Here is a 129,524-nt window from a genome sequence, read left to right on the forward strand (position 1 = left end):
TGGCTAAATTAAACCCACGAAGGGGTGTAATGGGCAGTGGTGGGGGGGGGGGGGTGAGGGGATCTGGCAACGCCTTTCCCAACCAGATATCGTGTCAGTTTTTATATTTTCATTATGTACACCCATAGTACTTTCATTGGACCAAGTTTGGTGCATGGGCTGCGTGGGGTAAATTACACCCGCCAGGGGGGGCCCAGGGGGGGACGGTCTGGCAACCCCTTTCCCGACCAGATATTTTGTCAGTTTTTATATTTTTATTATGTACACCCCTAGGCCATTCTTTTAGACCAGGTTTGGTCCATGGGCTCCATGGGGTAAATTACACCCGCCGGGGGCCATTTTGGGGGGGTCCCTGGGGAACGACCCCGCCCTCAGGTATCAGGCTGACGCCCAGTTTTGTAATGAGGGGGGTGGCCCCAGTAACTTTGAGGGGTCAAACCTTTTGGGCTTGATGGGGTAAATTGACCAGCAGCCAGCTCCTGGTCTATCTAGCAAGAGGCAAAACACTCTGTCCCTCGGATAGGACATAAAATGGAGGTCCCGTGTATGAGAGAGTCACAGCTCATGCACGTAAAAGATCCCGCTTCATTCATTCATCGAAAAGAGCAGGGTGTCTAACCCGGTGAAGTGGTCCCACCCCACATCCAACTGGACCCCATGGAAGACCAGCTTAGTGTAGCTGAATATGGGCTATCCAGCCATCCTCACAGATGGAGAATGTGAACAACAACAATATACTCGCGGGTAATGGCCGCATGTCTAGCAAATGTTGTCACAGCCCATTGCGTTTCCTCACAAGCCGAGACGAAAACATTTCCAGTGTCAGGACCATCGCCTGATTTGCCTTACATTATAATAATGTTTGAATACTGTTTTTATACAGCAACATGTCATTTTCTATACCGTTTTGAATATTTTCACTCCTGACTGAAAGCAGATCTCTTGCGTGGAATATATCATGGTTCATATGGATATGGAATAACGATTCGATATGATTATCTCGATCGAATGACGTGCTTCCTCACAACCTTCAGTTGACAATTAATATCTTCTTTTTGTTGTCACTGGACGCTTCAAACTTAATTAAATGCAGCACAGAAACATTATGACCGTCTAAAGGTTGGTGTCATATATACTTATTTCTGTAGTCCTGATACTTTGTGTTTGATTGTTTTGAGAGACAATCACCACGAAAAGCGTCCAAGATCCAAATGTTGGGGTTTTTATTTTGTTTTGTTTTACCTCAGGACCACGTATGCAGGTAGAGCCCGCAAACAATCAAATATCAGCCAAAAAGGTTCTTGTCGTAGTTGTTAGAGAAAGCCAGACAGCCAGTCAAAAGGCAGCTCCAGTAAATCCTCCAGTAAATCAGATGAATATAAACACCAATTATGGTAATGCCCGACATGGAGATTCCACTGCAGAAATAGTGATTACTTGGGTTTACATTATCATAATGTATAAAGAAGTGATGGTTGGGACTAAACCAACATGGCTTGCTTCCAACAGAGCGGTAAGACGTCTCACCTTCATGCTTGCTTCGAAGCAGCCGAGGAATTACGCTTGTAAAATCAGCTTACCTCTGTCAAATCGCTGGAACTGGCTTTGATTAGCGCCGTTTAGAGTTGGTGGGTGAGGGGAACCTGCCTATGTATTGTATATGAAATGATCACGGTGAATATGAACACCATTTTTAGATTGTACCCATCATCAACAAAAGAGTATCTCCTGTTCTACGAGGGCGGTTTCGATTCGGTCTGGTAATAAAGAGAGTCAAACAGCCCAGCACTATAAAAACAATCTTTAGGTAATGCTTCCTAAACCTAGTCATACACTGGCAGAGTCAACTATAGTTATGTATTCAGAAAAACTCCACAGAGCCTCATGTAAAGTATACGAGCAAATAATTCACAGCATACATGGTTATGGGAACATGCCGAGCTCCTGCATCAGACAAAAAAAAGTGTGCAAACAAGTCATGAAATCAGTCGAGTGTGTTGAATTTCTCAGGTCGTCTCGCTGAATGTGCAGCAAATTGGTTCACACAATTCAAATCTAGTATGGCATTCTTTATTTCAAAAGGAACAAAATGTCCGTGATGTGTGTTTCGACCTTGAATGTATTCGTTTTAAAAATGACTTGTATGCAGAGCAAACAAATCAGTTATTCCAAGGAGGTACTAGGCCTAGTACCTCCTTGGTTATTCTACGACAGGCAGGGAGGCGTCACCTTGTATAATTGAGTGAGAGCAAGGAGGTCAGAGTAATGATTAGTGCAATTTAACGACAAAAGAAAACTTTGAAAGATACTGAAACACACCAGCCAAATAAAGATTTGTTATTTCTCATGTGGTGAAGCGTTGGGTCTGAGTACTACAGTGGGATGTCTCATTATATATTACGGTGTTATTATGATTCATATTGTCTTGCTGGTTTACATAACACACCCCACCCCAAAGGCGTCATGAGCAGTGTTTGGGTAGGTGTGTGTGTGTGTGTGTGTGTGTGTGTGTGTGTGTGTGTGTGTGTGTGGGTGTTGGTAGGCCTTATGTCACGTATGTGCTTGCTTGGGTGTGTGTGTTGTAAAAAAGTTGTATCGTAAATGTTCAAAATGTGATTCAGCAGCACAAGTGTTAGTGTTATATTATGAAGCAGATATTGTCTTGATTAGTTTGAATAGGTTGATCAAGATAGCTTTTGCTGAGATTTATGCAGTCTTATATCACTTTTGAACATGATTGGATTTGCAACAACAAAAAGACCAAAACAAAACAAATAATTTTGTTGTATGGTATTTCTTTAAAGAATGTGATTCAGCAGCACAAGTGAGAAGAATAGCTGCTTATTCTTGTTCAAATTAGTTCCATTGTGAAAAAGGCCTGATGTTCAACGAAATTCACTAAGAATATCTTTAAAAAGTATGTGTGTGTGTGTGGTAAAAGTGACTCTTAAAGAGGAATATAAGTTAGTCTGACTAAAAAAGAGAAAAATCTTACGGGTTCAACGGTAAAAATATGACTGAAATAGGAAGAAAAATAAGGAAGTTATGACATTTTGAAGTTCTGCTAATTTCTGCAAAACAGTTCTTGTACAGTGGATGTGAATATGCAAATGATTGAGCTAACCATGTCATACCCTCACAATTTCCATTGGTCGTGTACAAGAAAATGACGAAAATTCAATATTTCTGTCATTGAAGTCTGAAACATGATGTTATTCCCGGCTAAATAACTTCATAATAGTGATCAGTTAGATACACGAGGATTTGAGCCTCGGGCATAATTGCGTTTGGATGAAAAACTGGAAATTTCAAAATTTTATGTACAAACTATATAGTAAGTTGTGATGGAATGACATGCTTACTTTGCCATTTGCATATTCATATAAACTGTTCAAGAACTGTTCCCCCCCCCCAAAAAAAAAAAAAAAAATAGCGAAACTTCAAAATGTTATAACTTCCTCATTTTTCATCCGATTTCGATCAAAATTATACCATTGAACCCGTAATATTTTACAGTCTCTTATCAGACTAACTTATATTTGGACTGGATTTCCCCTTAAATGGAATTCGTGGAATTTCATTTAGTGTATTCTTTTCATCGTTAGGTTTTGAAGAAATTCCAATAAGTGTACTCAATTGAAGAAAAAAACAGGTCAATTAACTGATGATTAGAACAATCATCTCTTCCTGTTTTCCCCTCGTAAACAGTTGAAATCAAATTAAATTCGTTTACAGTTTCAATCAAACTAGCTAACAGTTTTCATTGTAGACAGTTTTTCTTGCCGCAAAAAAGGGACAAAACTTGAACATGTTCAAAATTTCTTTAAGACAAATATGTGGAATATATGGAAAACGATATGGAAAACTGTTTGCGATAATGAAAACTGTCTGTTAGTTTTCTTGCAACTGTTAACGAACTTGATTGCAACTTTTTACGAACCCTGGACGAAATCTAGAATCGCTACGTTCGCAAACATTCGTCGCTTAGTGAGAGATGTGTCTCTTCACATTCCTCTTGATAATTCAACAGATTAATCAGATATATTATACATAATACACAGATCTGAAAAAATGTTGTCTTATATAGACTATTATTTGCAATCACTGCCACAATACCATAGCAACGGAATGCAAGATTAACTAGTTTTGAATAAATCAAATGTCAGTTTTAATTAGTTTCCATAGATCGATAGAGATCTATGTATTTTCAAAAGACCATCATTCTTGTAATCTGTGTCGATCATGATGAGTATATGAAAGATCATCAGTTTACACCAAATCCTGCAAAATAATCAAACCACATTATATTGCTCAAGGGATAGACACACAAACACACAAACACGTACACACACAGACACACACAGACACACACGCACACACACACACACACACACACACACACACACACACCAGAATACAAAAACACGCCATGGACATATCTACAAATAATATTACTTAATAAAAAAAAGGTAAAAAAGGTAATATTACTTAATATTTAAAAAGGTAAAAAAAAAAAGGTTTTCGGCCCCTTGATCCTCTTCTTCGGACATGTTATTGAGGTTCTCTTTTCTCTTCCTATAGAGATGAGCTCATCGATTTGGAATGGCGTGTGTATGTACAAGGTCCATGATACAATCCAATCTACTTGGGACAGATCTATATCTTATTTGCTTCAAACACCTTCCGCTCGTTGCATAACAGACCCTCAAGCACGGTCAAGACAGTAGGTGATGTTTGCTGATCATATACGTGATTGACCGGCAGACATGGATGGGACTGGTGTCGCGATCCCTATCGCGAGCATATTTCAGATAACTTCCTATGAGACGGAACGTTGACCATCCCCACCTCCCCCGTTTCGGAGCAAGGTTATCTATCCAATTTCTATGGAATTCAATTTCTGACTTCCGTTTGAACCTTGTCAGAAGACATTATTTATTGCCTTAGTTTTTGATAACTTCAAACTGGTATTACAGAAATCTTTGATAAGCCATTACCACATCTCATCTGAGGCTCTTTATTGTTGATACCAGTTATAATACTTTCCCCTGAGAAGATCGTGTACTACTTGTTTCTGTCTTGTAGACTTCTATAATGTCTTGTATTTCCTTTGCTTTTTCCTTCTTCTCCCCTCCACCCCCTCCTTTTTACTTCTACTTGTTTTCTTCTTTCTTTTTTTTTGAATGTGGAACATTTTTGTTCTCGTTTTTTTTCTTGGCTTTTCTTTCTTTTTACAAGCAGCAAGGGTTACTTTCTTTTGTAAGTTGGTGGGATTTTTTTTCCTCAGGGGACTGCAATGATTATCTGCTAAGCTTTCGGGCAGTTCCTTTCATTTCCAGCAACCTACACATTGTTTGATGCAACCATCAATAATTCAATGTGACTTAGTTTGAATCTTGCTTCTTTATCACATAATGACTTTCTAATACAGATGCGATATTCATAAAGACTTTGTATTCAGGTAATCGTGTTGTGTTAATGATTGTGTACAAATTTCTTTTGGAAATGAAAAAAATGAGTGAATCAATAAATGAATGTGTGTGCAGTTCTCCTTGGTTGAAGAAAGGGGATTATACGTGTACTTTTTTGCCTTTTCCTCTCCCACGCAATCATTCAGTTTTCAATCGTCAAAGAAGTGGAAGGGATTCATTCACTTCATCGAGGCCATAATTCCATTCAAAATCGACGAGGTGACGATTTCCGTCAAGAAAACAAGAAAGAAATCTAGATACCTGAGAAGTCGGAAACTATATTCCTGGCAGGTGAATTCCGAACAGGTCAAATCTAAGAATAATTTCTTCCGGCAAATTTGCTGATGTGTAAGCACGGTACAGCGTTAGAAAAACATCATTATTTTGTTGACGAGGTGTTTTTGATTGAACAAAATTTGTTCTGTATAAACGTTTGCGTGACAAATAACAGGCATTGCACGGCTTTGTCGCGTTTTCACTTTAAAAATGTGATGTGGGCGATTATGCATAAAAGACTCTTGCATCGCAGCTAGCAATACTCCAAAAGAAAAAAAATCTAAATTTTATTTCAAGGTATTATTCATTCGTTTCGATGAAGTGATAAGTGTTAATAAGTTGTGCTTTGAGCTGTTTTCTCCTTGTGTCTTTCCTCTGATGTTGTCATTTATGTTTGTCGCTATGTTTGTTTGTTTGTTTGTTTGCTTGTTTGATTTAGTGACGTTTTGAGATACTAAGGCTCTCTCTCTCTCATGAGTAGCCACTGTTGAGATATCCCCAAACCTCCATACAAGCTGTCTCCTCCCATTAGTGAACGTAAAAGCGCTTAAATAGAGGAATTACCAAGAGGTGAATAGAAGAACCGAAAGGGAAAAGTATCATATACACACACTAATATTTATACATCGTTTAACAGGAGTTTAAGGCATAAGCTATAACATGGAGTGGCTGTAACAAAAGCAAGTAAATAAATGAAAAGATAAAATGAAACCCATGGATTTCTCAAAGTGGTCTCCTCTTCAAATTCTGTGTATGAAGGAAAACGAGTGGAAATTTATGCGCAGGTCAATGAGGGACATTATTTCATATAGAGTACAGAAGAATATATTGCCCCCCCCCCAAACAGAAGCTAAAAGCTAATTAGACACCAGTCAATGATATAAGTCAAATCTATGGATGAAACTGTAGAAAATGAAGGAATGCCTGCTACCTCATCCTATATATACTTAATTATTACATCACTATATCATATAACTGTAGGGGGACATATGTTTGTATGTCACAATAAATGTTGCTCTTTATCACCGTCTCAACAATAGAATTTCACTTTTATCATGCTTATATTCGACTAGGGATAATTAATAGGAATAAACAAACTTAACATGATGCTTTCATATTCAGAGCAACCATTAATTTTTGTCTCGATCCCATTTTTTTTTTACTCCTGCTTTTGACTCCTGCTGAAAATATACTTGTTTGCTGCCATTAACGCATTCTTCCGATTCCTCGATTCCTCATGTCCGTATTCTGAAAAAACTTAATTTGAAGGAATTTATACCAATGCCTATCCTCCCACGACACTGAGAGATGAATATTCTTAAGCTGTTTGAGATGAACTCAACAACAGTACAACGGACCGCCACTTTGACAGCAGTTCTTATATCGTTATATTGTGTGTGCTTTAAAACGCTCAATGATTTTTGTTGTGTATAATTATATCAGATTAAGAAATACTGCAGATGCTCAGGAACTAGGCACTTTCAAAAAGTGATGTCATCAATTTCTCTTCGAAGCTGTATAGAACTCCCGCTTTGTTGTTGTTGATGTTGTTGTTGTTTTGCTCGTGAAATGTATTCAGATATTAGCCTGCACAAGAGATTAACAATTTCTTAGGGTCTTCAATCTTTTATATAGTGGAAATCAAAAGTCTTACATTTCTTACCAAGTAGTTTCCTTCCTTTAAACCGAGAGGGGGATAGCAGACATACCAGTACAGGTAGCACATAATGCTATTGTGGCTAGACTAGCCCTTTCATGGAACATAATTCCCGCGGCGCCTCTCTGCACACGATTTCTTTGCCATGCGCGCTATATCTGCCCTAGGTGATCGGTCTATTCACGATACCAAACTGCATTTCTAAACTCTGCTGGAACGCCGGGCTGGAACTAAGATAGGTTCAAAGGAAATGCTATTGTCGGTACGAACGAAAAATAATGGAATGCGAAGTGGCGAGATGATGTATTGACGATTGGTGTGCAGAACCCAAGTTAATGGATTCTAGCATTCTTTGGGATTAAACGACTACAATTGTATTCTCTGGTCTTCCTTTGGTATGGTGGTTCCACGCACAGCCATTTCGCCGGCAATTAACTCGTGTCTGTACCTCTGGTCTCGAGGCCTAAAAACTGCAATGAAATTTCAAAATAGCAGTCGATGGGGAATAAGGGATTGCCATGGATATACTAGTACCACACGAAAATCAAGATTTCACACTAGCTTGTAATTATGTGTAGTTCCCGATTAAAGGTTATAGGCCTAAATTACACTTTTGTGCAAATTTTTGCCGAATCTTGCAACACTCTAAAAATGAAATTTTAAATCAGCGTTTTAAATGTTGTCACTTCTCCAACTTTTGCTAAATGTTGAATTTAACACTCAAAATGTTAAATTTGACGTCGAAAATGCTGAACCACCATTTCAGAAATGGTTAATCTAACATATTGAGGTTTAACAAATTTTCTAATTTAACAATTACAAAATATGTTGGAGGAATGACAACATTTAAATGTAGTTTTACCATTCAATTTTTTAATAGGGTGAAAATAATACACGAAATTTTGGCCAAAATGTTATGTTCCATTGAAAGCGTGCGAATTTTTCTTATTCTCAGACTTACCCATCACAGTCACTATAAGCCAACGAATTAATCGCGAGTGTATTCTGCTCCATGAGTTAAAGAACATAAAAACATGAAAACGTTCTTATGTTCTTGGTAACATGATCATGAAAACACGGTGGCCTGAAATCAAGGTCCTGATATAGTTACCAAAGCTTTTCATTTCTGTTAACATTCCTATTTCTATTTCACACACAAAAGAAGAAGAGGAAGACAATGATGTATTACATAATCACATCACTGCTATCTGGCAAACTTTAAAAAAAGTAAATATTAGTTAAAAAGATGCTACTAATAACATAATGACGATATATTGTAAATTAACATTCGAAAATGGGAAACAAAGCTTTTACAATACTTCATATAGAACTAGTTTTTTGTTAGTTAATACTGGATGTAGAACAATATGCTCAAATACGTATAGGTCCTACTTTATGGAATGATTAAAGAGGCATTATGAAATGGAAAGAAATATAAGTGTCGTAGAGCTGAGAGATATGGAGTTTTAAAGGTATGACGTTTAATCTTGATGTAACCCATAGTGAAAGTAGTTAAAACAGTAAAAAGTAAAAGTTTTTAGAGTACTTGAGCCCCGAAACTATATTTTCTTCCACAAAGCATGGTATATAATAAAAACGGGAAATCAGTTATTTATCATAAGTATAAGCAGTGGTTTGTTGCCCCCGCTGTCAGGGATGGATTTGTAGTGACGATGAGCAGAGTGTACTTAAGGTTTGTAAGATAGGATTGGTGGAAAGGGAGGAGTGGCATGAGGAAGATTTGGAGGGGGGGGGGGGGGACTTGTATCCATTCTATAACATGCCCTGAAGAGGAGCGAGATAGGGCATACTATTATGTCAGTCGGGGTCATTACACAAACAATCCTCCCCCGTTTTCTATTGAGGAAAGGCAGAGGAGCTCTTTAATCATTTTGACCTTATTATAGGAATCTTTGATTTAAGTTTCGCTAAAGACCCTGCTCCTTACTTCAGTTCTCTTTGTCTGTCACCATAATTTGACTTGAAGGAAACATGCGGTTTATCGTCGCTATAGACGTTCATGCCCACTTCTCCATTCAAATGTGCGTTTTCAACCGCTCAGATCTACCATCGACCAGCGAAAGACTCGAATGTTTCATTTGTCCGGTGATGCGAGATCATACATGTAATAAGGTATTCCCGCTGCTTCAACGTTTAAGCCGTCTTTGGCGTAATGCCATAATAACACCCGCCCCCTTCAACGCTATATTATATGGGACATTTTTTTTTTCGTACATGCTGGCTAAGAATAAATCGGCCTTAAGACGGCATAGCAACCGCGACATTGATGTGCGAGATCATGCACAAAGAATTAACAGGGTTACCAGTTAGCAGCTCATTAGATGAGCCACAGACACCAAGCTGTGAAGCACCATAGTCTCAAGGTCCAGTGTTATTGCTCCCGGGGCCCTACAAGCTCAGTTGATAATAGATGCATGTGTATATCAGAACAACAGCAGCAACAACAGCAATCAAAAGAAAACAATGCAAAACGACAACAACAACAAAAAATTGTACAAGGTTTCTCAAAATCGAAAAGGAAAACAATTATTTGGTTTTTATGATCTGTAAATTTAAACGCTAAATGAAGAAATCTTGTCTTGAAGTTATAGTGTTTGAGAGTACTATACTGTCGAATAAATTATTAATGACATTAATTGAAATAACAACGACAGTACAACAAAATCACACACAAATGAATTCTAATAAAAAGGACCAACATAAGAAAGACATTGGAATCTAATCTGAGGGAGCACATGATCCAGACTCAGTGATTAAAAAAAAAAAGATGGGAAGAAAGAACTAATAAAAAAAAATGCTGACTGAAAAAGCAAACTGCATTAAAGGGTGTGTACAGTTCTACACGAGCTCCCTCGTGGAGACTTGGTACATAATTATATCTAATAATCTTGTTTATATTTTTCTAAGATCTATAATGTCTATTTCATGTTAAGTGCTGTCTGGGGCAAATTACTTGCATAGGGCCCCATTTTTTCTCTCTCTTCTTTCTTTCTTTCTATAAAACAACAACAACAACAACAGTTCTGATTGAGTTGAGGATTTAGCTTTTAACGTTTTGCAAGATATGCAGAAACCACTCTATGAGATGTCAAAGAGCATGCAATTCTAAGGGGTATCAAAAGTTTATTTGATGAAAATCGGTTTTGAAATGGCTGAGATATCCCAAAACAAGGTGATACAAAGAGATCATAATAAAATGCGTGGCCTGTCGCCTTTTATCATTATCACTTTTTTTTTGGATATCTCAACCATTTTGAAAACCAATTTTCATCAAATAAACGTTGAATCCTTCTTAAAATTACATGCTCTTTCATATTTCATTAGAGGTTTCTCATTCAAGTTCAAGTTCAAGTTAAAGTTCGAATTTATTCGTTTTTCCACAATAAAATCATACAGACATAAATCTCACTTTCTTGAGTGACAGATACAATGTATGTAAATTCGTACAAAGAAACCAACAATAATGAGAAAAACTAATAGTATCAATACATTGCAATTGTTGCAGAAGTAACGAAAATGAAAGAATTGTCAATATGCACTGTGTGAAAAAACGGAGGGACCCACTAAAAAGACAATGCTTGTAGAGTGTGGGCCCCTCTTGTATTAAAAACTCGATGCAAAATTTGACTAAATATAGCAACAAAGCAGCACGAAAAGTTTGGCATAAAAAGTTTAGCAGCCCACTAAGAGACAGACGGACAAACAGTTACACACAAAACAATAACAAACGAAATAATGAGCATGAGACAAGACTGGGACAGCAACAAGACTACTTATAGGGAAGAAAACTGACTCGACGACACGACAGGAAACAAGACTACAGCGCGACGAAGAGGTAACAAAATAGACAGGAGTAAGCAACAGAGACAACGATCATCGGAGGTTAGAGGAAGAAAGAGAAGAAGAAGAAGAGAAGAATATACAACTAACCCTTCAACTGCGAGGTATAAGTTAAAGAAGATCTTATCATAATCAAAGCTAAGGCAAAGGTAACAATAATGAAAAAAACGGCAATAAAGATTTTGCGGACGGGAAACAAAATAAGCCTATGAACTAATCTGATTCAGGGGGTCGTCATTATAGGATTGCAAAAGAAAAAACTTCAATCTCCTTTTAAAGGAGTATATAGAGGGAGCAGATTTTATATCGTGGTTCAGGGAATTCCAATAATTAGGTCCAGTGTAAATAAGTGTATTCTTTGCTAAAATCGTTCGAAGAAGTGGTAAATGAAACTCGTTAGAGCGTCGGGTGGGGTAATTATGGAATGATTGATTTTTTTGGAACATAGAACCAAAGATAGGTGGCAGTAAACTGTTATCATACATATACATAAATTGACCTAAGTTGTATAAAAATAATTCGTTAATTTTTAGTAGCTTATTACAGTTAAACAATACATTTGTATGTGAACGAGTGGGAGAATTGGAAATGATACGGAGGGCTTTCTTTTGCAATAATAACACTCTATTCAGCAGCGTCTGATGTGTATTGCCCCAAGCTTAAATTCCATAATGAAGGTAAGGGAGTATCAAAGAGGAGTATAACACAAGTAATGTCTTTTCAGGAATATAAAATTTTAGTCTGTTCATAACACCTATATTTCGAGAGATGATTTTGCAAATATGATCAATATGTATTTTCCAAGAAAGTTTATTATCTACAAAAATACCAAGAAATTTGAAATATGACACACTTTCTAAATTACAATCATCCAGAACTATTTCTGAATTCAAAGAATCAACAGTATTGCTGAAAAGCATATATTTTGTTTTTTGAACATTCAATGACAACTTGTTAGCTCTGACCCAGTTGGTCACTTTTTTCAATTCTGTATTAGCTTGTTGAACAAGAACATCGATATCGTTATGGGCAAGAAAAACACTGGTGTCATCAGCATAGTGTATAAAGGAAAGTACCTCTGAAACAGAGGAAAAATCATTGATATATATTATGAATAGCAGCGGCCCTAAAAGACTTCCCTGTGGAACACCACACTTTACATCTCTTATAACTGAATTATTATCTTTAATTGAAACAAACTGTTTTCTGTCAGCTAAATAAGTCTTGAACCACTCCAAGGCCTTCCCACGTATTCCGTAGTGCGATAACTTGTGGAGTAAAATGTTGTGATTAATTGTATCGAAGGCCTTGGAGAAGTCCAAGAATATACTAATTAAATGGGAATGATTGTCAGTTGCATTAACGACTTTATCAATAAAATGAAGAACTGCATGGATGGTACTATGTTTTTCTCGGAAACCAAACTGGGAATTTGTGAATATTTTGTGCACATTTAAAAATTTGATAATTCTGGTGTATATTATTTTTTCTAAAACTTTCGATAATGAAGATAATAAAGAGATTGGACGATAATTACTGACATCCAGATTATTACCTTTTTTAAATATTGGAATTACTTTAGCCAATTTCAGTTTATCAGGAAACATACCATTAGAAATTGACAGATTAAAAATGTGAGCCAAGGGATCTGCGACTGATGATATAACACCCTTAAGGATACAATTATCTATATCATCATAACCGGAGCTACGTTTGTTTTTTAAAGAGGATACAATATCGATAATCTCATATCTGTTTGTTGGAGTTAAAAAAATAGAGTTGGGGTTACACTGGCCTAAGAATTCAGTAAAATTCTGTTCTGTAGCCGGAATACCATGAGCAAGCGTTTCACCTATTTTTGAAAAATAAGAATTAAAAACATTTGCAATATCAACAGGGTCATCAATTATTTCATCATCCCACTTTATTTCATCTATTTCTGCGTTTTTGTTCGGAATATTCATTGCCTGCTTTAAAACTTTCCAAGTATTTTTAATATCAAACTTAAATTTCAACAACTGCTGAGAATAATACCTTTTCTTTTCCAAACGTAAAATCCTAGTTAATGTGTTTTTATATAATGTATATTTGTTCTTTGATCGTTCAGTTTTTTCCATTTTATATTTATAATACAATCTATTTTTTCTATTAATTGAACGAAGAATTGATTTTGAAATCCACGGTAACCTAGGCGTCTTTTTATAATCCTTTTTACTTTTTTGCTTTGGAATAATATCATCCAAAAGAGAATTAAATATTTCCATAAAATTATCAAAAGACATTATCTCACTTAGGAATGTTCAAAACATGAATCCCCACCTCAACCAGTGCTGTACAGTCCATTTAAACTTGAAGAAAATGAAATGTTGAAAAGTTGAGCAAAGAAAATGGGATTCCATTGGGATTCGAACCCGAAACCTCGGGATTGCTAGTGCTCTACCGACTGAGCTATAAAGCTTTAGTCCAGTGTTCTTCCCAGAAATCCAGATCTTTACGGGGGTTTCGAGGCTGCTTGTCATATGTGCGTATGTGTATGTATGTGTGTGTGTGTGGGGGGGGGGGGTCAAGGAACAATAGCTCTCTCCCTTCCTCCCTCCCCACCCCCACCCCCGCGCGAAAAATCTATAAAGGATGGAACCCTCGGATAGTCATGGGTATTGTTATTTCTTTTTCCGACGTTCCCTCGATTTTCCCCCGATTTTTCATACACAAACAAGTGGGAGGGGGGATGCATTCCCCTTCCCCAACCCACAACCTATTCCGCCGACCCTGGGTCAAAGCTCTCCCACCTCGTGGTTGCATCTCCTCATCACACTTTCACCAAGAGTCCAGTCTGGCAGTCGAACGGAGCCTCGTCGCCACTGACGGACAGTAAGCAGCGCCACCAGGTTTAGGCTGTCTCCCAGAACGGACTGTCGTGCGATGTACACAGGACGAACGCCTTTCAGCATACCGTGACAGCGATTTAGTGCATTTCCTACATCTTGTAACATGGGTTGGAATTTGTGCTTTTACTACAAGAAATAGTCGACCTATCACCAGTCCGGAGTGAACGATCAATACGCAAGCGTGGTGCATTATGGTGTGCGTTGAAAGCGAAAGATGAACGATTTTGTTACTGATAACATGTATGCTAGCATGACCCTCATTTGGTCTCAAGGGAGAAAATTCTATTGATTTTCTTTGTCATCTTCAAAGAAGAATGACATCATATTCATGAGCGGAGGTGGCAAAGAAACATAGACACCATGCACCCTGGCGGATTAATGAGGCAAAGTAATCGTGAAAAAGATCTTAAATGCATGCACAGCGATACCGCGAACACATTGATTATTAGAATAAACACGATTTTACCATAATTGTACACGTTAAGATCCATCAGAATGAATACTACATCACAATGATTCTGGATTTAAGATGATTCTTGGTGCAATATGATGCTCATGATAAGGAAAAGGGAAAAGGAAACAAACACAAGTAAGGGGGAAAGGGCTCCACCCTTAACTTCTTTCTTTTATTCGCTAATCTGTAATCTTTAATCTTTAATTCTAAAATATTGGCGGCCGAAAAAAAAGGAGAAGAAACATAAGATCCCTTTCCGTCTCGTTATTTTGTGTACCAGCCTATATCACAACTACCTTGTATAATCATAATCTTAATCTGTTTTCTTTTTTCATTCATTATTTGATTTTGAATCTCGATAACTAATATATAGGCCTATAAGTGCCGACCTATAAACTTCATCATTATTAGTATGTCTTGTTACCACTTCAATTTCATAATAATGCATCGATCAAAAATGTATATTGATTTGATGAAGATGATGATTCGTCAAACAAGTATTAGAGAGAATGGGATTATAAATACTATGAAGATATGTAAACTTTATGTTATAAGCAAATAATTTAAACATACCAAATTCCTCTATGTACATGCTTTTAAAAAAAAAAAAACTTGTATAGCTTGGTGGATTACGCCACAGGTAATGCACGTGCCAAATTTCATGGGGGGGGGGGGGGGGTTGAATCAACCCCTCCCCGGCCACAGAACACCCAAAAAAGCCCGGCCTGGTTAGGGTTAAAGTTCCTCGTATATTTCATGGCGTAGAGCTATACATTCCTGACTGAACAGTTGAACTTAAACGAATTAATCTCTTAAATAGCTGACATTTTGTCGAATTTAAAGGCGAAAAACTGATTATCATTGAATTTGTGGTTTTGTTCATTGGAATTACAGTTGCCCGATCGGGTCACAAGAGGGTAACCTTTTTGTAAGTCTGGTGACCCAATGTCCATTTTTAGTGGCCCAGGCCACCGGGCAAGCGCTATTGTCGAGCCGTGAAATTGTGGTATGGTCCAAATCTCACAAAATGTGAGCAAGTCCACATTTCTCTTCAACAATGCCTCATAATATACGAATTATTCTAGCGAAGATGTCAAATACCATTCATAGTGACTCATTCGAAATTTCGTTTCTTTTTCTAATTATTCTTTTTTTGATAGTTTTACTCATACCAATCTCACAAACACAGACGCCGTACATCTGTTGCTCCCTTTTTGTTCAACGCACAACTCTTCAACACCTCTGTAGAGTGCGCGTGTGCGTTGGAAGGCGGAACCCCCACATGTTTGCTTTCGCATTCTGCAGGGCTCATCCAAGCCTGTCGTGCATTGTCCTGAAGAAGTGCGCCCCGGGGTCCTAAGATCGAGTCAGCGACATATAAATTTCCCTGTATGTCATGGCCTCGAGTGGTGTCCTGTACTGTGGAGATGCACCCCCCCCCCCCCGTTTTTATTTTTTTATGGTGGGAGGCTTGAATTGGCTACGCATAGTTAAAAATTGGTCAAAGAGGCGCCCCGCTCCGTAGTTGTCGGATCTGTGTAAATATTGCGTCCAGTGCGTGCCCTCAGTGTGTATAGAGTGTATCAATCTACGCTCCTTCTGGATTTCAATTCATGGAAGAAGACGGGTGGTGCCAGCCGGACCCACTCGCGGGGCCCTAACTCTACCCGGTGTGCCCGCAGCAACAGAGGTGAGATTCTACGCACCAATATCTTATACATCTTTGGCCGCATCGCCATCATCTGACTCTCTGAATCCTACTTCCTTTAGTGATTTTAGAAGCTTGGGGACCAACAATTGTTTTTCTTTTCTAGTTCTTTTCGTATATTCGTATCAATCTCTGTTGAAACTTTAGAAGTGTGCATTTTTTTTCAAAGGCGCTTTGATGAATTGTTTTCATGATATCAATCTTGAGTTCATTGCATTGTGATGGTGAAAATGTGTGGTATCTGTATTTTGCTAAGTCTCAGTATGGATACTACCGTAGCTCCATGGTCTCTTCTGGCATTGCATAACACAGTTGGCATATTTCGTGTAACTATTCAAAACAATCACTTTATATAGGCCTATATACATGGCGACGTAGTACCATGTTTAGTTCTCATTTTGGTCTGTTTACTGAATTGATGGCGTCCACTTTACACCGTTGCGATGGATTGAGTGCGACTGTCGAGGATAAACATTTTTCTATCCCATGGTAGTGTGGTGCCATTTCTTCATCTTCCTCTTTTTTTTTGGGGGGGGGGGGGGCGTGAGAATGTCTTTCAGAAATCAATGCATCACTCAGTACCGAGAGTATATACCATACAAAACGTTCAGAGTTGGACACAATTGTCGCCATTATGCCATGGTTAATTTATAAGAGGAAAGGTATAGGGACAATGTATCGTTCTCTTTTTTTGTTCAGTCTTTATGTTGGATATTCTATCGTGCACTTTGCTTGCTCAAAGAGTGTGTCTTAGGTGGTAAGGGAAATTATAACTCTGCTTGTTAAAGAAATATATATTGGTGCGTAGTTTTAACATCATTATTCCTCTCACTGTTCCTTCTTTTCGGAATATATATATATATATATATATATATATATATATATATATATATATATATATCCCTTTTTTACTGGTTGCCACGATTACTAATCGTCATTCTTACATGAGTAAGTTTCGATGTTTAGAATTGTGATATTGATTGGGACTTCTACACGACTGTGCATGAGGTGCATGTGTCACGTCAACTCGAAAAAAAAAAAAACCTGTCCTAATTTGATTTTTTTTTTTTGCAATTGCACTGTTCTCTTTAATACCCGCCTTAAGTATGGGGGTTGTACGAGTTTGAAGGACGCAGATTGTTATCCATTCTTGAATATGCGTTGTCGAAAGTATAGTAAGAATACATGGTTGGCTTCATAGTTTCGCAACGGCAACTCCAAATGCCATCAAATAGATTTGACAAATGTATGGTGTTTACTCTACCTAGGCCTAGGGGGAAAGCAATACAAGGAGTTGTAAAGATCACGAAATATACACAGAGTACCCATAGACACCTCGTGCAGCTATCTTTTATAGTATTCATATCTTATTTATATGTAGGAAACTTACTCGACGTTTGCCATACGGGTTTGTTGTTGTTGGGTTTTTTTTTTCATTCATCTTCGAAAGATGTGAACGGGGTACAAGTTGTATTACGGTAATGATTGTGGGAAGATGGGGAAAATCGAACGAAATGAAGTTAGTATATGTATAGCCCGCAGAAGAGTCGTGTATGTATGTTTTGTAATACAAGGCTATAATACAACAGCAAACTTGGAATGCTTGTTGACCTGGAACCATAATCTGAAAGAAGAAAGCTGGTATGGGTAGGAATCTACAATAAGATTGTCTGCTCCATAGGCAGGTGAAGACCTGCAGAGCGTGCGGCCTCGAACGAGCAAAACGATTTCGTTATTTCCTTAATCATCATGTTGTTTTATCATGTAGTTTTCTATAAATTGAAAACGTTGCATTTATTATCATAGGTATTTGAGATCTATAGAAGATGATCATGAACATCAGAAAAACTTTAGAGAATCCATGCTCTCATTTTAAGCGAAATCATGGAATGAGTAGGCAATCTTTAAAGTCAAATGGACGGCAGTTACAAAAACTACCACCCAGGGCTACCATGCACCAAAGCGGTCTTGGTTTTTATACTTCGTGAGCATTGACGTCCCGACTTATTTGTTACCAAATATGATACTAAGAAAAGATCCAGCATTTCAATCCCAGTTCAATACAACCATGGAAAAAATATTTTTGACTCGTTATTGTCATGACATATTTTTCGGTGGATTATCCTGCCAGATATGGAGCACGTAGCGTTCTATTTCGTGCCTTTTATTCAGTTACCAGCCATTCAGTTTTTTTGACAGATCGAAAAATACCACGGTGTTGATGAAAGAAATAATCAAAAAGAAGCGAGGACAAAATGATGGGCTGTCTAACAATATAGACCACTGTTTGTATAGTGTCCAATATTCGGAGAAAAAAAACCACTTGTCACACACTGCATAACAGAGTGCACAAATATCTGTAGTGTTTGGGAATTCGCATGGAATCCAACGTTTCAATCAGTTTTGAGTTTGAGAATGTTTTCGCTTAGGAAGAAGACAGCAAATGATAGCGTACAATCTCACCGCCTTCCACAGGGGTCGGGGATCCCGTATAATTAGCGGTGCATACGTCAGGTTCATTTATCTCGTTTAATTACGGTGTCACTGAACCACGGTAGAGTATCCAAATGTAAATAAGAAACGTGATTAATGAGGCACTGAGTACACTAAGAGATTTTATAAAAACGCCTCAAACAAGGAAACAAGATCTGTCGAGTAGCCTTACGATTTATTTTCGTTCGTTGAACCATCCGACTTCCGCCTTATCTCCGCTATCACAGATCACCCTTTGTAACAGTTTACAAACACCGACTTTGCTGATCTACACCTTCTACTCATCATGACTAATATACACTGAGCAATACGAAAATACTAAGTATTTACCAAGCATATACAAACTATGTTATGAAATGTATATTATATGTATATATATGATTATATATTACATCATATTATACTATAATTATGTTATATCATGATACAAAGGCGTGACACATATAATGACAAGTGATGTCGCCGAATGCCAGATGTGCATAGAAGCTTTCTGCATTAATTGTGTTCCTCAGCTTTATTGTGTATTATACACCAAATGCCATATGTATGGAATGATAAAGATATAACCTTAAATGGAGGTGCATTCATGGGGATAGAAATACTGAGCACAATATGAAATAATAGACTATGGGTTAAGGCAGAATGAACATATTGGATCGTACGTGATTTCAAAATAACATATTTGAACACATATTTAAACATCCAATCCTCCTACATCTATAATTATATTTTGAGGATTTTTTTGCTTTTTTTTTTTTAAAGAGAAACCAAAACCGAAAGAGCAATGTGGATTGAGTGAAAGCAGCAACACTAGTAGAGCACATCAGTGAAAGTTTGAGGAAAATCTGACAATCGATGCAAAGGTTATTAATTTTTACAGTTTTTGTCTTACGTAAGTATGACTGGATAAGGAGACTTCTAGAATTTATGACGTCATGTGTGGACAACAATGTAAAGAAAACATAAAGAGAATTCCACACAAAAAAAAAAATCATTTCACACGGAAATTACACATTCCATCAAGGGTAGTAATTATTCCCCCTGCTTTCTGAAAGCGGTTAGTGAAGGTGAATTTTCGTTATATTTCCCTTATATTGTTGTCCACACAATGATGTCATAAACTTTAATAGTCTCCTTATCCGATGGTTCCAACACCAAAACTTTTAAAATTCATAACTTTTGCATCGATTATCCGATTTTCCTCAAACCTTCACTGATGTGCTCTGCTGATGTTGCTGCTTTCACTCAATTCACATTTCTCTTGGGTTCTTGTTTCTCTTAAAGAGTACACCCCATGAGAAGATGCACCTGACGAGCTTCTTTAGGTGCTGCTCAATAGCAATCTTTTCACAACTCACCAATAATGTATACCGTCCATGATTACGTATATAGTAAAGAACGGGAGGAGAGCTAAGTGCTAAAAGTAGAACAGTCGAGAACATAATAAATATCGATTGATAGTTCACATACTAGTGAGTGTATGCAGGGCCAACTGAAATAAAAAGAAACACAAAACACAAACAACAAACCAAAAAACAAAACCGTCACCGATGTGCCTTCGGTACCTTTCATCGAGTACGCACTTTAGCAATTCCCCAGACACTCTTACACCATTCTTTAATCAATTTCCATTCACTCACTGTATATAGGGATCTCTGAACAGAATGTTTCAGTCAAAACTCGACGTATCGGTGGATCACAATAAGATTTACACGTGAAAATAAACAAAAGACTTTACGAAGGTGAAAAGAAAAGAAAAGAAAAGAAAAAGGTAACAAAAAGGAAGAAGATGAAAAAAAGACGGGATAAAGAGCCCGAAGGAGGTACGGTGACTTTTAGAGCAATGTTTTGTGAAATCAAGGTATTGTTTCACCTGTAACCTTAGAACTTAAGATTATAGGAACCTACACACGGCTACATAGGTAAGACACTTACCTTTTATTCTCATTAAGCTCACATTGAATCATAAAGAAGTACGACAGGAAAGAGTTATTGAAATCAAACCATAATTTGTCTTTCAGAATTATTGAACTCTGTCTTTTCCATTAAATTCGTTGAATGACCGGGGCCACACCACGAGACCGACACCCACGAGTAATACGGCCCACGAGTTCGACATTGAATAAAGGTTCATGAGTCACACAGCCCACGAGTCATACAGCCCATGAATTCGACACTAGGCAAAAACGGCCCTATGAGCCGTGGTCCGCTTTTAGTTAGGGTAGAACCCGTGCAGCCGTGGGCCTTAATTGTTCGCCTAATGTCGGTCTCATCACTACATCTATAACTCGTGGGGTGTCTCTAACCAGGGAGGTGTCACCTCCCTGCTCTAACTCGTGGGGTGTATGATTCATGGGTGTCGAACTCGTGACGTGCACCCGAATGATTTTCGTGTTTGTTTGTTTGTTTGTTTTTTTGTGAGCCGAACTTAAAGTCGGTAGAAAAGTGGTGAAAAATATACATAAAAAGATACTGCACAAACACGCATGTGCACAAAACAAACCCTTACACAAACATATCTGATTATGTAAGACAGGGTGATTGGATAGTTTGGTGATTTGATAGTACAGACGAACCTGTCTATAATGGCCAACCGAAGGCGACGAAAAGAGTGGCAGTTATAGACAGGTGACCGCTATAGACGGGTTCCACAACATGTCGTGTGTATCATACACACTATGTACAAGTATGATTGTTGCAGGAATCTATATGTTACATGTGAATTAAATATGCACGTGTTTCATGCATTCAACAATGACATTATCGATCGGTCTATTGCCCACTAGCTTGCATATACACAGCAAACACACTTTTATCACGATTGCATTACAATGACTGAAAGGCGGGTGTGGCGATCATTGAACTGTTGGCCATGCATATCCAGTACGGCTGCAAATCAGAAAAAGAAGCTGAAGTATCTACATGGTTGCGGCATCGTATATGGGTCTGTATAGCCCCGTATAAGACTTTTGAATATACTGTGGGTTACATTACTTAGTATATGCACTGGATTTTCGGGGGAGGGGGATTTTACAGTGGCCTTATACGGGAGGAGGCTGCTATAAACAGGTGGTCGCTACGTCAGGTTTGGCTGTACACGATATGTGCAATTACATCAGCCTAGAGACGATGACTTATATTTTGTTATCGAGAACAAGTGATCGAGAAAAAGTTAGTATTAAAAGCGTGAATAACACTAATCAATCCAGTGCTTATTAACGTCGATGTAGGGTAATTTGTCAATCGGTTGCAATGAAAACATCTCGAATTTTATGAATTTTAAGTTAGTAGGCATTGCTATGTTCATTACCAAGTAAACTAGATACCATTTATGATTATCGACAAGGACACTGAAAAAAAAAACTTCCCTGGCACACTGTGTATACTGTATATAATATGAGATGAGGTATAGGCAGAAATGAATGCACATGTCGGCGTGCTTTTTCTCCTCTGCGATACTGTGTTTACAGACGTCCCCCAGGGCAACACAACACTCAGTTTTGTCGCAGTGATCGACATTTCTATCGAATCGCAAACTTCTTTCATTAGACTCGTGGGTCAATCTAGGCATCCTCTTTAAGGAGATTTATGAGAGCTATAGTATTTATTTTGATAATTTCAACGACGCTGGGATCTATACCTCTTTCCCCGATGTTCATTTTTTCAATGCATGGCCCTTGGCGATACCTCGCTTTTAAGCTAACGTGTCCCTTTTTCTTTCCCAGTCTTCTTGCTGAACCATGCACTGGTTTCCTCGTCTCCTCTCTCCCTCTCTCCCTCTCTCTCCCTCCTCTCTATCTCTTACCATTTCTTGGCCTGTCTGTCCATCAATCTTCTCAAGGTATGGAGTCATACATTCAGGCTAGTGAGTGGGTGTAGAATCAATATACGATTGCAGTGGGCATGCCAGAGATTTTTCTCCTCTTTTTTTTTTGTGTGTGTGCGTGTGTGTGCGTGTGTCAAAGTTTGATGTACATCAACGAAAAAAATGGAGGATATCAAAAAAGGAGAAAAATGAGGAGGAAAAAATGAACATCACAATAGCATACCTGTTCCTTTGAGCTCATGTCTGAAGGGCAGTTAATTGACCGCAGGGAATAACCTACAAAAATAGGTGCCTATACACAGCTTTTGAACAGTCTTTTTGTCAATTCAAGCAATGAGAGAAATTTGTAATGCTGATCGCATAGATTATCTCGAATAATATCGCGTTGTCGTGGCATTGTACGCCGATGACCATAGACAAGACCCCCAAAGAAAGCCGTCGGCGCGAGATGAAAATAATAATAAGTTTTTTTTAAAAGCACACATTTTCTCAACTATACACAATACCCTTCGTATCTCCCAGGCAGATAGTATAGTGACATCAACAAAAACCAGATCGAATCACCATCACCAAACTTATGACAACGTGCCTAACTGTAGAGACTACAGCTCACAAACACCATGCGAGCTTGCCGTCTCATTTACACCCAGACAAAAATTCCAGTAAAAGAATCTTGAGGTACCGTTCATTGAAGAAGACCTCCGGATGATTTTGAGACTTTTGCATAAAACAAAAACAGAAACGAAAACTAAGAATCGGTTATACTGGGTACAGAGTTTCAGAATTTGTAGTGATTGGGATGAGGAATAAGAGTACTACTAGCCTCTTCCAACAAGAACGAATTGGTATTGTCTCAAATCGTGACTAGTGCCGGGAACTCTTGTATTGACCCGGGAAAGAGTCCCAACTTTTTGCCATCGCAAGTCACTTAAATCTAACCAAGGATTAATTTTTAAAGCATTCCACCATCACAGTCAAATCCTAGCCTTTCCCGTTACGCATTTGAAAACCAATGGAGAAATACGAAACTCTCATCAAACTCTGTCAAGTTTGTGATTTCAACGTGTCCCCAACTGATTTCAGCATCTTCGTTCGTTCTTGCCTCAGTGTTGGAGCATTCCGCCATTAACTGTCATGTAAAGATATTACAATCGTCCAAACTAACTCATCGGATGGTTATAAGTGAAAGAAAGATTTCGGGTCATGAACGCCTTGTTGGGACCGACAATGGTCATCAGCTCGCACAGATATTTAATCCTCCCACAACTTAAACAGGCAGATGAAAGCAATCTTTCATAAAAATTGTTCGAGGTCTAACTTCACTTTTCTCACGTTTAGTGAAAGGGTTATTTTTATCGTTTTGTTTACTGCTGTGGAACTGATTTAGCAAACTCATCTAATCTATTCTCTCTCTCTTTCTCTCTCTCTCTCTCTCTGTTTTATTTTAGATGAAGCCGTGTTGTTAGCAATAGTTCATGTCCGCACCTTATTTAGCGTGAAGTATTCCAGAGAAAAGCAAAATGTGTTCTGAGTGTATCTTGTCGTGGATCGAAACGTAAATCTATTTCGGTACAGTGAGGTGGCGATACCTGACATTTACATACCATGCAACCTACACAGCAAGGGTGGGAGGGGGACAGGTCGGAGTAGCAGGGGTAAAAATGCGTGCCCTTTTTCTAAGTTAGAAGTACCTTTTTTGGTTTGTGCCCGTAGTGAGCAAATTAGCGCTTCAATTTATCTCTTAGGGTTCCCAACTCCCGAAAATAACGCTATACGCCCGCAAATATAAAGTCAAGTGTTTTTTTTTTTCGCTCCACATTTTATCAGTACGTTGACAATAGAAAATGACTTCTCTCTCTTTCAATCGATAAAAATCGTAATTTTCGCATTGTTTGATTAATCACATTTCGTTTTCAAGCGCTCTGCAATACATCTATATAACCAAAATAAAAAGTAAGATTTTTAGGTGAAACATGACTGCCCCACTGCCCTTCCCCCCTCCTCATACAACTTAGTCGAAGAGCACATAATGGACAATAAAGGCGTTCTGGGGCCTTTGTGTAAAAGCGGCGATTCGTGTAAAATTTTTGATAGAGCTCACTCACTACGTTCGTATAGCATTGATAGACCAGTGTACTAGTATGTTATCCTACATTATTCTGTGAACGTTCAAACACACACGCAGAGGAAGTGTGTTCAAATGATATGCATACATCATGTTACAGTACGTTGTATCATTCACTTAAACCTGCGTGTAATAGGTGACGTCTGTGACTGAGCTGTAGGAGCGACACCTTTCATAAATTATGACGTCAACGTCCCAATCCCCGTCCAAGTGTCTGTAGCTCCTGGACCTAGTTATACATTAGAACTAAATCGAGCCAAACATTATTAGTAGTAAGATTTTTATGCAAATATGTAAGATATGATAGTCTCTACAACTCTTAGTAGGTTCCTCAGACTGCTGATAGGGCTTTCACGATGTGGGAAATAGTACATCTGCAGTGATATATGAAAAGGAGTCAATTTATTTTCCATTCGAGCTATACTGCTCAAGTGCAGCGTGATTGTATATCAGCCTCTCGCATTATGTACAACTGGTGTCTTTACATGATCTTGTTTACAAAATGTTCTCTCTCTCTCTCTCTCTCTCTCTCTCTCTCTTCAGTTTTGCTTAATCCACCTTTATTTTGATGAACGTGATTTCCACAGCTTGAGCATCGAATTGCCAGGGAACTAGAAGTATTTAAAATGCAGAATTTATCGGCTGAAGTTTTATTATTATCATTATTATTTTTTATTATTATTATTATTATTATTATTATTATTATTATTATTATTATTATTATTATTATCATTATTATTATTATTATTATTATTATTATTATTACTATTATCATTATTATTATTATATTATTATTATTATTATTATTATTATTATTATTATCATTATTATTATTATTATTATTGTTGTTGTTGTTGTTGCTGTTGTTGTTGCTGTCGTTGTTAAAGCACCGCTTGTCTCTTCAGCGTGGGTGCACTAAAATGCATTCGCATTATGCCTGACCCCGATTTTCTTCAGACTACTTTGTTGCTAGACGCAAGAGGTGTGTCCCAACCAGGGCCAACATAATAGTCACACGTATTATGGAGCACTTTTAACAAGCATTCCAACTATAGAAACAGCATAACCGATGTGTTGGCTCAGTGAGTAGAGCAGCTGCCCTCACAATCGGGAGGTCGTGGGTTCAAACCCCGGCCGCGTCATACCAAAAGACGTTAAAGGGATTGTGTAGTTTTGGTTGAGGCCTATTTCAGGTTTCCAACATTTTTTGATGAGATAATGAGAAACCTCTTATGAAACATGAAAGACCATGTAATTCTATGAGGAATTCAACATTTATTTGATGAAAATTGGTTTTGAAATAGCTGAGATATCCAAAAAAGAGCGATTCTAATAAGTGTGGGACCCACACTTTATTACGATATCTTTGTTTTACTTTGTTTTTTGATGTTGCAGTCATTCCAAGCCCGATTTTCATCAAATAAACTTTGAATTCCTCTTACAATGGAATGCTCTGTACTATATCGTAAGTGTTTTTTTGGTATCTCGCAAAAAAGTTTAAAGCCCAATTCTCATTTCAACCAATACTGTACCCTCCCTTTCAAAGATGAGAGTTGCTGCTACCTTGTTTGCCGTTCAACAGTTGAAAAGGTTAGAGCAACGTCGATCTGGCGCTGCTCAGTGGCTGCCGGGCCCACGATCAATTGGGCAAAATGAATTTCCGTTCTTGGACAATAAAATTTGGAGTTTATATCCAAAAAAACAATTAATAAAAAGAATCAGATATATTGAGATGGGTTCCTCACAATGTGTTTCTCTCTCCGCGTTTGACAAAGATGGGCATGCACGCAACCATCTCAGGGCGTTTAGGCAAGGTAAAGTTGCATGGGAACCTATCGCAACGCTGTGACAATGACAATCACGTGGTCCTCTGGATGAACAGTGCTAAACGCTGAAAATGCTGCTGTGGTTTCTCTTGCAATCAATGATGATAATACAAGCATTCCCACTGTTGTTGTTGTTGTTGTTGTTGTTGTTGTTGTTGTTGTTGTTGTTGTAACAAGACATTACGGATGGTTTGAATGCTCATGTGCCTTGAACAACAAAGATGACACATCACGTAGACTTTAAAAATTACCAAAACCTAGCGCGTGGATGCCATTGCTGATGAACTGCAGCAGACGGCAAAACATAATTAAAATAGAATAAAAAGAGAGATTAAAAATATATAAACCGCTAGGTAAAGATTCTTGTATTATATATAGATCTAGTCTATGAAAAGATAAAAAGAAAAACGTTAATGATAAAGGTTTAGGCAGTATGACAATGAGCGCAATACTGAGATGTTTTTTTTTTTTAAATGATTCGCAGAGAAAAACATACAACTGTATAATATGTGTATATATAGCCTATATACATAGCAACATGTTTTCAGGCAACCCTAGCATGATGCTATTTATAGGTTGTCTAATAACATCCTCCTTGTCGTTTTACCTCTACTATATAAATATCCTATAAACACGTTCTACCCAAATTATACTTTCGTCAAGTTTAGTCAAGACCACATTTCTCCATTTGCTCGACCCATTTCTTGTGGCACTGACTTATTTGCCCTTCAGCGTTCACGATCTCATCAAGATGAACTGATTGATATAAGATGGTAATGTACTAGTATATATATATATATATATATATATATATATATATATATATATATACTCAAGTGAAAACTTCTCTTTCTTTTACATCGCTCACACGCACTTTCAGATCTTTAAAGTCATGTTCGTGCTGATTTGTTCGTGTTTTATTCCAGGCCATACACAAAAGCTGTCCTTTGAACCACTGATCCGAACAGCGAGCTTTTGAGCAAATTATCTATTTGTGTTGGCGATGTCCTGAAAAACCCGTAATTATGGCTGCAAGAAGATGATAAATAGTCATCAAGAGGTTATTACGATTTGCGTCAGTCATTTTACCAATACTTATATTTTCCTTGCATTATCACTCACGCAATACTGTAATTATAATGTCGGTAAAAATAAACAACATCTCGAAAGACGGAAAAGTAGAGATTTTTGTCTTCTCTGCTTAAGGGACATGCTCAACTCTACCTAGGTTTGCCAATTCGGTCGGGCAGTATTGAAGGACGGAAATAAAAATAGACTCGGCTTTTCCAGCGTATCAGGATTGGAATTATGTCGCTTCCATCAGTAGAACAAAACATCTGGCGATTGGGTTCAATTCCATGACAGGAATCAAGTGGTGCGTGTAAACATCTCCAAGGCCGTGATAGTGTCTGACATGCGTATATGGATAATTTTTCAGGTTTCGTCACTTTTCGACACTTTCAGTCGTTCGCATTCCAAAAAGACCGTTGAGACAACATCGCAAGAGGTCAGTGGTTAACATGTTTTTGTAAAGTATAATGACAGCAATAGATGTTTCTCACTCCGCGTCTTTCCATTTTAAGTGCGCCTGTGATTGCATACCGTCTCAAAGTGACGAAATGATTGGATCTGATTTGGGTTATTTTTTTTCGTACTATAGTTTGCCAAAGTATGACAAAAGAAAACGTATACCAGCATGTCCTATTAGTGCCCTGAAAAATTACTCGCATAAGGTTCATTTGTAACATTATCCTCATTCACATGTAAGTATTAACATTATGAAGGGCAAGAAACAAATCATAAAGAAACAAAAAAGAATACTATATTTTTCAAATCGTTTTTTCCAAAATCTTTGTGTAATTTCTTTCATATGATTCTACAAATCAATCATAAAGCCAATTACAAGTGCATTTCTAAAATATAAATTCATAGTACAAATACAAATACAAATACAAATAGTAGTAAGAAATAAAAATGAAAACAAATATGTGAAATATACGTCACATGAGACATAGAAAAACAAGAAAAAATAAATACTAGATCTATATCCTCCCACAATCCTAAATAAGTAAACAAACCTACAAACACTTACCTATATACACCAGAAGACACACTTCTCTAACACTCCTCAGTCTCACCTAGATAGGGATAATCATACACAACATAATTTCATCCCCACACGTATACCTACATCCTGACCTACTCCCTTGCCCATACCTATAGATATTATCTTTTTTCCTTGATATTTATTGATTTCATTCCAATCATTCATGAATTAACCCATTCTGGATGTAACATGAAAAAAAAAGGCATGCTCAAACACAAAAGCACACACACACACACGCGCACGCACACACACACGCACGCACACACACACACACACACACACACACACACACTCACACACACACGACTCCCCCCAAAAAGAAATGGATAAAAAAGAAGGGGTCTTAGAGTCCAGTGTTGTTCAGGTAACAGACAAGGAAACATAATATTCAACCCATTCCTTCTGTGGCTCGGTTGCCAAGCCGTAGTGCCGTCATCACGCTATATTGAATATCTCCGGTGTGGCGCTTGGCCACGTACTACCACGTAGAGTTCAAATAACTAGAATCAAGGTACAGAAGTTGTCAGACGTCACAATATCTCTTCGTTTGACATCGCTTCCAGAGAGCGCACAGCCATGCATTATATTATAAATCTTCAGTGTGTTTCCGGGCCACTTCATCTAATTTCACGCTGTCTGTTTGAAATAAGCCGTGCGATGAATCTTAGACCAAACAAACAAAGAGAAGGCAATGGCCTGCAAATGAATTACAAGTAGAAAATCTGATTTTTACGACATCAAAATTAGCTGCATATCATCCCGTCTATATATATCTACAAAATTGATATTGAACCTTGCCACCCCCTCCACCCCCCAAAAAAAAAACACCCACACACACACACACACACACACACACACACACACACATAAAAGAAAAAAAACAACAACAACAACAGGAACAGCTAAACTTGCGACTGGTTTACAAATAGATGTGCAACACAAGGCAATACAGACTTCGGTGACAGATGCTATTTTCAACAGCCACAAAGATTGTTCAACATGGCAACTATAAGTCCATGTAACAAGATGCCTTTAAAGTATCGAACACTGTATGCACTGGGAAGAGTTGATTTGAGTAGCATATCATTACAACATGTATGTCCTCAAGAAAAACAGAATATATATATTCAAAACCGTGACATTATGTAACGGAAGACATACACTCATGTATAAGTTTTTAGATGAAGTTTGATGTCATGGAAAACCTTGAAGGCACACTACTCTGCAGCCCTTAGAAATATATACGTCCCGACATGATTCACCAATATTTTCATGTCTATCATGGGTTACAATATTCAAGATTCTCTTCCCTCGATTTCCTAATGGATACTTTTCGGTATGATGCCATTTCATATGCTTTCAGTTTGGGTGAGTGTCGAAAGACGTTTGATTTGTTATGGGTTCCAAGATTACATTGTGGCGTTATATAGCCACGAGTCCGTATACTGGGTTACAATCGGCCATTCTCTTGCAGGCAACTCCCTCCCTTATGAATAGCAATACTGCTTTGACACATTACGCACACAAGTTATGAGCCCCGCCCCCACCTCCTCTTCTATCGCTTTCTAAAGTTTCCACAAAATTGTCATCAGCAATTCAAGTTAAACCCAGGCATGTCCATCATCATTCTTCTTTTCATTTTGTGTCTTATGGGGTTGCATCTCTCTGGTGAGCATGGAACATCTGTCCTGCTGTCTCGGATGGAGTAGAATTCATTATTTCGCATCCTGAGAAAAAAAAAATCAAGAAAACGAGTGTCATTGTTTCCCGTTCTCTTTGCTTCTCGTGATAAAGTAACCAGGAATGTTTTGATGTAACAATCTGATAAGGTTGTTTGATGAAATGGTCCATAGAATTTCACTTTCAGAAGCAGATGTCCTTACATTTTGCTCCGTAATTAAGTTAAACAGTGACAAACGCAAAATTTCGCGATATGTCGCACTTTTCCTGTCATTTAACCTGTGCTACCAGCTGAGTGAGCTCTCCGCATCTCTTCTGTATCCGTCGAGAACTGGGAAACGTCAAGAAGCCCTTAACAGTATACTTAAAGAATTAGTGCTCAGCTGGTGGGTTTTTACACACGCTCGTGTTTGTTCTCTGCAAACGGTAACCATTGTCAAGACCTGTTCCTGTTTGTCCTGAACGACCTCTAAAGATTTAAGGGAGGGATGATGAGGTTGGTGTCCAAAGAACAACGCAATGACAACTCACGAAACACTTATGTGTTTCTGAAGAATGGACTGATACAAGCTATGATGACTTTCAATGAATCCCCGTCCCAACATCAGTACATATACGTCAACTTTGAAAGAAGCTTTTTAACTACATGCGTGTAACAAGAGTGGGAGTGGAAAATAAAAGAACTCTTACAGGATAATTTTATGGTCCCGATTTGTACAACCTCATCTATCCCCAAATGTTACACTGCACCTTTAAGGAGGTATCTTGGAAAAGGACACCCTTAAGAAAGGTGTTCGTAACAGAGGAGGCTGTTGGACGAGCGGCCTTAATGCGGAGCTACTATATTTGATAACAAGGGAAGGGCTCCTGGAGTAAGCCTCTGGCCCTTTCTCTGAAAGTTATGATGCGTCCAAAGGGAGAATGCTCCACCATGATACTATTAGCTTTGAGTAGCTCCTCTCGCAGCCGGAGCAGTTCGGGGGGGGGGGGGGGTGCTGTTGAATAAGGCTTTCCAGTTGCGGAAGGAGAGGCAGGCCAAGCCTATGGGTGCCTTTCTCGAGAAAGTTGATATTGGAATTTGTATCATGATATGATGATTTATATAATTTATTTTCATATTGACTTTTTCATGTGGCTGCTGCAGGAGAGCAACGACAGGACCTATGGCTTTAAGATTCCTCTGAAGGAATATCTCTATAGGCAATCGGTATGAACAGCAGCAGCCAGGGGGCTCGATTTGCTGACCTCGGGTCGACCATCAGTTGTCTTATCCAATGAACCACTTCAGCTCAGTTCAGAAATTTATAAACAAGACTGAAATGTTATTTTGATTTACAGAGCCTTCAGAGACAAGCCCTTTCAATCTTGCCACGATATTGTTGTTTCGTGACGAAATAGTATAAAAGACTATTTTCACGCAAAATTTCCATTCGCCGCAACTCTGATTCATAACATTGTCCAAAAGCATACCAAAGTGTTAGTTTTAAACACTACGCTTTCCAACCTGTTATCTTCTGTACTGTACCATAATTTAATATCATCCAATATTTCAACCTTTTATCTATATATAAGTGATACACCTGCAAGAGGTAAAACGTCTTATCAATACAACCCTCCCTTCCACCTTGTCATATACATTGAAAATAATGTAATACAGAGAGTAACACTTTTAAGCACGTTTCATTTTGATACTGTTGCCTGACGTTGATGCACAGGCAAGTGACTATAGCTGATATTGAGATATTCCATACTTTGATGATTCTTCTTCAGATGAGACAGACAAACACACAAACACATGCACGTACACACGGAAGAAATATCAATGTACTGGGAGGAAGTGAAATCAACAAATATGAAAGTTACGAAAAATATATGAAAAGAGTAACATAATTATGCTATCCACAAACACCGTCTGTTTATCGTTTTTTAGGAAGGCGGGACGGCGTTTTCCAGATCAGTTATCAAACCGTATCCGGACCACAATCGTAAGCATATTGTTAAGGTTCTGTTGTCATGGGGCAGAAACATCGATTTGCAGATGGGACTTAAAGAATTAAAACATTAAGGGGATATAATGATATCGCAAATACCACTGAACTTCCGGGAAAGTTGTTCTTAGTTGATAGTGCGTGTAATTACCGACATTCGGAATGTCTTTTCTTTCATCATATTAGTACAGTTGTAGCATGGAAACATGGAAGTCATACTCAGTCATAGGAGAAGGTACATTCCAATGTCATTTTGTTAATCATATCAGTATTTAGAAAGTGATTGGAGATGATGTCATGGACAGAATTTTCGTTTGGAAGTGTTTATTTTTTGTGGGCGTATCAGAATAATCTGAAGGAAAAAATAGTATAAAAACATTACAAAACATATGGCACATATTTAGATATCCATTTAACCACATTGGGGGTAACAAGTATGTATCAACACAAGACAACAATGCATTTTGCCTCGGTACCCAAAGGCAGACCGAAGCCTATGGGTTACCTTCATGGCAATTCATTAATGTTTCTATCATGAATAACATTACCGGAGACGAGGTAAATATATATGTATGTATGTATACATATATATATGTATATATATATATATATATATATATATATATATATATATATATATATATATATATATACATATTTGTATATATATATATATACATATATATATATATATATACATATATATATATATATATATACATATATATATATATATATATATATATATATATATATCCAGTTTATGTGATTAACGGACAAAGAAATTCACACGCAAATCGTCAAAATGTTTATACGAAATGCCATATGATCAAAGAGCTGCAATGAAGTTTTCCTGCGGGTGTAAAAATTACCTCCGCCTTGGTGTAGAGGCATTGGGGTTTGCCAGCAAATTGACTGCACGACAATTTTGCCACAATAAGTAAGATGTTTTGACATCTTTCAAATTTTTCTGTGAACAAATGTGCTGGCGAGCGTTAAATCCCTACAGGCATCACAATGCACTTAATGTGTTTATGCATTCGTGTGAGTTTTAATTCAACTGAGTGTGGCCAATCGTCTCGGTGAGGATGAATTAGTGCATCAACCTCTATTCGCTGCCGCGGGGGGGGGGGGGGGACGTCGGAAACACGTCGATGGTGCTTCACAGGGGTTAAAACCCCATCGTGCCGCGGTCTCAGCTCACGTGCATCTTTAAAAAAAATGGCCTTTATGAAATACAACCTTTGGCTCAAAATAGCGTATTTTGCCAGAAAACACGAATTCTGAACAGAAAATATACACGGGTTTGGCTGTCGTGAATGATGTGAAGTAAACAACTTACAGATGTCAAGCAGTAATCATAATAGGACGTGACCATCAGTGGGTACATCCTTACCCTCCGGGCCGAGTATCCCTTGGAATCTGTATAGTTTGATTTCTGGCTTCAGACGGGTGCGTTTGAGAGGCACTGATTTAACGATGCTGACTGACCCTTTGCTGAATCCCGAAATAAATCATAAAGGATAGGAATACCGGGTTAAAGATTCCCCAGATTATTATATAGGAGACACTGCCTCACGCGCGGACCGAAGAACTGGTGGTACAGATCGGTGTGCCAAGGGTTCATGATACAGATCGCGATGCAATGTCATTGAAAACGTCTTGGCATCGAGGATCAGGTTTGATGATGAAAGTGAGAATGATGGTAGTTTTTTTTTTAATGCAGCATTTTTCCATCAACTCGAAGTTATCAAATCAATCAGGCTGTGAATGTAACAGTATAAGGCAAATGCATGTTTAATCGAAACCATGTTAATGTTCTGCTGCTCTTGGGCAGAATAGAGCAAGGATGATTTAACAGGAAAAAAAGAGTTGTGTCTCTCAATGATAAAAATTCCACGGCAATGCTCGAACCCTGGGACTTCTTGTGGAAACAGAAGTGTGCAATATCCGCTAGACCGCATCACCTCCACCTCAGCTCGCAATGAGCAGCAATTCGCATCATCCCAAATTCTCGTCCAACCAAGGAGCTTCTTGAAGCTCCTTGCCCTCCTTTGCGATTCATATAGACCGGCCTTGTGATTGGCGAGCACTCGAATTACGTAATATGCCTATCTGCAGGCCAATTAATACAACTAGTGTTCTTCGGCGATTGAAGGATTTGATAACTATTCTCTGAGAATGTTTTATATAATGCTCCATCATTACCACATCATCACATTGCAACATTGTTTAGGGAAACTGCAACAGAGGGAAAATCAATTCTTGGTTTCTCCTTCATATAAAAGCCCCTCGAATTTGTACGCTATCCTCTCTCTCTCTCTCTCTCTCTCTCTCTCTCTCTCTCTCTTTAGCCACACTGTTTCTTTGTCTTCTTTATCCTTTTAATTCAAAACTCTTAAGGTTCATAATATTCGTACCAATTAAACTGCTGTATCCATGTATAAACTTGTGTGTGATTTACTCCCTTATTTAAGACGTTTTGATTACTAATGAACACATTTATCCATACTCATACTTGTTCTCTGGATTTTCATCTAAGTCATCCAAGGCTCTTAGATATCTTGGAATCCCCTCCCCGAACATGCAAAATCTCGTGCCTCTTCATTGTTATTCAATCGAATCCTCGGGAAACACATTCTGTTGCAGTATGATTTGATTGACTGATTTCATTATGACTAATACTGGTCATACAAACGTTGTATAAGCTATATCTTGTCTATATTCAATGATTGATAATATACTAATTAAGATTGTACTGTGTATGCAATTTCACTACGTACAAATTCTGCTCGTACCTGACTACGCTTTACAACCTCATGGCGTATCTCTTTTTACACAGCCCGTCAACTTATATCACATAAAACGTGCCTTTTCTTCTAGAAATACACTGATATCCATATTATTCCACAATGCAATCAAAAGTCAAGTTGATTTATGCCTAGTTCATTTTGAGTAAATTATTGGTTGTCGTGTACATATTCTATTACGTTTGTCTGTGCCTGCTGTTCATTAATCTTATGACAATGTTTTGTTGTCACATAATAATCAAGCGTAACGTGCAGAAAGTGCAGAAATTAAGTCCTTCCAGGAAGCAAATACAAAGTTAATTTGCATTCTGGCGTCATTAATTTGCACATGACTGGTAAACCATGTCATTGGATGCTAAACTCCCTAAAGCTAATTCTAATCTGACGAAGTGAAAAGTAAGGTTTCTTAACCAACCCTTGTTTCACTCATCGTCTCCTCGCAAGCTGTACGAATTAGCACAAAATAAGAGTTGTACACAACGTAACGAGGGCAAATCAAAATAAAGCACACTAGCACGCCGACTCTACCAGACAAGACATCTTGTGTGCCTCTCTGTCTTAGCAGCACGTCAAACTAAGCAGATAAAGACATACGTTTTGTTGCTCAAGGAGTATTCCGATTTAGAAGATTGACAACTGCGAGGTTTGAGCTCTCTTCCGTGGCCATCGCAAAGGCTTCCTGTCCAAAACACTCAAAGCGAGCGTGATGGGGGACATTTACGGCGGAACGCTCACCTGGCTAGCCGGGTGTGGTTTCCTATGTTTGCAGCCAACTGTGTACTCAACTTTAATTGATTTTGAGCGCTTTGTTTGCCACAGCCATCACATCATCATTAAGGTGAAAATGTTCGACGCCCTATATAGTTTTTGTGTCATCAGTGTTTTTGTGAACAGGCCACTTGGAATAATGGAAATTATAAATTGTATCTTGCTTTACTTCTCAATAATTTTGTTTTTCATATTTTAGGTCGAAATGATAATCATGAAATGCCAATGATATTCCATGTTAGTAAATATCTAAAAAAGAAAGAAAGAAAAACAAAGGAAGGGAGTTCTCTCACGCAAACTGACTAAATATGAGCCATTCGGTGTACAAGCTAAAAGGACCTCGCAGGCGACGCCAAGGGTACGGTATTCCTTTTCTCATATCCACGTGATTTCCAATTGTCTTGCCATCTCTGCTACACTGTCCGGCGTCTGTTGGAGTGCGGATGGGGCTCAGCCGGTTGACTTTCCATCGAATTGTGGGAGACAAATGCACGGGCCATGAGGAATATGAGATTCTTCTTGACTTCTTGAAACTAAGAGATCGGAGAATCGGAGAAGTATAAAAATGAATAATTAGGAGGAGGCGTAAAATTAGAAGTACATTAAAGAGAAACATAGAAGAAGAGATAAACCAGCTGAACTAACACATGCGCGGACTGCAAAATGAGAATTGTGATCAACTTTCTTTAAAGGACAAGTTTACCTTCATATACATGTGATTTGAAAGAATGTAGCAAATATTGATAGGACACATCCGTGAAAGCTTGAGAAAAACTGAGTCTTTGCATCTACCGGTGACTGCGCAGAAACTTAAGAAATTGACAACTTTTTGGACGGATTATCCGATTTTCCTTAAACTTTCACTGATGTGTTCTACTAGTATTCCTGCAATCATTAGAAATCCACATGTATATAAAGGTGTACTTGTCCTTTCAAGCAATTCGTTCAAATTTGTTATCAATCCACGCATTTGTTACAAGAGGTAATGATTACATATGAAAAAGAAAAATACTTTCTTGATCCGACTAAGCAAAACAATACACCACTATAAGGTAATAATTCTAAAGTGAAAATTGACACTAATTCAGCCAACGTAATTCTGTTTGGGGTTTTGTTTTGTTTTGCGATTGTAACACCGCTTGGGTTATAAGCGTAAGTAGCTATGGTGCTAGAATGTTGCATTAAAACAATGCCATGATTTTCTTTTTCACGGGACCCTTAAAATGTGATTGTGAAAATGTCCTCGAGACTTCCACACGCCTACACACACATCACACACGAAACGTGCAAATTTCCATAAATATCATCGCATTGAAGGGGAAAAAGTATCATTTCCTGTCCATCCGAGAACATGTCTATACGAATCACAAACATCAATACCACTCGTTTAGTCGGAATTAGCCGTGGAAACGTCGGTACGTCTTTCTGCCACCTCGGGTATAATGTTAACTCTCTCGTAAAATCGTATTCTGTGGCATGCTTTTTTTAAACTCATACTGTACTGACATGCCTGAACAATGCAGTATTCTGGCTATTCTTCAAAGGAGAACTTTTTTTTCTTCCTTTTTTTTTTACCCCAATAACCAATCAGCCTTTTTTTTTTTTACTTGTTTACTCTTTTCAATCTACTTCTGCCTGTTGATTATTTTGTCACGATGATTACAGTTCCATCTTGAAATGATGGATAAATCTCAAAAGGGTTCTCACTGCATTATTGATCGATTCTCCCTGATTTTTCCCCCTCTTACGTCACATGCAGTGCCATACCAGCGAGTGAGGCGTCTTCAGCACACACGTGCCGGCGCGAGGAAGTCACGTGCCAGCTGTGTTAGCGTGTCACTTTCTCCCGGCGAGCCGAATTCGCTTTCAACGTAAAGAACAGTCTGTGTGTGTCTGTGTGCGTACGCAACATCCTGAGCGATGGGATGTTGCGAATGCAAACCGCGGGGATCGCATCACCCCAGTGTGAACAAGTCCCCCTCTTCAGAGGCCCCATTTCCTCCAGCGAACCTGGAGCTCCGAGAAGCTCGAGAGGAGAGCGACGGGCAGAAGGCGCCAAGCCGGGCAGAAGACTCGAAGTCACCCGCCAACCGTTCGGAGAGTGGAGTTGGATTGCTCAATGGACACCTCTCATTAGCGACCATTGGAATACAGACGGACGACTGGTTGTCACAAAGCACGGAAGCTAATGGAGTCTCAGCGGTAAGCCTCTTCTTACGACTTTTTTTAAAATGTAGTGTATAACATAGTCTCCGATAGTGGAGGAAAAAAAGATGAGCATGTTAACGTTGGTAGTGGTTCTAATGATGTTCATATTGACTACAACAGTGATAACTGTGACCATGACAGTGATTTTAGCAATATTATTTTGTGGTAACGATTAATGTTACAGATCACAAGGAAGTGTAATGTTCATTAAGGCCGATGATGATATTAAAAGAATTATATTGATGTTAACCAATAATTAGTTATGACAAGGATAATTATATTCTTTTTTCATGAAAGAGCTCATGCATCCAATTCGAATTGATACAGAATGTGCTATAGTTAAAAGCAGGCGACGAAGTATTGCAGTAATACTGAAATTATCATTTCGACAACAAGCAGCACGACAAACGGCTGAAGATGATTCCATCTGATGGCGTGTATATCAATGAATAGCGAGTAAAACGTAAGCAAATCGTTTGTGCATTCTGTTATTGATAAGATATCACTGGTAGAAACTGACTCTTCTCCAAACGGGCTTAGCGAAGTGAAAGAAATGCACTTTATTCACAATATTTACCCAAAAAAAAGACATTGTTGCATCAGGTATGGCTGCTGATGTTTCGCTGCTTTGTCTCCAGGTGATGAAAACCAGATTCTTAATGTTCAATAACTCGAATTCTACACCTGCCAAAAATATCAAAATATCCATAACCTGATAGGTAAATCGATTCTGATACATCTTCAAACTATCAATCCTTGTGTTTGATAAAATATTTTGACCGTCCCCTAGTCGTGCTAGTTACTCTTTTGTGGAGCCAATTTCAAAATCCTTCCTTTCAATAAAACATTATATTGTAGGCCTACACGTATTTAATGTCAATATCATCGGGGCTCCTCCAACCCCTGTATAGACCAGATATTCTTTTTCAATAGTGCAAATTAATTCAAATTAATCGATTCAAATGATGTAGCTCAGTCGGGCCTTAATTCCCGATTCACACCTTCCCCGATCAAGCGGGTGCGTGCTTGCAGTCGACTATAGATGTGAGACTTGCTGGTTGTTTTGTTTTTACTGATTTTCTGTATCAAAACAGAAAATCCCTGTAGTCAGTTCAGGAAGGAACGCTGATGTACATCAAGACGTAAAATGATAGTTTACAATATTACGTGGATCTTACATTTTGAAAGAAAGGATGACATGTTTTGTTTTTGATTGTCATTAGACAGATGACAGTTTCCGATCACAGGAACGTTAAAATCTAAAATTTAACGTAAAATGTTTGAATTCATTTTTCCCTCTCTACTCGAAAGATTGAGCATTTTCACTGCTTCCTCCAATCCTTTCAGATTCCATTATTATGATACTATGACTAAATTTGCATCCAGTTATATATAGGCGAAGAATACATGGTAAAAAACGACAATATATCTTTGGAATGGTTCAAAACTCTTTTTTTCTTTGTTCGTTTTGTAATGTGCATGTAGAAGCCTTAATACATCTCTTGAGTTAGTGCCAAATATGTTGATGTATTATGGACTGAAGAAAGAGAACGGATCAATACTTATGCGGGTTTAGAAATTACATTTACAACGGAAAATAGATTGTACGGTTTTATTGGTATCAGCAATTCGGTATCGAATTGTATTACTATGCTTGTAAGAAAGAAGATTTATGACTGTAAACTAAGAAGAATAATACCTCGTTTTTATTTATGGAAAGATATAGCATTAGGGAATATCATAACAACGAAAATTTTATTGCAAGACGTAATCATAAGATGCAAGTGTTTCAAACGCTATTCGCGTTTATTTCCATCTTTGCACAGAGATAATGAAAAAGGGAAAATGAATTGTTACGAAATTTTCTTCAAAGACACGGCTTTAGCGCTGACCTATATTCATTTTCGACTATTATAGACTTTTCTTTGCTGCTGGCGTAATAACAAAATATGGCTTGAAGGGACAATGGTTGTTCCTGAGTTTAATTAATTTGCGGATGTGGCGAGGCCAGAATTTCTTTCCTGACTTTAGCGTCACCTGGTTATCTGTCTCCTTACACGAATCTCTTCTTGCTCCCAGTGATTGAGTCCAATTAGGCTTCTCAGCTCTCTATTGTAATCATACTGCTGTATTTTTGTACCACAAACGCAGTGCTTGGCTTTCGCCACGTAGAAAACGACAGAAATCCGCAAACAAAGGAACAAACAAACAAACAGTGCAGAAGACCAGAAATGTTATACGTTTTACTGCATGCGCTTGGAAATGTAGGATGTAGCAGCCAGAGTCTAAGGATACAACGTACCACGCACGACATTAATGTGGCAAAGATGAATGCAAATTTGGTTGCAATAAATCATGGTCGTATCAGTTCTGGGGCGACAATCTCAAAATGTTGTAGATATGACTTGAATTCTATACCTCCCATGGTCTAAAGAAAAATTGGATTCGAGCGACACCGATTTGCGCTTCGAAATGAGACCCAAATTTCCTATCCATTATAGATAATCATCTACGATTTTTTTTTCCTGAAGCAATATTTTCCACTGATAAATATATCGATTTAACTATCTGTCTATCTATACCTATATCTATCCAAATACAGGGCATATATATATATATATATATATATATATATATGTCGAGAGAGAGAGAGAGAGACACACACAGACAGACAGAAAGACAGACAGATAGATTATATTGGTGAGCGAAAAAGATTGCTTGAGACAAAAAAAAAAATTGTGGATAGATAGATAGATGATAGAAAGATAGATATAGATAGATGGATAGATATATTCATACCTGAGCTCAATTGAGTTGACCTTCCCTTTCTGCATTCTGCACTTTCCCTGTATAGTGGTTCACACTGATCTTTATTCCTCACACCTCACATTGACTTTTCCATTTCTTCACGCTTTGGCCCGTCATCTTCTTTTTTTTTTCCAGATTTACCATGAATTTCACACACTTCTGAACTTCTCGAATTTCCATCTTTCAGCTCATCATTCTCCCTTTTTTCATTCTTTTCTAGGAAAATTACTTTCCAATTTTCGATGGTTTCTGTCGCTATACCGTTTCTCGTCTCGATTTGCAGTTTTTCCTCCAAGTGCACTTTATACCATTAGCCTCTCTTATTTTTTTTTCCTCCCAGTCATGTCGATTGTCGAGATAGGCGAGGCTCTAGCCGCCCTTTGTCACGTACGCTCAGGTAAAAAAAAAGAAAGAAAGGAGAAAATTGCACGAGATAGTGGCGAACGCTATGAACCCATATTGAATTTATTTGTCACTCTTAAGTTGAGTAAAGACAGGAAGTATAGAAAGGGATGGGGAGAAGAAAGAAATAACGAAAGAAATTCAGCGCACGTTACGTTGGATTTTTTTTGATAGCGTCTTTGACTACATAACTGGCACGAACTAGACGTACCACTAGTACAAGGCACCAACGTCAAATCGGCTGATGCATTTTTTTTCTAATATCGTACAAGGACGATTCTTTCAACGTGGATGCACATGTTCATGTATAATATTATGTGTATGAGTGTATGTGTGTGAATGTGCGTGTGTGTATTCAAAAAGGAACGAATAGCATAAACTGCCTTTGTAATTGCTTTGATACACCATAGTGTATGTGACTCTCATGGGTGAGAGTTGCGAGTGTGTACGCTAAGACTGGCCGTTAATAAGAAGGTTATTCCTTAAAAGGTGGCTAAGAATCTAGAAAACCCTGTACAGAGAGTAAACGTCAGTATCACTTTATAGGAGGAACTGAGCTGTTCCAGATTTAATGCAATGTTATGTCAACAATGCCAAAAAAAGAAAAAAGAAAGAAACTAACTGAAAGATGTGTGTGGCGCCGTCGTGTTTATCAAACGGTGGGTCTTAATAGCATGCCTTTTAACGAAGACGACACAGTATGCGTCGTATAATTTCCGCTTCGATTATTTTCCTAGCATGTTTTCCACCAATCCGATATTCCGACACGTATCGAAGGCCATTCCATTGACCTAATACTATTAGCGGCATATCTGCCACTGGAGGCATATCAATATTACTAGGGCAGTCCTGTTTATGAACAAAAGAAAGAAAAATGTAAAAGAGATCCAGCACAATACATGAAGGTGTCAGGTGGTAGATTTTGCATACTTTTGTTGAATGGACAGTTCTCTTTCGACTCTTAAGCATGCTATAATCCATTTAAAGGAATCCTCTTTACGAGAATAAAGGGACTTCTTCATGCCAGATTCATTGGATTCGCGCTCGGATTATACAAATGATGTCACTCACGCTTGGTGTTATCAATTTCGTTGTCTGCGGGATTATTAGGTGATACGCTATCAGCGTATCACCTATTGTGATTGTCAAAATCTCTCTTTATTTTTTTTTATTCTTCTTTCTTTCTGGACAATTTTGTGTCGTCAATATCTCAAGAATGACATAACGAAATAACATGACATTTTCAGTCAACATGTCTCATGACAAAATCTAGCCACAATAAGGTTTTCATGACAGTAACATATCTATGACGTCATCTAGGCGCCATTTTGTGATTTTCGGACCTTGTCACATGATCGATCATAACTTCATAACTAGATGTCATTTCTGTATCATTTTCGGTGGACATGAAGTTCAGGTCACGCTCTATCTTACTTTTTAACGCTAGTTACACAGGTCATCATTACGCGCGCGTAAGCGCGCGTCAAAATTTTAAAAGGCTCAAAACGACTTCCCAATGGGAAATCTCGAAGTTTCAGACAATTTTAAGCGTTTCAAACATTTTCTCGCGTGCGCGTCCGTCCGCGCAATTCCGCGCGCAGAGCCCGTAAGCAACATGAAAATGCAATTTTTTTGACTGATTTGGATTCCTGATACTTTGAGTAACAATATCCATTGATTTCCGATCGATTTCGACCTATAACAAAGGAATGCACTGGCGTCAAAGTTGAAATTCCACGTGCGCGTCTTTCTGCAAATATAGTGAAAAAACATGTCTTTGTTTATTTCGCCATGGCTCTTTAAATCGTCCGTTGACCCTATATTTCTATTGCATATTACAAAAGTATATGAATTGTAAATAACATTCCTGGTATCAATATTGCCAGGAAAACGCGATGACGTCATCATATCGTCATTTTAGATGAAAAAAGTGGAATTGATTTTTTTGAGGTACTGTTTCTGACATTCATTTGCTCGTATCTCTGTTGTTTAAGCTCAATATTATCCCAAATTCAGATATGTTGCAGTTTGAACATTTGCCTTTCAAGTCCATGTGATGGTTTTGAAATATGATGACGTCATCACACTAGAAATTGTGATTAAAGGTAAAGACTCAAAATCAGACAAGTTTACGTGTTATGTCTATGGGAGGTGATTTTTTTTTTTAAACCATGCATTGACTTGACAACGTTTAAGCACCTTTACCTCATCTGATTTTGCTCCATTTCCTCTGAAACATAAATATGTTGTAGTTTAGACAATAAGCTTTAGTAATCATGCATTTTATGTTTTCAAATCTCCTCATCAGGTTGACAATTTTGCAATTTAAAACTGAAAATGAGAATGCAATCTGTACGGAACGATTCCCAATTTTTCTTTGCAACTGTATATTGATCGAATCCACGCTGCCACTTGTGAGAAATTGAATAGCGCCATCACAAGTCGACACTGTCACAATAGTATTTACATTTAAGTTTTGCACTCGATCTTCAGGACAGCAATGTGGCATAATCTGTTAGCGCGCTGGTTCTTCATAACGCCATACCGGAAGGCGAGAGGTTCGACCCCCGCAGGACTTTTATCCGTTCTTTCTTCTTTTTTTTTCTCTCTTTTTTTTTCGGCAGTTCAGCTTTACTCCGATGTCATTTATCGTATTATTTTATCAAGTGTACGTAACCCGTGAACACGGCTGCTCTATTTCCCTTGCTTTGTATTGGAGTTTGGAGATTGGGTTTGCTTCAATAATTTTGTCACACTTAATGTTGTAAATTTCCCCTTGTTACAGTGTCCCGCTTGCCACGATTCGTTTTCTCTTTCCTTTTCTCTTCATTTGTTCTTGTTATACTGTAGCAGGATATTTAGGAACGTGTTCGTTTACATAACTAACATGAATGGGAACTGAATTAATTAACTCTAGTCCAGGTGCATGGCGTCTCGCTTATCTCTTTGGAATTCCAGGTTATTGTTTGACCAAATAACGGAGTTAAAGACAGGCAGGGAAGGAAGTGACTTGATATTGCTTCATAATGAGGAATTTCGGGCAACACCTTTCCAAGTGTAGTGATTATGACGGGGTTCTCTGTCGTTTATTTTCGTCATGGCTGTTTCACTAGTTAGCCATAGGTGATATTATGTTGCTGGCATCTGGGAGAATAGAACAGATCAGTACCAAACTGGAATAGCCCTATAAGCAATGTGGTAAGCGTTCAATTTTTTGCATCATCTTTCTTCTTTAAAGTCAATCACTACTGATCGAAATACGCAATATAATATGACACGTTCCACTGGTAGTTTAGGCAAAGGGAGTTAATGCATGATGCAATGATAAATGTGCTACCATTGATTTTAGAGACGTCATTGTGGTGTGGTACTGGTGATGGTAAGGGAACCATAGATTGCTTTTAAAGTAATGAGACAATCATTGGACCTTTGCATCAAGACCGTATTCCCATCTAGAATATAATGCATGTTCGTGCGGCGTTTTTTTTTTAATCCTGACGTGGACATTTTTTTTTCTTGTTTTTAATTTAAGAATGTTATATCTAAATTTGTTTCTTTCCCCTAACATTTGTTTTTTGTTGAATATAGAGTTAGACGTTCCGTGATCGAGTAGAAGAGCAGCGATTTAGTTACAGTTTCAATGCATCTTGTTTACCATCTTCTCTGACATTAAATTGATGGTTTTTATATTTGACATTGTCTGTCTATTTGCCAGTTTATGCTCATAAACCACTGCTATAACAACTAATACATTTGCTTCACCTGTCACACGCAATGACATGGATTGCAGTTGTGCATGCAGTTTTCCTTTTGCCACCTCTCGTTTTTCTCTCCCCTTTTCCCTCACTTTGGTTTTGTTATACTGCAGATGGGAATGATTACAATAGCATAACCCAACTTAAAGTAGGAATGAGAACTGAATAAATTAACTCTGGGCCAGGTGTATATAGCGTCTCGCTCATCTCTTTGAAATTTCAGGTTGCCATTGTTCGACCAACGGAGTTGAAGACAGGCTTTATGTTGCTATAGAGGTATCTCGCGCCACATGAATGGAATGCATACGCTGTTTAGTATTAGTAATACACTTTTTCATGCCCATCCCTGCCAATAAAAGTGTGTTTGACGGGGTTCTGTGTCATTCTGCCTACGAGAAAGCAAAGTTTTATTTTCGCCATGGCTGTTTCTCTATGCGTAGCCGTGGGTGATGGGTGTTGTTGGCATCTGGGCAGTAAAGAACCGAGTATCATGCTATAATACCCCCCCCCCCCGTTAGGTTCTAAGCGTTCAATACGGTGATATATCTTTCTTCTTTATTATATCGATCACTGCTGATGGAATTACAGAATTATGTTATGACACGTTTCACTCAAAGCTTAAAAAACAAAGTTTATGCACGATACAAGTAATGGTGCATGAGTCCTATAGGCCATTGATTTTAGATGAGAAATTATGATATGCCTAAAGTAGTGGTGTCATTGATTAGGAATTAATGACACGATTAAGCACTCCTTCCACTTCTAACTGTCCCCTTTGAATGTGTGTCGATCACGTGAGATCGTCATAAATTATCATTCACGTATAAGCTTACGTTCAAAGTGTACTCTTAGTTGGAGGAGACCTATAGTTACATGGTTAAAGGTGATGTTTTGCCCTTTTCTCTTTAATTGAGGTATCACTTTCGTCCAGGATAAATCACATTCTCATGTAAACAGACTCACTTGCTCTATATCCCCTGTTTTGTATCGGAGGCTTCATTGGTTTTACTGCTGGTAAATCTCACAGGCTTGTATATAGTTGTAAGAGCTCTCTGAACTGATCATTGTGATAGCAAGATTAGAGGGAGTCATATTGGTTATGTAAATAATGGTCAAAGGTCATGTTTTAAAAGGCCACTGTTAAAGCCAGGATGGTTATAAACACTTAATTGTCATGTTTTATTTGTACGTGCCGAGGATCACTTGGACCCCGTTTACAGTGCGAGGCTCGGCCGCGTTCGGTGTAAACGCGCAAAAGGCCAAATGCGGGGCCAAAATTGGCCTCGCATTAGGCCACGCTCTGGAGGTGGTCTCGGCCGCGGCCGAGCCGCGGTCGCGCCCGGCCTTTTTCTCAGTGTAAGCGCAAACTGGGCTAAATGCGCGGCCAATTTTAGTCTGGCTTCCAAACCCTCGCCTGTACTATTTCGCTATTCAGGATATTAACTACTTCAACGTCGAAAACTAGTATAGTTTAAGGTGGTTTTGTCCTGCAAAGGATTTTCTCCTTCGACAAAGGCCTTTGCCCGAACGGCGACTTCGTCGCCACGGAATTCAGTTGGCAAAGGATCTGAAAACCAGACAATACCAAATTGCGTTTGTTTAAAAGGGTAGAGCGCCACTACGACAAAATATTGAAAGGTTCGAATCAAAAGCGCGGCCGAGCCCGGCAGTGTAAACGGACTAAATTGCGGGGCTCGGCCTCGCAATTGAGGTTGTCCTTGATTGCAGCTCGGCCGCGGCTCGGCCCAGCCCCGCACCGTAAACGGGGTCTAAGTTTATGCACTGTAAGTACTCAAAAAGTCCGTAAATCGACTTAGTCGCACACGCACAGAATTTCCACTTAGTTTGTGTGACAGAAAAACAAATGTGATCTGAATAATGTAGGCCCAAAAAAGTTCAACTAAGTATCTCATTAGAACTTCAAGGTTCTGTATTACATTCTTTTCTTTGTCGATCACGGATGACCGACATCTGATGACCCCAAGCGTATCACCTAACTCGTCTTCAGTGTGACGAGTTTCATATCTCGTTTACATTTGTGTTTTCCTTTGTTTTTGGTTTGTTTTGTTTTTTTGGTTTATGTATAAGGCATTGCTCTAGTGCTCTAGAGTTGCGTTTCAATTCTGTCGACAATAAAATTCCTAATACTTTCAAGAAGGGTGTAGGTATCGTTTGGGGAGATTGTACTGTACTGCTTTGAACTTGGAATGACAGAATCCGCATTAGGTGCGAATCTATTTCCTTTTGGTACCGAGGAATATATAAATCAGACCTATGAATCCAAGCGTAAGATATGCTTGAAAGCAATAATAGAAATGAAAGTGATGTTGGAGAAATACTACTTTGCAGGGACTGAAGTTGCATTTTGTAACTGTTATGCCCTTGAATTGCAATTTAATATTTGCCATATTGATTCCACCGATTTATGGTCGTTAACCCTTTACTAGAGGAAACCGGATGAACCATTCCTTAAGTCAGCAAGAAATTACACAAATCACAGGAGCGATGATGAACGTGAGTTCTGCTTGCCTTCCTCCTCGTGTCACGTGTTTACGAGGTATATGTTTTGACGTCGACTTGGGTAATCATACAATCAAAAGAACCTATTGAAACGACTAGGCAACAGAAGTATCCAGGGTTGGCTAACCTGGCACAAGTCAGACAGTTATGATTATCATTACAGTGTTGTTATTATCATTGTTATTATTATTTTCATTATCATTATTATTGTTGTCATTTTTATCACTATTATGATGATATAGTTATCATTTGTAAGGAACACAGGGACAGATCATTGCACTTTCAGATGAGATGCGGTGACGGCGACACCCACCGCCTCTGAATGCTTCCGAATGATTCTGGGCTGAAACGTTAGATGAACCATTTAGTCAGCATAGACATTGCATTATGGCTCTCACTCTCTCAACATCCTAAGAAGAAGAAGAAACGCACACCAACAAAACGATCTACTGCTCTCTAAATCTGTGGGTGGAGCCTGATGATATAATAACTCGGGCAAATATCTCTCATAGTATGTTTATGCAACGAACCAGGAAGGAATTGTGAGAGTGCTATAGGTTCAGTCACACATAGAGCGATTCAAATCAGTTGGCTGGAGGCAGTTTGGGCAAAAAAAAAGTGTATTTCTCACACGTTTTAACACTCTCACACCTGATTTGACAGAAGGCCAATGTCACGGGGCTAAATAGCAAAAGTTCGCCGACGCCATATGGCATATTCCTCAAACAATGCAGAATGATATCTACCACTGTCATTCTTTCGATATCATGAGTGTGTGTGTGTGTGTGTGTGTGTGTGTGCGTGCGTGTGTATGTGCGTGTGTGTATGTGTGAGGGATGGAGAGCGCACGTGCAGAAAAAAAATATTGATTTTCCATTGTGGTATATATCAATAACCATGCACAAAACATTGCATTCCGCAAGTAGTTTGGTTTATTGAAGCAGCGAAACATTATTGTTGCATTAACAGGTGATTGCTTTCAAGTTCTTTTTAGAATTACTTTCACAACACAGTTTGCAATTTCTGCCATTATATTATTATAAAAGGCGTTTTGACTATCTTGAAATCCGTTGTTTTATGTGGTTGTTATCTAAAGAGATACCGCAGACTTTTTATTCGGACAAACTCTTGTGTATTTCTCAGGAGCCTAGTTCCTATTTGATATCATCTTCCCTTGCTGTAGATGAAAACATGGCACATGCGGTTCTAGGGCAGTAACCCCATGGACAATTACCCCAGACCCTTCCCCTGACCCTAACCCTAAACCTAATCCCGAACTTAATCCTAACCATAACCCAAACTATTACCCTAAACCTAACCCTAAATCTAACCCTAATTTCTACTCTAACATTATCACTAACCAGCATTCAGCCGGGGGTAATTGTCCTAGGGGGATAATTGCCCTGATACGGGAACATGCAATTATATTGATCAATTTCAAATCAACCGAATAACAGCTAATAAGATGGTGAATATTGTCACAGGACGTTTCTGGTAACAAGAATATATAAATGTCTTTTCCTGATATTCAATTTGGTAATAAAGTAGTAGCCGCCGCCGGTGCCGTGTAGTCTTGTTTCACCTGGGCCCCGTTGCAAGAAAGTTGCAATCAATTGCAAATAATTGCTAATTTTGAAACAACCATTCTGATTGGCTCAGGGTCTGCCCTATTAAGAAGACATGCATGCAACAATGATTTTGATTGGCCAGTGACAATCAGTTGCAAATTGCGTTTAAACGCAAAGTTTCTAGCAACGGGGCCCAGAATAACGTACAGTAGTATGGGAGTGAAAACCACAGGGGGTGAGACGGACCAACACCTAAAGAGCAAATAGCACGACTTACTCTGTTTTGGGAAGCCTTGCTGAATGAGTGGGTTCACAGAGAAAACGAGGACTTTAACACAAGTTTGTTGACTCTCTGGATTAAGATTTCACTCGTACTTTACAACCGAGGGAAGAGGGGTTGGATGCAAGTTTAGTTTATGACAAAAACTCATTTGAGCGTGGACTGAAAAGCAATGGCATGACACGTTGTGTTGACGTTGTCGATGAGTTTGCCAAGGTCTTATTGAGATTACTTACACGACAACAACTTTGGAGTGTTCTACAAGTAGCAGCATGTTTCCATTGCACGGATAGACTAGCTATGCTTGACACAAAGCACCCAAAGCCGCGTGAAATCAACTGTTAGCAATCTCCACTATTTTTTTTACCATTTTCTCTTTTCTCTCTCTGTCGCTCTCTCTTTCTCTGTCCTGCCTGTTTTCACATGTTGATTTCGTATTTGTGTACTTGGTGAAATCACGCGCATTCAATTGATTTGAAAGCTGCGATAAAGCCGGTGAAAGGTGCAGATTTATTTGTGTGTAATGGAACAGTATTCAGAAATGAGATCTTAAAAAAAAGAGGCAAGATGTATCCATACATATCTATGAAATGACGACAGTGCATACATGGATAGCGTGCTTTATCGTATTCTATTTCCCCGCCTAAATGCAGCACTGCTATCATATAGGATATATAGAAATATTGTTGATAATGGTATTCTATATACTATATTTAGGGATGGGTGAGATAGATAGATAGATAGATACATAGATAGATAGATAGATAGATACATAGATAGATACATAGATAGATAGATAGATAGAGAGAGAGAGAGAGAGAGAGAGACAGACAGACAGACAGACAGACAGACAGACAGACAAACGTGTTTTTCTCATTTTTTTTAGTTGCTCATGAATGATGTCAACTGTTTTACTTACATTTTCTATTCCAGAAAATGCCTCTATTGAATGGTTCTTCCCATCTCGCCGTGGATGGCTCGCAGGACATGAGGGAGGAGGGATTAACCAATCTCGGCTTTCAAGGATCCAGCATCTCTCTGGATCGTCGTCCTGACACAGACGGACACGACCACGATAAGACCGACGCAGCCGAAGATGAGTCGGTGAAGGCGTTCGTCATGTTTGACGAGGAGCGCCGAGAACTCGTCCGGAAATCCTGGAAGAGACTCGAAGATGACTGCGAGCAGTACGGAGCGATGATGTTCGCCAAGTAAGACATCGTCATCCTCGTCATCAACACCCTCATCGTATAGTGAATTTTAGACCGTCTATATGGCACACCCTTTCTATGGAAAGAAGAAATTGACATACACTTTAAAAAATATCTCGGTATTAAGAGGAACATGTGTACGACTCTTTGATCTCTTATAAATCCAAATATTTCTTTTTTTAATTATTTACTGAACCATCATGATTCAGCAATGAAACATGATGACTGATGGTATGATGCGACGTTTGACATTAATTGTAGAATCCATCATTACACTTTTCACGCTACAGCTACCCCATTCATTACCACAAGGTTATGCTTTTAATTCCTCAGTTATCATTTGTATAATGACAGAGAATCGCTTTGTGCAGTGCAGCTCTGTTCAGAAAACAATTGGCTTTTAAGATCATTGGTAGCGTCGAGACAAATTTGTGCGCAAAATAAGAAAAAAGATACAGTTACCATAAAAGTTCAGAATTCCAGAACATGACTTTGATGGTTTAAAAGTATTAGTGAGACAATGACAACAACCGATGAAAGCCACCCGCAACGAGTCAAGAGATGAGATATTTCTGTCAGCAGCTACTAGCAAAGAACCACTAGTGTGGTTGAGAAGCAACCAAGTTTACGATAAAACTCGAAAAATCAAGAAAAAGTTTGCTCTCGCCGACAGATTTATCAGTTTGAATTGTTTCTCATAAAGCAACCATCCAAGTCGTACAAGCGTAAAACTGTTTTTATCTATTTCTCTGTTTCTTTTCTTTCTGCAATCGAAAGGAATTCACCGTGCTGTAAATTTCAGAGTCCATAAACCTTTTGACAGTTCTTTACCTCTGGGCCATGCATGCTACCTCAAAGTGTGATGCGTCATAGTATTCGTAAAAGGTTTTGCCTCAATTCCTTAACTTACGGGGATTTATGATACCTGAAATCTTCTGGACTGCCTGAGGCAAGAGGAGAGATTAAACAAGCGAATGTGCCCTATATGTGATACTTCGGAATAGATAAACTGCGCTAATACGTTGAGAATACCTCTCTATGACCCCTTCGTATCAAGCAAGCACGCGTCCTCTGTGTCATTATCATGACTTCTAGTTAAAGGGATTATGCAATTAATAACATGCATGTTTACTTGTATTGATTCACCCTCAACTCTCTCTCAATATGTGGCAGAATGTGGCAGAATGAATATCTAAACACGTAGACTTTTCTGCTATTTTACTTCAGATAACTCGAATACACCCATAAAAAAACACCTTCCAAACCATGATTCTGTCAGTGACATCGTCTGCCGATCATTGCTAAAGTACTAACATGATTAACGAAAGACATTGAACTGAAATTGAAATGAAATCGATTATTGCTAAAGTGTTAACATGATTAACAAAAAAAACATTGGAATGCAGCTTTCCCTATACTGAACTTAAGTTCCATGTCTCCATGTTACTATAATATGATTAACCAAATACATTGCTTGGAAACATGTAAGTTATGATCGGTCTAGGGAAAGGTGCCTTCCAATGTCTTTTGTGAATCTTAACAGTACTTTAGCAATGGTTGACAGATTATGTAGTCACTGACAGAATCTTGGTCTGGAAGGTTTATTCGTTTGTGTTTTGGCACATTCAAGTAATCTGAAGAAAAACAGTAGATATTATGTTAGAATATGTAAGACATATACTAAGTATTTTGATATTCTTTCGGCCACAAAAGTGATGATCAGGGTATTATGAATCAATATGATGTCCTCAATGTGGACTCTCATGTTCTAAAGGCAGATAGGGCAACAAATCCAGAATAATTGCCCGGGTGTAACAATCCGGGGGAGGACGGGTTCTTTTTATACAAATAATCATTCTCTGCATTATACACAGGTTGACAATTGACCACCCCGACATTGGTAAGCTGTTTCCTTTTGGCGGGAAGCAGCTGACCTACGCTCAGCTCTTGGCGGATCCAAGTCTCCGCTCTCACGGGAAGCGAGTCATGGAGACCATCGGGTCCGTTCTGGAAGATCTTGAGGACATGGAGCTCGTCATGGCGATTCTCACAGACCTCGGGCGGAGGCATAACGGCTACAAGGCGAAAAAGACGCATATCAGAGTAAGCGTGACAAGTTCATTCTCATGTGTGTATATGCGATTTTTATGTTTGTCTGTGTAAGCATGTGCTGTGTTTAAGTTCAGTGGATTTCTTGATCTTCCGGTATTATAGGCCTACCAGTCAGTAATCAACGTGTATGTGGCAGAAATCTTGATACCGGTTTCACGCTCATGCGAGTTAAAGATCCCGCTTCGTTTATTCATTGCAAAGAGCAGGGTGTTTAACTTGGTGAAGTGGTCCCGCTTCGTATCCAACTGGACTCTGTGGAAGACCAACTAGTGTAGCTTAATATGGGCTATCCAGCTATCTTCCCTGATCGAAAATGAAACAAACAAACGCTACATAATGTTTCCTGCTTCGTACACTCTCATTTTTTAAGAAGGCATGCATCAAATCAACGTGAAAGGACCTATGGACGCTCGCAATTATGCGTGTGTGAGTGTGTGGTTGTGTGTGTGTGTGTGTGTGTGTGTGTGTGTGTTGAAACCATTGGAAAGGAATAGAAAAACTGAGGAAAGTTTGATGAAAAGCCTTTACAGAATGTTCAGTACTAGTGGCACTAGGATGACCAGTATCTTAACCCTTTGTGTGCATCTTATGCCGATTGACACAGAAGATTGTATCAAATTGCACGTACTGTCAAAAGTCCATGGCACAGAAGGCGTTAATGGTCATGGTATGTATTGAGCCCGCCGGACACTATCCGATCAGATCGGTCGCACAACTCCAGGGGCATACGACTCGACACCGCTCATTATACAATCAGACTAACACATCTTGGCTTTATACGACCTTTCTGACTTCAGTGCATCCATACCAAAGAGTCGTGATTGACTGACAGCCCACGAAAATTAGAAATTCAACATGTCAAATTTCTACGACTGGCACTAAGACCCCGTCGTATGACTGGAAACTTGCAAGACTGGTGACGTCACACTTCCGGTCTTAAGGTCGTACGACTGGTCGATCGTATAGTGTGCGGCGGGCTTAAAAAACCCAGTCGTACGACTGGAAACTGACACGACTGGTGACGTCACACTTCCGGTCTGATCGTACCAAGGAGTTACCAGTAACTCCTTGATCGTACAGTGTGCGGCGGGCTATACATTGTGTCACTCTCTATGGTCTTCCCAGGCAGTCGGGGAAGCCCTGATGCACGTCCTACATGAGGGACTCGGCGCCGAGTTCACGCCTGAAGTGAAGGCGGCATGGGTAGCCATTTACGACATCGTATCAGACACGATGTCAGCCAGTCTCTCTGAAGGACCAATGTCGGAACGACATCGAGAACTGGTGCAAAAGACTTGGAGTGTCCTGGCCCTCGACCCCGAACAACACGGAGCAGTATTTTTTGCAAAGTAAGGGACACCAAAAGAAAAAAAAAAGAAATAAAAAAGTATGGAACGACAATAATGAATCATGCTGCGTGATTCATCTGATTTATTGTCAAAAGAATATCGAGTTTGCGTCGGCGCAGTCAATTAGAAGTCTTCCAGATACATAGAATTACAAGTACATTGTACAATGTATCACATCACATAATTCAGTTCAAGATTATGTGATTATGTCATTGTTAGTATGTAATTTTGATTATTATTGTAAGCCAATTTAACTACTAGTACTTTATATATACCAGTCATTCTTAAAACATTTCTAAACTACCTGTTGGCAAATGAATCATTTTGTTAGCAAAATAATAGCTAGAGACAAATCTCAAGGGAGACTCTTCAATCATTTACTATAATCTAAATGAACCAGCACTGCATGAGTAAACGAACTGCAGGATATAAAAAAGATAATTTCCATAAGAGTTTTTCATTTGATAACAATGTTCTAATAGCCAATGATAAAATATTGACAAAGCTGACAGTGATGGTAACGCATTAGGACATTGATCACAATGATCTAGTCATAATGCATGTGATAATGTCTCCACCATGTCGTGTTAAACAAAGCGTATCCAACAAAAATGTTTGAAAATATTCGAAAAAAAATGGCCGTCTCTGGTGACATGACTCCAGGCTGGTGAGCGACCATCCCAAAGTGGGCAAGCTCTTCCCGTTCGGCGATAGGAAGCTCTCCTACAGCCAGCTCCTCCGAGACAGGGATCTCCGCTCTCATGGGCGCCGGGTGATGGAGACGGTTGGACAGGCAGTGGTCAGTCTCGGCGATCTGGACATACTCGTACCGACCGTCAGAGATCTAGGCCGGAGGCATGTCGGCTATGGGGTGACGAAACAGCATTTCGCGGTAAATACAAGAAGAACAGATCTAAAAGCAGCATGGGGCCATTTCTTTTTAACACCATTATGATCATGCAGCCTTGGTCGGTGATTCGAGAACGCTGATTAAAAACTGATCAGGTTGATTTCGTTACTAGTTTTAGTGTAGTGACAGCTTCAACTTGACGTACAAAGACGAATTATTAGTAAGCTTGTAAATGACAAAGATAGGATCCACAGTTACATTGATACCCAATATCTTGCGACTAACATAAGAAAGTATAAGATATTTTGCACTGGGTTATATTTTACGAATTAACTTTGCAATGTTAACCGTAATACTGTTATGAAGTAATGCCATTCAGCAGCATTTAAATGTTTTACTCGTTATTCTCGAAGCCCGTTGGCGGCGCCCTTGTGTACGCCATTCGTGAGGGCCTCGGAGGATCCTTCAGCGACGAGGTCAAGAACGCCTGGTTGGCGGTCTGGAGCCTCGTGGTCGACACCATGTCTGACGTGCTGCCGGACGAGCAGGAAGGGCCGCTGTCGACGACGCACAAAGATCTGGTGCAGGAGACGTGGAAAACTCTCTCGAAAGACCCAGAGAAACACGGCGCTGCGATGTTTGCCAAGTACGTTTCATTTCATGGACGGCGGAGGGTTTTCAAAAGTGTGTGTGTGGGGGGGGGGGGGGCACTTCCGGGTTTCATAAGCTAACAAGCACAAAAAAAGGGTCTCTAGCGCAAGAACATAACCTTACCGCGCTCACACTTCAAGATCTCTATCTATTTATTTTTAGTGCCACTTACGTACTTCCGGGTTAAAAAAAGTGTGTGTGTGTGTGTGTGTGGGGGGGGGGGGGCAAAGTGATTACACCTTATGTATTCCTTTGTATGATGCACAAAAAGTGGGGCCCCTCCGCCGGCCATGCATTTAACATAGAATGTCTATTGTGCATCACCGCTCAAGTCATGTTACCCAACGTACAACGTCCGAGATGATTTAATGATTTACATTTACACTCACGATAACTGTACGCTCGTGATTATGGAACGGTCCTATGACTAGTGCGGAAAAGAAAGAAGAAGATTCGAGTAAAGACGTGTCTACTGTTTTCATCTTCACATATGTACACGACCATAACACGGATTACGCAAATCACGTAACATATTGTGTCCAAGACTGATTATTCAGCGCATCTAAAAGCTCACCACAAGTGTTGAAATGTTTTCTGGAGGTTTCTGCACAGTACAGGAAGCATTGGGAGAAATGAGGGATAAGTGCTTCGCAGTTTTTCACATGACGATATTTGTGGGATGACTCTGAGGACAAATATCTAATTAATCTCACAATAATCTCACACTTTAAATGATATCAAAAAGTTTGTCTTCTAGGTAGAAAATATCGTGAAATAGCGAGTAGTCAGAGTTGATTTAAATGTTAAAAGTCTTCTTTTATAAATTCACTCCTCATGACATTCATATTAATATCGCAGTCATTTACTCATTACTTCTATTTCAAAATAGGCATTTTATATCATGTCTTCTAACGTTAGGCTCACAACGAGTCATCCATCCATTGGAAAGCTGTTTAATTTTGGCGGGCAAAACCTGACGTACGATCAGTTACTACGTCACAAGGACGTCAAGGCGCACGGGAAACGAGTGATGGAGACAGTCGGTCAGGCGGTGAATGGCTTGGACGACCTGGATCTACTCGTGCCGATCCTACAAGATCTAGCGCGACGACACGTGGGCTACAACGTGAAGAGGGAACAGTTCATTGTACGTCAAGTTGAGAACGACAAATATCTTTGTTAAGAATGGCATAAAGATAGATAATAGAAAGAAAAATAAACAAGAGTGATATCTAAAAAAAAATACATCCAGCTCCGATCAGGCATGTGGAAACAAGTATCGTAAATTTGTAGTTAATGTGCCATTGTTTGCCACGTTCAATTCTGCTCACGACTGCGTAATGATCGAGAAATGGCAGCATAACTTGATTATTTCGAGTTGCGCACTCGCTGGGTCACGCAGAAATCCAAATGTCGGTCTCAAAACTCCTATCTACATCGCTTATAATTCTATTTTCGTTTGCTGGAGGAGCCACCGAGGGTACATGTAATCTAGAAAGCGTTGAAGAGTGAAATTAGATCAGCAAATTTCCACCGTATTTCAACATGCTTGATACCAAGGAGATTCAAATTCTACTCTCTTGTCAGATTCCACATAGAACAGATGTATGAAGCAGTCAAGACAGACGTTCAAGAAGGCCTTGGATATTTTGTTATCTATACAAATGTTTTTATTGGCATAATCTTGAGACAATTTTCTCCGTATTAAACACACACACACACAAACACACAAACACACACACTCAAACACACACACCGGAAAATTAAAAAAAGAAACAGTCAAGGAAGATGAAACAAATAGGTGACACACGTACTTGTTTTCAGTATGCATTGTACCGCCAGCAACGTGGCCAATCTGCTGATTGGGGATGTGTCACCATTAATTTCACTTCACTCATGGAACAATAGTTTTTTTTTTACATCGGTAAATCAATAAGTTAACTTCCGGGGTAGATGACTGGATATCATAATTGTCATAACACTTGTGTTGAAGAAGATTGAATTGATTTTGTTGCTGAAATTAAATCAAGGAAACATGTTAAGAGGAATATTCTGGAGAAGATCATCCTTACCATTCCTTTTGCCGTGATGATGATCCCTTACCCCACGTGTCGTTTCAAAACCTTAGAATGTGAAATATTTTGTTTTTACCTCAGAAAAAAAAATTTGCAGAAGTAACATGGGACAGCTTTCACCGTATGGGAGAAACTATGAATAGTTGTGAGTCATTATACTCCTGTGTTTATCATTGAGATGAGTGGAATATTGTAATTATTGGTTGCAGTTGCACATTCATACTTGATTGTCTCTGATTTCACTGCTTATCTCTCTGCAGCCAGTTGGTGAAGCACTGATGCACGCCATTGAGAAAGGTCTCGGACCTTCTTTTTCGCCGGAAGTGCAAGAAGCGTGGTCGGCAGTCTTCAAGATCGTGGTAGACACCATGTCAATCTTGTTGCCGGAAGGACCAATCACAGCGAAGGTGAAGCAGCTGGTCCAGGCTTCCTGGTCGACACTCGGCTCCGATCTCGAGGGACACGGTGCCGTCATGTTTTCCAAGTGAGAGACTTGACTGACGCAGTCTGATAGGGTCTGATCTGGTTAGAACTGGTTTGAGGTGGTTTGTTGGTGGTTTCCACTGGATTGCTCTATGTTTATTTCATTTGAATCAATTTAGTTCGGATTCATTTGATTTTGCCTGATTTGAAATGGTTGGAACTTATTTGGGTTAGCTTGATTCAGTATTTACAGATTGGTGCTGCTTGGATTTGCAGTATACATATCATGGCATCGGCTATTACCATGTACTAAAAGGTTATGATGACACGATGAGTCTAGGGATGATCTCTTTCACCCTACAAATGTCCATCAATCTATCCCAGTTAAGAGGAACAACTCGTGATTATAAATTTCTCATTCAAATTCTGTCCCCTGCAATACATCTGCACGTATGACACTGGTTTGTCCCCCTGTATCGTACTACCCAGATTAGTGATTGACAATCCCCAAATCGGAAGGCTCTTCCCGTTCGGCCGAAAGAATCTGAGTCGTGACGAACTCCTCGTCAACCCAGATCTACGGGCTCACGGCAAGCGAATCATGGATACGGTGGGCGTGGCAGTGTCGGGGCTGGATGACCTCGAGCTCCTGGTACCGATCCTACAGGATCTTGGCAGGCGCCACGTCGGGTATGGCGTCACGAAGAGATACTTTAAGGTGAGTGGGCGAAAGGATTTCCAATCGTCACAAAGAATGTTTCATTCTTGCTCTCATCCGTATGATTTGAAAAGTTTGAAGACTTCATCTGAGAGACCAGTTTACTGACATTTACACGGTTCATGCATAGATCTAGAGCTAAGGATGTTCTTAACAACCAGAAATCTTAATGGAGTCTTGCTCGACACTCGTAGCAGCATCCAATCATGCCTGCGAAGTGGATTCCAATGACAACAGTTTTGCTATTGTAAATCGTGAATATCCTTTCACACTGATTGAGGGAAAAGAGAATATATCAATGACTATGTTTTGTTGTGGCTGTTATTGTTGTTATTGTTGTTGAATTGTTGTTGAAAACAAGATCCCCAATGCTTTTAGCATTTTCCAGCCACGTTGATTCACACTCACAGCTGCTGCCATGGCAACAGCCAGTTTGCTTTCATGTTGTGTGCTTGTTTCTATAAATAATATGGCCTTTGTTAGTGATGAAGTTAGTGCCATTCCATTTCTGTAAGTAATTAATGCTACAGGGGCCTTCCGTTCTACAGCAGCCAGCACGCCATTTCGGTACTGGTGGGCGTTTTATGTTTATGTCATTTGTGTCTAAACCGTTACATGGAGAGAACTCTGAGTAATGAGAAGTGATTTTCTGACGAGATTTTGCTGCTTTGTCTCTGAAACGATTGGAAAAATGCATTTCACAGGAGTTGCTCGAGGCAGCTATCCAGGATTTCCATCATGTAATCATTGTCCTCTTGTTACGTCAATGTACCGACCGGAAAAAGAGAGATTAGGAAAAATGGGTAGAGTTCATATTTTGTAAAATATGCCTGCGTTGGAAAGTGAAATGATGGTGCATTATATGCATTATGCAGCACCTAGTATGTTTATATCTCTCTTATATGAGGACAGCATCCTTCGAGAGCTCTACGATGTTCGAACGCATGAAATGTCGAAGAGCAATAAACGAGACTTTCGTGTTTGCATTCCATTGCTTTACTATAGACTTCCCCACAAAACTCGAAGCATTCCATTCAACTGAATATGTCGAGGTCTGCTATATAAGGCATACTCTATCAATCATGCTTTTACATAGAAATAGTGCACACTCTAGTTTGTCCAATTATTTTTCTTTAGTTGCATGATGACAATTTCTCGCTACGCTTTAATAAATATATTAAGTGGAGTTCACGCTTGATAAATGGCAGTAATGTTGTTAATATTGGGGTTATGAAAATTAGTGATAATACTAAATATCGTGTAGAATTCTGGACAGCTTATAGCATATTTTTGTCAATTTTAGTTCAAAGTATTGCTAGACACATACTTGTGTTGCATGCTATTCAGTATAAGACTATCGAGAGTTTAAAAAGCCGGCTTTTCACTTAAGTCTGAGATCAAGACGTACCCATCATACATTCATCATGTTTATAGATATTCGATCTCCTCAGTCGTGGTGAACACTCTCAGCCTATAAACGCATCTGCATTTCAAAAGAGTCTTCTTTAGATGGATTTCTGGTTGCGGAATGCCAAACAAGTTTTTATGAGCCGTAAACGCCAGAATGTGTTTACTGCTGCGTCGCTTCTGTTTGTCATTTTATTCATGTTTTATGTGGGAGACAAAACGCAGGAGTGGAAGAAGATAATACATTCACGATCATTTTGTATGTTTGTGTGTGCTGTAAACGTCAAGTAGAATTCCGGTTCGACATTAATATGTCTAAACATAAGCAGACAACAAGAAACCTTGACGTACGACATTGTAACAAATTTTAGGGTTTTTTTTAACGTGTTTACTGTCACGCGAGTATGGTGATTATCCGTTTTCCTCTGAAACATCAACATTGGTTGATGGGTGATTTAGTGATGCCCCAGCAAGGCTTTCTGCTGTGGTCGTCTGTATTTTGACCAGGTATTGCGCGCGCTCTCCTGAGCAGGTTCGTTTCTAAGCATTGTCACAGCAAGGAGTTATCAGACATAACTCCTTGGTCACAGGAACCATTCCTCATGGGAATAGGGTCCACGTATGGCTCTACTGGTAATTACATTCAAAGAAAAAACGGGTGAATTATTGTGATATCAACAAATAACGTCTCCGCTTTGCCGTAATTGGCCATAGTGTGTAGAAGTGTAAAACATGTCACGTTTATGCAATCAGATGAGATATGAGGCATTCGAAAGGAAATCTCAACAAAATAATGTTTAGATTTCTCGAAATTTCGAAATTTCGACGAGGTGTGTGTGTGTGGGGGGGGGGTACTGTTATCAAAATCTTTTTCTTCTACCATGGGCATACTACATTTAAAAGGATGTGGCATAAACTTTATTCAAGAGATGTGGTTTATTGGACAAGACGCTTCAGCAAGAGGTTTTGTCTTCGAATTCTGAATTCTGTTTAAACATTGTGCCCCTCTTAACCTTTGTTTATTAATTAGTATTTGCAAATGGTGGCACATTGATAATGCCAAGGCCCTAATGGAGACTAGTGCCCATGTTGAAGGACCTTCTCTGCATAGATAAGACAATGTCGTTTATCATTGTTGTTGTAGTTGTTATGGTGATGATGATGATGATGATGAGTCTGATGATTATAATTCTCATTGTTGTTGTTATCATTATTATTATTATTATTATCATCATCATATTTTGAGCTACCATTATCATTCAATTCTGATTACTAACATCATCATTATCAATATCATTACTGGTACCGATACTGTTATCATCATTATCGTTTGTGTTAATTTCCTTATCGTCGGTATTGCCATCAATAACATTTCTCATTTGCAGCCAGTTGGGGAAGCGCTGATGTACGCTATCAAGCAAGGGCTGGGCAGTCAGTTCACGGCAGAGCTTGAGATGGCCTGGCTGTCCGTGTTCAAGGTAGTCACAGATACAATGTCTGAGTTTCTGCCAGACGGCCGGCTGACGAAAGAGCAAAAGAATCTGGTCAAGAAGTCCTGGAGGGCCGTATCTCCGGAGATGAGCAGACACGGGGCCATTCTCTTTGCAACGTAAGTCTGGGCTCGTCGCTAACCCTCTCCGGGTCACAATCTCAAAATGGTTCCATGACATTTGCTCCTGCGACAACTTGCTCCCATGAAATATCTGCATGCTAAGCCAAACACTGCCAAACGTGAATTCTACCCGCAAACATAACCCGAATCCTAATCCTAATCCTTACATCATAACTAAAACTAACCCCAGCGCAAAATTTGCTGACAGACTTGTGGCTCTCAATCTCAGATCGTTTCGCTGAGAACCATGTGAATCATTTCTTAAATTTCAAATAAGAAATAAATAAGTCGCAAAAGAGGATCCGATTAGACTGTTTTGATCAGCCAGATATACTCATAACGATTAAAAAAAAAATCAAACAACGACGCCAAGTGTGCACTTTTCCATTTGCCTCCACCAATTAAGGTTAGTCACCGACTACCCCGAGATAGGCTCCGCGTTCCCGTTCGGGCGAGGAGACCTGTCATATAAGGAACTTTTGGCGGACCACAGGCTGAAGGCTCACGGTTTGCAGGTGATGAAGACGATCGGTACCGCCATCAAGGAACTGGAAAATACCGATCGACTGGTATCGATACTCAAGGAACTGGGAAAGAGGCATGACGGGTACGGCGTGAAGAAGGAGTACTTTGCAGTGAGTAATCACCTCCCTCTGGTTCTTTTCCTCTGATTTTTTAAAATAATTTCCAATAGGTTGTAGTAATGTGGTTTAACTTTTGCTTTGTTTCAGCAAACAAAAAGAGTCTGGATTTGACTTTTCTTTTTACCATACAACGAGCCGGGATAGAAACCGCTCCCGCCATGGCAGTAACACTCGTCCTTACAACAGTAGTAATAATAAAAGAAATTGATGTGTCCACGAGATGAAACATTATTTTGCCCCTTCCCACCCCCCCCCCCCCACAAGAAAAGTTACATTATGTTTTTGTTTGGGAAAACCCCCAAATCTGGTATATCTTTTAGTGATATGGGGCATTTTTCATACAAAAAATAGGGCACTTGTCCTATGTGCTCCCTCATAAGTTTCAAACCGTGAAAATAAAAAAAAGCAGACACTGGAGGATTCATTCATTGCATTAGTTTGATCTGAAACAAAAATACAATTGCAATAAGACGTTTGAATACATATACTTGGACGAAATTAATTGTAATCAACGTGTGTATTAAGGTGTAATAACGGTGTTATTAAATGCCTTATTGCAATTCATTTTGTTTAGTATATATATATATATATATAATATTTCTCCTCAGTTTAAGATTTAAGGGCCTGAACGGTACTGGTTAAAGTGAGGATTCAAGTTTATAACATTTTTGGTGAGATAATGAGAAACCTCTTATGAAATATGAAAGAAAATGTAATTTCAAAAAGAGGGATTCAACATTTATTTGATGAAAGTTGTCCTTGAAATGGCTCAAATATCAAAGAAAAAAGCGAACCTTATAAGAATTGACAGGCCACGACTTTTATCAGTATCTCTTTGTTTTTCCTTGTTATTAGATATCTCAGTCATTTCAAAACCGATTTTCATCAAATAAACTTTTGATTTCCCTTAGAATTGTATGCTCTTTAACATTTCATAGAGTGGCTATCTCCCAAAACGTTGCAAGCTGAATCCTGACCTCAACCAGTACTGTACAGTCTTTTTTAATACCAGATGTGACAATGTTTATGATATCAAAAGTACTAATTTTGGTAATATACAGTAACTGTCTTGTTTGTAAGGAATTTGGACAAAAATTGCTCTCTTGATTACCTGTGGAATACTCTTATACTGTCCTAAAATGAGACTTTAATACAAAACAAGTTTTGTCAAAACTCTTAATGTTGGGGTAGGGATGCTTGCCTCAAGAAGAAAAAAACCTGTTATACCCCTTGTCATAAATTTGATAAGACATTCAAACCATGATATTAGAAAAAACGCACACTCACACTCATTTGTCATTATACTATGTGTGTGTGTGTGTGTGTGTGTGTGTGTGTGAGGATACTAAAAGAATTTATCTCATCGCTTTTACTATATATGGTACCCTTTTCCTCTGCCCTTTCCTCTTCCTTGAAATGCAAATAAAATGATAGATAATGAAAGTACGTTACGTAGCTCGTATACACGTTGTTCCTTTTTACACCATTATGATGTATACAAAGGAAAATGAAAGCCCACGTGTTTATGATGGCAATATTTAAAAGATTACAAAGCTTTTTAAACGTGAAGCTTTGTGTCAAACCTCGATAAAGAGGATAGGATGCAAAGCGAATGAAAGTAGGCAATATTTAAAAGATTACACAGCTTTTTTCAATGTGAAGCTTTCTGCCAAACCTCTATAAAGAGGATTAGATGCTCATCGAATGAAAGTAGGTCCTATATCTTCATAAGGAAAAGTGCGTTAACTACAATATCGAGACACACGCATAAAGTGACTGTAGTATACTTACTGGTATAGCCTAAGGCCGGGCATTCCGGACTGGCGCCACCCAGCTTTGTTTACACTTTTGTAACTCACTGCCCATCCCTGAAACACAAAACCGCGATGTGCGTTCCGTTGTACTCTAGGGCTTCTACGTCCATCATAAGGCTTCTGCTTTCTTAACCAATACGGCTTCCCTATCTGCACAGTTTTAGCTAATCAGGCGTGAAACGTGTATGCTTTCTTCGAAATGGACAAGGACTTTTAATTCTCTCATATCACACAAACACACACACACACACACACACACACACACACACACACACATATATATATATATATATATATATTTGTCTTATATAAGTTTTCAAAGAAGAATGGGTAAAGTAGATAGAGACAGAGAGAGTAAGAGTCTAGAAGAGAGATACACACAGATACGGAATGGAAAGATATATGGAAGGGGAGAAAGTGGGGCATACGGGGGCTGAAATGCATACAGAGAAATGCAGGGACACTGCATTATACACGAGCATGTACAGCATAACAGGAGAGATCAAAAGAAGCAAGCCACAGAGGAAGAGGCGTTAAATCTTCAGGCTTATCGATAAATATTAATAAATGCCAAAATAATGAAAGCTTAACCCTAATCAGGCTGGGCTTTTTTGGCTATGTGATATCTGGGGGGGGGGGGGGCGGATTCCGCTCCCCCTTCAGATCTCGCCTATTGAACGCGTGATCGCGCCGAAAATCGGCACACGCGACGCCCGCGACGTATACTATCAAAATGTATGGTTGCTTTCTCCGAAAAATTTTTCTTATATTTTATAGTAATTAATTATTGTAAATTATGCATAAAATCAGTTTTGGGCTCTAAATCACTTATTAATGCTCTAATTAAGCTAATTTCTTTTTAAAAATGTTTCTTGTATCATTCTCCTGAGAAATAGGATAAAAAAAAATCTGTATCGAAATTAATTTCTTATGTATTTGATTGTTTTTTGAATTTCTTATGTATTTCTTTGTTTTTCGACCTTTTGTTTTTGTCTGTTTTTTTTGGCCAAAATTTGTCACAGACATTTTTCGAAGCTTTATTATGCTAAAATAAATTAATTTCGTCCATTCTAAGTCAAGATATGAATTTTTATGTGAATTAATTGAAAAAACACAATTTGCATTGGATTTGTACACAAAATCACGTTTTGGAGCAATTTTGGGGTTGACAAATTTTTTTCGAACGGGCGTCGCGTCAAAACGGTAAGCGCGGGCGCAACAATTTTGGTCTCAAAAGTTGCACAATACTTGAAACAAAAAAGTCATGAAACATCGCGGCGGGAGCTTATCGCGCTGCGAAGATATTGCGCGAAACGTCGAGGGGGGGGGGGGGCGGATTCCGCCCCCCGCCCCCAGCCTGATTAGGGTTAAACACCACTAGCTAGGTATCTCATAATACCATCTTTTCATTCGTTGAATGATTCTCATTTGCAAACACTGAAGCCAGTTGGACGGTCTTTGATCAAAACCATCGAAGGCGCCCTCGGTAATGCTTTCGACGAAGAAGTGAAAGATGCTTGGATGGCTCTCTACCAACAGGTGGAAGAAACCATGTCCGAAGGGCTCGTCGAAAAAGACGACGGGCCGCTCACTGTTGCGCAACAGAATCTCGTGCAGACATCGTGGAGGACATTGTCGAGAGACCCTGCGCGGCATGGTGCCGTCATGTTTGCCAAGTAAACTATTTCGTTGCATAATCCATTCATAATCTACGATTCATTTGGATCGTCGTCACTGTATTCAGGACAATCATTATAGACTACAAGACGCAAATGAAAGCATACAAAAGACATCTTATTTAATGGATTAAATATCACTCATCGATCAATATTCGAAATATTGTACAATGAGTTTACAACAAGATTGTATATCTTATATCTTATGTAAGAATACCCACACCAAACGTAATTCTCCGAGCCGATTTTCTTCGGGTTCAAACCATGGTGCTCACTTTCATACTTTTTTATTTGTTTATTTGTTTGTTTGTTTGTTTGTTTCACTTTCCCTCTGAAAAGAAGGCTTATTGAGAGGCCGACGTTCTTTTAAAAATGTAGTGGGTAATAACAGACAATTATAAGGTTCGAAGAGGATACAATGATTAGAAATAAAATTATCATTTCTTGGTTGCAAATCTCACAGATTGGTAACAGCTCATCAAGAAATCGGAAGATTGTTTCCGTTTGGGGAGAAAGGGCTGACCTATGACCAGCTCCTGAATGATCCGGATGTGAGGTCACACGGACGACGGGTGATGGACACGGTAGGTCATGCTGTTAATGGGTTGGACGACCTGGATCTATTAGTACCAATCCTGCAGGATCTAGCCAGGAGACACGTGGGTTACAAAGTCACAAAAAGCCATTTTAAGGTGAGTGAGTCCATACGTTTTCAGTAGTTATTCAGCATTTATACAACTATCAAAGTCCTAAACTATTTAAGTAGGATATAGCCAGAGATTCAGTTTCTACCTACTTGCATTTTGAGCATAAGAACGGACAAGGCTCGATCTCACAGATTTTAAACTTTCCGTTCCCATTTGTATAACTTTGTACGAGCTAGCTTCAGTGGTCGAAAAACAGACACATGTACTTCTGAGCGATGACCGTGTCTGAGCAGGTGAGAGTTCAGCTAGAAAAATTACAATACCAGCTCAACAAATGGCTTTCAAATCCTAGTCCGAGTTGAGCAGATCATAAAACAGCAAACAAAAACTTTAACTGAAAAAGGCTGAATGAGTTATACGTGGAATCGCGCTTACTCAGCCATCTTCTTCTTCTTCTTCTTTTTTTTTTTTGAAAGATAACATAATTACTGTATGGCAGAACATGAAATTTGCTTGATCAGAAGAGTTTTGTATCAGTCCTTCAAAAGCTGAATTCTAGTCGTAGGAGTCTTCTCTTAGTTACTTTTATTCCACACCTGCGTTGCCGTTGTTCTTAGATTTTATTACAACGCATCCATATCAGTCTTGATGACGAAACATAATCTTGGCTAAACACACAAATTGCTTTTTTTTTAAGTGAGGGAGGATGCAATCCCGTGCCAATACAAGAAGTTGTGCGTCCAAATACTGACGATTTAACATCATCAAACTTATATTTAAACATAATATCTCAAAGAAAATTCTAAAGAAAGTATTTTTTTTCTAAATACTAGATATACTGATGACTTGAAAATATAAGCGTTTGTACGTAATGGAGTGTATGATTGCGATGTCTCCCATAGCAACAATCGGCTTTTTTTTAGCCTCTTTCAAGAGTCTCCGGAAAGTCTCTACTATGTTCCATGCTAAGGTCGTCAAGCTCTACGGTATTGAGAGCCTTACATTGCCCAACGGTTGTTTCTCCTAGTGGCCTCGAAATTAAGCCGTCTGCTAATCCTTGAAACATTAAAATCGATGCATACTTGCGTAAGCAGTGTAGAGTTTTTATTCATTTAACGCCTCTCCTTGTCTTCGACGCAATGGGCGTGAATACATCATTGTAATCAGCAAGTGTTTCCCACTTGCAGCCTGTGGGCGAGGCGCTGATGCATGCCATTCAGCAGGGACTCGGGAGCTCCTTCGATGACAGGACCGAAACCGCCTGGAGAGCTGTCTTCAAGATCGTCGTAGATACAATGTCTGAAATACTTCCCGAATCGACGGATCAGGGTCCTCTTACCCAGGACCAAAAGAGGCTAGTCCAGACTACTTGGGCAAGACTGTCGTCTGAACCAGCGAAACATGGCGCTGTCATGTTTGCAAAGTGAGTATTACTTCATCTGTGTAACTATTAACAACTCGCGCCTTTTATTTTGACACCACTGTGGTCATTACAAAGAGCAAATACTCTATGCACTTCTAAACTTCTAAATCGCACTTGTACACTGGTAAAAGACTGTTAGTTCTGTCAATGTAAGATACAAAATATTCATAATTGTCACAATGACCTCCCAGGCAATCTAGATCTTTTAATATCTCATCGATATTTGTCGTCAAATGTGCTAGAAAGCATAAGTTAATTGCTGCACGTACGGATGTTCGTGACATTTTTCTGTTACTGTTGATTGATAGACTCACAACAGATCATCCGGATGTCGGAAGGTTATTTCCGTTTGGGGACAAAGGTCTGACCTACGACCAGCTCCTGAATGACCCGGATGTGAGGGCACACGGACGACGGGTGATGGACACTGTGGGTCATGCTGTTAATGGGTTGGACGACCTGGATCTATTAGTACCAATCCTGCAGGATCTAGCCAGGAGGCACGTGGGTTACAGCGTCACAAAGGGCCACTTTCAGGTTAGCATGGCTTGATCGCGCTTAAGACTTCACTGAGCCCATAATCAAAAGCAATCCCCAAATCATATACGAACAACTCCTTTTCTGCGAAATTAATAAAACCAAATTTCCGTTAATCCGCGTGCATATGATTCCATTTTCCCATGACTGTGATCCAGTTGTAAATGTCTGAAGACCTCATCTCTTATAAATCACAAAAAATCTATATTCTTCGAGGACTGTATTTCTTTTAAACAATGCGAACTCGTCCCAAGGTGGAATGTGAATTTCTAGTGTCCGTGATTTCGATTGAACCAATGCCACTCTTTCTCACTTTGTCCTGTCGCAAAAATAGAAATCTCGAGTTATCATTTTGGAATATCTGCTATAGAATGGTTCTACAACATCATTGCAAAATACAATCATCATGGGGCACGTAAGCAGCAGACACACCTCAATTACACAAAGTTGATATTTCATCCTTAAGTGTCAGCTATCATTTCTTGACATGCAAATATCATCTTGGCAAATCATATCAAAAGCCGATAGACGTGTAATGTCATGAGTCCTATAAAGACAACAAATGATTATATTTAAAAGCCCCCTCACACCTGAGCGAATGTAGGGGGACGAAGGGGGACGAATGGGAAAAACGCACGAAATGCGCGCGAATTCAACGATTCCAAATAAAATTGCCTTCAAATCATCCGATTATAAACTAAAGTAAAATATGATTAACGAACGGTAAGCGAAGGATAGCGATTTTCGGTTCACTTCTTTGAGTAAATTGCGGCCGAAGGCGAGCGAAGGGTTGATATGACCCGATAACACGAACGAACAATGAGCAATGGTTTGATATGGCGTGCGATTGGAAACGAAGACAAAAGAATATAGATCAGACGTTCTCGTACGTGTGTGTGCGCTCCTCGGGGAGTATAAAAGCGACCAGGTCAGTCCAGATTTCAGTGCAGCCAGAGAAATCATCTACGTAACATTTACATTTAAAGGACGTCAAAGATAAACAGTAAAATCAGCCGGAAGATTCCAGTATTTTTGGCATTGTAAACATTAATGTTTTTTTTCGCAAAAATTGTGCTAGTACGTGGAAGGTGATGTTATCACGATGACGAGTTGGGTAGATATGAAAAGAGTTATTTCTTATGAACATAAGTGCAAAAATGTCAGAAAGCTCATCAATTGAAAATTTATACATAAAAATACCAACATTATAATGAAACGAATTTTTACATAGTTTGTATTTTTTGCAAGAGATTTTAAAAAGTACAGTTATGAATATTTTATGATAATCAGTGGCACATAAATCTGTAACGCTGGATGCATCTGGAAGGGATATAGGTTAGGGCGGTCCGCGGACTACAGTTATTTAGTTAACTTGCCCAACGCCTGGCAGCCCTGTCAGGTGCATTCAGTGTTACGGTATTTTTGTGTTATTGTATTGATTGATTGTTTTGAGCTTTGTAATTGATTATGTATTGCATGTTTTCTGCCAAAATTGATAATAATAATAATAATAAAATCAATCAATCAGTTTCAGATTTTTGCTTCTACACAAAAGATCATTTGTGTGAAATAAATATCCAATATTGTTAATTATTCTTAAAGCACGTTTTTTAAGAAGAAAAAAGGTATCAAGTAAAAACTGAAATGAAGTGCCCCAATTGCTATCATTTTAGCAAAAAAATAAATATTGAAACAGTAACAATGGAGGTGAGGTGATAACAAATCTGACGTACCCCTAAATTGACTCGACCTACCCCCTTTCCCCTATTGTATCATACCTACCACCAACATCGCACCAGATAAATTTGTAGTCACTGTCCACTATAGCCAACAGGATTATACTAAAAAGCCCTTGTAGTTGCAGCATAGCGAGCCGGACAGAGGAGGCTTTCTGATGGCCACATGCTTGCCATCAATAGCTGCCACACAGTGGGGAAAATTCCACCGCTTGTAGAATCCACCTCCAGCAAGTTGTTTCCATCCATCAGGGGTTGAAGGGGCTGTCATGACTTTATCTGCATACTCGTCACATATGGTCTGACACACTTCCCTGGCCACTACAGATAGGGCGTTTTCAGGCACCCTCCACCCATACTGCATGTCGGAGTACTTGGTACCAGACACAAGATGACGGAGAGTAGCTGCCAAATTGAGACCTTCTTCCAGCGGCTCCCTGTACCAGGTGTACTGCCTCCTGATTCTTCCTCTGACCCTCTCCAGGATTTCATCGTAGAGTTCAGGGGGCATGCAGAGAAATTTCTTGAAAGTCGAAGGGTCTTCTCTTCGGAGCTCAACCAACAGCTGGTCGTAGATTCCAAAAGCCCTTCTTCTGGCAGGGTTCAGCCACGTCCTTCTCCAGATACGACGTCGTCTGAAGCCTCGTCTCCATCTGAAGCGGCCTCTGATGAACTGGTGTAGGTTCAGCTGCTGATGTATAATATCATTCTGAGCCATTGTCAGTAAATACTGGACTCTGAGGCGGGCTGCATCTTCCATTTTTCTGAAGATACTTTGAAACTTTCAGATGGAATGTTTATAAAAATATATGAGTTGCGTGGTGAGTGGCTGGTCACATAGAGCAGCTCAGCATTCGCCAATTTTTTCGTCAGGTCATTCGCTCGTATTCGTATCACTTCGCAATCCATAGTTTGTCATAGTATCTCTTAGACTTGCCTTCGTGTATGCATCGCCTTTCAAATTTAGTAAAAGTCAATCTTAGTTTCCCTTCGCATAGAAGATGGCAAGCGAAAATACGTTTGTCATAGTATCTTCGTTTCTATGCGCAAGTCATATTTAGTCATCGTGTTGCTTCGTTTAGAGTTCTTTCGAGATCGGTCCACCTTGGCAAAAGCGCGATGAGGGACTATGCGTGACAATAGCACACGAACGATAAACGAACGATTACCGCACGAAGAGATGCGAATGACAGACGATTTTTCAATTCGTCGGGAAATTTTAAACATGTTCAAAAATCCCGTGCGAATTTGAATAATCGCAACTGTTAGTTCAGAAGGTGTACGAACCCAAACACGAAGGGTAAATATGACTTACTATCAATTACCATTGAAAACGATTTTTCCAAAAATGCCTTTCGCCAGCCATCGCAAGTCATATTTCAGGCAATTCGCTCAGGTGTGAGGGGGCCTTAAAACACTGGCTTTGCGGAAAGGATCATTCATTGATGCCCTCCACGTTGTTACCTTACAGCCTGTGGGAGAGGCGCTGATGCATGCCATTAAACAAGGACTCGGGAGCTCCTTCGATGACAGGACCGAAGCCGCCTGGGGAGCCGTCTTCAAGATCGTCGTAGATACAATGTCTGAAATACTTCCCGAATCTACGGATCAGGGCCCTCTTACCCAGAACCAAAAGAGGCTAGTCCAGACTACTTGGGAAAGACTGTCGTCTCAACCAGAAAAACACGGCGCTATCATGTTTGCAAAGTGAGTATTATTGCATCTGTGTAACTATTGACAACTCGATCGCGCCTTTTACTTTGACTTCACTGCGTGTGGTCATTACTACAAGCAAATATTCACCTCTAAACTTTTGAAGAGCAAAGGTGGTAGACTATTACTTCTCTTGAATGTAAAACACGAAATATCGATTCTTGGCACCGTGACCTCTTACGCAATCTAAATCCAAGTGAAATATCTCATCGATATTTTGTCGTCAAATATGGCAGAAAGCATGACTTAATTGCTTCACGTAAGGATGTTCTTGACATCTTTTTGTTATCGTTGATTGATAGACTCACAACGGATCATCCGGATGTCGGAAGGTTATTTCCATTTGGGGACAAAGGTCTGACCTATGACCAGCTCCTGAAGGACCAGGATGTGAGGTCACACGGACGACGGGTGATGGACACTGTGGGTCATGCTGTTAATGGGTTGGACGACCTGGATCTATTAGTACCGATCCTGCAGGATCTAGCCAGGAGACATGTGGGTTACAACGTTACAAAGAGCTACTTTCAGGTTAGCATATTCTTGATTGCGGTAGTATAGCTCTCTCTGACCCCCAAAATACACAGCAACCTCTCATAGTACAGAGGCACACCTATAGAAATATGCATGGTAAAAATCCCTTTCTCCTACAGCCACGAGCACATTATTGGTCCATTTCCCAACAGCTGATGATCCACTTGTTAGTGTCAGAAGACCCACGCCGACTGTTCTATCAAGACGACGAGAGTCTATCCGCGTAGACACAATACCTTAATTCATGTTTGGGTTTGAATCTGTAATGACTGTTATTGATTGGACGAAATGTATTTCTGATCATTTTCTTTCTCCGAAAAAGACAACATAGATATTCTTGAAAGATGCATTACAAGCTTTTGAAAAGATGTAAATGACAGGACTCCTCGTGCTAGAAAGGACTGATAAATTGGCAACCTTTGTCCTCAGCCAATGTGTGAAAAGAGTTTAATTGACTCATCCAAATGAAACCAGTCAAAAAATGCACTTTACGAATAACTTTAGCGGACTTTTCGAGGTAGGAGAAGACAGACTTGTTTCATACAATTGCTCCATTATTCAGTGTGGTTATAATGTTTGATATGCAAATATCAGCTTGAAATATAAGATCCGAAGCCGATAGAAGTGTAATGTTATCAGCCATTCTATAGAAGGACAATTTATTAAACACTGACTGTGGCGTAAAGGATCATTAACTTCATTTACTTGCAGCCGGTGGGTGAGGCGCTGATGCATGCCATTCAGCAGGGACTCGGGAGCTCCTTCGATGACAGGACCGAAGCTGCCTGGAAAGCTGTCTTCATGATCATCGTAGATACAATGTCTGCAATACTTCCCGAATCGACGGATCAGGGTCCTCTTACCCAGGACCAAAAGAGGCTAGTCCAGACTACTTGGGCAAGACTGTCGTCTGAACCAGCGAAACATGGCGCTGTCATGTTTGCAAAGTGAGTATTACTTCATCTGTGTAACTATTAACATCTCACGCCTTTTATTTTGACACCACTGTGGTCATTACAAAGAGCAAATAGTCTATGCACTTCTAAACTTCTAAATCGCACTGGTAAAAGACTCTCAGTCTTTTCAATGTGAAATACAAATAAATATTCATAATTGGCACAATGACTTCTCAGGCAATGTAGATTTTTTAATATATCATCGATATTATCATCAAATGTGCTAGAAAACCTAACTTAATTGCTGCACGCAAGGATGTTCGTGACATTTCTCTGTTACTGTTGGTTGATAGACTCACAACGGATCATCCGGATGTCGGAAGCTTATTTCCATTTGGGGCCAAAGGTCTGACCTATGACCAGCTCCTGAATGACCCGGATGTGAGGTCACACGGACGACGGGTGATGGACACTGTGGGTCATGCTGTTAATGGGTTGGACGACCTGGATCTATTAGTGCCAATCCTGCAGGATCTAGCTAGGAGACACGTGGGATATAACGTCACAAAGGACCATTTTCAGGTTAGCGATCAGGCTGTAACAGGTTTTGTTTAATCTACCCAGTTTTTTTTAAATTGATTTATATATATATATTATATATAGATACATATATATATATATATATATATATGTATATATGTGTGTGTGTTTGTGTTTTTAGGCAACATACAGTACTTACTCTGTAAAAAAAATTGTGTTTTCAGAGAAAGCCTCGCTTACACTACACGTAGCCCTCGAAGATGTTAATGAGGTGTTAAGCGGTGGCATTAAAGGGAAGATCGATTAGTTTGTGCTGGAGTATGAAATAATTTCAAAGACATTTTGTTGCACTTAATGATGAAAAGACGACTACATTATGTAAAAGTAGAGGAGATCTCATTTTTCTTCACAAAGGCGGACAGTGAAAAGTCGAATCTGTCATTCTCTTGTGTCTGATGTAGCAAATGATTCATGATAAATGGTAACAATGTTCACGGAAAGTGAGAGTTGAAATCGTTTGTTGTTTCCATGTATACGATGTTCAAAGTTAGATAATATAGGTTAAGAAATCTGAAAGGGAAATATCGTGTCGACATCTTTTTATAGCCTGTGGGCGAGGCGCTGATGCATGCCATCAAACAGGGACTCGGGAGCTCCTTCGATGACAGGACCGAAGTCGCTTGGGGAGCTGTCTTCAAGATAGTGGTAGATGCAATGTCTGAAATACTTCCCGAATCGACGGATCAGGGTCCTCTTGCCCATGACCAAAAGAGGCTAGTCCAGACTACTTGGGCAAGACTGTCGTCTGAACCAGCGAAACATGGCGCTGTCATGTTTGCAAAGTGAGTATTGTGGCAACAGCAACATACGAACAATTTGAGCAATATTTGATCTGTTTTGTTATAATGCATTCACATCAAAACACCCATAGATAGATAAGACAGATAGACGCACACGAACAAACTTACGACGTACGTATTCTATGTGGATACATGGCTGATTTGTGGCCTCTTAGCCGTTGTATGCAGCAGCATTCGCCTGAATAACACGACAGAAAGTTACTAGTATCTTTTTACTAGTACTAGATACTTAGTTACTAGTATCTCGTCACGTTTCATAATTTCGAAAGGTTAACCACGGATCATCCTGACGTCGGCAGACTGTTTCCATTTGGCAGCAAAAATCTGACCTACCATCAGCTGCTCTCCCACCCCGACGTCACCGCCCACGGTCGACGCGTGATGGAAACCGTTGGGCATGCCGTCAACGGACTGGACAACCTCGATCTGCTGGTTCCTATACTAAAGGACCTGGCCGGCCGTCATGTTGGATACGGAGTAACCAGGCAACACTTCCAGGTAACAGTGACGAGTTTTACTGTATGTTATAAACTTATAATCAGCAAATCATTCAAACTCACTTTGTAAATGCTGACATCATTAAGACCTCTTTGACTTCTGTAAGGAATATGAAACTTGATTTTGCGTTTCAGACGGTCGATCGACCGATCATAAAATAATACGGTATCAGTGCACCTTACTTTTGTTCTTCCTCTCACGGTGCTTACAGCCCGTGGGCGCCGCACTCATGTACGCCATCGGAGAAGGACTCGGGGCGGAGTTCACATCAGAGGTAGAAGGGGCCTGGCTCGCTGTCTTCGAACTCGTGGTGTCTACCATGTCGGAAGTGCTCGAAGACGGCGGTGCACTCACGACCTCGCAGAAAACACTCGTGCGCCAGTCGTGGCAAACTTTGTCGACCGATCTCGCCATGCACGGTGCAGTGATGTTTGCAAAGTGAGCATGCACTTGTCTACTATTCCAGAGATATGTGATAGCTCGGAATAATTCTTATCGTACACACTAACGATAAAGTTTGTGTGCATTAACCATGAACGTGTAGCGCTGTTTATATGTATGATCAGAATCACAGAGAACTTTTGTCAATCCTTTGAATTCACACGGGTCGTGAAAGAGACCCAAAGCCGCAGTGTAATGGAAATACTATTATGTATATTCACGTCTAGACGAACAATGCGAATTTTATGAAAGTTCTTTCAGGTAATTCTATCTTCCTCTTCTTTTTTGCATTTGCCGCTGATCAAAAACAAGTTAGCTCTACGATTAGGCGGGGAAATTAGGATGTTGTATAAAAGAATTAATGCATGTGTCTAAGAGTATGTGCTGCTATTATGATGTCCAAGATAATCATGTATAATTCATTATTGTGAAATATATTCACTGAAAATGCTTTGCATTAGTCATTCACTTTACGAACAGATTTCACTGCTGTGACATAAAAAGGGGAGAATATGATATTAATTTTATGTCTCGACCGTATTTGATGACGCAACGGTTGTCAAAAACAATATCTTCACTTATCAAAAGATTCCAAATGTTCAGTTATCAGCTTTCTCACCTACTCTTTCGGGCAGGCTCATCACTGACAATCCTGAAGTCGGGAAACTGTTCCCGTTCGGCAGAGCCAGCGGCTCGACGTATAAAGACCTGGTGTCGAGCCCCGAGGTCCGGGCCCACGGGAGGCGTGTGATGGAGACAGTGGGTCACGCCGTGAACAGTCTGGATGATTTAGATCTCCTCATTCCCGTTCTCAAGGAGTTGGCGAGCCGTCACGTGGGCTACGGTGTCTGCAAACACCACTTCCAGGTATGAGAAACGGATAGCAATGACGATCTCTGCTGAATTCAGTGTTTGTGGATATTTTGACTCAGAGTGGTCATTCACAAATGATGCATGTTCATTTTTGCCGTAGGAATTACTGATGAAGTTTAGACCGTAGCTGATAGTCGGAAAGAAAACAAAAACAAAGAAAAAATTACACATAAAGTCTTGGCCGTCTCAGGAATCCTGGTGGACTATTAATATCTGTGATTGTAACTTCACAAAATTGTTTTATGTTAAACTTTCACGAGACTAGTGAAGTGCATCTGACAATGTCTGAAACGGGTCATCTGCTTTTGATGAGGCCAATATTTGTTGGAATGTCCGCGGCAGAATCGACGTTTCTTCCCACCGTAACACTGGTGGGTAAAGACTGGCTTTAAATGAAATACAGAAACTTCTCCCTTTCCATGGATAGATTTTGCAGTTATCGTCAGCTGCCATATTTGGGTTTTTTTCCTAAACAATGTGATTTTCTAGAAAGTAGATGTAAAATCAGTTTGAATACAGAAATAATAAAGAGAGATGGTTTGTGCGTGTGTGTATGTTTAAGTGAGTAAGTATGTATAAGTTCTAGCTTTGCTATATGTTGCCCCCTATGGATAAAAAAAATAAGTACATTAAAATGGCCCCGAATGGGGGATGACGGTTTCATGGCAATCTTGTTTGTCGTCGTATTAGGATAGAAGCCGTGAACAATTTCAATAAATTATCCTTCACATGCAGCCTGTCGGAGAGGCGCTGCTTCACGCTATCAAGGAAGGGCTGGGAGAGGACTTCAGTGTCGACATGAGGGCTGCCTGGACAGAAGTCTTCAAAATTGTCTCTGAAAACATGTCGGATGTACTTCCGGACGGCGGACCACTATCGCCATCACAGAAGCAGCTGGTGCGGGAAACGTGGACTCCGCTCGCGCGGGACTTGTCCGGGCACGGCGCTGTCATGTTCGCAAAGTTAGTCGCGTTTGTCATCGGCAATGGCTCTGGAGTAGAAGTAGAATTAGCAGTCGTAGTAGTAGGATAGTAGGAGTAGAAGTAGAAACTCGAAACTCGAAACTCGAAACTCGAAACTCGGAAACTCGAAACTCGAAACTCGAAACTCGAAACTCGAAACTCGAAACTCGAAACTCGAAACTCGAAACTCGATACTCGAAACTCTATGTTTAGCAGCACACACATTTACTAGTTGTGATAGTGGTAGAAGTAGTAATTGAAGTAGTAGTAGTAGTAGTAGCAGCAGCAGTAGTAGTAGTAGTAGTAATAGTAGTAGAAGTAGTTGTAGAAGTGGTAGTGTAAGTAGTAATAGTAGTATCAGTAGTAGTGTGGCAGTAGTAGTAGTGGTAGTAGTAATAGAAGTAGCACTATAGTAGTCGTGGTAGTAGTAATAGAAGTAGCACTATAGTAGTAGTAGTAGTAGTAGTAGTAGTAGTAGCAGTAATAGTATAGGAGTAGTTGTCGTAGTTGCTGTTGTTGATGTTATTGTTTTAGTAAACATTTCTTTGGCAGGTGAAGAGGGTATCTTATCGAGATAGTATGAGAACAATTCACATTTCTTTTCAAATGCATCATGCATTAGTCAAGGTATACAACTCAATTAGTTTCTTATATTTTTCTACTCCACTAATAATCCATTACCATCCTTGCTATCTTCCCTTTCTACTTCTCTTCCTGCTATCCTTGCTATTATACTTTATCTATTGCTAACTATATTTTTTTCTACCCCTCAGGCTACTGACAGATCATCCACGGCTGGCAAAGTTGTTCCCATTTGGCGGGAAAGGACTGTCCTACCAAGAGTTGGCGGCGGATGAGGACGTGCGCGCTCACGGCCTAAGGGTCATGAGGAATGTAGGGGAGGCCGTCGACTCCCTCGACGACCTTGACCTGCTCGTGCCCATCCTGCAGGACCTGGCAGGCAGACATGTTGGTTATGGCGTCACCAAAGAACATTTTGCAGTGAGTCCGGGTATTTTTGTCTTTGTTTGATTCGGTAACTGATTTTTTTTTTCTAATTTCAGAGACATTTAACGGCAAATTTATTTCTGTTTCTGTAACGCAGACCAATCCTTGTCATTGTTGTCATTAAAGGCATTATCTACCATTTGCAGATGAAACAAAAACCCAGCTATAGTGCTTCAAAATAGTTCTAAAATGTGAGTTAAGGATAGAAACTATCAATGTAAAAATGATAATCAGGATAAACAGTGTTAAACATCATTAAATACACAAAATGTAAACAACAGTTATGATAAAATTGTTTCTAGAATAAACCGTCTGACGTTATGTTTATTTGAGAAAGAGAGGGATATTTCCTTGTATTGTAGGCTTTATTGCAAAATTTTTGTAAGGTAGGATCTTTTGTGATACAACTGACCCACACATACGCATCAATTTAATGTGATAACTCGAACATGTCTTAAAGCACTGCTTCCAATCCTAAACAATTTTCTAACACTGTTAACGATTCCTTCCGTCAGTATTAGTATTCCTTACTCATCTACTGGTTGTTACGAGTTTGTCATAATGAATAGTTTTTGTCGTTTTTATTTTCTTTTATAATCGTTATTGTCATTAATCTTATTGGATTTACCATGGTGACTTATCATAATCAGGAATTGCAGTGATGGGACTAGCGTTTTGATTATCATCATTATTAGTATCACTGTCAAAATCACCATTGTCACCAGTGACCAGAGATGCTGGTAGTATTAAAAGAAGTACTAGGAGAAGGAGGTTCCGAAAGCGTAATGATTGTGGTACATCCAGAAATATTTCTGACCGCGAATTTTACCCCGGAGACAAAATATTGCATTATTAACTAAAATACGTAAGAACTGTCAAAAAAGGGAATAGTATTGTGTTTGTTTGGAACATCTTTCTGTATCCGTTGCGAGGACGAATTGATGAGATTTAAGTCGCAATACACAGATAATTTCCTTGCAGTTAGTGCAGTTTCGTTCATACACGCGCACGTTCAAGAACACGTATCTTCTACTGGCAGTGATTAGAGAGGAATTGTGACAAACGGTGAAAGGTCTCTGCATGCATACGTAATTCCAGAATATTTTCTCTTTGACTTATTGTTGAAATAATTGTCTCAATATCTTAAGCGATTACTTGTCGTTTCCGACCTTGCAATTTCTTTGCGCTGTTTCTTGTAGCCGGTCGGTGCAGCGCTCCTGCACGCCATTAAGGAGGGATTGGGCAATGCGTACAACGCTCTGGTGGAAGGGGCCTGGCTTGCGGTGTTCAATCTCGTGGTCGACACCATGTCCGATAAGCTGCCCGACGGATTGCTGACGTCAAGACAGAAGACGCTCGTCCGGGAGACTTGGGGCATCCTTTCCAGCGATCCCGCTGGACATGGTGCTGTCATGTTTGCAAGGTAGTACAGTTAAATGTGATATATCTTGACTTCTCTACCATGTATTGTGTGATATACTGATATTCTTGTAGCTCATTTTTTTTTCTCATTGGTTTGTGAGGTTTGGTACATCAGTTAGGTTTGGTATATTCCCGGTGGAAGGAAGACTGAATGAATTTTGATGACATCATACCATTCGTGATTATAAAACTTTCTGTTATAATTTTTCATTTTCCTTCTTTTCTTTTTGTGCTCATCAGACTGGTAACCCGCCATCCGTCTGTCGGTAGACTCTTCCCATTTGGCAGGCAGAAGCTTTCTTACGACCAGCTCCTCGCCCTACCCGAAGTCCGAGCTCATGGACGGCGAGTGATGTCGACCGTGGGCAAAGCCGTGGAGGGACTCGACGATCTCGATAGACTGGTGCCCGTACTGGAGGATCTGGCGATCAGGCATCAGCAATATGGAGTTACCAAGAAACATTTCGCGGTAAAATTCACCTTCACGCAAGAGTTGATTTAGGAGTGAGCATTTTCGAGGGATGCGATATTAACGCAGAAGCAGACAGCTGGTCTGGTTTTCTAATGATAAATAAATGCCAATATAGCTCTCTAAATCGGGGAACACTTCTCTATCATGTGTATAGTCTATGTTTATTTACGTGGTTTAAATAAGCATTGTAAATTTTATATCAATAAATAATTCATCCATAAACCATGCATCGCGTCTTCGCTTATTGATGGTCCGATCTTAATTTGCGTATCCAAGTTCAACCTGTACGCAGAGTGTCTCTTCACAAAGTGATATAAGTTTAAGCCAACTTATCACGTTCCTCCCTAGTCTGTTGAACAAGTCTAACTCGACCCCAAATCGGTTTAGCCAACTACGATTTTACTAGCAATCTCTTAGAGCAAGAGTACATGATAAACTCTTAATCCTGAAACGTCATGATGTCTGAAAGTTTGCGAGAAGTTTGGGCGATAACACTCTTCGTGGTTATAATCATAACTCCGATATCAATTTTTCGTGAGTGATGAAGCGGGACATCAATGAAGTATTAACCGTCAGCAAGACAAAGCCATCGTCACACTGCTATCTAATCGTTTCAATTTAAATTGTTCCAATTCGGTCCTGTTTTAACCTTGGACAGGTTCCACGTAAAATACTTCAGTTTTGGACTGTTTCGATTTGGGAGCATTCAACCGCAGACGGTATACTCTTGGACTCTTTGTACTCTGTTAATCTTTGATTGTTTCAGCAGGGCTCCACACTAACTTTTATTTTTCATGGCCCAAAGGCAAACATCAGACCTTCTTTGGTGGCCCGATTAGGCCACCAAAGTCTTCATTTCTGGAATTTTGGTGGTCCGACGTGCGTTTTTGATGGCCCCGGGCCACCGGGCCACCGTTAGTGTCGAGCCCTGGTTTCAGTGTTGTTCTGTTTCAATCAAGGATTACTTTAATATGAATTATTTTGATTTCGGACATTTTTGCCAATTTTTGTCAATTTAGATAGTTTTGATTTCGGAATATATCAATATAAGATACTTATCTTGGAATTATTTTTACATTGAATGATGTCAGTCTTGATAAGCGCTTATCAATCTTATTTCTGTTGTAGCCAGTGGAAGAGGCCCTCATGCACGCCATCACCGCCGGTCTAGGTAGTAAGATGAACGAGGAGGTCACCAATTCTTGGCGGGCCGTCTTCGGGCTGGTTACGAGCACGATGTCGGCGCACTTGCCCGATGACGACGGTGGTCTCAGTAGCGACCAGATCGAACTCGTGCGAGATTCATGGAAGAAACTGTCTGGTGATCTTCCCAGGCATGGGACTGTGATGTTCGCCAGGTCTGTTATTCGTATTTAAACACTTTGAACACAATGGTATATTCGCAAGGTATACATTCTAATGATTTCAAGGTCATATGACAGGAAAACATCTGTTCATATTCCATGTCATTTTTATCTGTCTCTTATATCTTTCTCACTCGTAAGCAAGTAATCTATAAAGGTAGCATATAGCAAAATCCAAAACAACGGATGAAGGCAGAAAAAATGACAACAATAACAATTTATTGCCATTTCAAAACGTGATAATATCATTACTTTTGCCATGCAAGAGAACTGCAGTGAAGTACTGAAAAACTCTATAATTAATTATATTGGGAAGAGCAACAAATCTATAAGACTGCCTTCATCACCTGCACAAGTGCTAACATAAACGCTCATACGTCTGTATGAAGATGTTATTGAAGCTGTTTCTCCATTCTGAATATGCTTGATTTAAAATGTCTAAGCGACCAAGAGCACTGGAGTGACACAATGTATACTTTTAAAGGAGCATTTAGTTGATTTACGGACACTATTTACACTACTGTTAAATTATGATGCCACTAACATAAACCCGTCTGCCTTAGTCCGCGACATATTTGTCATATTGTATAGTAATTTGACGCTCGCTCTTTCATAACCTCAGTGATGATGTCATTAATATAAACTGTTTGCTCTATTGCTGCGACATTTTTTTCGTACAGTCTTGTGATTCGACCTTCATTACGCTTGTCCAAATTATGCATTTTTCTATTTTTTTGCCAGACTGGCCTCCCAAAATCCGGTCTTGTCTCGCTTGTTCAACTTCGGCGGGAAGAACCTCAGCTACGGCCAGCTTCTAGCAAATACCGTTGTCAGGGCCCACGGAACCAGAGTGATGGAGACCGTGGGTCATGCTGTCGATGCCCTCGACGAGCTCGACCTCCTCGTCCCCGTTCTGAAGGACCTGGCAGCACGTCACGTCGGCTACAACGTCACTAAGCTGCACTTTAAGGTACGAAGCTCTTCGTCACCATGGAATTCTGATTGATTCTAAATCATTTCTAATATTATTGCTGAATTGTGCTGACGTCATAGTAATTGTCAATCGGCTAAGTCTTTCAAAACTCTCAGGTCATATCTGTAGATTGTTTTGAATACAGGATGCGATCCTCTTATGCTCCTTCACAGACCATAGATATCAATAAGAACCACTGGTGTAAAAAAAAAAACCCACACACAACAACAACCAACCAACCAACCAACCAAACAGACAAACACAAGAAAACAGGACCATTCGAATCTTACCAATCCTTTAACCTTATCCTGTTCAAACAGCCCGTGAGTGAGGCGCTCTTGTATGCCATCCGGCTGGGCCTCGGGAAATCACACAACGACGATATCGAAGCGGCGTGGACGGCCGTGTTCCAGCTGATCTCGAGCACGATGTCAGACGTGCTGCCGGATGGCCCCCTGTCCAGCCAGCATCTCGAGTTGGTTACGACCACGTGGGACATCCTCGCCGAGAATCCAGTCGACCACGGCGCCGTAGTCTTCGCCAAGTGAGTTAAGGAACATGTAGAGGCCGCAGAGTGATAGAAACTCACGTGCACACGATTAGTCTATTTTCAATGCTGGATGTATGTATAGCATGCCTTGCCTTGCCTCTGTTTCTTTATTCTTGAAGTCATGAAATGAAGTACATTCTCAAGTTCATTCGCTTAATCTTTCTTAAACATAGTAATTATTCATTGAAACTCGATAAACCTAGTAAAGTCAATAAAAGCGATTGGAAACTGAACATGACGGTGTGAACTTACAAAGGCAATAATTGTTATGATTGCAACATAATAATATGCACAAAACATTACAGATTGAAGTATGAAGACTCGCCTTAGAACCTTGCCAACAAGCATAACAAAAGGAGAATAATGAAATTGCTATGCAATCAATACTGACAGGAATTATGTTAACGTTAACTCCAATCAATGTATTTAATGTTAATACAAGTTGAATGTTGTTGATCGCAGTGGCAGGGATTATCGTTAGGAAATAAAACCTAGTTTCAAGTTGTGTATCGTCATGATCATGCCTTGGTTTGTATTCACAGAATAGTGACAGATCATCCACTTGTTGGTAGTCTGTTCAGCTTTGGCGGGAAGAACCTGACCTACGACGAGCTACTTCAGAACGATGACCTAAGGAAGCATGGTCGGCGGTTCATGGATGTTGTTGGGAACGCTGTCAAAAATCTTGAGAATCACGAGATTCTCGTCCCAACTCTGGAAGATCTCGCGAAGAGGCACGTGCGTTATGGAGTCACTAGGCAGCATCTCTCCGTAAGCATGATATTTGAAATGCTCAAATACTGATATTGATAACGATGCAATTAAATCCTATACACAACTAGTGATACAACACGGGTGGGGGGGGGGGGGGGTGGGACATTTATTCAAACCCTCCATGCTATGCATGACAAGCGTTTTGCCTCTACGTTGACATTATGTACCAAAATGATGGGAAATGTGGGTATGAAAGACAGCATTATTGTCATGCCATTACATCTTGTTGACGTGTCCAATGTGTCCTTTTTATCAAACTAGCAAACGCTTCTCAAACTCATAACGAAGAAATATACGATCACGCTTACTGTAATGCACAGGTTGCTGGAGAGGCTTTCATGTACGCCATCGAGCAGGCCCTGGACGAAGGGTTCGTCGACGAGATCCGCAGGGCTTGGGAGTCCGTCTTCCAACTGGTCGTCGACGTCATGTCGCATAAGCTACCCGATGGCAGGGAATCAATCGGTCACGACATTGCGATGACGATTACAGACGGCCAGCGAGAGATCATCCGGAGCACGTGGTCGATGATCTCAGTCGCCCCAGACAAGCATGGCACCGTCGTCTTCGCCAAGTAAGATATTCTACATTAAAAACAAGCACTTTTCACTATGTCCTGGTTCTCGACTTCAAGACGATGCGATTGATTAGCACAGTGTGAAAAGTTGACAGATTTATTACCATATTAATTTGGTCTTAACGCTGGAGAACAAAATGTTAGAAGTGAATCATGAGCCTTGAGGCTCCAAACTCATTCCCGTATGTATGTAATAGCAATTTGAGAAACCACAAAGATCTATCTTTGTGGGGGCGCTGTAGCATAAAGTGGACAAGACTCCAGACTCCCGTTCGGAGGACCTGAGCTCGATTCCCGCCCAGTGCTTACGTCCTTGGACAAGATGTTTTTATCCACCATGTCCCTCTCGACCAAGCTGTATAAATGGGTACCTGGCAACACTAGGGCAATGATAATGGCAGGGCCCTCTGGTAGAGCAGTGGCAACACTGAAGAGGGTACCCTTGATTAATGAGATGTTATTGTATTGTTGTATTGTTATTGTAATTGTCATCTATCCAGACTGGTGAGCGAAAACCCGAAGATCGGACGTCTTTTCCAGTTCGGCAAGAAGAAACAGACATTCAAGAAGCTGTTAAAGGATAAGACCCTCATCGCACACGGCGAGCGATTCGTAAACACCATGAGTCAGATCGTGGGCGGGCTCGACGACATAGACTTGCTTGTCCCGACCCTGCAGCAGTTGGCTCTCAGGCATGTCGGCTACGGCGTCATCAAAGAGCACCTTCCGGTAATCTACCATCATCCAATCGAATTCTTCTTCTATTATCCCACGATAATGCAGGAAATAACAAATAATCCATACATTTTTAACAAAATCAACATTATAGTAATCTACGATGTGTACCGTCTCTTTGATCTTTTTAATAATGATTGAATATAAAAAAAGAACAACAAAAAGGCGAAGCAGCAAGGACCACAAACCAGAGCTGCAGTCCTGGGTTCTTCCCTACGATGAGAGAACGATATCAAGTTAGCATATTTCAGCCCTGCTCCACTACCACAATCTAGAGCTGATGTGGATATCCGTCAATGCAGGAACACATCGAAAAGTTGGGATTAGGTAGTTTGCACTCTTCTCAAAATTGTATTTGTTCTTCAGAAAATTAGGGAAAAGAAAAACTGCAGTGATGGCAGTCGTATGTGCTGCACGTAATCATTTTCGTTCGTCTTTTTAATTTACGTTCTCCCAGGCGGCTCGAAATGCGTTCCTCTTTGCCTTGAAGCAGGGGCTCGGTAAATCGGTCTTCACCAAGGAAGTCCAGGACGCCTGGTCGGCGGCGTTCAAGTTTGTCGAGGACACGATGGGCGAAAAGATGTAAACCGGAAGATGGAGAGATTCATGCGACGTGAGCCTCGCAGAACTTATATAGGAGTGCGGGATCTTCATCGTACCACCAGGCAAACACCGTGGTGCAGACCTACCCATTCGCCGACGGACAGAGAATATTAGATCATACTACTGTATTATTTGGTGTGATACTCGTCTTTATTTAACCTGACTTATGTTGACAAAAAAAAAAAACACAGGGTATATCTTTATACTGCGCATCCACGTGCTTATGAAATATCTATATTTACTCGTACATGTATTTGTTCACGCTTGTGAGAACAGAATGACTTTTGTTTCGCTATATTTTAATGTTTCTTCATTGTCTGAAATATATTTAACCTGCCAATATGGCATGCGTTTTTTCTTTTAAGTTTTCACGATGATTTGTTGTCTTTTTAAACAAAACGTTGTGAAAAGGAGAACGCCATCCAATATGGCTGCAGTTCTTCAATAATATGTATGAGCTGGCAGTCTACAATGATGCCTTTAAAGTTTCCTCTTCGTATACTCTTCGTGCAGCTCACCTATGCCTTCACCAAGCAGTGGACAAGCTGTAACTTCCGTTTATTTTTGTCTTTTTAGAGTCCTTCCTTATAAACACTTCCTAGTCCTATCAATTCGACCAAATTCTATGTCGTCTTCATACCTATTTAAAACTGGTATACAAATATAAATGAATCATGCAGTAGTTCCATCAGAAAAAGATATATAATTATACTTAATTATGTTGAGGCAGTGGTGAGTGGCACCTGCGAGCTTTCTGACTGAATACGGAAAATATTTGAAACGGAAAATATTTGAAACGGAAAATATTTGAAATGTTACATTTTCTGGCGCGTAACCATGTTTGGGTCCGTGTATGTACTCGTGTATGTATAAGTAGAGCTACTATTACTCAACGCATAATTGTTTTTGGAATATTTGCCGCCACTTTACTTAACTGCATTACAAAAATGGAACTAAATGATTTCCTAACTGAACTAGGCTCATTTTGACTTCGTTTGTACAATGTCTAACCACTTCACCGCCATCAGACAGATATTTTAAAAGTATTTAGAGTAATTGCTCAATGGTTGCAAGGAGGGAAGTAGCTACCCCTTTTTTAACAATGTGAAAGTCGTATTTAGTAAACAGTTTGTGACTTTACGAAACAGGATTGCTGTGAACAATGGTTCAGATATATTAACAAATTTTACTGGAAATACATAATCAAGCGTTATCAATCAAATGGAAATTTCGTTGATCCTACTCATATTACCATAACATGAAATTCCATCCACATTATATGTATATATTGTATCGTTCTATGTTTGAATGTATCAATTCACCAAACTAACTTCAAGGTGAACTTACTATATTTACTACTCATTTTCTACACAGTTTATGATGAATAAATACAGAATTATGTACACGTAATATAATTATATAAATTTATATAAATATATATTTGCATTGCCAATATTTTTGCTTATGGTAAAGTATATTTTCAATAACGTAGAATCATATATGTACAGCTAAGTGTATTTTAGCGTCGCAGACGCAAAGCTTATTTTAAGACGTTTTGTATATAATTAAATCTCGTGATACTTTCATCCAGCAACAAAATGATTCAAACATATCTCTTCAGTGTAAACGAGAATATGTCAGTACATTTCAAATTCAAAAGATATTACGTAAGATTAATATGTTATAACAATGTCAATATTTGTGCTGTTAATAGTCATGCTCTTGCCTTTCCAATAATGGGCCCTACCTAGTAAGCTAAAGCTCCTATATATGATATAGCTTTTAAAGTAAGCGGTAGGTTCAAATGTGAATGGGCTTTCACGGATGCCTCTGAGGTGTTGATATATGTTAATAGCCAACAAATGAAGCTTAGAGACAGTCCAATGTATCCCATTCATTATGTATTCACAATATGATATCGCCACTTGTTTTGACGATAAGAGCATCACTGCATAAAGCGGACCCAGGCTATGTTGTAAACATGAAGACGCTTGTAGATATTCAGGTGAAAGATACTTGGAACTAAAGTCCCGCTTCGGAAAATATATACACGTGTATTTTACTAAATCCACATGGGAGAGCCTGTGTGCAAAGACATATTATACTAGTATTAATGCACAATGTATATCGGTCCTTTGTAGAGAAATTTTCACTATCCCGATTGATGGTACTTCCAGAAAAAGATCTCCAATAACTCTGAAACATTTCAATGCATGTGTATCGCCAAGAAGTCTGAAAAGTGGGTTTTGGGCAGAGTAAAATAATCTGAAATTAGATTAAACTCTGAAGTCTCACATCCCTGCATTACTGTATATGGAAACTTCTGTTAACAGTCGCGGTCTGCAAACGGTGCACCTCTCATATGCTTGTAAACATTACTACATGGATATAAGAGAAAGAACATACTGCAAAACGATAACATGTATCAAAAATTGGGCTCAACACCCTTTTTTTATTTCAAAAATATTTCATGTAATGCATCTTCTCACACTCTTGAATAAAACATTCCAGTTCAAGAGTTCGACAATCGGTCACTATAGGTTCTTACGGAGTACTGTCAAAGTTGTGTGATACGCGAGTTGTACAATTTAAATACTATCGCAGGATACAACATACATTTGAACAGCGAAAATCTTGGCCGATTATTATCACTCATAAAGTCAGAACGGCGCTACGCTTCTTTATATTGGTTTTGTTGTAGTCATTGTCAAGCGACGTCTTGGGCTGGGAAACCAGACACGAGAAACTTGGACGAATCTGAAACAATGTCTGAATGCACTGTAGAAGAGAAATACTTATTTATATATGGAATATACGTGCTTATCTATCAGGGTAAACAACTGTGTTCATACATGTATTCCGGTATGTTTTAATCTTATTGTATACTCGAATTGTTTCTCTTTTCTTTTTCTTTTTCCAAATCTTGACAAACGAATTCAATTCTTTATTTTGTATCCTAGCTGTATTCCATTTATACTGCAATGTTAATATAGCCACTGGAAATAAACTTACATGGCAAGAAATCAGGACATTTCAATCTTGTTTTCATTCTTCAAGTTTAAAAACGTGTAAATAATGGTCGATGAGATGAGAGTGAATTTTTTTTTCCCTCCAGTAAATAAGATCCATAACCAAATTGTATTTTACAGTGAGCTGTAATTTAAATGAGATTCTCATTATCCATGAATTAAGTCAACTTACAACTTCCAGTGCTTTTTCTTTATCTAATTTTTAAAATTTGTATTGCTTATATTTTTTTTGAGGGGGGGGGGGGGGATGGGGGTGCCTTCGCCCCAAACGTTTTGCAGCTCCTGAAGCATACCTGTTTAAACTTTCCTCCGTACCAGATGTACAAAAAGCACCTATATATAGTAAAGGGCACCACTTTGATGGTTGAAAACAAGGACTTAATTACATTAAAAAAAAAAATGTAATGATTACCTTCAGTCAGTCTGTTGCAGTAGATAATGGCAAAGTGCAGTTTTGGGGTTGACAGCTAGAAATTTTGATAGCCAGAAGATGGATTGACTTCAACCGGGAATGCTATCCAAAAGTCACCGTACACACTATAAAACTGAGAATCTCAACCAATGTCTATGCATCTTAACTAAGTATTTCAATAGCTGTACTGGCACATACTTTATTAGGGAAAGACTTTATTTTTGATGGGAGCAAACATGTGCCCTGTACAGTACCAGAAAAAAAAAAAACCCAAAATATTAAATACCATGATTTGAAAGCACAAATATTTACACACTTTTCCCATAATTTAGAAACATATTCCTTCATCATGATTCATAAATAATGCCATAATGCCACTAGCATAAAGCAAAGAGCATGCATACATACACACACACACACACACACACATACAAGAGTTTTCACATGAATACACTATCATTCCTATTGCTAAACGGTAAATGTACACATACATTTCATTTATACATAATATGAATCCTAAAATGAAATCGCACCAAAATTTACATCATAAAGAACATAAACTGGCAAGTCCCACATATATATGCACCAATATACATATATAATATATATCCACATACACATACATACTATCATCCCCTGAATATTAAAAAAACAAACAGACATGCTGATGCATAGTAAAAAGAATATTTTTAGGCAAATAATCATATTCTCGTTTAAAAATGGAAAATCATTCCAGACACTAAGTACATTACACATAATTTTTTAAAACCACACTTTTTATTTTAAAACTACACATCTTCTGTATTTTGAGTAATAAAAAAATAACGCATTAATATTGTAAAAGCATACAAGTTAACAGCTCTGTATACACACTGTGTATGTATGTAGCCAAAACTGTAAACTGTAGGAGAGTTCTACTGCACAAATACACAGCAGGCAATTCAAAATGTTACTTCACACGCAAACGCACACCAAAATTTCATAAAATGGGGAATTTGAGATCAATATCTACATCAGCATGCTGCATCTCTGAACCTTTTTGTGTTTGAAATACGGTAATCCTCAAAGCCTTCAATCATGGTACACCTGTCTTACACATTAAGGATGCGAAATGATCAGTTACGTTTGGGCTTAGGCCTGACAAACACATACAGTATCTACTGGAAATAAAATTTCGGGATTAAAAGAGTGATCTTTCGTTCAAAACAAAAACAAAAACAAAAACAAAAAACTATCGCTACTTGGAAGGATGTTCAGTTCTTATTTACTCAGTAAATGTTAAAACAGATGTAACAATCAGTCACAGGCATTTTTCCTGTTATCTTTTATAGCTAAGTTTCTTGGCTAAAAATTCAGATAATAAGAAGCAAAGTCTCTCCTCTTTGATGTCCTAGGATAAAAACATTAGATGTAAAAGTGTGATTTATAGATTACTTGCTAAAATGTTGATAAAACTGAAATTCATCACATCAAGTATATCTGAGTGTGCAGCTTGTACCTGGACAAGTAATCACTGATAAAAAATGTCTGCATACAAAAAAAAAAAAAAAAAAAAAAAAAAAATATATGGCACCACTCCCTTTTACATTATAACAACTGGCCCGGGCAGTACCATCCTTATAATCAATCCCCTCCCAGTCCCCTCCCCCAACTCCACCCCACCCTCCCACCCCAAAACCACCGTCTACCACACCCACTGCCAGGATATGGGGTAGTAATGTCCCAGAATACAGGCACCTTGGAAGTAGTTTAAGGGTGGCCACGGGACCACCCCATGGAACCGCAAACGTGGAGCTCCGCCGACGCCCCTAGAACTCCCAGGAGGACAGCCAATGAAGACCTGCCATCGGACTGCCCGGTTGGTCGGCGTTTGGACCGATCATCCCATACGAGAGTGGATTGAACAGGTAGAAACTGGACACCGATGGGAAACAATGCCATAAAAATAATACAATAAAATGAGATGCGGCATTTACTTTTTTCAGGAGGTCTTTGCCTTACTGTAATGATCTACACATATCAGTACTCACATCCTTCACATAATTCTAAGCTAGTTTAGAAATATGATGTATACGGAAAGAAGATGGGCAGCTCATCTCTACTGTAGTTAAATGATAACAAAGCCAGACATCAATATTTGGCAGGGCAAGACAGTTCACGTCAATAATGCAGATAAGATTGTATACATTTATTTTATCGTCAATGTTCATGCTTTCACACTTCTTCATATCATGCTAACTAACACACACCTGGCATTCTGAAGGCCTAATTTGCAAGAAAGGGGTTTTCTCTGTAGTCTGTCCATTCGTAACTTTTGGGGGTGGGGGATGTTTTATCTTTACTTTTCAATTGAATAAAAAAACAAAAAACAAAACAAAATGCCAGAATGTAACATCTTTTGCATGTAGACTAGGAAAGGTGAGACCTACCTTTTATTACATATGTTGGACCACTTTGTTGAGGATACCTCAGCAATTTCAAAACCGATTTTCAGCAAATAAACTTTGAATTCCTCTGTAGAACTGTATGACTTTTCATATTTCATTAAAGTGGTTTCTCATTACCTGACAAAAGATCAAAAACCTGAAGCCCCGTGTCATCCAAACTACACCATCCCTTTAATAAGCATAATAGACTTCACATGTCCTGTTACCTCCGGTTCTGTTTCATTTTTCTTCACAGTTACCATTGATATACTACCTCCCACTTGAATGATTTATCCTCTTCACTTCTTACTGCTTCTTACTGCATGGTAGAGTGTTACCAAGGGTTTTGGACAAGTGATTTATCAGAGATCAATGTTCTTTGTACAAGCTACTGTCTGATTGTACGTACCTGTGGACGATCACGGCCAAAACTACGACAACACAGCTTGTGTATATGTGGGAGTACTGCGAGGTCAACTTGAGGTTGATAATTCTCAAGCAGTGATCCAGGAAGACTCCTGCAAGGTCAAGAATTGGGCAAAATCCTAACATTTAATCTTCCCTTTTTCATAACCACTGATCATTTTGTTTTTACCTATCTTCTCACCCATCATCTTTGCATTTGTGTAGGTCAATGTGTGTGTGTATGTGTGTGAAGGCAGTGTTAACTTACAATTTTTGAGCAGAAAAGCATAAATTTGAGCATAAATATTTTGAGATACCACAGACTGCTTTTGTTTTTTTGTGCAAGAAATTTAAAGACCAAAATTATCCAAGCTCACAATCTGGCAGTAGTGGTCAGACAGCTCCTAGACACCCTGACAAAAAAATGACCCCTTTGGACATAATATATTTCCTAGGGTGACATGACCTTATGTCTCAAAGTCATGAATCTTTCAGATTTTTTTTTTTTTCATTTTTGTAACATTTTTGTAAACAACATCAATCTCAATGACAAAATAATGTTAGAACATTGTTGTGGATTGCATTAATAACTGCACTATTTCAAAATTTCAATCAGTATTTTTTTATATTCAAATTTGAGGGAGGAGGTTTTTGGACATATTATGCCAACTGAGATACGAGTCCTTGTCACTCAAGGAAGATATGTCACGTCCAAGACAAATTCCATTGCAACACTACTCGACAAATCTACTGAACTCAGAATGGAGTGTTTACGGGAAAAGTTAAGATGTGTGCTTGTATCATCACTATCAAATCACCATGCTGCGCAGATTGAAAAATCTATTCAAACACATAGACACCAGGAAGATAACAAGAGCATCTTTGTAGCTGCAGGAGTTATTAGAACCATTTGCTATGACTCAAATCAATTATAAAACTAGAAAAGCACTCTGAGAGCGCAGACCTCCACCAAGCAACTGCTTTCCAACGATGATCTTGCTCTTCCATGGAGATCAGTGATTTCCACCCATACATGCATGCTGAAAAATCACCCATTTTCCAATATAGAAGCCTTTGTTACGTCAGAAACCCTCAGCTGCAGAGCGCGCCTCACCCTAGCATAAACTAGAGCATGCACTTTAGTGCGTGTATGAAAACCTAAAAAATATGCAGCTTGAACTCCCAAGTTCATTGACCCTACCTGCCAATATATATCAAAACTCCTTCATAAAATCCTTAAAAATTTCCGGATCACTACCAAAATTCAATCATCTGTTCCTTGTGTCATACTCAACCTTCCCTGCAAGTTTCATCCAAATTCATTAACAACTTTTTGAGTTATTTTGCACGCGGACAAACAAACAAACAAACTATTAAAACTAACTGTAACAAACAAACCAACGGGAATCAAAACATAACCTCCTCCCTTGGCTGGGGTAAAAAGCTCGTGTCACTCACCAGAGAGCATGCTGTTGAAGATCATTGCAGGGAAGTAGTGGTGGAAGTAGAGCACTCTTCCCATCAGATAAAATGGCAGGTAGTGCAGCAGCCATCCCAGCAGGAGCCAGCCCCCAGACATGCACATCTTCGTTGTGGACTCTACAGGTGGGATGTATGAGGAATGAATATTCACAGAGACTCCAACCCAAAGCACCTTCTGATCTGGAGATTCTCCCGCCTGAAACCCCTAGCAAACAGGAAATTCCAAGTTGATGTGTGCAAAGGGCAAAATTCCCAGGGTTCTAGATGCTCTCTGGTGCTATCTAAGGCTTATTTTTTCAACATACGATAGCAATAAGTAAGAAATCCTTTCCAACGGGAGACACAGAGCCAGGGTGGGAGAAATTAAATCATAAGCGGGAGAACGGGAGATTTTGCAAAAAATGGGTTTTCGGCGGGAGATCTCCCGTCGAAAACGGGAGAGTTGGAGTCTCTGTATTCATAATCTACCACATAACATATAATATGCATATTCATATCATCAAATTACTATGCATATTAATATGTATCATAACTTGCATATTCATACACACTGACAAGAAGAGGTGCCCATTTGTGCTTAATCCCAAAACTGGGATTAAAAAAACATTAGGCACAAAAGTATAATGTCCACATATTTTAGCATTTTAGCCATCCCAGAAGTTCTTACTTGCTTGATAATCTAAAGAAACAAAAAATAAAAGGACTATATGTCCCATCATGATTAATGAAGTAAAAATGGTATAAAGTCAAAGCACTGTAACATAGCAGCTGATGAATAAAATATGTTCCGCTTCATAAGTCAATATGATACTTGAGACAATCTAATACAAAAGACTGCTGTATCTACACCCTGGTAAGATGTAACTAAATTTACCTTCATTGCTCCTGTAAAGAGAGAAAAATCCCTGCTAACCTTTAACATCTGCAGAAATTTCATATCCCCTCTGCACCATGAACATCCAAGCTAGCCCCAAGACACAGAACAGGGCTAGCAAGAACAGATTTCCCCACCATATAATGGGGTTGCCCAAGAGGTACACTCTGTAGTCAGTTTCATTAGCACCTGAGAAACGTTGTCCCTTGAAAAAGAAACACAGAAAAACAAACAAATAAACAAATAAACTGAATGAACTTTCTTCATGTTGCCGCAAAGTTAAGTTTACAATGAACAGCAAACTCATTTTAGTCATTAATCCCCCCCCCCCCCCATTATTTAGTCACTTAAAGGACAAGTTCACCTTCACAGACATGTGGGTTGAGTGAATGCAGCAATATTAGTAGGACACATCAGTGAGAGTTTGAGCAAAATCGAACAATCCGTTAAAAAGTTATGAATTTTTGAAGTTTCTGCTCAGTCACGGCTGGATGAAAAGACTACTATAGCTTGTGATGTCACATGAGTGCAACGATATAAAGAAAGAATAAAGAAAATTCAACATATTTCCATTTTTCTCACATAACAAAAGAACACTTGACTTCTCTCTTTCAGAAGGCAGGGGGAATAATATTGCCCTTAACATACGTCAGTAGCAAGTTGAAGAAATGTGCACTTTATTCAAAAAGTAAAGTTTTGTGAAATTCTCTTTTTATTTTCCTTATATAGTTGTATGCATGTGACATATCATACACTGTAGTAGTCTTCTCTTCCAGCAGTGACTGCGCAGATACTTCAAAAATATTCGTAACTTTTGAACGGATTGTCCAATTTTCCTCAAACTTTCACTGATGTGTTCTACTAATATTGCTGCATTCTCTCAATCCTTATGTATATGAAGGTGGACTTGTCCTTTAAATACAAGAGAAAATATCTCATGATTCACTATGATGATTAGACATTCCCAACAGTGAAAAATAGCTCACAGTACTACCCAAGTTATCACCCTATGGCACCAAGGAGGAAACATGTCTGCTTGCAGAAGTTGTATAAGTATCCAGGCGCTGACAGACAACCATATCAATCATATGTAGAACTTTGCTATAATTTGCAGTGCTTTTTTTAAGTCAGGTACGCACCCCGGGTAAGCATCAGTTGGAAAAAGATTGTCATGTGTATATATATATATATATATATATATATATATATATATATATATATATATATATATATATATATTATACGAATAATTTATGAGTTGTGAGTGCATAGGGCACGAATATCGCACGAGGCGCGAGATAAGCCACTGGTCTATTCAACAAGGCGCGTAGCGCCGCGTTGAATAGACCAGTGGCGAATCTCGCGCCGAGTGCGGTATTACGTGCCCCAATGCACAAACAAAATCATAAATTATTCGTTTTATACAACACCTTGTCCACAATCACAGTACTAAATTAGTGACCGCCAACTCAGGAAGGCCCAAAAATAAATGTAACAATTAGGCAGAGAATTGTAAACCACCCTGTGTACTGCTTTCAAACACTCGTCATGATTCGACCACACAGTCACAGGAATCACAAACTCCGCAGGGTCTATACCCATTCTACGCTAACGTTAGATCGAGTTAGGCCTGACTGTTAGGCCGATCTGAGATGTCGGTAGATCTATAGTAGGTCTAGACTTTGTCTATTTCCGAAAATGATTTTGTATAAAAACACAGAAAAATAATCAAATTACGGTTTCTCAACTTGAAATGAAGTCTTGATTTTGGGATCACTGTGGTCCACGTAGCAGATCAGAGTCAAAAGTAAAAACACAGCAGTAGGTATAAAAGGCCACGCGATACATGCAACTAGCTAGGTAAAGTAGCTGCGCGTACACGTACACGTTAACGTTGCAGTACTCCGCCGAGCCTGGTCTGTGAGACATACCGGCAGCGCAGCGCAGCCGGCCAGCACGTACAATGTAGTTTGCTGGCGCTTTGCTACGGGTGTGAGCCACAGAACTCTGTAGCTGTGAGCGGCCATGCATTAGTAGCCCCCCGCGAAGCTGTGCTATAGTACCTTCGAGCCGTGCAATAGGCCCATGCCAGGGGCCTATTGTATGGCTGTCAGTCTCAATGAGTTTGATAGGTATTTTCTAATGAATGTCATGTGACATGTTCTTGGCCAATCACAATTCGACATCATTCTGAGGTGTTGTATAAATATATATATATACATCCTTTGGCACAGTGAGGTTTAGAGAGCATGCACACAATTTGAATCTGAATAAGAATCTGTTCAGGCTCAGTGCTTAAGACTGCGGACTGTCGATCACAAGGTCCTTGGTTCAAGTCCCCTGGTTGCAGGGGTAGTACTCCTAAGCAACCAGGCCTATAGTTGCTTACTTACTACAAGCATCTATTGCTTCCATAGCATCCACATGAAACAAATCACGTCAATTCCATTAAATTCATTCAATTCAAGCTACTTCAATACAAACATTTATGATGAAAAAAAAAATGTAACCAGAGTGGCAAAAGAATAGCTTGTTAAGTTTTAACCTGTGTGTCTTACCCTGTAATTGATTGGCCACTCCCATGGCTGTGATGTTACCTCTCCTTCCTTTGGCTTCAGGTTACTGTTACCCTGTTACAAGGATGATTATATAAATGTAGATTAGTTTTTGGGGCAGTAATCCATACTTTCTTTCTTTCTTTCTTTCTTTTTTTTCCTCTGGGGAAGGGCAGGATCTTGGATGGAAATGTTCATAGAAATTGTTGAAATTGATTATATCATATACACTGTGCATGATAATGATGCATCAGTATGAAGCATGATACTTTCTGTGTCTTGTGCGACTAGAGGTAGGTTTAACAGTCATTGGGTCACTTTTAACTTTGACTGCTAAGGGAGGAGGGGCATATGATTTAATACATTCTACTAGACAAGTACAAATAGCTTTCTATAGATTTGAATTTTCAAACTGAATTTGAATTATCGTTTGTTTTTAATGTCCATAAAGGAAATCAAGACAATTTCAAGAAAGGCATACAACTATTATTATACATTCAGTAGTGCATCAACAACGAGAGCAATACATACACAACCAAACCAGTGTGTAGCTGATGCACTCTTTGTACATCATGGAAGATTTTTTCTCCCAAAGTACCTTTCCCTTGGTATATTAGGGAGCTTTAGATTTTAGACGTGTGGACGTTCAGAGGGAAAAAAACATGTTCTGAGCCTGCGCAGAAGCGCGCGTCAAGTCGATCTATTTTTAGCTTGCGTCGCCTGAGTTTTTCACTACGCGTACCAGGCTACTTACGTCCGCACAGCTTGCAACGTAGAGAGCTACTTCATGCACTGATCATATGGGGGTGCGATTTTATTCTTTATACATTGCGTTCTAGCGTAATCTAAAGCTACTTTTCAACGCGACGTAGGGGAGAGGAGAACGTCCAGCGCACTCGTCGTCTCAAACATCCGCGCGTCAAAATCTAAAGCTCCCTAATATGTGACTGGAGATCTCACCACCAGCCACCATGCCTGAGACAATCAAGCATGTGACAACAGACACTATGTTTAAGGAAGGTGACCACATTTAACAAACTGTGCATTACGTTCTGCTGCTGATTGTTATTATACAGAATGATTCTATGTAATGCTGTATCTGCATAATATACAGCGTCAAATGAAATTTCCCTAAAACCTGCAATCACATTAACTAGGAATCGAGCATTTTCATACAATCCACTGCTCGTGGATCTTCTATTTATATAAAACACATTAATGAATGCACAGGAGAAAGCACTGTTGATTTAGTTTTTTTATATCGATTCAACATTTGTCATAGATCCCTTTCCCAGACAACACAATTATCAACGAATAAGAAAAAAAAATATGTTGTCTGTTTGAATTTTTGAAGTTGATCTCTGCTCAACTACTTACACTGGCCATGACTGTGTGCGCTTCCAGGAAGCTCTCAGGAAATGATGGAATGAACACACTGAAACTCACATCTGGAACTGTACGGAATGCAAAACATATCAAAGTGCCTCTCAAAAATCTTGGGGTTGCTTTCTTTTTATGTTTGCTGGTTTGTTCACTTACACCAGCACTTAAAGGGGAAGGCTAGTAACTGAACAGTGGGAATCAGTGGGAATGCTGGAGGATGATTGTTCCAATCCTTGTGGGATTCTTTTAAGAGTACATTATATATCTATTGTTGTGTGAAAATTATTTGCTTCAGAATGGTCTCATATTCAAGTAATGTGCAGTTTGATGTTTCCAGGTTAGCGTGCCTGGTCAGTGACAGGGCATTAATCTGCACATTACTTGAATATGAGACTGTTCTGAAGCAAATAATTTTCACACAACAGTAGATATATAATGTACTTTTAAATGAATCCCTCAAGGATTGGAACAATCATCCCTCAGGATTCCTACTGATTCCCACTGATCGGTTACTAGCCATCCCCTTTAAGTACCACAATGGACTGTTAAGCGTGGCTGATAAGCAGAAATCAATTTTCCAAACTGCTACTTTCAAACAAATATATACACGGTCACTCAATATCATGACATTGACATCATTATTCTATTCTATATATATATATATATATATATATATATTTTTAATGTTCATCCACTCTGAACTCGGGGGGGGGGGGGGGGGGGGGGTCAGAAACTTGTTTTTAATAATCCCAGTGGGTAGTGTCAACAGGGAGACATAAACATGAACAAAACATTAGACACATGGCTGAAAGATGCAATTGTCACGGAAGAATAAAGTAATCCAAGTGACTTCATCATCTATTGCCATGGCTGTCATATGTCACGTATAGATGTTGTGTTAATTAGGAAGTGTCTGAACAAGCAAGAAAATGCTTACATCTCAAAAAGCATAAATCAATAAGTTAATAATCTAATATCTGCATATCTGCAAATTTGGAAAAATAAAAATGGTCACAGAAGTGATTGTTAGAACGTAACTTATGACAGTAACATCACAGACAGGAGCCAAACAATTTTGTTTACTTTGGGTGATTTAAAATCCATGCAATAGTCGCAGATTGAGAGCAGCAGTCTCCCGATGATCATTGAAGACTTCTGTGTTCCTGTGCCCAGATGGTTCACTTTGCAGAGGCTAAAAGCCAAGTTATTTCTGCTATTCGATTATGATTTCAAGGAAAATGTTTAAAGCTACATGGTTCTGGATGAACCCATAGAATCCAAAGATGCCCCCCATATGTGGTATGAATTATGTAATATAATCCACGTCTGAATGAACCATGAATGTTTTCACTCTAAGCAAGTCTGCAACTGCCAAGTGCTGGAGGACATTCAAAATCAGAAGCGATACTGCATAATGATATGAAGTAGATATCATCTCTTACGTTTCTTGTTTATATGATCTTCAACATTCCAGACAGTCTGCTTGTCTCTCACAAAGGGATTACAGGTTACCTCCAATTGTTCCCAACCCCTAATGAACACACAAAACAAAATAAAAAACAACTAACCAGACAAACATCATGACGTGAAACCATAAAATTTGGGTCTGGTCAGACGTACCAAATGACACAAAAATCATTCATGTTGGGGGTCTGACCTCTTACGACATTGTGGAACTGACCATTGGTTACATATTTGTCATAGGAAAATAAAATTAATAAGAGTATGTGAAAAGAGCCTACTGCCTCCATTCTTTCTATTTCATTATTTTTGTTGCCCTATGGTGGACAAAAAGTACGTACAGGCAGGAATTCTGTTACCTAGGGTCATGCATCTCATGTAAGATTATGCCAATGATGTCACTCACAATGATTTAAATAATGAACAAAATACAGCTAATATATAAGGCAAGTGATATATGACAATCATCTTTTCCTTCACTTTGGGCGGTTTTTTGTTTTGTTTGTTTGTTTTTTGTTTTTTTGTAAGGTAATAGCAGGACTTCAAACTGACAATCATGCATGCAACATGAACTTTACTTGTGGTTCAAAGTGGTTCCCAATGGTGTAACACGTATTTTGTGAAGAGGTACAAATACTTAAAATTCAATCAATTTATTGAATAAATACGCTGGTAGAGAACAGTATTTCATAGAAATTAGACAAAGAAGAGGAATATTGCAGATTTATATCATTCATGTTATTGTGACACAAGAAAATCTGAGAAACTTTTGTGCTCAATTGTAATCAAACCTGTACTACTCTGTTTCAATGATTTTCCTCTGCTAGTATTCATCAACGCCAATATAGCCTTGAATTGCACTGTAATAATGCTAGTCATATGCATTCATCTTAGGCATTTTTTTTTTTGTCTTGGGTGATGTTCCTGCATTTCTTAGCTTGTGTAAGATATCATACGACGTACGTACCACTTGGGTAGCTGTTTGGAATGAGAGTACAGAGCACAGCCGCTCAGCTGATGGATCAACTTCAGTCTCGTCTTGACCACCTTGACCGCCTCTCCGTCCCTTCCGCCGACGATCTCCACTCTCCACACGTCATTCACATCTCCTGTCCCATTCTACTCGGGGGGAGGGGGAGGAGAGAATTACACAAAACAAAATAGATTTGTGATGCTTGTGATGAGGATGGTTATTCTCACGTTAAATATGTGTAGGACACGAGTTAGTGTCTTTTGTAAAAAAACAAACTTTTTAAAATCTCCATGAATATCTCAATTATACAACAGATGGAACATAATTGGTTAGGATGATCAACAGGAAAACAAAAATAGCTTTGGCATGGGTAACGTGATGATGGCTTGGTTAAAAAATTACAACCTCCTCTCCTCGTAGTAGAGTGAATAAAAAAGAATACATAATTTTCTTTATTCTAAAGTATGATTTCTGTTTTCTCAAAGCTATTGTTTTGAAAATATGCATTTTTCTAATTTTTTTGCAATGACTATGTGATGAGGAGCAGTGGCAGGGTGGGCACCTACAAGTTTAGTAGACCCTGATCCACCCCATCCCCTTCACCTTTCAATGCTACTTAATAAGAATACACTCTGATTTCTCAGAAAACACAAAGAGAACTTGCCTGAGAAACCTCTTAAACATCACTTGATGTATTGAATGTGAAAGTCAAATGTGACTGCCTACCTCACCGTAGCACGTGACCTGGTGATGTCTTGCAGTGAGGGGCGCCGGCAAAGGATGGCTGTGTAGATTCCTTCGAGTCCTGTAAACCATGCAAGAAAAATACTTACACACAGACATGATAAAACCACTTATATAAACATACGCCAATTTCTTCATGATGTGATCACGTGAATGCAAAAAGAACTGACATTCCATACATCTTGCGACACGACACGCAAACCTGTGTGGCCACAATCTCGACCGATAGACCCTCTACTCAGTATTTGATTTCAGTGCCTCTCAAAGCTCATTCCATTAAAGAGAATTATACCAAAAATGTATATGAAATGTGCTTTCGGTGAATGTTCCTTTGGGCATTGGACAGAAATGAAAATATTCACAAAGTAATGGAAAAGAATGTGCAGGAAATCAAGCAAATAGGGACAATGAAAGATGAAATACCTCTGCACTAATTCACATACCACAGATCAAAAATTTTGCACTGAGCATGCTGTTGTTACCAAGCCTTGATAGCTTTACGAACGAACAACTTCAGCCAAATAAGTGCAGAAAAATATACCGTGGACTTTGTATAGAAAGCACCCTCACTACTCACGGTATGTGCTCCAGTCGGACAAGGTCACCATGCTTCACGAACTCCGCTGGAATCTCTGCAGGTTCGTCTGGGTCCGGGTTCACGTTGAACTTCTTCACCAGCCAATCATTGTTGACGTCTTTGTGACTGTAGGCTGTCACCTGTTTTTGTAGCAATGAAAGAGGTACTACTGACAAGGGCATGAAACAAGTCCTACCTTCAGCTTTGCTTACTGGATTGCCGAGATGATTGATAAGTTAAATCAATCGCCATGTGTCACAGATGCTCTTGAAATTGCAACTCAAGAGAACTTGATGATCTTCCATGTTGCTTGAGTTATAACAGGAATCAGAAACTTGAATAAAGTGTTTCAAACCTGTTATGAATATTGTACATTACTGAAATGAACACACATCAATTCTGCCTCGAGCATGCTTGAATAATTTCAAAAATTAAGATGGAGAGATTTGATTAACTATTTATCACGATAAAGTTTAATTTGATTTTGAATTCTAAATTAATTCAAAGGCATTCTCAAGATTAAACACACTTTACAATACACCCAGTTTTCATATTTCTGAGCATGTTTGATTCAACTTGTAACATGGATACATAAAGAATTTTCTTTTCTTGTCAGGTATACAAAAAAAAGTCAACATTGGCTGACAGGCCATAGTCAAAATCAAGCTTACCATAACATCACTTGGTTTTCCTACATAAATGTAACAGATATGTGCCACCAGTATGCAATCTAGAAATACAGGTACTACATCATCCTCACCAGTCATCCCTACAGGAGACATCAATGGTAAAATATTGAAGTATCCCCCTAACTCAGATGTTACCTGTTGCTGCATAGCACCAAAGCCTTCAGGGTAGAGATGGTGGTGAGAATGTAACAGTCCGCCACCAGCCCGCTGATTCTTCAAAGTGATGATCGAGCCATATGCTATGGCTGTGCGAAAAAGCAAAGTTCCAAATTATCCGTCAACTCTCAACTTATTCTGTTGGGTATGAGTCTCTTCATAATAGTGACATTAACATGAGGAAGAAACACTTGTTTTTCACATGAATCAGTTTCACATATCCAACATATTTTAGTTTTGATGCTATAACTACATGTTTTTGGAAATAACTGTTTAAGGCATGCATTACACTTGCGCCAAATGAGACACACTGTAACCATATCTGGAAAACAACCTTTTGCAGCCAATACTTACGAGTACGAAACAGGATTCAAGGATCCTAAATGTCACCAAAATCTGGAATACTCATATTTTGACACGCCATGACTGAAGTGATATATGTCAAAATGCCTACTAGTGTTTGCAGTGGCTTTCATACATGCATTGGTAATTGGTCAGCATTATGTCTGTGCAATTTTAAGGCATTGAAAGCATAACTGTTCAAATTAATGAATTTGTGCGTTTTTTCGTTTTTATTGCAACTGATAGACAAATTGCCCTTCGTCGACACAGATAAGCACTGATTATTCAGTGTTTTAGTAGTAGCAATGATACAAAACCATGGGCATACATACTCAGGTTGGATTCAAAACAATGATCTCCTGATTAAAGGACAGGCATCATATCCACTAGACTACCGAGCTTCTACCCAACAGCCATTGCTGGTTCTAATCCATGTACAAATGTAGCATGCAGCATGTACTGCATATCTATTCAAATTAAATCAATTTTTATGCCGATTTGTTTTTATGGCAACTGATTGATGAAATTTCCCTTCATCAATGCAAATAAATAATTTATGTCGGTGAAGGGCAATTTGTCAATCAGTTGCAATAAAATGCTTTCATTATTCATGTACTGAAATAACTTGTCTTGTATGACACTCACTATCTGGCATGGAGACATTATGAAGCTTGTTTCCAATGAGACTGGCCTGGAAAGCTGAACTGAAGAAACCATCTCCATTCCCACTGAAACAGAAAGGCAGTGGTAAATGTTTGTCACTAACTGAACGCAGTATAAATGTTCTCATCTGCCAATGGAATATTGCAACAGTATGGTATAGTGGATGAGGCCCTTAATTACATAGATCCAGGGTTCAAACCCTGCCAGTAGTAAATGTATGTCAGTAACTGAATGCAGTATAAATGTTCTTATCTACCAATGGAATATTGCAACAGTATGGTATAGTGGATGAGGCCCTGAACTACATAGATCCAGGGTTCAAACCCTGCCTTGCACAGGCTTCCTTAACTCTCTGTTCTTGGGAGTTCAGATTGGCAGAGAAAATCCCATAATGTTGAACACATCGCCCAAAGTTCGTGGCACAGGAGGTTTAAACAAGATCTTTTCCAAACTGCAATGTGTCCCTCTTGCTGAAGTGTAGGCCTACTACTGGACACAAACTGGTAGGGCAAGGGTAATAACAACAGAACTCTCACGGGTAAAAGTAAAAGTGTTTATAGTGAAGAGTCTACACCCCCCCCCCCCATCTTCATCATCACCATCATCACACCATCACCATCATCACAATCATCATCATCATCATCATTATCACCATCATCATCATCATTATCATCTTCTCTGACATCAATATCATTATGATTACAAAGAGCACATTTATTTCTGCAAATTTAGCCTTTTCCTCACCTGTGATTGAGAATCCTGAAGTGGACGGCAAACAGCACAATGTAGACAAGTATGGGAACACAAATCAGGCACACTACTCGGGCAGCCAAGTGGTACAGCAGTGTTATCTGGATATATTAAAAAAGAGAGGCAATAACTAAACTCTTAAAGATCTGTGAGAGCAACAAAACAACAGATGCATCCCATCAAGGGTAAACTGGAGACATACAGTAACACTGCAGGTATGAAAGTATGATTCTGAGTGTTGGGTCTACACCAAACTGGAGCATAAACTAAAAAACAACACAGAATTATATCAAACATAGACACAGCTGTTATCTTATAGTTCAATGAAAAAGACAACTATGGAATCATACTTTTTGAAGCAAAAATTTGACATAATTTACCCTTGACCTTAATTTGGTTCCATTTTAAAATCATTAAGTATATTACTTCATCTATAGATAATAATGGCACAGAGTTTGACTTTTCTGTATCTAATGTTTCTCTTTTCAATTGCTTAGATTATTACATTGCACCTGTGATTCTTGACTCTGGAATTAAATATAATCTGGTCATCACCATCTATCTGTGATATATTCACAAAATTTCCTTAGGATACATATTGTTGTTATGATATTGTCATGGTAAGAGGAGTAGCTGGGTGGTGAGATCAAAGAACACTAATAAACACACCCAATACATCCCATACCACTGTATGGTGTAAAAACAGCCAGAAAAACAAGAAACTCATAGGGTACAGAAAGTGGCAACCACTCTCATTCAGATTGTCGTTGACATACCTTGGAAAGTGACAGATCCCCCAGCAGCTTCCAAAGATCCCAGGCGGTTGTGATGCCAGCCAGGAGGACCACAAAGAGTCCAACAAACTTGACGCTGATATGAAAAATGAAGAGACAGAGTTTGAGAGGTTGAAAACCACAAATTAAACCCCATTATGATGAGGTCAGTGGGTGGAACCAACCTGATAGTGCTTGGCACTTCATCCTCTCACCCTATGCAAAATTCCTAAAGTATTGCTGGTGTTGTTGTTTTCAATTCAACTAATTTTCTCTCAAGTATTACACATTCAATCCCTCCTTGCTGGAGATACGTAGGAACTCTATTCTTTGCTGCTATATAGTTCCATTCAATGTCATATTTAACATAACTCTCTGCTTAACTTAACTTATATTATATAATGCCTGAAGAGATCCTTGTCATTTGATTGGTTGTTTGACATTGATCATTCGGCCCATTTCACTATGACGTCATCATCCGTGCAATTCTGGCTCCATTTACCGTGCAATTTTGGATCCATACGATTTGCTCCACTGCACGCTCGATGAGAGCCCGGAACACTACGCGGGTTAAACGCTTGCGTTTGCAGTGTGTGTATGCGACAGCGCGCTTGCGTAAAGCGCTCAGTGAGCATTCTCGCGATCTAAGATTCTCTCCTGTTTCTAAATTGATAAAACATCAAATGACGAGGATCTATTTTAGGCGTTATATAAAACAAATAACAAATGTTTTTCATTCGTGCAATGGACAGAATATTTCATTTGGTGAAAGATGAAATGTTTGATCCATTCAACTCGGCTGCGCCACGTTGAATGGATCATTTCATCTTTCACCTCATGAAATATTCTGTCCATTGCACTCATAAACATTTATTATTTGTATACTATACTTAACTCTCTGCATTAAGGGGAAATGATGCCAGCAGGTCATTTCCAGCATCTCCATTATCTTGAGATCAATCTCTTTTGGCAGATGATGGCATTTTTTATTGCAATAGTGAGGTCACCGGAATATCATCAATTAAAACACAAATTGGACTAACTTGGAAACTGCAGAATGCTACTGTCTGGCACAGGTTTTATGAGACAATGCATGTGACATAAATTAAGAAAAAAAAAATGAAGATGTCCTCAAAGTTCCCTAAATGTGGCAAATACACCTTTCTTAATATGTCATTAGCCTTCAATAATAATCTCTGATAACTTGAGATAGTTAGGGTAGAGATTGTTACAAAACAAAACAAAACAAAACAAAACAAAACAAAACAAAACACCACTAGATGAATTCAAATCATCGGGATAATTAGGGCCCATGAGATTATCTCAATAGAACAAAAACCTAATCCACGAGATAGCTTAGTTACAAACAGAATTCTCATTCATCCGAGACGATTTACCTGAATGCCATTGCCAGACACACTCCTGTTGCCAGCATCCACAACCACCAGCTGGGACTGAAGGGGGAGGACCCACACGAGTGAAACTTGACGAGGCTGAAAACCGAGGCACTAATGAACGCCATGAGGATGGGATCAAGAAGGATGTATCGGGAGAGTGTCAGGCAACCAACATCTGGAGAGTGGAAGAAAGAAGTAAATGAGGCTTTTTTTGTGTGTGTGTTTTTTTGCTTTTGCTTGGTTTGTTTGATTTGAAGAAGAGAGTTTGTGATAACACCATGTGTACGTATTTAGTTCTTGCTGGGATTGTTGCTTGGCGGAAGAGCCTAGAAAGAGGACAGTCGAGGCGGGAAGCGACATAGGGAGAGTGTAAGGAAGGCAAATAGTGGCAATCAAGGGGCAACAGTGAGCTGGAAGTTGAAGTTGCATGAGTGTAGATGGGAGAAAAGGGGACAGAGAGAGTTGAACTTGTAAGAAAGAATAGAGCGAAAATTAGATAATCAGATATACGGTTTTCCTACAATTTCCCTACATTAGAGGGATGCTTCACCCTTATTTCACTCACATCAAGCCTGTGTTGAGATGACTTTTGGATTTATGGATGGGTAATCATTGTGCAGCTATTCTGTCATGTTGCTGTTGATGTAAGGATGATTTTTTTTTTTAATGCACTCTAGAGCAGAGTGCACACTCAAATCCAAGCAGTTTGACATATATTTTGCATCTGCTACAAGTTACATTTAAAGTTTCCATGAGAGAAGGCAGGGCTGGCAGAATGGGGGGCAAGGTGGCTCATCCCCCCCCCCCCACACACACTTTTTTGCACAATACATAGGAATAAATAGGGTGTAACCACTTTGGCCCCCCACCCACCCCCACTTTTTTTACCCTAAAAGTGGCACTTTGGTCAGCCAATGAAACCTTGAAGTGGGAGCACAGGTAAGGTCTTTGGTTTTTTTGCTTGTCAGCTGAAGAAACCCGAAAGCGGACTCAGAAAGTTGCGCTGAAGGCTTTTTTTTTTGCTTGTTAGCTGATGAAAACCGGAAGTGGCACCAGAGATATAGACCCCCCCCCCTTCCCCACTTTTGAAAACAAGGCGCCAGCCATGAAGGAGCAAACCAACACACATAACATGATAAGATCAAATCACATCTTAACTCAACTGAACTCAACGTACCATAATATAAGCATCAGTTACCAGTACCTCTATCAGCAGCATTTGCTGAATAGAATGTCTCTACCCCAAGAGCTCTCGAACGTCTTACACATCTTGTTTCAATTTCTGAACCATCCACCCTATGCCTACGTTATCACCTTACCAAATAAAACAAGTGATGATGCGAGCACAGCAGCCGGTACGGACTTCGTCATTTCTTCTACAGTCAGGTACGTCAATGGGATGACTGACACGCCTAGGCTTGAGCAAAACTGAAAAAGGATGTGAGAGAGAGTGAGAAGCAGAGATTGAAAAACAGACAGAGAAGGAAAATAACAGCACTACATAATGGTAATGTAACAAATAAGAAATATCCTGGACATAACTGCATACTGATAGTACTGTAAAACACCTCGCAAAGGCTATAAAAACATCCATGGCCAATAAATGCATATCAGCAATACTCTAGACATTAAAGGACAAGTTCACCTTCATAAACATAAGGATTGAGAGAATGTAGCAATATTAGTAGAACACATCATTGAAAGTTTGAGGAAAATTGGACAATCCGTTCAAAAGTTATGAATTTTTGAAGTTTTTGTGCAGTCACTGCTGGATGAAAAGACTACTGCAGTGTATGATGCCACATGCGTACAACAATATAAGGAAAATATAAAGAGAATTTCACACAATTTCATCTTTTGAAAAAAATACACATTCCCTTGACTCGTTACTGCGTTACTGACATATGTTATGGGTAATATTATTCCCCCTGCCTTTTATTATGCGAAAAAAGTGAAAATATGTTGAATTTTCTTTATATTTTCTTTATACTGTTGTACGCATATGACATCGCAAGCTGTAGTAGTCTCCTCATCCAGCAGTTCCAACACAAAAATTTTAAAAATTCATAACTTTTGCATCGGTTGTCCAATTTTCCTCAAACTTTCAATGATGTGTTGTACTAATATTGCTGCATTACTCTCAGTCCTTATGTCTATGAAGGTGAACTTGTCCTTTAACACAGAGAGAATAGAAATATCGGCAGAAGCAGAGACAAGAATGAAATGGGGACAAATATGGAAGCAAACAGGAAACTATAAATTCATTTTTAATCACTACAGATAATATCCAAACAAAATCTGGCCCTCAAGTTGATGCTTGCGAATTCACTTTCTGTCATTTTACCTTAATAGCACCAATTCATCAATGTACAGAAATACGTTTCACTAAAATGCAATGTCCTGTACAAATTGTTTAACATCCTGAAAATATCACAAGTATATGTGTATTTCTATATGGCCTTAGATCTTGTAAACCAAGGTTGGAAAGGTTTGCCTTTCAGAAAACTTTGTAGAATAAGGCAACCAAACAAACAACTTATTTCAAGCATTGCTATTTATGTCAGTTTTGTGGCTGTTTTTTTTTTCTTTCAGAAAGACAAGGCTCCCTGATTCTCTTGTATGTGTAAGGTAAACATTTTACTTACCAGTCTCATTCCAAAATATTGCGTGTCACCATACTTGTCTCCTGGTTTTTCAAATGGGAAAGCACCATCATACCCTGTTAAGTAGCCAGACAGTCCAATGAGCATCTTCCCAAGCGGAGGGTGAACATCAAAGAAGAAGGTGCGATTGATGTAGTAACTTCCCATCTTACCAAAGTGAGTTTCATCCCAGCTAGAAGAAAGTAACAGGTACATATAGATGTGCAGGTGTCGTAAACTGTAACTGGAGCAAAACTTAAGAACATTTTTGAAAACAAGTTTAACCCCATAAAATGCTTTCCATCCAACTTTACATGTGTATGTACTTACTAATTTTAATCTTAACCCACAATTTACACTATCTGGCATGTTCAAATTCAGAAGAAAATGCTTGACATCTCCCCTTGTAACCAGATACAAATCTTGTGGGGGGAAATGCACTTCTACTTTGTCTTTTATAGTAAACAAAATAAAAGAGCGTGTTTATTGCAGCACTATAAAAACTTTTGCACCTTGCATCAGGAATGGGAAGCAAATTTAACAAAAATACTGTTACACCAGTGCCAATATATTGCTTGGACAATACAGTGGGCAGATAGTAGTAGTTTTTATTTGCTTGTTCCATTTGTTTTATATAGGGTGGGCTTTTTTTCTTTTTAAAGCATTGCAGCAAAATTGGTCATGCCACATGGACACAACAAGTAGAAGCATTTGATGTCAGAAGTTTGTTTCTGTTTCTATCTAGTGAGTTCTACAATTCTACACGACTCTTCTCTCTGATAAGTTCAACTTTTGATTTCAAGAGAAATCATATGTTTGAATCACAGATAATGAGATATTGACAATACAATAAAGGATTTTACAGTTTAAGTTTGTTCATAGTCGCATACTTTAAAGCCTTCTTGACACGTTAGTATAAGAAACGTTGTAAAAATTAGTAGAGTATTCTATCGCAGATGATATTTTTGGCTACCTGACCTGTACCTGTACCTGTACTTTCAGCTCACAAAACTTTCGCTTCTAAAAAAATGAATAAAATAAGCAGAATATTACCACACATGGTCTGGTTCACTCAGTCTGTAGAATCGCGTAGCAAAAGCTAAAATCGTGATGACACTAAATGGAAGAAATCGCATGACAGTGGCAACGACAGAGTCAGTGCATTGCTGCAGACTTCTTCCCTGCGTTCCTTCCCCGGCAGCTCCAGTGGTGGTCTCCGGCGCATTGGTGCACTCTGGCTTACAATCATTTGTACGTATGGGACTATTGCACGACTGTGAAGACGACGGCAACTTTTTCCCAGGATTGCTCTTGCTTCCTGAATCCACGGAATTGCATGCATCAACCCCATTGCCATCTTCCTTGTAAATATTTGCAGACATACTGGCATATAACGATGTTACACCAAACTAGATGGCCATTCGCATCCCATATGATGGCGGGTAACAACGCCGTACGGCAGCCATACAGTACATTGTACGTTAAACAGCTGTGAAGGGATGCTACGGTGTAGATGGACGCTAGCGCTCCGTAAATTGACCGTGTGATGCGCACAAGATGCAGGGCAGGGAGAATTGCCGACGGCAATGGACCGGAGGGAGAACTGACTGCTGCGCTGGTGGTTGACCTGGGCACCTCCTAGCAGAGACGATATCGGAGGTCTACTAGTTCAGTACCAGGTATCTATATTGCTTCGGTGGGTCAAAGAGGTTCCACAGGTGTGGGTCGATCCCCCGCTCTTCCTGTTCTCTACATTACACAACATTTAACTAAATAGGACGAAGAACAAGAACAACAAGAAAAACAAAACGAGATATAACTCTTTCAGAGTTCATATTCATTGTTCCCCCTTTGCTTTCGTCTTCAAAATAAAAAATGATAAAAAAAGGACCAAGTTAAATAAGAAAAAGATGACGCAGACTATGCAATGACCGTTGTAATTTCTACTAGATGACCATAGGAAAAAAAAAGACAACTCGGAGTCTGTATCAAAGTAACGAACACACGGAATATTTCCAAGGGTCAGGATATGATGACTTTCTTCGAAAACAGAAGAGATTCATGAATGTGGTAGCAAAATATTGTGTAAGACACATTAAGAGAAGGGATTCAGTCTGTTTTTTTTAATGAGTTTTGAATCAGTTCAAATCATCAAGTTACAATTGTTAACTTTGTATTTGATATCTTATATTTATTGCAGAGGTGCATCGACAATCTTATTTCTATCCGTGTTCTATCCGAAAGCCCGAGCTATTGTGCTATAAGTAGACGGCATGTCTCATACACTACAAGTGTAATTAAGCATTTTATTTTGCTGCTCACTCTCGGGCCTCATTCTCAACTTTCCCTTCTCTACTACACCCAACAACAACTAGTTCATGTCCCGAGTTTATGTAATTATGATATATATGATATATTATGATATATACATAATCATATACTTGCTATATCTACATTTATTATTGTATACATATCTATAAATAACAAATGGACGGTATATGAAATATATACATAATGCCTAGACTACACTAAAAAAGAAGAAGAAGAAAGTAAACACTTTTCAAGTTCATTTTTCTCAGAGACTATTTGGCTAATAGTGATGTTTTATATACTGTTAATTGGCTATCAACCTATAGTTGAACAATAAAAAAAGGAAACTTTCCGCATGAGTGAACACATTCGTTTTTCTCTTCCAAGGCACAGAAGTAAAAATTGCAAAAATGGACAAGTCGTTATTCAAGTTGTTATCTGCTCTTCCACATAACAATGAGAACAAAAGACAAATTCAACACAATAACAAATGCAAATTAATTTGCAAAAATCAACCTATGATCTTTATAATGTCTCTGTAACCATCCAAAGATAAAGAAAGTTAAAAAGATAATGGAGGAAAATGAAGGATGAAATGTCAAATCCATAGTCAAATCAAGTGATGTCGGAGAAGAAGTTACGGTAATAAAGAAGGTTGGATTTGAAACATTCTAAATTAAGAAACTTTGAAACAACATTTGGCTCTTCAATTTGTCTCATGCATTCTTAAATTCCTTTATTAAGAAGTGAAATGTAAAAAAGTTGTCGATTCTATCACCTTTGCGGCTTACTCTCTATGTCATTTAAAGTTTGAATTGATAGAAAATTCTTATGTTCCCCTTAACCCATATCCGCCGATCTACGGGATTTCCCGTAGAAGCTGCAATTGCTGCAATCACCGAAGTACGAAAAATTCCGTAGTCGAGTTTCCTGCTGAAATGACGTCATTTTAACGTCATTTTAACGTCATTTTGACGTCATTTTGACATTTGTAATTATGACATTTGTTTATATAGATACACGTATTTGTGCGATATTTTGGTCACAAATTGATATTATTTCTCCTGAAGTGATATGCATTGATTGGGATGGATGTGGTATCTCATTTCAGAGAAGGTTGTAAAGAACAGTCTCTGTACATCTACGTGCAGTCAATGATATTTTTACATGGAAAATACCCATTTATCATAAACAGAACGATTGCATTATATTTTTACTTTTCCGATTATTCCTACTTAGAAGATCACAATATGCATGCATCATATATCACTGTAAAGCTCTTGCTTTGAATATTTTGAAAATGACATTGAAATCTACATGCAAAGGTACACTATTTTTGATTTATGAATAAATATCAAATATGATATTCATTATTCATATTTTCATAAATCATGCCTGACTTCTGTCAACTGGTATATTTTTCTGATTGGTCAAAATGCATGGACATTTATGTCATAATAAAGGCAATTTTATGCTCTCTCTCTTTTGATACATAATTTGTCAACTTTCCTTAATTTTTTTTTTTGTGCCGTTGAAAGAGATATGAAGTTAAAAATGCTTTGAGTGCAAGTATTTGTCTGTAGTGGCTAGGTACGAATGGCGTTTTCATAGTATAATGCATGAGGCGGATATGGGTTAACTTTCCACACTCTGCTTTTGTTTTAGAATATAAAGAGAAACAAAGGAACGGAAACTTTCTGCTATTTCATCCATGTCTCTCATTGCGTTAAATTGGTATTTTGTTACCATTGCTCTGTTACAGGGCATTTGCAAATGAATTTCAATTTGTTAATTTTTGCAATTTTTACTTTTCTGCTTTGGGGGATAAGAATAAATGTGTTCACTCGTGCGTAAAGTTTCCTTTTGTATAAACCTCTTAGGTTGATAGCCAATTGAATAATCTTTAATGTGGTATACACTGTATGACAAAATGATATTATCAATATCTTCTATGAAAAATGTTTATTGGAAAAAGTGTTTACTTTCTTTCTTTGCTGAGTGTATATATGAATGAATATGTAGGAGAGAGGAGAGACTTCAAATCCAAACACGAGTTTGTATTTTAGGGATAAATGGGTAAGCGCAATATCGGTGGAATAGTTATATACTTTTCAATGTCATGCAAAGAAAATCATAACTATCTTTTCCATAAAAATCACAATATCTTGAACGTTACGGAAATTCTTTCAATAAGGATACAAGCGCCCTCTCCTGTTTTAGACCTTGTAACTTTATGTACAGCTGAAATTCGTCTCATGAAGTAGGAAAATTCTGATTTGCCGCTAAACTATGAACTATATCCACTTCGGAAAATTCTGGAATCAGACCATTTCTACGGTGTTGCTTTGATGCGCTGGACGTAATGATGTAGCTGTGTGGCCTTTCATGTCTTTCTTTTGCCATTGTTTGAATACAATCCATCATTTGTATGTGTGTGTGTGTGTGTGTGTGTGTGCGTGTGTGTGTGTTTTAAATAAGAGTAATCCACATAACAATCCTTACTTTCAAAATACTAATGGTTATCTCTTTCTAACTATATCTCTACGTATATATTCCTTACCTTTACTTGATATTTTGTATGGCATGCTACATTATGCGTGTTGTTATGTAGTGTTCAAGATCACCATGTAATATGCTACGTTGTTCAGTTATGTAATTAATGTTACTTTGTATTGGAAATCATGTTGAATGGAGACTATAGAAACGAATGACTATGGGAGAAATATCGAGTTGATGCGATATTGTGGAAAGCTGCTGTTTATATCTTCTTTGAATATACAGTATGTAAAGAGAAATTGTTTAGCAATTGTTTGTTTAATAAAATAATCGAAAATTTCAACACGTTTGTTAGTGGAGAAAGTATAAATTAGAGCATGATGCCTAATAAAGATATCAAAAATAAAGGAGAGCATGATTATTGTAACACTCTTCACTCTTTCAATAAGCTATTGTACTTCGAATATTGTTGTTGTTGTTGTTGTTGTTGTTGTTGTCATGTATAAACCGTACTTTTCATTACCATTGTCATTATTTTATAGCTTTCTTAGTCCTCAAGGGAAAGTAACAAAAAGTACACCAATACAAATATACAGGACTTCGTTGTTGTTGTTTTTTTTTTCAAATTTATTTTTTGATTCTTTGAAGTTTGAACATTTTGTACAACATACAAAGACATTCACAGCACATCACACACAATGTCAGTTGGCTGCCATCAATAGTCATTACAACATAGAGAAGAATACAGAGGAAATAAGTCTGCACGTACTGCAACTTCTGGTACTGAGTCATCAAACTTATGTGTATTTTTTACCGTATCCTAAATCGTAAAATGAGATTTAATCCTCTAAATCATTGTTTTTACCGCCTGCTGCAAAAAAAAAGACATTTTCTATCTCCATTTACTTTGTTAATATGAACTTCGATGTTCAATTTCTATGATTTCTGGGTTTCAAGAAAAATAAAAAATTGTCCATATTATCAGTATACATTATGCGTGTATATAGTTATATTTAAAATAATGATAATGTCTTTCACCTTTGCATAATTATCACGCGAATGTAAAGGGAAAATATATTTCCTTGGCAAAATTCGGTTTGCTTCCAAGACTGAAATGGCCCTGGAAACATTTTGTAGTTTTTTTAAATCCATTTGAAGGTAGAGGTGGTATATATCTTGTGGTTCACATTTTTGAAAGAATGATAGTTGATAGAGAGATTCAGCATCAGGGTTTAAAGATTAATTTGTTAGCTCATTAATTTCATGATTACTAAAGGTGTTTGGAGAAAAATATCCATCACTTCAAGAGAGAGAGAGAGAGAGAGAGAGAGAAAGAGGGAGAGCGGGGAAGAGGAGAAATACGCTATGATTGTGTTACGAGATGTTGCCTCTCCGCATGTTTTGCACACGCGCGTGGGTCACTCATTGTTGTCATGGTTACGGCAACGTCTCACGTGGAGGGAATCGTGAAAACGCATCCGTAAAGTCCATTTCTGCGTCAAACGGACATGTGACATTACACAGGTCCCTCTGCTGCGTAACGGTATCTTCTTTCCGCATAAGGACACTACTTTATATGTCACAAGCAATTAAGCACGTTATATAGGCCTATAGGCAATCCTATCACAATGCACGTCCGCAAACACTAAGTTGCTAGAGGGGCAAATCATTGTAAACGGTACACAAACGGACAGTGCGAGAACAAGGAAATGAAATATCAAAAGAAGTGAAATGAATGTGAAATACACACGTTTGATGTCTCGTGCTGGTATTGTGTTCAAAGGTGTTTTCAATAATTCAGAGCAAGGATTGATATCGGTCGATAGGGAGAACAGGGCTATATCGATATGAGGACAAAAACTCAAATTGTCATGCTGCTTTGATAACTGACCCACAAAAGATTGTTGCCATCATCATTATCCTATAGAATAACAGCGATAATGGTAATGATGGTGATAATACCAACAACAACAATAATAATAATAATAATAATAATAATAATAATAATAATAATAATAACGATGATAATAATAATAATAATAATAATAATAATAATAATAATGACATTAATAATAATAATAATAATAATATCATTAATAATGATAATAACAGACGCCAGAGCATATTATCTCGAAACGTCCAAAGTAACCGCAGAATCCTACTTTTTAAATCGCGCAAAAGTTGGGATCAAGTTATCCCAACTTACTTGCAAATGCAATAACGTCTTGGCTGCATTTCAAATCTCAATTGGCTGGAACACTTACGAATTTACGACAATCGCCAGTGGCAATTACCGTGTAGGCCAACTGAGCTGAGTTGAAGCAAGGAGGTAGGCCTATGAGAAAATACCTCCTTGGTTGAAGTATTAGCGGATTTACTTTACTCAAGTACGTAATAGTCATGGTGCCGTAATATGTTTGGGTCTACAAGCTACAGCAAAGTTATTCCAATCTAAAAAAACAAACAATTTCCCCCCCTTTTTTTGGGGGGGGGGGGGGGAGGTAGATGGTAGCCTACTTCAACAGTGGAATCCAAAGAGTTCGTGAAAGGAGACGATCTTCTTATTTTGAAGTGTTTTCGTGATCATTGCTTGGATGAGTTTATTGTAATTCTATGGTGATTCAAGGCGAACAAGATGATGAGATACATATATTCTAAAATATCTGAAAAAAACCTTTAGTTGCTTCCAATGCCACAATAGAAAATGTCAGAGATGGGAATAGTCAAAGATGTGTTTACTTTCCCTTTCTTTTCTGGTCGATTCGAAAACAAGTTCGAACGCATTTGCTTCGTAAGTATCTTCTCCCTCCCTCCTACCCCTAGGCAGAAATGTACGTCATCAAAAATCTGAAACATAAAAAAAGAAAATTTCGTCTTTTTCAATTTCTGGTGGTTTCGCATGATATCATAAAGCCGTGATGTCAATCCTAAGATGTTTTTGACTAACATCACTGTTTTGGTTTGGTTTCATTCCCTTTTTTTATCGCAAATACAAAATAGATTCAAACCAAATCATGTCAAACGCAATGATGTCATCGCCTCCAAGTTTCCTACAGCAATTTCATTAAATCTTAATGCTGTCTTCGGTCGATGTTTTAGCAACCACCTTTCCCTTACAACTGCACAAGTTGACTGTTTTGTCATTACAGCTCTACAATTTTGACACAGAAAAAAATATTTCGTCTACTAAAATTCAAGGGTTTGAAAACGGGTTACATGATGTTGCATCATATAACGTACTGCACACGTGGCAATCCTGCACTCACAGCTTCGCACACAGTTCATCATAATGATATTGCAGGATATGCACCAGTTGTTAGTGGACTTTTCCACAAGGAATTGGTACATTAGCAAGTGATTCTCTGTCTTCAAACACGCGCAGTGCCAGCGATTATCAATCAAACATTGATTACCTCATGACTTTGAAAGCAGGCCAGTGTCGCATACCTAGATACGTAGAACGCGTAGAAATTTCACAAAATAGTCGAAGGGGTGAACGGGTGCACGTGAAGGGTTCGACACCCTCAAATCATACAGCCCACGAGTCATGCAGCCATGAGTCATACAACCAACGAGTTACACAATCCACGAGTCATACAGCCCATGAGTTCGACACTGAGCAAATAAGGACCACGGGTCCGACACCAAGCAAACAAGGCCCACGAGACCGACACACTAAGCCATGTGATGTAATGTCGGTCTCGTGGACCGTTATTGCCTAGTATAGAACCGGCTTTTGTTTGCGCAGTGCCGAACTTTTGGGCCTTGTTTGCCTATAGTGTCGGATTCATGGGCCGTAAGACTCGTGGGTGTGGGCCTGATCATGGAATGACCCTGGGGTGAAAGACCATCAAATTAATCGTAATTACAGCTGAACATCTAATGGTAAACTTAAAGACAGAATGAGAGATAGATAGATAGATAGATAGAAGGGAAAGACAACCCTTACGTTGATTACAGTACACACTTCTCTGTGAACATAATCATGGGAATATCTTGGGTTCCCTGTCAATAAGAAAGACACTTAACTGCGGTAACTACCAGGAGACACAGTAAGGCATTTAAAAGCTTAAGAGTCTTGCTTTGATGGTTTCCGTAGAGAATGATACCCCGGAGTAAGTCGTGTAACTATACATTTATGTGCCCACAGCCCACAGACCAAGCTTTTAGGGGGCACGTACCCCAAGTCAAAGTTATGACAATTACAACATACAAAACAAAATTCAATATCATCGACCATGTACGGAAAAATCGCGACAAACACTCCCAACCCGTATAATATTGGAGCTGACAGAAGAATAAGGAGCGAGAGAGAAAGATAGAGAAAAAAAGAGAGGGGGGGTGTGCGCGTTGGTACGTATACGTGCGTGCTGCATATACTGCTAGTGTGCTTTGTATTGCAAGCAAGTTAAAAGGATAGCATAGTTTTGGTTGAGATGGGGATTGAGGTTTTAAGTTTTTGTGAGATAATTGGAAACAACATTTTATGTAGTATTAAAGAGCATACGATTCTCAGAGCAATTTAAACTTTATTTGATGAAAACTGGTTTTGAAATAGCTGAGATATCCAAAAAACAAAGCAAAACAATGGGGTCTTAATAAATGGTGGGACCCACTTTTTATTAGGACCACTTTGTTTTTAGATATCTCAGTCATTTTAAAACCAATTTTTATCAAGTAAAGTAATTGTTCTTAGAATTGTATGCTCCGTAACACTGCATGTAAATAATTTCTTATTATCTTGCTAAAGGTTAAAGGCTGAATCCCCATCTAAACTAAAACTATACCATCCCTTTAATTTTGAAAACAGAAAGAATAGAAAGTACACTCAAAAGAGGGAGAAAGAGAGAGAGAGAGAGTCAGTCAGACAGACAGAAATATTTAACGAAGTCACACTAATCCTTTTTCAATTTTCAAGGCTTATTGCAGCCATTGTTCGCACATCGAGCTCGAATGATATCAGGGTTAGGAACAATCAAACATGGAACATTACAACAACAACAACAACAAAAACGTGCGTCGGCAAATTCTCTAGCAACTTCTCTATACTTTAAAGCATGACATAGCTTTTATTTGTAAATGAAAATCGGTCGGAAAGGATGCTTGTTGATCAGTTTTATGTTTCATCATACAGAGTCGAGATTGACCGTTATGGCGCGAAAAATACATTCATTGTAGTCATATCATGATATAAATGTGTTGGATCGTGCAATCTTTCGAGCGTAGAGAGAGAGTGCTTGCGTGCGTAGGTGAGAGAGCTAGTCAATCAAACAGAACACAATGACTCATGGCTGTCCCGCAGACAATGCAACTTAAAGACAAAAATTATCACGAGTGACATTTAGCTGGCCTTCAGCGACTGTGAAATGACAAAGCGGATGGGATTCTGCATACGTTTCAAGAACATTAAGCATCTGTATTGTTCTACTCTTTGATCGACATTACCCTTATCGTGAAATCTTTCCAACAGCGATCATGCATGCGAAGGTGTATATCAAAACATCATATTAAGCCCATAAGCATGATGAGGTATTGATGGTGATTTACACTGTCTTGATGTATTCAGACAGATTATGGTTGCGGCCCTTATCAAAATGCCTCACATGCATACGACAATGTCTTCGAAAAGAGAAATTGCAGTAGCAAGAACGAAAATGAGTACTGACTTATCAAATGGGTGTAATGATCCACTGGTGTTTCAACAACACAAAAAAATTGTCAAAATATTACATATACACAACAAACAATATTTGGCCGTCTCGTCCTAGGTAAGTTTTTATCCTCTGACTAGAGGATTGGCATCTGTATTTAACAATTTTCGACAGAAGAAATGAGAAATGTTAATCATCAGCTGGTGTAGGAAATTGTATCATCACCATTCGCAAATCAAAAAGCATTTCTGCGACTCTGTTGTCGGGTCATCATGTTGATCTGCAGATTATCATGAAACTGCATATGGAATTTAAATAGAATGTGGCAATAATTCCGGCAGTAATTTGACCAACTGTGTTGCACAATGTATCATAACATAATGAAAGAGAGAAAATAATGTTCGTTAAGGCCCGCCAACACATGCCATAAGACTTTGAAAAATGCTATCGATATCCCCAAGAAGAGAATTCTTTTCTTCCTCTTGAGTATTATCCTGAGATTGTTCATGGTAGTGATCGTCCGTCTGGACCTGCTCCACGTGCTTCCCGCCACTGTAAGGGATCATGTCATTGGTCGGATACACGTCCCACATGAGATCGTCGGCCAATCGCCGTCGCGGTTGATGGCCTTGGTAGAAGCACAGCGATTCGGGCAGCCCTTCCGGGCTTCTGTGCCAAGTTCTCCTGAAGCTGCGGCGTTTCTTTGGCAGTACCGTCCGACAGTAATCCTCTTGCCGAATCTCGCTGCGGAGTTTTGTCACCATGTTGGCGATTAGGACCGACCTTCGGAGGGACACCTCGGGATCGTCAATGCAGCGCATCTTGTGGAGCGAGATGTCAAGGACACGTTTTCTATCGTAGGCAATCATACCCTCCAGACAGGTATCACTGTCTGGATTCCCAAGTATATCCGTAGTTCTGCACGATGGCAGGATGTCCGGTATGACATTGTCCATTATATCAGTCGACGACGAATCCACGCAGGATATGGTCCTGTGTTTGGACTCTTCGCCGTCGTAGCACATTGGCAGTTCTATCTCACTGCTCACGTCCGGAAAGAAATCGTCTGGATCGCAGTTGCAGCATCCCTGCGTGGGACCGCACTCGGTACAGCACCTGACCACCACTTCGGTCGGATTAATATGCAACGGTTCGGAAATCATCGTCATGTCACCACGAACTCTACAGGCACAATCACTACAACCATCGTCGAGCATGTCAGAGAGTTTCCGCTTTTTGGAACCGATGCTACAGACGGATGCATTTTCATCTTCGCGGTCGTTTCTTTCCTCGTCGGCGACCTCTTCGTCAACACCACTTCGTCCTCCCATGGTCCAATGTCGAAAAGAAGTAGCGTCCTCTCGCTTCACTCGTGGCGCAGCATTGCGCTGTGTGATTGTACAACCAACGTCGTCTGCTGTGTACGCGTCTGAAAGATTGAAAGAAATTGAATGGACTGTGAATGTGTGTGATCCAAATAAACAATTCAAATAGTCAAGCTTGACCTTCGATGTGACTCGCTACTGGCAAGTACGTCATCAGGTCTGCATTTTTTTTTTTTTTTTTTTTGGGGGGGGGGAGGTTTGGTTTGTTGTTGTTGTTTTCTGGCATGCATTTAATTGGCAGTATCATTTCTGGCTAACTATGAAGGTAAAAACATTCATTATTTTGCAAATACTTCGGGTTATTTTGTATCAAAATGAATCCTCGCTGTTATACGATAACTTTTGGTTGTAAAATATATCCAATTACACGATCTCGTTTATTTCCTCTCCTCATTAGCACTCTCTTATATCAAAAGATAATTCATTCAAATCATAAAACAAGGGAAGTTAGCTTATCAGTGACGAAATTACTTCGAACGCAGCGGTATACGCTACATTAAAGATTACAGTGATACATTTTGCCGGTATCATCACTGAAAATGACATTCAGAAAGAAACAACCGAAGTGACACTTGATCTTTTTTATCATCCCTTCTTTTCCGACCATGCTCACATCGTCGATACTTTCATATTCAATCCTCACTTTCGTAAAGACTAGAGGATGAAATTCTGCAAGACGTATTAATAAACAGATATATTCTGTAATGGTAATAAAGAATTCTGCGATAGATAAATTGTCACACGGATAGTAGACCTGACTGGAGGTCCCGTGTGCCTACCGTTTTGTAGCCCCTTCTTTTTATCATGGAAAGGCTTCGCTGCGATCCTGAGTAAAACAGTTCTTTTCCAGTATCGTCGACTCACGTGGTAAAAAACAACACAAAAACAACACAAAAACATCATATTCGGAGTCATCGAATATGAATATCTTTAGATGCTTTATTCGTAGCAGTTGATTTCAGGAGCTGAACGCATTGAGGAAGGTTTCATAACTCACTGCAAAATCAATACGGATTCCGTCCTGAAGGAAATTTACAGAAAACATGGACTCCATGGAGAATTGATGATCCATGAAAGCTATGAAAGCACTGTGAAAGGTCATGGGATATTTTAGGGAAATCGAACAGATAGTACAAAAGTTATGAGCATTTCACTGTCGGCACAGCCCTTCTAGTAAATGGCGCCCGTCACGTGGCCACCTATAACGAGTTGTCTTGGTCACGTGTCTGTGACGTAGCTTGCGTAATTCTCGTCATGTCTATACGCGAAAGATCAAAAGCTCCTACATTTCCTCAAAGATATACATATACATGCATATATATATAATACGCTCCTGCAATACTCATGAACTCTATATACCCTCAAGCAAACTTCATAAGGGAGAAATAATATTACAGTATTCGTTCGTTTTGAAAGTGGATACAAGAAAGGATCATTTACACAAACAACATCAAAGCCATACGGCCAAAACCGACATTATATTGTATATATATTTTTTGATATTTCAAGGGAAACCATCTCATGGATGAGTTACTGCAATGGCTCTCAGATTGGTTTGGGGGGGGGTTTGGTTTGATTTATTACTGCATTCAGACAAATACAATTCAAACTAAAATTCTATAGAAATACGAACGATGACATATGCAATGATAAAAAATGTTCAACAAAAGTATTACAAAAGAAGAAAAACGTAGGCAAAAGTATCATACAATAAACATATAAAAAACATGTCAATAAGATAAGAAGTATATTATTATATAGTATATACTCGGTAAATGAGAGGGATAATTTAAAGCAGGAGACCGCCATCAAGATAGTTGCAAGCTATCTGCTTTTTGTCTGCTTATTATCTCAAAGCAGGTTTGTCAATGCAGGGAAACTCTCTAAACTCTTTGCATGCTCTGAGTGCTACTGATCACAGAAAATCTCATAGCGTTGCACATACTGTCCAAAGTCCCTGGCACAGAAAGGGTTAAGTCATGCCTCTCTCACAGTAAGGACGAGAGACAGATCTTAAGCAAAAGTTTGAAGTAGAGCAAATTCCCCTATCGCACGGAATGAAACATCTTCGTGAGGAAAATACTGCATGTATCTCCACAAAACATATCGTAAGCTCTCGTCAGCTTACCAAGTGTAAATGCGTCACGCCCATGCACCGCCACTAACCAGTTATCCCAAATTGAACAAATGGATTATTCACAAACGATGTCGGGATGGGGTTATGATGTGATTAGACTCTGGGTCTATCATATTTCGGGATAGGTCGATACAGAAGAGTCATTTAGTTTGATACACTGGGATCAAATCAGACATTAAACGAAACTTCATAACAACGTATCGATTCTTCTTCCTTTTTTTTCGAACACGTCGTGTTACAAAACATGACTACATAATTAGCAGAGAAGAAATGCACTTCACAGCACATGCCCAAACGCCCACGCACTGGCGTAAGTGCACTCGCTCAGAATGCTAAGACATAACGATATACGAAGCAGAATTGACACCTACGTATGACAGTGGCATAGTCCGCTATAAACCTGATTAAACCGAGGCATGAATTTCATTGTAGACTGTGGACGCTTTACAGTAGAAAAGGTAATTTTATTGTAAAAGATTGTCTTCTCTGTTTTCTATTTCTTTGTTTCTTTTTATCTTTACCTAAGTTTGAAGCGTTCGTCGTGAATCCATTGTAATGTTGATTGCTCGTTGAAACGTCATGAGATACGGAGATACCGTCAGATGCTGCGGAGGATTTGTCATGGTAACAGCAGTAAGGTTGATGCTCGGAGCAGGGGTGATGGGATGCGTGTTTCCATGGAAACGGAGAATAACGCTCGACGGGAACGGCAACGGTCATCGCTGTAGGATGTGCCAACGTGCACGTACCCTGTCTGGCAGACCGTGTGACTTATCATAATCACTTTACATTCGTCTGGAGAGAAAACGGAAACGTACAAAGTTAAAAGGCAATGAGACGCGACAAGACGACACAAGACATTTTACATCTATGAAAAAATATTGTAAATGAAGCATTCCCGATTTTGATAAATGAAAATGGAAAAGTCTGTACTCATAAAATGATACAGAAAAATATTAAATCAGTATACATTTCGTGTAGATTAATCGTGAGACTTGAATATCAGTTGAGCGGATCTGAAATGGGCCAACCTACTTAACTTTACAAACTCTTAAAGCAATGTTTTCAAATTCAATCTTCGTGGAAGTGGAGATGTATAGAGTCGGAATTACTATCACCATTTGTTGTGTTTTTATTCAATCAAATAATGATCAGAAAGTGACCGATGACATACAGGTGCAGAGTCATTTGATTTGTTATATTCGTGGGTTTTGAAACAATTCTCGGTGATGTATTCATGATGCCGGCTAAGTATAAATAAATCGTTGTCTGAATGTATTTCATAATCATGTATCATCTCATTTCCCCCAGCGTGCCGGACGTGGAAATGAAAGTTTTGTGTGTTCGTTTGCAAAAATGCTCTCCTGTGAGATCATTCACGTGACCGAAAAAACAAAAACAAACGGATAAGCTGTCCTAAAGCACTGATGTATGTTTAAAATGTTATAAAGTTAAGCACACACACACGTCAATCAGACGCATTTACAGGCCGATGGGTCATATACAACGTCACAAGGGAGCATTTAGGCCTGTAGAACGATCATTTGCTTGCGAGTAGAACATATTGTAACCTTTTAAAAACACATTCTGCATGAATTTAGACATTTTGTCATGTTAGCGAATAAAAGGAAATGTTTATGGTACAGATATATTTACAAAAATAGTGTGCAACAGAGCATTGACTTATTGTCATATAAGGAAAAGTGAAGATGCAGCAAGCAAACACCTCCGGAAAACCTGTGCCCCCTCCCAAAAAAAATTGAAAAATGAAATGAAATAAAAAATGAAAAATACTGTCTGCAGTTTTTAAGGCGGTTTTGACGAAACCATTTACATTGCTTCTAAAAACTGCCATGCAATTCATGAAGGAATAAAAGATATTTACATCAGGCTGACAGAGAAAATCTAATGAAAGAGACAGTTATAGATTATCAATACAAGCGATGACGTAAATACCGATGTACTATGAAGGGTAAAAACATGGCATATGTGATTTCCTCACAATGTAACTCCACTATATCAGGTGTGCTTTACTAAATAGAGTACATTTAATATGAAACACTCTGAATTAAAAAAAAAAAATCGGCCCTAAGATAAAATGTTTTGAAACGTTATCACGAAACATTGATGTACATAACAATCACATTGATATGCAAATTATCAAGTGATGCTGTCATTGCCTCACGAGTTTCCATTAGACCTGTCTACCGCCGATCTTCATTAATATCTTCTTTTTCCCCTTTACATGAAATCAAATAGTAGAACTTCGACATAATCCGCATCAATGTCCTGTTGTGCTGCAGTATGCTAGCAACGATGAATCGATTGCGACAAATGCGTGATTGCTATACATGTATACAACTGACATGTGTTGTAATATTTTGGCCAAAGGTAAGATGTGTTTGATTGCAGAAAATCTGCATTTCAACATCAGCACTAAAAGTCGCAAAAACATTCTCAAAAGGGATATGATAAAGTCTTCAAAAGGGAACGAAATTGCAACATGAAGACCTTATTATACGAATCATGCTCTCTCGGTAATAAATGATATGAGCATGCATGGTCAACGCAGTAGTACATGATTACAAGACAAACGCCAGTGATGTCTCGCCTGCATATATGGCAATTTATAATCATAGTATTTTAAGTGAAAGTTCATTGACTTTTGGCCTTTGACCTTGTCGGAATTTACCAATATTCTAACTTGACGGGCATCATTAGATGATGATTGTGGCGTGAGTTTGGTGGTGATAACTCAAAGCTGCGTGTGTGGAAAGTTATTGAGCACACACAATATATGGCTGTTATCAGAGAAAGATCATTAACATTTTGACCTTCGACCTTCTCAAAATTCACAAATATTTGAGCTTGACCGCCATTTTTACAAGGGCGGATCCAGGAATTCTGTAAAGAGGGGGCGCCTTTACAAAATCAAAGGGGGGCGCACGCATCCCTCCCCCATTTTTCTTTTTATTTCTTTTGTTTTAACAAAAAATATGGGGGGGGGGGGGGGGCGGTGCGCTCCTCCCTGGATCCGCCACTGTCTTAAGGTGATGTATGCCTACATGTGGTGTGAATTTGGTAGTGCATAGCTCAAAGCTGTGGAAAGTCATTGAGAGTGCACGACAATACTAAAAGTACAATGCTTATCAGGTAAATTTCATTGACTTTCTGACCCTTGCCCTTGTAAGAATTCACCAATATTCGATCTTGATTGGCATCATTAGGTGATGTACCTGTGGTGTGAATTTGGTGGTCATAGCTCAAAGCTGTGGAAATTAATTGAGAGTACACCACAATATTATGTGTATAGTGTTTATCCAGTAAAGTTCATTGACCATTTGGCCTTTGGCCTTGTTGGACTATACCCATATTCGAACGTGACCGGCATTTCTAGGTCACGTACCTGTGATGTGAGTTTTGGTAGTCATAGTTCCAATCTGTGGAAAGTTTTTGAGAGTACACCACAATAAGCCAGTTCGGAGTTCCACTTTGAGTATGAGCAGAAAAAAGGTCTTTCGTACCAACAGGCATGCTGGCTTTTAAATTCACTGGGATAAGCATTTGTGATGTAATGGTTATTCATGTAATCATTATAAATGCTGCTTGCCAGCACATCCACCCGACAGCAAAAGTGGTATTTGGCAATGGCAATATAAGAAAGAGATTGTTAATTACATTCAATGCAAAATAATGAAATAGATGCTTTCCCAAGTGTTAATTGACGGATCATTCTGGTTATCTAGTCTACGCAAGTTCATTCTTTGTATGAACACAATTGATGAATCCCATAAATTGCCATGTTCTCCAACGTTCTCATTATGTCTCTCTAAAAAAGAGTGAAGTGCCCCCAATCGACTGAGAAACAAAGAAAGGTCATTCGTATACCAAAGTGTCCATGAGCTAACTCCGAACTGGCGTATACTGTAAGTACAGTGCTTATCAGGGCAAGTTCATTGACCTTTGACCTTGTCAGACTTCAGAAATATTCGAACTTGAACTTTAGATTATGAAACTGTGGCGAGAGTGTGGTGGTCACAGCACAAAGCTGTGGAAAGTTAGAGCCGAGAGTGCACCAAATCGTTCACGACGTCGCAGCCGACGACGACAACTTCGACGGAAAAATGACTTACGCATATTGTCTCGCTTCCGCTACCCGGGCAAGACAAAGCAGCTTATCAAAGTATCACACCAAAAACATGCACATTCAGTATCCACACTGCCTTACACTGACACATTTGCGCACACATTCTCCCCCGTATAAAGCAAATGATACGGCGACCTTATCAATAACATACACCCTAAAAAGCCTACCTGCAGACACACGTGACCAAAAAATCATCATCCCAAAACATGTCACTTTCCCCACAGGAATATCATTGTTAAAAAAAAAAGTCTTCAAAAAGGATTTATTTAGACACACATTTCAAAAGTCAAGCAGACGCCCTTATACGCGTGGGTTGTAGTCAACGTCACGAGGGAGCGTTTATAGAACAACCTTTTGCTTGCAAATAGTTCACATTACCCGGGTTTTCACCCACATTTTGCATGGATTGAAATATTTTGTCATTTTGTGAATAAAAGAAATGTTTACGGTACTGATGAAGTTACAAAAATAACATGCAGGGGAGCATTGACTTACTGTCATAAAAAGAAAAGCGAAGAAGGACGCAAACACCTCCGGAAAACGTAATGAAAAGAAGCCTATCTCTTCAATGTTTATAGCCGCTTTGACGAAACTAGTTACGTTGCTTAATACAAAAACTTTATCCTATCCTTTTTGAGTATAATTTCACGAATGTTATTGCTAATGTCGAAATGCAAAATTTCTGTAATCACACACAATTCAGACTTTAGCAGATACAGATTTTCTGCAATCAATGATACATTGTTTTACACCACAAACCCTGCATAATCAGAATTGGCATTACATGTATCTTGCACTGTCACACTTCCAAATATGTATATTCTCTCCCACGTAAAGTCCTCATCTAAATGATACATCCCATGCAAGGCTTACCTACAGACGCACGTTAACAAGAAATTATCATCCCACAATTTGTCCCTCTCCCATCTGTTATATAGGCATATGTTTGTTATGGTTATAGTCGTGTAAATGTAAACGTAACGGCATGGCAATGTAACACAAAGTCACGCTGCGCTTTAAATGGCGATCTCCTATATTTTGTCACCTGCTCACGTATGATTTTCGTGTGCAATGTCGTTATATTTTATGTTATGTAAGTTATCAGAGAGAGTGTTCAGGGATTTACAATTCCTATTTTAATTTGCATCTATTCATACATCTAAATACCTTGTATTGAATTGTTGCTGGCTTCAATATATTCAATACAGAAATAAAATCAAAGCAAATCAAACCAAAACGAAGTTGTACATCCATTCTATCAACAAACTGTTTGATCAAGTATTTTACATTAAACTGTGCTTGTTTCCTGGAAAGCGGCCAGATTTCACAAAAACTGTAACTGTGATCTCTTTCTGCTACTTCCTGCTTCGTGCTTTCTTTCTCACCGAGGAAGACGATTTCCTTTGAATCTTCAAACAGAACATTATCTGCATGACAAGACCACAGTGATATCGGTCTGATTGAAAATTCACTCGATGTGCACGTTGACTTTAACGCGTTAACTCA

The 129,524-nt window shown here is 39.0% G+C and overlaps 3 protein-coding genes across 3 annotated transcripts; 1 reads left to right on the plus strand and 2 right to left on the minus strand.

Annotated features, from left to right (window-relative positions):
• Nucleotides 1-37,858: 37,858 nt before the first annotated feature.
• LOC139736589 (uncharacterized) lies at nucleotides 37,859-86,142 on the plus strand. Its single transcript, XM_071647335.1, has 35 exons — nucleotides 37,859-38,140; nucleotides 50,413-50,524; nucleotides 50,576-50,690; nucleotides 52,565-52,793; nucleotides 53,928-54,151; nucleotides 54,815-55,043; nucleotides 55,415-55,647; nucleotides 56,571-56,799; nucleotides 57,988-58,211; nucleotides 58,640-58,868; nucleotides 61,661-61,884; nucleotides 62,294-62,522; nucleotides 65,789-66,021; nucleotides 66,485-66,713; nucleotides 67,856-68,091; nucleotides 68,400-68,628; nucleotides 71,836-72,071; nucleotides 72,380-72,608; nucleotides 73,323-73,558; nucleotides 73,861-74,089; nucleotides 74,654-74,889; nucleotides 75,177-75,405; nucleotides 75,617-75,843; nucleotides 76,482-76,713; nucleotides 77,455-77,681; nucleotides 78,455-78,683; nucleotides 79,889-80,112; nucleotides 80,352-80,580; nucleotides 81,712-81,941; nucleotides 82,689-82,917; nucleotides 83,241-83,464; nucleotides 84,013-84,241; nucleotides 84,565-84,818; nucleotides 85,322-85,550; nucleotides 86,014-86,142. The coding sequence occupies exons 1-35, from the start codon at nucleotides 37,859-37,861 to the stop codon at nucleotides 86,140-86,142; spliced, it is 7,773 nt and encodes a 2,590-aa protein (XP_071503436.1).
• Nucleotides 86,143-91,380: 5,238 nt separating this feature from the next.
• LOC139736603 (protein O-mannosyl-transferase 2-like) lies at nucleotides 91,381-111,072 on the minus strand. Its single transcript, XM_071647350.1, has 18 exons — nucleotides 110,946-111,072; nucleotides 109,896-110,085; nucleotides 108,570-108,678; nucleotides 107,251-107,425; nucleotides 105,857-105,950; nucleotides 105,075-105,181; nucleotides 104,313-104,395; nucleotides 103,305-103,414; nucleotides 102,481-102,620; nucleotides 101,886-101,964; nucleotides 101,154-101,305; nucleotides 100,168-100,256; nucleotides 98,720-98,796; nucleotides 97,346-97,417; nucleotides 94,827-94,992; nucleotides 93,890-94,030; nucleotides 92,436-92,544; nucleotides 91,381-91,514 (listed from the first exon to the last, which is right to left on the minus strand). The coding sequence occupies exons 1-18, from the start codon at nucleotides 111,026-111,028 to the stop codon at nucleotides 91,409-91,411; spliced, it is 2,082 nt and encodes a 693-aa protein (XP_071503451.1). The 5' UTR covers nucleotides 111,029-111,072; the 3' UTR covers nucleotides 91,381-91,408.
• Nucleotides 111,073-120,753: 9,681 nt separating this feature from the next.
• LOC139736604 (uncharacterized) lies at nucleotides 120,754-121,680 on the minus strand. Its single transcript, XM_071647351.1, has one exon. It carries the CDS (start codon nucleotides 121,678-121,680, stop codon nucleotides 120,754-120,756), a length of 927 nt encoding a protein of 308 aa, XP_071503452.1.
• Between the last annotated feature and the right edge of the window lie 7,844 nt (nucleotides 121,681-129,524).

The sequence above is a fragment of the Diadema antillarum genome, unplaced genomic scaffold (genome assembly GCF_040938485.1).
Source record: "Diadema antillarum isolate AM-2024a unplaced genomic scaffold, OU_Dant_1.0 seq00000657_RagTag, whole genome shotgun sequence".
Taxonomy (NCBI): Eukaryota; Metazoa; Echinodermata; class Echinoidea; order Diadematoida; family Diadematidae; genus Diadema; species Diadema antillarum.

What these genes read in the sequence shown, in the direction of transcription:
- LOC139736589 (XM_071647335.1), top strand. Translation starts at nt 37,859, where the DNA reads ATGGGATGTTGCGAATGCAAACCGCGGGGATCGCATCACCCCAGTGTG. An exon ending in TCACGAAGAGATACTTTAAG is followed by an intron (nt 58,869 to 61,660) that starts GTGAGTGGGCGA and finishes TCTCATTTGCAG; the next exon opens with CCAGTTGGGGAAGCGCTGAT. An exon ending in GGCGCTGTCATGTTTGCAAA is followed by an intron (nt 68,092 to 68,399) that starts GTGAGTATTACT and finishes GTTGATTGATAG; the next exon opens with ACTCACAACAGATCATCCGG.
- LOC139736603 (XM_071647350.1), bottom strand. Translation starts at nt 111,028, where the DNA reads ATGCGATTTCTTCCATTTAGTGTCATCACGATTTTAGCTTTTGCTACG. An exon ending in GGGATCTGTCACTTTCCAAG is followed by an intron (nt 105,182 to 105,856) that starts GTATGTCAACGA and finishes TAATATATCCAG; the next exon opens with ATAACACTGCTGTACCACTT. An exon ending in AGGTCACGTGCTACGGTGAG is followed by an intron (nt 101,306 to 101,885) that starts GTAGGCAGTCAC and finishes CCCCCCGAGTAG; the next exon opens with AATGGGACAGGAGATGTGAA.
- LOC139736604 (XM_071647351.1), bottom strand. Translation starts at nt 121,680, where the DNA reads ATGGGAGGACGAAGTGGTGTTGACGAAGAGGTCGCCGACGAGGAAAGA.